Here is a 135,081-nt window from a genome sequence, read left to right as displayed (position 1 = left end):
GTATGTATGTATGTATGTATGTATGTATGTATGTATGTATGTATGTATGTATGTATGTATGTATGTATGTATGTATGTATGTATGTATGTATGTATGTATGTATGTATGTATGTATGTATGTATGTATGTATGTATGTATGTATGTATGTATGTATGTATGTATGTATGTATGTATGTATGTATGTATGTATATATTATATATATATATATATATATATATATATATATATATATATATATATATATATATATATAACGTACTATTTCTTTATTTACTAATATGTGTTTCCGCCGGCCAATACATTTAAGAAATGGTATTTTCTTAAGAATTTAAAGTTCTTAAGGAGTTTAAGAGATATTTGGCCGGGTTTTAAAGTTGTTATTTGTAGAAAATTTCGTTTCAAATAAATAAAAATATAATTTAAATATTATAATAATAAAATTTAATTAGTAGTATTCATATATTTCAAAATGTACCAGTTTCTTTATTTTCAATAAGTTTTTCTGTTTTAACAAATTTTATATACATTTCCATGAAATACTTTTTTATGTAATATATATTTTTTCCGACTTTTTATATTTGTAAGTAAGTAATCTTTTTGTATTGATAAAAACCCTAAAGAATTATTTACTTTGTGTCACATTCAGTTTTTCATGCAAATGAAGATTAGCAAACATTACCAAATTACACATGATTATTTTTTATAATGTGCTGCCAAATTGTTCTCTTAAAACTTTCATTAGCATTTTCAGTGTTACCTCGAAAACATTTAGTCAAAAAGTTTTAAAAACTAAGTTTTTCAAAATTTTGTTCAATTTTAAAAACAATATCAATTGGTTGTTTTTATGTAAAGGTATCATTTGTTTTATTTTATCTTAAATTTCTGTTACTTCCAGTTGAACAGTGAAGGTTATGCCATGTTGTTTTTAACTTTAAATCAAGTAAACAGATCTTTTATTGGTATCATTGTATCTACCACTATTTATTGAAGTAAAAAACTTTGTTTTGTCTACATTAAGGCTTATAGGTATATTAGCAAAGAAACTTAAATTTTTTAATTTAGTTTTTAATTTTTTTTTTGTCTCAAAAGTTTAATTTGACATAAAGTAAAAAGTTCCCGAATTGCAGTTTTATAAATTTTCTCAAAAACATATAAATAAATATTTTAGGTGATCTCTATTTTTGCAATCATTCAAGCGATTGGCTAATATTTCATTTGTGTTTGTGATTGGTTAATATTTCATTTGTGTTTGTGATTGGTTAATATTTCATTTGTGCTATTTTACTACTTCTTTTGATTGCTTTTGTTAGCTGTAATAGTTATATTTCTGACTTTTTGTATTTATAATTTTTGTTATGCTCCTAATAAATAGACTATATTGCAAGCAAGAATGAATTTAATGTTCAAGTAAAAACTAAAAGCAAGATAAAAAATAGAATGTCCCGTTGATAAAATGCTGATAAAACTGCTGATAAAATGTTGATAAAACTAAAGTCAAATTATCTGACCAAAAACTTGTTGTTTCAGCTTCATCCAGCTCCTTTTTATTTACAAGAATTTAATCTGATAATTAAATTTCAATATAAGTCAGCAAAAAGATAAATTCTGAGAATTTAAAACATTTTGTTTTCAAAGAGACTTCAAAAAGATGACCCAAATAATCAACAGCAAATTTTCTTTTTGAATGGACTGCAATCTCAAATGCAATATCAATAAAAGTGTTCTAATCAAGAAGTAAAAATGCTCCAATATCTGCTTTTGATAATATTTTAGATTAAAATTTTTGAAAGGTTTTCTGAATTTTTTTTTACTAAATTTTTCATTAAACTAAATCTTCCTGAACAAGTTAATTCAAAACCTAGAATAAAAAGGTAAATAAATTTTCTATTGACATTATTTCTACGAATGATAAGTTTATGGATAAATGATTGACATGCTGTATTGAAACATGCTTTATGATTGACATGCTGTATTGAAAGTAATTACCCAGATCAGTTTGTATTTATGATGGAACATGACAAAAAATTCGACACAATTTTAAACATGGTAGTGTATTTATTATTTATTTATCTAAAACTCCTGGAGTTTTGGATTTAGTAGTAAAAGGTTTGGTAGTCGTGTTTGTTGTGACCATTCATATGCATTAGATAAAATACTAGAGGCTTAAAAAGTAGTACGAATTAAATAAATATTCATGCAGTGTAACTATGTTTGTTTGTCAGGCATTGAAACAGAAAGTGCTATTGAACTGGTTAAACAATCCTTTGAAAAACGAAGCCTTTTGTTCAACACCTTTCTCGGTGATGGAGATTTTAACTCTTATGTGCCAGGTAAAAATATTTTATAGATTTTTTTTTTAATTATGACAAATGATATAATTTTTTTACTTATGAAAAATGGTATTATCGAGTTAAGAAATTTTAACAATGCGTATATTGCATTAATTGCGTAAATTAAACAAAACAAAAAATTATTAACTATGAGTGCGTTTATAAACAAATATACATATTATATATACATACATATATGTATGTTTGTATGTATGCACGTATGTATGTATGTATGTATTTATGTACGTATGTATGTATGTATGTATGTTTGTATGTATGTATGTATGTATGTATGTATGTATGTATGTATGTATGTATGTATGTATGTATGTATGTATGTATGTATGTATGTATGTATGTATGTATGTATGTATGTATGTATGTATGTATGTATGTATGTATGTATGTATGTATGTATGTATATATGTATGTATGTATGTATGTATATATGTATGTATGTATGTATGTATGTATGTATGTATGTATGTATGTATGTATGTATGTATGTATGTGTGTATGTATGTATGTATTTATGTATGTATGTATGTATGTATGTATGTATGTATGTATGTATGTATGTATGTATGTATGTATGTATGTATGTATGTATGTATGTATGTATGTATGTATGTATGTATTATTTAATCACTTTTTTTTAAAGAAAAATTTCAGTGTCTACTAAATACGTTTTAAATTATTTTGGTTTTCAAGGCAGAGGTGAAATAACTAGACTTTTATTTCAAGGATTTGAATTTACGGAATCAATGATTTACGGACAACAGAATCAATGATTGACCAACGCATTGAAGTGACCGTAAGTTTACTTAACTTAGAGTTTAAACACCGTTTCATTTTTTTATTTTGAACTTTAATTTTACTCATTATTAATTAGTAAATAGGTAGTTTTTTTTTTAACTATTTATTGGAGAATAAATTAAGGTTCTATGTTTCTATTGGGACAAATGCCAACATTAGAAGTCGATGGTTAGGTTATTTCTCAATCTACAGCTATTAATGTTTACTTAGCCGAAATATTTTGTATGAATGGAGCCAATGCGTCTGAAAGAGCGGTTATTAATCAAATCTGTGAGACTCTAAATGATCTTGTAAAGCAATACTTAGAAGTTTGGATAAACTCAACATTTAACAATGATGGTTTTTATATCTGATTATTATTTATTCTATTACAAATGCACAAACTAAATTTTAATGTTTAAATGAATCATCGAAATCTTATTTTATAAATGCTCTGCTTAAAAAATTGATGTTCAAAAAACTGATCCTAGAAGCTTATCCTATTAATAAAAAAATCAAATCTTGTTTAGTGAATTTCTAAAAATTATTTTGCACGACTAACAAATTTAAATTTTAGGCTAACCTTTTTAATTTAGAAAAAAGAGTATGAACAATTATTTGCAGATAAATCAACTAAATTGAGGTTTTCTTTCATGAAGAGCTTATTGAAGCGTAACTATAACAGACATGGTTATTTTGTCGGTAAATCGATGAGTTTTTATTATATAATATTCGACATTCATTAACACTGATTGCTTAGTATTAAATGTATATTGGCGAGCAGAAAAGTATTAGTATGCTTTTCCGCTAACCAATATACTACCAATACTAAACTTTTTTTTAAATTAATGTCGAGTATTAACCTGAAATTTAGGAATAAAATTTATAGATTCCAAACCAATGTTTACAAGTTGTAGAAGTTATAAGAAGGATTTTCTTATTTAATATTATCAATTTGAAGTTTAATTTTAAAAAAATTAATAACTTCTTAAGCATAGATTTTTTAGTCATAAATAACTGTATAAAAATAATTTAAAAAATTTAATCAAAATAGCTTACTTGTTAAATACTATCATAATCCCACCAACCTATAGCTAAAATATATTTGTCTCGGTAAATGTTAGAACTGTAGAAACTGTCTGGTTAATGAAGAAATATCTTTTAATATTTACTTTGGGGAGACCGAGGCAAGTTGCAACACATTTTATGAAACTATGTTTATTTCCTATAACTTGGATTTTAAAAAAAAATTTAAGAGATAATAAGGACCGTAATAGATAACATTTAAGAGATAATAAGGGCTTCAGTAACTTATTAATCTAACATTGATAGATATAATATAAAACTTAGTTATCCGGCAATAGCAAAAAATAAAAATAAAAAATAAAATGTTGCAACTTACTTCGCTCTGGGGCAAGTTGCAGCAATTAACAGGGTAAGTTGTAACGAAATACTTTAAAAGAATAAATCTTAGAAAGAATAAACCTAATAAATCAGAGTCATTTAAAAAAAATATTAGCTACATAGTAATTTATATTATTTCACATAAGTGTATATAAGTATATATAAGCAATATACTTATAATAAAAGTATATATAAGTATATATCAGTAATATACAATAGACTCAGAAGTATTTTCTTTGAGCAACATACTTTTATCATGTGAAAATTCATATATAGACCTGACATGTTTACTCAATTTACATTACATTATAAACAATTTTTTTAAACAACTTTATTTATTATTATATTAAAAACATCAATAATTTTAAAAAGTGCGTAAAATCCGTCAAACCCGCAGTTGTGATTAAACTTATCCTAATGAATTTAAATCAACTTACCCTGTAGGCATCATGATTACTCTAACCAATGTATATAACTATTTACTATAAATAATTTTATATTTCCTAGCTTTTTGTGTTTAAAAAAGATTTTTATTTTCACCTCATATTATTTTAGTATTATTTTAATATATTTACTTACGTCATATTATTTTAGGATATTTACATATGTCTTAGTTTTCAATTTTTTTAAATTGCAAATTAAAATTTTATAAAGTTTTTTTAGTTTTTATTTTATTACAATAACTTTTTTTTTGAGTTGACTTTTTATTATAATAGTTTTAAAAATATTTTAAAATTAGTTAAACTTAAAAAACATACTTCAGATGTTGCAACTTACCCCTGTTGAAACTACCTCGGTCTTCTTAGCATGTATAAAATTCCACTATTGTACCACAACGTAAATACAGTTAGAGCTTTTTGAAGTTTAATGGTGTCTGGCATAAGGTTACTACTATGTTAGTGTCATAGGATAACGTGATTTCTTATACTTTTTTATAATTTCTAATTCCAAACAAAAATATGAGAAAACTACGCTTTATAATTTGAAATAATTTTAGTCCATATTTTAAACACCTTTGACACCTTTGTTACCTGCAAAAGCCACCATGACCAAAAGTACATACTTGACCATCGTTCCTACAATGCATTGCAATGAATGAATTTTAGAGTAGGTATAAAAAAGTTGCTTATGTTTTCGAAGACCACATTTTTGCATTATAATACCAATTTAAACAAAAAAACACGTTTACTCATTTTTAAGAAGTTTTATTAAGTTATTTTATTTATTTTTATTGTAATTAAGTAATCGAAGTAGAAAAACTACTTTTTTTATTTAATGTTTTGGATATATATATATATATATATATATATATATATATATATATATATATATATATATATATTTATATATATGTATATATATATATATATATATATATATATATATATATATATATATAGAGAGAGAGAGAGAGAGAGAGAGAGAGAGAGAGAGTAAACTCCCGGTTATTGGAACTGGCACTTATTCCCGCTTATTCGAAGAAATTTTAATTCCCCGCGATTTTTCCTTAACAAACCCATGCAAATACCCATCAGTTATTCGAATACGCAGTTATTCGAAATTTCGGTTATTCGAAACAATTTTTTACTGTCAGTTATTCGAAGTTTTTCTTTGTTTGAAGATACCACTCCATTGCATTTCAAAACGTAACGTTACTAAACTGTAATTTATTATAAGAAATTTATAAGGATAATTTACATACTATACCAAATGTTTCAACTTAATTAAACGTTACTAAACGTTATCAAAATATTATAAACGAAATAATGTTATTAAAATATAATTAAAAAATCGAAGACATTGCAAAGTAGTGCGGTAGAAGTTTCAACATGGCATCTAAACAAAAGAAAACAGTTCTGACAATGAAAGAAAAATATCTTGCCCTTAAAGATTTATATTTATATTTAAAAGGTCAAACTAAAATAAATTTTGCAAAAAAGTTCAGTGTTCCTCAAAATACTTTAACGCATTAAAAATTACGCATAAAAAAACATAATTAGCAAGTATGAGTCAAGTCAATTTGGAGCAAAGTGACAAAAGTTAAGTTTGGGAAATCATGATTCCGTTGATAAAGCTGTATATTAATGGTTTATGAGCGCACGTGAACGAAATGTACCTATTGGTGGACACATCATTAGAGAAAAAGCTTTAGGTTTTGCAAAAGAGCTCAACATTACGGATTTTAAGGCTTCAGAAAGGTGGCTTGATCGGTGGAAAAATAGACATAATGTTGTTTTTCGAACTATTTCTGGCTAGGAAAGGTCATGTACAGCGGAAAAGACATCAAATTGGGAGCAAACTCATTTGCCCAATATCCTCTCAAGGTATGAATTGAGAGATGTTTACAACGCTGGCGATTTTGGTTTATTTTATCAACAGCCACCGACATAAACCTTTTATCTAAAAGGTAAACGATGTGCAGGAGGAAAATTAACAAAGTTCGTTTAACAGGCTTAGCAGCAGGAAATGGGGTTGATGAAAAGCTGCCTATGTTTATAATCGGAAAAGCAGAAAAACCACAATGTTTCAAAGGTGTCAAAAGCCTACCTTGTCAGTACCAAAATAATTCCTGGATGGACTCTAAAATCTTTACTGATTATGTAAGGAGACTTGACGCAAAGTTTAATGCTGAGGGTAGAAAAGTTGAACTAATCATAGATAACTGCCCAGTTCATCCTAATGTTGAAAATGTAAAAATAGATTTTGATATTTGTACAAGCGAAGCAATCGCTATCACAGATCAAGAAATTCTGTACTCCATTTTAATCAACGATTGTGCTGAGGTAGATGAGGAGATAGACGAAGATTCGAACGATTTGCCTCCCGTAAAGCCAAAATTATCAGAGGTTGCACGTGCAATAGAGTTAATTGAATGTTGGTCTCTTTTTGAAAATAACGGCGTCGAAATCCGACAATCGCAAAACCTAGTATCAAAGATGTTTGATAAACATTCTTTAGAGGCAAAAAAGCAATCGAAAATGGACAATTTTTTCGAAAAATTGTAAATATATTATATTTATATTTTAGATTGTTTTTTTTTCAGAAGGTAAAGACTTAAACGGCATCTTATTCCAAAGTTTTTCTTCTTTTTTACTTTCTACTATTGTTAAAATTCAATAGTATCTTGAAATTGGTCACTTTAAAGAAGATTTTCAGTTATTCGAAGTAAATTCTTGTTCCCCTTGGAGGTTCGAATAACCGGGAGTTTACTATATATATATATATATATATATATATATATATATATATATATATATATATATATATATATATATATATATATATATATATATATATATATATATATATATATATATATATATATATATATATATATATATATATATATATATATATATAATATATAAAGCACCACTGATATATGTTGCATAAAACATCAAGCATATTCATACAAAAACTTCATATTAAATTATTGTTAAAAAAAAAAATATTTTGTTATATTTATTCACTGTTTTTTTGTTTTTCTTGGTGGTCTTGCTTTTTTCTTCATACTTGCTTTTGTAGTTGTTCAAGAATAAATGCAAAAACTGTCTTTTCTCTTCATTTCTAGCAACAGCAATGTTGTCCTTTTTGAGCCTAATAGTTTTTTAGAGCAATCATTAAGAACAGAAACTAAGCTTGGTGGTTTAAACTCACTGAAATCTAAAGAATTGAGGACCTTTATGTTGGCTCTCATTTGGGTGGATATTCTTTCTTCACATTTTTTATCAGCAAGAGCAATAGCATAATATTGCGCTATTACACGATATGATAAAGGTCCAGAAACCATGTGTGAACCCTACATGATTTACTTTATGAAGAGAATCACTTAGGGTTTTATATAGTTGGTTGTCATTTTTGTAAAACACTTTTCCCTAATACATATTTTTTCCACTTTTCTGCCCAAATTTTTATTTATATTTTGAGTAAAATGGTGTTGAGAAGATTAAGGATTCCAGAGAAAACTTTATCAAAATATTATCAGCAATGGGTCTCGGAAAAAGTAGCCTGATGGCTCAATATCTGAATTTGTTGGTACTTTGTAGTAAAATGTAAAATGTAGCGATAAGAATTTTGTCTTGTTTTCTCGCAATCAGCAAATTCTATAGAATTTGCTGATGGCTTGATTTTATAGCAGTTGATACATTGTACATAGTACATATTAAATATACCTATATTAATAGTACATAGAAAATATTAATATAGGTTTATATATTTTTTGTGAAATAAAGAGTAAAATCTTATTCTTCATTACAAAAAAAATATACACACCTATGTATATTAAATTATACCCATATATTCTGATTTACTTTCATTTTTTGGGTAGTGTTACAAGAAAGTACTACGCTAAGCTGTCATTTATGTATTTTCTGAGGGCAAGTACAAGTTTTTTACTTCCTGGTAGTCCACCATGCCTGCTTTATGGAAAAAGGTAAGGAATAGTAGCTTTATGGCAATAGGAAGGATTTTGTTGCACGTTAACAAATACTAAGCTTTTTAAAAAATAAATATATATGGTAAACTTATTTTTTCGTATATACTATCTAAAGCTCCAGCTTTTAATGGGTGCAATAGCCAATCTTACAAAATAATTAATACATGAAATTACTAAAGTGACAACTGAAGCGGCTGTCTTCTAAACTACTGGTTTCTCAAAGCTGAACTAACCTCTATTGCTCCATGTCTGGTAAGTCTCAACTTAAAAAGTATGAAATGTTTAAGTATAATATCGAAGGTTTCCAGTATGTTTGTTATAGTATCCAAGGTTTTCAGTATGTTTGTTATAGTATCCAAGGTTTCCAGTATGTTTGTTATAGTATCCAAGGTTTCCAGAATGTTTGTTATAGTATCCAAGGTTTTCAGTATGTTTGTTATAGTATCCGAGGTTTCCAGTATGTTTGTTACAGTATCCAAGGTTTCCAGTATGAAACAAATGATTTTGATAATTAATAAAGCATCTAAAATATATTTTTTTAGATCCTGATTATAGGATCTCTACCTATAATCAGGTTTATAATAGGATATAATTCAGGATGTTGTTTTTCATCTTCCTGTTGTTAATCATTGCTCTGAAAGAACAGCAACCGTGGCGCAGTGGTGACGCGCTTGCATCAAAAGCAAGTTTTGTTTTAAAGCCAGCTTTAAGCAAGTTTTACTACATCAGTAAAGAAAGAGATGTGAGCTTCTTGTTAAATGCTCTTCGGCGGTGCTCTGTGATAAAACCGCTAGGATTTCCTGGAGTATTTAGACACCTAAAATAAAAAGGTGAATTAGAAAAAAAAGTTGAGCTCATAAGGGACAACATTGATGTTGCTAGAAATGAAGAGAAATAACAGTTTTTGCTTTTATTCTTAATCAACTACAAAAGAAAGTATGGAGACAAAAGACCACCAAGAAAAACAAAAAAAAAACGGTGAATAAATATAACAAAATAATTTTTTTTAAATAATGATTTAAATTAGAAGTTTGTTGAATGAATTTGCTTGATGTTTTATGCAACATATATGTGGTGTTTCTTTCAAAAAACCTAAAAAATATCTAAAAAGTTACTGTAATGCGCAATAATTGGAAAAAATTGCACAAATTTATGATTTTGTAGACAAATTTGCATATAATATTTTCAATAAATAAATTACCATGCATTTTTATTTGGTTCTTCTAACTAAGAAGAAACTCTTGAAAGGAAAAAAAAATTTTTTTTTCGAGTTTTATCAAATGCGACTCTTGAGGCACTTAAGCAACCCCTATAAGTGGTCCAAATTCAAAATAAAAAAAAATTCTACTAATAAAATATGGGGCTGTATACCTTAAATGCTCTATTGTACTTTAAATCTTTTCATCACCTCAAAATGAAGTAGTCTGATATTTTGAGCTTTTTTAATAGTATATATATATATATATATATATATATATATATATAAATATAAATATATATATATATATATATATATATATATATATATATATATATATATATATATATATATATATATATATATATATATATATATATATATATATATATATATATATAAATGTATATATATTAGTAAAAAAGCTCGCGCAATGCGGGAATAGTCAGTTGATGCTTTAAATTAGATTTAATTATTTTTTATTCTTTCTAAGACAAAATTACTTCATAGCCCGCTATATAGCTACTATAGTATACTATTACATAGTACAACAAACACATTTTCTTATATTTTTACTGAAAAGTTATAAACAAAAAACAGTCATAATAAATAAAAAAAGTTCTTTCAGTTATTTTCAATACTAATCATGTTAAAAACAAATTATCAATAAATAAATATTATATATATATATATATATAAATATTCATTTATTATATATATATATATATATATATATATATATATATATATATATATATATATATATATATATATATATATATATATATATATATATATATATATATATATATATATATATATAACATTTATTTATTGATAATTTCTTCAGTATCATATAATTTGTTGCGACCAATAATCCGTAGAGCTTTCTTTTGGAGACATTTGAGTTGCATAACTTTTTTTAAATTACTGTTTTCCCAAATTTCAGCACCATACATGAAATGGCGTCTAAGGATTGTATTAAGCAACTTTAGATTTTATTAGATTTTTTATTTATATTAGACTTCCTAACTAGATAGATCATCTACCTATTTAAATGTCTTTATCTTTTTTGATGTTTGTACTATATGGTGATTCTATTTTATTTTGCCGTCACAAAGAATACCAAGAATGATAACGCTTTTTTCTTTATAATATCCTCCACATTGTAACTTTATATCTATATTTTTTGTGCTACCAAATATCATTATTTTCGTTTTTTCAGGATGAGGTGATGACTACCTTTTTTAATTTCCAACAACACTATAACTGCTCAATAGAGTCAGTTATAGTGTTGTTGGGAATTCTGCTGCATCCGGTCGGTCATAAATATAAATTTTGAAAAGCAATGGACCCATACATGATCCTTGACCAACATCCAACTTTACTACTCTTTCTTTTAATGTAGAACTTCCAATAACAACTGAGAACCTTCTGATTGTTAAACATAAGGAGATCCATTTTAAAGTTTTTTTACCACCACAAACATTTTTGAGCTTAATACTTATTATAATTACCTTAGTAATAGTGCCCAAAGCTTATTATAAATAATGCTTTGAACACCGCTATCAAAAGCTTTTTTTGCATCAAGTAAAATTACTGCAACAATTTTATTTTGGTTTCTAAAGTCCGTCATTATATTGAGAATTTTAAAATTAGTATGTTTTGCATTGCATCCTTTTTTTGTATATATATATACGGATCTAGATTTTTTAATTCTAGGTTGGGAATGAAATTTAAGGGGTTTTTTGTTCCCAGCCTCCAATCACCGCTTTTTTTAAAAAGCATCATTATTTAACATAATTAAAAACTTACAAATGTTTGGAGTTTGCTCCATGTCTGGAAGTTAGCTATCTCAAACACCAAAAAAATACTGGATCCATCACTGACATGTATATATATATAAACATAGGCCCGTCTTTAAGTCACACCAGTGCACATGGATTGGTATTAACTCGAAAGTGGCATAAGTTCCAGATTTTTGAAAATCTGATTTAAAAAGTTTGATTATACAAAGCTGTTGTAAATGGGCCATATTTTCATATTCTGGAAGTACTTTTTTAGACTACCTGATACATCTCCGCAGCTTTTTAAAGTTGTCATTTTTGGAAAAAAAATTTTTAGCAATAAAGCGATCATTTTTAACTTTTATTTTATTTCTCACACCACAACTGTTAAACTTCAACTATTATTTAATAATCGAGAGAATATTAATCAGACTTTCTTTCCCCAACATCTGTAAAAAAAAAAAATTTATTTACCTGTATTTAAAAAAAAAAAAAGATGTAAGATATAAAATAAGAACACAAAGAGTATATTGTTGGTATACAGGGGAAATCAACTAAGTCCATTTTTGGCAGTGTGGAGTTATTTATACCACTATTTAGTATTTTGAATTCTCTATCGTTTTATACACCCCATAAATTTAATAAATCAATTAATAATGAGTTATTAAGATTCTTTATTTCAACTATTACACAAAAACTTATTATTTTAACTATAACGCAAAAACTTATTGGTTCATTATCTCAAAATGATGTTTTTGGACTTAGTTGGTTTCCGTTGAATACCAACGATATTTATGGAACTGGATTGCTCAATTGGTCTGAGCGTCAAATGAATTGTTAAAACCTGAACTGTTGTGCAATACAAGTTTAAATCTGGCCCCCACTAACTCAGCGCTTAAGTAGTACTTCGATACACAAAAATGTTGGGCTATAACGGAAGCTACTTGGATTAATCTTTTTTACTATTTGCGGTTGTTCCTACGGTAAACCAATGATATCTTAGGATATTAGAGCATTGTATGCTAAACAAACCTCTTATTCGAAGATATTGCTGGCTTACTAATCTAAAGCAGCGTCTTTATTGACCAACATTTTTGTGTACCGAAATACAACTCAAGCGTTGAGTTGGTGGTGACTGGATTTGAATATATATATATATATATATATATATATATATATATATATATATATATATATATATATATATATATATATATATATATATATATATATATATATATTATATATATATATATATATATATATATATATATATATATTTATATATATATATATATATATATATATATATATATATATATATATATATATATAATTTTTAAGTTTCATAGTATAATCTCTCAGCGTTCAAAAATTATGACCATATAAAGTTCAAACCCCCCTCAATTTGAGGGGGTTGTAATTTTTATATGGTCATAATTTTTGAACGCTGAGAGATTATACTATGAAACTTAAAAATAATCGATGAATATAAGACTAGTTGACAATAATACAAAAAATATTTCATCAACTTATTGCTCTCACGTCTGGCGCAGGTGTAGCAAAAATTTGGGGGCTTTTATGTTCCCAGCCTCCAATCACCGCAATTTTTTGCAAACCCTCATTATTTGATATAAGTAGAAACATAAAAATGTTTGGAGTTAGTTCCATGTCTGGAAGTTAGCTATCTCAAAGATTAAAAAATGCTGGATCCGCCACTGTATATATATATATATATATATATATATATATATATATATATATATATATATATATATATATATATATATATATATATATATATATATATATATATATATATATATATATATATACATTCAAATCCAGTCACTACCAACTCAACGCTTGAGTTGTATTTCGGTACACAAAAATGTTGTTACTTAATTATTACAATGCAACGTGGAATAGTGTGAATGAGGAAGAAATAGCAAAAGTTGTTGCTTACAAAAATATGGGTTTGCCCAATGGACAAAAACTTAAAACTTCTATCGAACAAGCATGAAATGGAGTTTTAAAGGTTTGTTTAGAAAATTATGTAAAAAGTATGAAACAATCGAAACTAAATTTTTTAGAATATTTTTAGAATTGGTATATAGCAGTTGTTGGTGTAATGGTAGAGCTCTTGCCTTATAAGCAAGAGGTTCCGAATTTGATCCCCAACACGTCCCTGGTAGTACCGCGCTCAACCTGTCTCTCCACGCAGCAGCCTTGTTCGTCAAGGTTCGTGTTTTGGAGTTATACAATTGAGAGAGGATTGTAATCACAATTATAGTAGTCTCCTCGGTTGTTGTGACCTTTTCAGCCTTGGGAAGGCGAATTAACATTAAAAAAAAAGAAGAATTTTTTGTGTATTTTTTCATTAACATTTGTTACTTAATTATTACAATGCAACGTGGAATAGTGTGAATGAGGAAGAACTAGCAAAAGTTGTTGCTTACAAAAATATGGGTTTGCCCAATGGACAAAAACTTAAAATTTCTATCCAACAAGCATGAAATGGAGTTTTAAAGGTTTGTTTAGAAAATTATATAAAAAGTATGAAAAACTGAATTTTCGAATTAATTAGTGTATAAGGTGTACACATTATCAAAAACTAAAGTAATTAAAAGTTATTATTTAAAACAAAAATAATAAAGGTTTACTTTTGATGAAACTATAGAAATTTCGCATGTTTTTTCTGACTTTTAAGTTTTACAAAACAAATTAATAATTATTTTCTGTTAAAATATTCTTTGCTTATTTATTTCTAATAATTTTTGTAATAAACAAAACAAAACAAAACAAAAATCTAAATATTTCGTCAATACATTTATATGTACAAATTGTATGTGGAACTATGAAAATTTTGCTGAGTGTAAATTGTAACTAGTATGAAGTTGGCTGTGATTTATATAATAGATTTGTATAACAGAAAAAAATATGATGAAAGAGCTTCAGTGTACTTTTATTAAAAATCTTATATACATTCTTAATAATAAACTTTTAACCTATTACTCTTATATATATATATATATATATATATATATATATATATATATATATATATATATATATATATATATATATATATATATATATATATATATATACAGTGGCGGATCCAGCATTTTTTGATCTTTGAGATAGCTAACTTCCAGACATGGAGCTAACTCCAAAAATTTTTATGTTTATACTTATATCAAATAATGAGGGTTTGCGAAAAAATTGCGGTGATTGGAGGCTGGGAACAAAAAAGCCCCAAAATTTTCTAATGTTTTTTAGAATTGGTATATAGCAGTTGTGTCATACATACATACATACATACATATATAAATACATACATACATACATACATACATACATACATACATACATACATACATACATACATACATACATACATACATACATACATACATACATACATACATACATACATACATACATATAATAATATAACAACTATTGTCATAAAAACAAAATGAAAGTTTTTATTTATTACAAAACGATATTATCGAGTTTACCATTTTTACAGTTTTGATATTGTATTAATTGAACACAACAAAAAACTCAAAAGATGCTTTCCGATCTCCCGTGAAATTTAATAGACTGCTTGCGCTAAGTCGCCTAATAACATAATAAAACTATTTACTTAGCATTTTATTTCTCCCCAGGTTTAAGATTAAGATAGTATTTTTCCTCAAGTAAGAAACTTGAATAAAACCTCTGTTTCTAATGATTTTGGTAATAGACAACACTGAGTAATGCAAGCCTATAAGAGTGCAGCGGAAATCCGTTAATCAGGGTTTCTGAAATCAGTATATATATTATATATATTTTAAATATTTTTATACTTTAGGATGTTGAAAATTTTTTACTGCTGTATATATTTAAATGCGTGTTTGACATATATATATATATATATGTGTGTGTGTGTGTGTGTGTGTGTGTGTGTGTGTGTGTGTGTGTGTGTGTGTGTGTGTGTGTGTGTGTGTGTATGTATGTATGTATGTATGTATGTATGTATGTATGCATGTATGGATGCATGTATGTATGTATGTATGTATGTATGTATGTATGTATGTATGTATGTATGTATGTATGTATGTATGTATGTATGTATGTATGTATGTATGTATGTATGTATGTATGTATGTATGTATGTATGTATGTATGTATGTATGTATGTATGTATGTACGTAGGTATGTACGTATGGTATGTATATATGTATTATTTAATCACTTTTTTTTTAAGAAAAATTACAATGTCTACTAAATACGTTTTAAACTATTTTGGTTTTCAAGGCAGAGGTGAAATAGCTAGACTTTTATTTCATTATAAAGGGGTTGAATTTACGGACAACAAAGTCAATGATTGGCCAGCTCATAAAAGTGACCGTAAGTTTACTTAATTTAGAGTTTAAGGACCTGAAAATTTTGTTTTTCTCATTATTAAATAATAGATACAAAGTAAATTTTATGTTTGACTATTTTTTGATAAAAAAATAAGGTTCTAGGTTTCCTTTGGGACAAATGCCAACATTAGAAATCGATGATCAGGTTATCTGTCAATCTACAGCTATTAATGTTTACTTAGCCGAAATATTTTGTATGAATGGAGCCAATGCGTCTGAAAGAGCGGTTATCAATCAAGTCTGTGAGACTCTAAACGATCTTGTAAAGGAATACTTAGAAGTTTGGATGAACTCAACATTAAATAATGATCAAAAGGTTTTTATATCTATTATATTATATTAGATATTTTTATATCCGATTATTATCTATTCAATTACATATGCATAAACCAAATTTTATTTTGTAAATGAACCATCCAAATTTTGTTTTATAAATGTACTGCTCAAAAAATTGATATTTAAGGAGCCATTCAAAGCTTATTTTATCAATCATATATTATAATTTTATATATAATTTATATTTATATTATTTATCATATAATTTTATCAATCATATAAATCAATCAAATCTTGTTTAAGGATTACCTAAAAATTATTTTGCACCACGAACAAACTTAAATTTTAAGCTAACTTTTAGAAAAAAGAATATGAACAATTATTTGCAAATGAAACAACTAAATTGAAGTTTTCTTTCATGGAGAGCTTGTTGCAACGTAACAATAATGGATTTGGTTATTTTGTTGGTAATTCGGTGAGTTTTTATTATTTTTTCGGTTTCGTTATGCCAGTTTAGGTCCAATATTTTTAACTTTCTAATGTTTGTACGCTAATTTCGTTTTTTATAAAACTATTAAATTTAATACAACATTAAAATAAGCAAAATATCAACTTTCCTTAATGATAACTAATGGTAACTAATGATAACATTAAAAAAAATCTTTTAAAAGAGCTGTAAATAGCTTGCAGCCTTATTCACTTTTCTCCGTTAATCTTTACGAAGCTTTTGTCTGATATTTAACTACAATTTCTAAGTAAAGAAATGACGAAAACTTTCTTTAAATTTGTTTAAATAATACTTATTCTAAAATAAAACATTTATGTTTAAAAAACTTTTTTTAAAGAACTTTTTAATTAATGTTGTTAAAAATAATTTTTTGACTAACGCTCCTAACGTTAAGCTTAATGGAAAGATGAGAATACGTTCACTGACTTAAATTTACCGCGATGAGAAAAAATGTTTTTTTAAGAAAAAGAAAAGTTATATTGTTAAAAGCTTTTCATTTAAATTGCAGAGTATTTTTAACTTTTAAAAGTACGTTATAATGGAAACATTTTATCTGTTTATTATATATTGTAATTAAAATGACCGAAATCTTTATTTTTTTTTTATTTTTTGTTTAAAGATATCTCTCGGGGATCTAACATTCTTCACATACAGTGGATTGGTTGACGAATCATTTTTAAGCAACTATCCCTTATTGCTCGAGCTAAATAAACGCATTAGAGAAAGTCCTGAGTTAAAGTCGTATTTGGATTCTCGAACTCATCCACTTTTACCTTAAACAAGTGTTTTACCTTAGTTTGTTTGCAATATGAAATGTATGCATTTTTATGTTATTTGTAATTATTGTATTGTAGTTATTTGTAATAAAACATCAAATAACTAATTTTATTCTTATAAAGATCTTTAAAGGGTTAATCCACTAATTAAATGTAACTATACACATACGTCATTTAAAATGCAGAAATACAAAAAGGCATCATACTGTTTTTACAAGAATGGTATCCACTGGAAAGATAAATATATGAAAAGCTTAAACTTTTATGCTTTATTTTATCATTTTTAGATTTTTTTCCCGAAGTATACCGTAGAGTTGGCTAATCTTTTTACAAACAGCTAAATACGAAGCAGGTTTATTAAGTTATGGTCTCACTCGAGTTTGACATGATAAAAAAAAATGTAAAACATTTGAGTTTTTCAAATCTGTGTTATTTCCTGCTTCCTTAAGTATTAAAAGTTTAACAAAAAAAAAGCTAAACAATTTAAACTTTACTAAATTATACTTTCTAAAGTTTGCTTTGTTCAGAAGAAGAATTTTTGTTTTTATGACCAGAAATTATTATTATTTGCTTACCTAGGTTTACAAACAGATGATGTAACAGATAATTACAAACAAATGATATAACAGATTATTACAAATAGATGATATAATAGTTGATTACAAATAGATGATATAATAGTTGATTACAAACAGGTGATATAACAGATGATTACAAACAGATGATATAACAGATGATTACAAACAGATGATATAACAGATGATTACAAATAGATGATATAACAGATGATTACAAATAGATGATATAACAGATTATTACAAACAGATTGTATAACAGATGTACAGTACAATAATAAAGATGCGCATAAATTTTAAATATAAATTTAAAATTTATATTTAAATTTATATTTAAAATTAACTATAAATTTAATTAAAAAAAAATTTTTTTAAATGAATTCTCAAAGCATTAATAAAGGCGTTAAAGAAAAAAAGTTTTCTTCAATATTTGAGTAGAGAAATTTATTTATTGACACTTTAATTGCTTTATCATTAAGAATGAAAAATTAAAGTTGTTTTTATTTACTTATCTAAACACCAGATTTAAAACAAAAAAAAAGCAAAAAAAAAACTGTTATGATTATAGACGCAAATTAATGCTAAGACGAATTAATGCTTTTGTTTAATTCTATATCTGATCTTATATAAAAGTTAAAATCAAGGGTTCAGAGCAAGAGGGTTCAAAGCGAGCTGAAAAAGCTACATTTTGAATGAATTGCGTTGCAATGTTTTGAAATTCATTACATCTCTTTTCATAAGTCGCAACAGTGTTACTATGTTACCATGTATAATAATGCACTTCACTTTGATTTCATACCATATGAAAAAATAAACTTGAGTTAATTATCCGACGATAAAAAGCAACTTTTAAAGAACATCAATAGTAAGCATGTGGTTGCACATATACAAACAAAAAGATTAGTTTCTGCTGTTATAATCGCGAAGGAGGGGGAGGAGGTGACACCTTGACGAGGACAACCAAATTTGACCCTTTTAGACAAATCAGTCGACAAATGTAAAGCTTTTAGACTAGTCAGTCGACAAATTTCAAAAAACGAAAAAAAAATAAACGAAAAAAGTGTTAATGGCGCACAACCCTCCTTCACCCCCCCACCCCCCACATGAGAACTACTCGCGTCGGCCCTGATCTGCAGTGTCAAATATTACATCACTTTGCTTTAAAAAGATGCACTTTCATCTTGAGTAAGTAATAATATTGTACCAGCCTAATCTGTTATCAGCTAATCATAATCATCATAATTATCTGTTTTCATTCAAAGCTACACCTGTCTTCTGTCATCTGACTTCATTCTTTTGAGAACTGCCCAGAAATTAAATAAATATACAAGATATAGCATTGCATGTTGAGAACCAAAAATATGGAATAATCAAAAATATAAAATATTTATCAAAAATATGGAACATCTATCATAAATATTGAGCATCAACCAAAAATACGGAATACCTATAAATAAAGGATTTAAATGCAAGATAAAGTCGTTAAGTTCATTTAATTTTCTGTAAAAAAAAAAAAAAAAGCATTTGCGCTTTAAGTTAATATGAAATCGCGCTTTTAAATTTTTTGTTTGTTTGTCTTAGCAGCGTAGAAATTTTTATTATTGTTTTATGATAAATTCTAAATTAACATTACGATATTTTATTGAAAATTTATATTGGGGTTCTATGAAAAGGTTGCAATAACGTACTATCATCTTCAGCTTCCCCTTTTAATTTTTTTATTTTACTTTATACCAGTTACACAGATGGCCAGAACATACCAAAAGTTAGAAAAAATAGAAAACATTTTAAAAAAAGTCGCATTACACATCTTATATACATATAAGATATGGAATCCATTTCTGTCAAAAAATCCAATCAGCGCTACCTATACGGTAGCGCTAATTGGATTTTTTGTGTTTAAGATTTGACTCTTAGATTTTGTGCAAACTGCAAACTTAATGTTTATCCTTATGTCAAATTAGATTGTTCACCAGATAATTTGCAAAGACAAAAAAAAAGCGGTGCTTTTTGCAAAACATATTTATGTTTGTTATTTATATGCGTTGAATATAGTTTTTTTTATTTTTATACATGTTTATTTTACAACTACAAAGAATTTACAAGTAATCAATCACAGATTTGCGGTAAAGATATACAAATATAAATCATAAATATAAAGTTCGAAATATACGAAGTAAATAAATTATAGTTGCATATAACTCAGAGACATGATTAAAATAAATACCAATTGCAACAATATAATAACGTGTACGTAAAAATAATCTGAGAAATATCTCTATATTATTTCAATTAAAATAAAAAATACAATAAATCAAAATAAAGCTGCTGATTTTTCGGAGGAGTGTTTAGACGTTTCACTATAAGTTTATTTACCGCATTTCAAAATAATGTTAGTGTATAAATATGATAAAAACGAAATTTGTGTAAGATTGATAAAAAGAATTACTTATTTGTAGTTATATACTATAAATATACATTTGTGTGTGTGTGTGTATATATATATATATATATATATATATATATATATATATATACATACATATATACACACACACATATGTATATATTGTATATACATATATACACTTACAAATTTACATGCCTATGTTATTATTAATATGCGTCGCAACGCCTGAAAGTGTCAAATCTACAAAACCGAAAAATCAATTGACGTCACTTCGGTTTTTAATATATATTTAATCATTTTCACAAAGATTTGAAAATTTACAAACCTTTGTAAATAGCATTACAAAGTCCTTTTTTTAAAAAAGATTTTTTAGCACAAAATGTAATTATTAATTACGTGAGCACAAAAAGTGTGATGTAATTATTAATTACGTGAATAGTTTAGAAAAATAAAATTTTATCTTCAAATTTTTTTGCATGAATAATCTCGAACGATTTTAGTACCGCAACAACTTGAAATTACTTGGATGTTTACAGCTCGATAAACCTTTAGCAGTTAATCTTTTTTTTTAAAGAGAAAAATTATCACGTTGATATGCGTAATATAAGTTTTAATTTGTTCGAAGTAAAACTACGCATGCTCACGTGATTTTCCCTTTTCTATCCCGTAGAAAAACGAAAGAGTGGAAACTATTCTTTATATATATGAACATAAATTTATAGAATATCAAATCATTAGAACTTGAAACAAATCTTCCTTATGAACTAATACTAAAAGCTCTCAAAACTTTTTCATCTTTTAAAAGTAGTTTATTGTAAAAGTAGTTGGTTGTCCTTATCAGGGTGTCGCCTTCTCCCCCTCCTTCAGAAACTATCTTATTAAAAAAAATAATTTAATATTTCCTACTTCTTTTTTTCAAATTCGATTTGTTATTATTATTGCTTATTATTATTTTTATTTATGTTAATATTACTACTATTATCATTATTACTATTATTCAGAGACGTGGCTAGGCTCCCTCAAACCTCCAACTGGGAAGGGAGGAACGAATTTAGGGACCCCATTTGCAAATGTAAGGAGCTTCTTTTTTTGTTAGTAATACCTAATAAACAATTTTTAAGATTTTAGGGCCCTTATGACAGGTTTAGGAGGAGGAAAGAGGTGCTCGAATCCAGTAGCCACGGCACTGCTATTATTATTTTTATTACTTTTACTGTTGCTGTTTCTTTATATTGCTAATATTATTATATCATTTATTTTTTACTTTTATTGGTATAATTGCTATTTATTATTACTATTATTATTGTTATTACCATTATCATAGTTATCGGTGTTGTTATTACTATTTTCATCAGTTAATATTTGTATATTGTATTTACTTTATATTAGTACTTGTACTCTTAGTAAAAGTCCTTAAAATGTTAAATGCTTGCTTCAGAACAAATTTTATTTGATTAGCCATAAAAATATGTCAACTATCATTTTGCCATTACGGAACAAACTTAGTAACAATTAATAATAAATAGTTAAAAAATAATAGTTAATGTTTATATTATAATCATAGTTATAATAAAATATATAATATAACAATTGTTTCAAATAAAATTCATGTTTAAAAAATTATATAAACTTTATTAGTAAAACCTCGTAGATAATAAAGTCAAACAAATTAATGTTGCAGAAAAGCAATTAAATTGTTATACAAACGAAAAAACGAAACTAAAACATAAACTTACTTTATGTTTCCATATTAAACAAAAAGTTTATTGGAAAAGAAGCTCAATCAAATTGTGACCCAAATATATTTAGCAAAATATTTAAATCTTACATTTACATGGCTCATATCATTTGTAGTAATTTTTGATGACAATACGAGACACATTTCCAAATATTTAATAAAATACGTACTAACGTAGCCGCCAAAAGAATATTGCTCAACAAATTCAAAATCTTAGTATAACTGACACCTCTACACACAAAACTATGTTAAGCATTCAGGTAAGTGAAATACACAGCCATTTTAACAGAGTAAAATACAGAACCATTTTAAAATCAAATCTTAGTTCAAAAAGTAAACATATATATATATATATATATATATTATATATATATATATATATTATATATATATATATATATATATATATATATATATATATATATATATGTATATATATATATATATATATATATATATATATATATATATATATATATATATATATATATATATATATATATATATATATACCAAAACTTTTTGCAAAACCCAATCTGGAACTTAGTTAATTGAAACCAAAATACTATAGATACTAAAATCCTACTCGCCTTATAAACTCTTCATCAATTTTGAAAAAAGTACTATCCCAGAAGCCATCAGGTAAAATGTCTGATGACTTTACAAACTCGTCTTTGTCAAATAGTCGGATATTACAAATGCTTTCAATAAAATCTTTTTTAATTTCCATATCGAATAACTTTTTTTCATTTTTTGAAGTTGCCTCTTTATTTGGTTTTGTTGCCTGCATACAATCCGTTTGTTGGGTGGTACTGATGCTCGATTGTTTTGTCTCAAGAGCTTCAATTTCCGTACCACAAACGTTTGATTGATTTGTCTTAATATCATTCATTTGAATATCATCACTAATCGATTGATTTGTTTCTGTATTTTTTTGAGTGTTAACAATCAATGAGAATTGAGACTGAAGTGGAAAATTATTTTCTTCAAGAAAAATAGATTGAATTGGTACCTTTTTTAAAAATACCGAATTATCACTGTTCGAAATTTCTTGACCGGTGCAATAACTAGTTCTAAATAAAGTAAACAAAGTCATAATTTCTTCTCGATGCTAATGCAAAAACAATACTAAAATCAAAACCAATATTGTTTATTTTATTTTTATGGTAGAATATCAGTAAAAACTAAAATATATTCGATAAACTTTAGAGATGTTTTCGCATTTTTTTAAACTAAATTCACCTTTACCAAGTCTCTAGAGCCAATGCTATCACAGTCGAATACATCGCTCATTTTTTTAATTTTAATAGGAACTATCTCTCAACCCTCTCAAAACTCCGCTATACAAATTTTGTTATATTAGGCAGCTGCGCGGAGAAGCAGATTGAGTGCGGTACTTCCAGAAGCGTGAGGGCGGAGGGGGGATTTGAACCTTGAACTTCTTGATAGTGAACTTATATTTTTTTTATTCCTAAACTTTATAAAATTTACGTAAACATATACATATATACATACAACGATAGCGTAAACATATACTTACAACAATAGCATAAACATATACATATATATATATATATATACAACGATTGCATTAACATATACATATATACATACAACGATAGCATAAACATAGGCATAATTATGCTATCGTTTTTTAGAAATAACGATATCCAAATAACGAGAGCATAAACCACAATTGCTGTTTTGTTATATTTCTAGTATGGTTTCCTAGGTGAGTTATTCAAGATGTGGTCAATGTCATTCTCTATAGTTTTGTGCAAGTAACATATGCCTTGTAAACTATTAATATATATAGATTTTTCAAAGATATAACACATAAATAGGCACGCTATTATCTATTATGTGAACTAAGCGCCTTACAACTTTTTTAACGATATCTTTTTTCGGGTTTGTACATAATTTAAATACTCTAAAAGCTATAAAAAAATAAATAGGACTCTAAAAACAAAAATTTATATTTAGGGATTACATTTAAAATATGCATTAACGCTTTTGAAGAAGAAGAATAATTTAGATAATTTTTATCATAGAATACTTTTTCCTTAAAAAGATATTTATTAGTGTGAACCATTATTTAGCAGATTATTATAATATTTTATAAAACTTTTTAACTTTAATAAAAGTTTATTTATTATTTATAACCTTATGTTTATTTATTATAACTTATAACTTACTTTTATATGTTATGTACGCTAATTATAAATTTTCTCATAAGAATTAAAGTTTTTAAATTCCATTAAAATTAAATTAAATCGATAAATTTAATTTCCATTAAATTTTTTTATTTATGCAAACATTTTTTTATTCATGCAAACAAATAAGGTTACCTGACTGAATTCTATTCTGAATTAAAAACACAAGACACGAAAAAAGTAGATAAGATAAAAACCGTTACAAAATAAAGCGATACTAAAAACTGTTAAATTTCTAACAGGTTTTATTTAGTTCACGTCTGATGACGGTCTGAAATATTTAGTAAAAATTAAGCGTTTAAGCGATATTTCTTGTAGTACGTAAATTTATAATAAGTTATAAAACATCAAAAACAGCATTGTACTAATTTTTCTTTTTTGTGATATTTCGGTCTAATTTGTATAGACAATTATCAGACGTAAAATACCAATTTTAAAAACCGTTACAATATAAAATTTTAAAAATCATAAAGAAGCCATTACAAAGGCGACGTCAATAAAAATTGTTTTTTTTTTTTTATCTCTGTTAAGCAGTACCGGGTATTGTTTAACCTCCTGAGATGTTTGCGCATAGTTAATTTCAAGCGATTCCCTTATTTTCCTTTCATGATAGTTGTTATTTATAGATAAAGTTTTGGATATGAATATTACAAAGAATGCCATGGGATATTTGACTGGTGCAGCCAGTCAAATATCCCATGGCACTCTTTGCAATCCTCAGTTGCTCCAGAAGCATGCCAATTGCCACTGATGTTATTAGTTTGGTGTTCTATACTATACTTCTTTGCAAAATTCTCTTTTTTGTTTCCCTAATATAAATTCCCTCACACGAACACGTAAGCTTGTACACCCCAGGGTTGCTGTTTGGCATTAAACTAGATTTGTTGTTACAGAGAACTGTTTTTAAAAACAATTCTCTGTAAATTTAAAAAGGACAATTTATTTAAAAAACTAATAAAAATGTACACATTTCGAATTTAATCTCTATAAAAAAAAAAAAAAATTTAAGACATCTAAAAAACATTTAAAAAAATTTCAATGAAACTTGAAATGAAATTTTATAAATATATATATTTTTGAGGAAAATACGTCTAAAGAAGTAATAAGAATTTGAATTGAACTTCTAGATATAAAAATTAAAAATTTAAGACATCTGAAAAATATATTTCAATGAAATAAATATATTTTAAAAATAAATTTCAATGAAACTTGATTGGCTCACTTTAAAAATACTGTAAATATCAGATATTTTATGGATATCTAGCTTGTGTCAGTCAGAGGTCTAAATTAAATTAAGGAATATTTAAAATATATCTTGTAAATAAATTGGACAAAAAAGTTAAAACATCTAACAAATTAAAAATTTATTAACATAATTGGGGCAGATAAGACTCCTTTGTTGTGGTCAATGCAACTGTCCATAAAAAAAAGTCTGAAATAAATAACATGTAAATCTAGGAGGAACTTGTAAACTATGGATGGTAATTGTATAAGTGAAATTAACAAATTAAAAATACTCAGGACATTCATTCAGAAATAAAACTGTTCACACTTTATGTACACTACTATTTAACAATATAATATTTATGCTCCATAAACAATTTAGTTATATAGATTCAGATTTAAGAAAACAATATAAAACAAATAGCATACCCTTCATCAGAATTTAGTGATTTTTTTTCATTTGACTGCAGTAGTGATGAAAGGGGTTTTCCAATATATCTCACCTAAGTAATATAAATCAGTTACATTACAATTTACAAAAAGATAATATATACCTTTCCTCTATTTCTCACTTTTATTTATGATGGGTCAAGTAATTAGTCTAACTATTTTTGAATCTCTTTTGAATAGTGATGCCACCAAAATTATCCATCAAAGAGATCCAAGATATTTTAAAGCTTATACAATTATTTGTTGGTAATTTAAATATTTCTTATACTTCTTGATAACTCAAAAGAGTCAGGTTGCTTATGTATAACGGCCTGAACCCCAGGCTTTAACCCTGAGCAGCCTTAGCATAACATAGAGTTATTACTAATCTGAAATAAGTTCATAATAATACATATCAGTAATCAGATTAAGTAAGTACTTTTAAACAGTAATCAGATTAATATCAGTAATCAGATTAATGTAAGTACTTTTAAACAATCTTGAGTTTTTTTATTCATGTAGAAATGATGCCTACCAATATACTAACTTAAACAATAGAATAAAAAAGCAGATGTAACGATATAACTAGTGATATTACGAACTTAAACAATAAAACAAAAATGCAAAGGTAGTGTAATATACAACTTGAACAAACAAACAAAAAAAAATCTTTTAAAGTTTAAAAAACTACTATCAAACCTTTATATATTTTTCTAATGTCAACTAAAATTGATATGGCACATTATTTTACAAAGCACTAATTTTATTACTATTACTATTAACTATATCTTACCATTCTCATTAGTGTTTGCTTAGAAACTTTTGTACCACGAATAAAAAATATCCAATCTTCAACTGATTGAAAATCTTTACCTTTACTGTAAATAGTGCCATCCTTTCTTAACCCAGCATAAACTTTTTTACCCTAATTAAGATAAAAAAATTAATTTTAAATGATTGAAACATCTTCAAGTTAATAGTATCAACTCGCTTTTTCTTTACAAAAAATAAATATAATAACAAAATAAATAAACCAATGTCAGCCAAAAAATTAATTTTATCAAAAAAGATAACACAATATTCTATAATTTAAGATAATAACACAGAGTTAATTGACTTTAGGCATTGGTCCATTGATATTGTTATTATTATGTAAAAATTTTGTTTTTCATCATTATTATTCTTCTAATTTATCTGAAAAACTGTCAAGACATGTTTAAAACTAAAAATATTAAAGCATTCAAAATACATATTTTTTCAATATATTTAAAAAATATATTGAAAAAGTGCCAACTAAAATTGGCAGAAGTGTGTGTGTGTGTATATATATATTTTTTTTTTGTTATTTCACCTCCCCAAGGCCCAGAAGGCCACTACAGATGAGGAGGCTACTTAATTGTGGTTATAACCCTCTCTCAACTCTATAACTCCGAAACACAAACCTTGACGAACAAGGCCGCTGCGCGGAGAAACAAGTTGAGCGCGGTACTACCAGGGATGTGGTGGGGATCGAACTCGGAACCTTTCGCTTATGAAACGAGCGCACTACCACTACACCACTACCGCATATATATATATATATATATATTATATATATATATATATATATATATATATATATATATATATATATATAAATAAACTTGAAATATGATATTTAACCAAATAAATTCAAAAATAGTCGGAACAGTGAAAAAATAATTTTAATTCTTTCATTATAAGATTCTTTCATTATAAGATACTTTGAGCAAAAGGTTACTTCTTATAATCTTCTTACTAGTTACTTCAATATTTGAAGAAGTAAGTTAAGAGGTTGTTTAAAAACTAATATCGGGTGAATATCAGAAAAAACATTTTTAACTATTTCATTATATGGTACTTTGAGCAAAAGGTTATAAAAGCTTCTGTTATAAAAGGTTGACAATTGAGATTACTAACAACACAATTGAGAATGTTGTCACTAAAGGAAATATTTCTTTAGATTCCTTTTGTGGTGCTAGTCCTTGTAGTTTTTCATTATCGAATGCTTTTTCTATAATTTAATTAGGGTATTCGCAATCCTTTAACCATGACTTTAGTTCTACAGGGTGTTTATAACCGCATTTATAACTACAGGGTGTTTATAAACCACGTATAACGCGGTTTCTTAATTGGTTTAAAATTCCCAAAGGTTTTTAAGATCATGGTAAAAAAAAAAAATAAATAATCAATCTCAGATTTAAATTGTTGTGCTAGTCTAGTAAAAAACGCAATTAGTACGCGCGACGAGGAAATGAATTAGGTTAATCATTTAAGAATTAAGATTGATTTTTTAATGTGAAAAAAAGTGTCGACATTAATAAACGGAAACTTTTGGCTTCGGCCGAAATGTCAGCCGAAACCGAAATTTTTGCTTCAACAATTTTTTTACTTTTCCTGTTTCGGCCGAAATTTCGGTTCAAACCACAACCGAAATGAACCGAAACTTTAAAAAAATTTTGTTTAAGTTTTAATATAGAGTGGGATCATGACGGTTTCCTTATTGTAATCGTTTGTTAGTAAATCAATTTTTAATTATAACAATTGTAAAAATTTAAAATTGAAATCACGTTACATAACAGTTTTAAGTTACTCTTCTCAAATCATTCTTAAAATGAATTAACATTTAAGTAAAGCAACCCAAACCAATAGTTTCATCAAAATTTTCTCAGTGCTAAATTTTACAATTAAAAATAACCGATAAAAAACTAGTTTCTGGAATCATTTTACCGTGACAGTTAGTGATTTCAAATACGGAGCTTGCAATTTGAAAATATCTCGTGGATCGCACAATCCAAAACTTCAATCACTTAGCTGACTTTCATCACATTTAAGAAGTGGTTTACTTTAAAAAATATCCTAACTGAAAAAGCAACTACCGGCAATCCTATAAATCTCAAAACAACTACCGGCAATCCTATAAATCTCAAAAATTGATTCAAACTTTAAAGGTCTGAAATTTCTCGTGCTACCGTGGCGCAGTGGTCAGAGCGCTTCCCTTGAAAGCAGGAGATCCAGGCTCGAAACGAGCTTCGGGTATATTTTTGCGTCACGGTAATGAAGGAGGCGTGAACTTCCTGGTTAAATGCACTTCCGCGGTGCTCTGTGACATAACCTATAGGTCTTCTTTGGGCATCTAAATAATAATAAAAAAAAAAAAGGTTTATAGATTTATATCAGAAAATAACACTAAAAGCAAAGTTTGGTTTGGCAAAAGTAGCAAAGAGATTCCTTAGACCTCCACCAACATCTGCCGAAGTTAAAAGGTTGTTTTTAACTGCTGGAGAAATTCTTTCAAATGAAAGAAACAGACTTTTGCCAGAAAACATGAAAAAAAATGTATTTTGCAGAGAAAATACTTCAATTATTACCTTTAATTATTGAAATGTCTTGACATATTATAGTTTTTATCAAACTATGTTACATGGTGATTGCTTAGATAAATGTAAAATAGTTTTTTTTTTGCTTTAATTCGGTGATCATAAAAGTTTCAGGGATTTTAAACATTCATTTTCAAATTTCGGCCGAAATTTTGGTTTTGGTTTCGGCCGAAGTTTCGGTTTCGGTTACGGCTTTACTGAACCGAAATTTCGGTACTTTCGGTTTCGGCTTAAATTTCGGTTTCGGTCGATCACTAGTCGACATTAACAAGCAAGATCATTCATTCAAAAGTTAAAAAAAAAATGTTTTTAATTTTCAATTGACGTCAGTTATTCTCCAGTTAAAATTGTTCAATACGTTTAATAAAATACTTTATTAATTTATTTTTGTTATTCAAAAACTCTTTATTTACATTCTTGCTTTTTATCTTAAGTTAGGAAAGTTACAAATAAAATTTGCATATTAATAAATATAATATAAAATAAGTTAATAACGTTTTTATATTAAAAGATTTATTAATAATTTCGGTAAAATAAGTTAGCTGGTAAAGTAAACCGAAAATAACAACAACAAAAAAATCAAAAATAAAACTTGCAATGAAACGTATTGTATATGTTATATTTGCGTAAAACAAAAAAGAAGATAATTAAATAATATTATAATATTATTAACAATTAACCAATGTTTACAATAATTACAATAATTAATTTTTTTATAATTTACAAATTCAAAATTTACATAGATATTTAATGTATATTTGTAAATTGAAAAAAATTGATCTTCCCCTTAAATGTCTTTGTACTTACTCGGTGTAGTTACGGCAATTTTAAAATACTATAACGTCTGTATGATATTTTGTTGACTACTACATATTTCCGTTAAATGATCAGGTCTGTGAATCATGAAAAGACGGAAAAAATAAAATGATAAATTTTGCGGTATCATAAAATATAAATGTTTGAAGCGAAAAAACCCAGACCGTAGATTTTTTTTTTTTTTAATATTCTTAAAATCTTAATTCGCTTGTCCAAATTCGTATAAGATTTTAAATAAATACAATTTTTAGGTAAAATGAACATCATAGATTAAAAACTTTTAACGTTTATTGGCGCTTTTTCTTGATTCAAGTTCTTTTGTATTTTTTGTAAAAATTGATAGAAATATTGTATTTTGACAACTATATAAAGCTAATAGGTCAGAAACGATTAGAACTAGGATCTGGGTAATTCCGCATCAAATCACCCAAAATTTAGAAAATTTTGAACCATGGGTCTTCAAATTTTTTAAAAACCTCTTTGGCTGTTGCATCTTAAAAAGAAAAGTTAACATATAAAATTTTAGCTAAAAATGTTGAGAGGTTGACAAGATACTGCAATTTTAATACTGACCTGGTTTCCTAAAATGACCCGGTTTTCATAACACTCTGAAAAAACATTTTTCTTAAAATAATAAGAAATAAAAATGGCAAAAACATGAAAATAAACATATATAATGTTTTTTTAATGCTGAATTCAATAAATGTACTTAAAATGCTCAAATATAAAAAGAACATGCATAAAAATTAATAAAACAACTAGTTTCTATAAACCAACTTTGGGGCCCAATATCTCAAAACACCCCCATCAAAAAAATTTTTTTTTTGCTGTTAATATTTTCAGCTGTTTATAATCTTACTAGGCACAAAAAATCTAACTGGAAAAACGACTGAAACATAAGGAACTTTAATTTCAAATTTTCAATAAGCTATTTTAAAAAACTTTCAAATAGAATTCTGTAAAATATTATATTTAGTTAAGACTCCTTTAAAAAAAAACAATTTTGTTATATTTAAGGAAGTCTTAAATATATGATAACTTAGTTATTTGAACTTAACAACTGAAAAAAACATCCTGTTTTGTTTTATATAAAAACTGAATTAGTGTGATATGGATGTGCATTTGTTTTTAAAATTTTGACAACTTTTGTAAAATTTTATAATAACTAGTTTATAAAAAGTTCAGTTAAAAAACAGCATTTGTAAATTTTATAAAAATTATGCTTTTGTTATCCAAGATGAAATACATAGCTATCATTGAAACACCCAACAATGTTCTTTACATCCATTAGTCATATACTATAAAGATGATAAAGGTGAACTGAAACATATTTCTTACTGTTTTATATCAGATGACATTATACATGATTTAACTTATGTGTACAAAATATTCCAACTAATCATACCAATATTAAAAATAAAGTTTTCCAATCTGTCCAAATTACATTTATTCACTGATGGTTGCGCAGGACAGTACAAAAATTGTAAAAGCTTTTACAATCTATGTCAACTAGAGAGCGAATTTTGCCTTAAAATTGAATGGAACTTTTTTGCCACATCCCACGGAAAGTCACCATGCAATGGGATTGGTGGTACTGTAAAAAGATTAACAGCACAAGAAAGTTTAAAACGACCGTACAGAAACCAAATCTTCACATCAGAAGCTATGTATGAATTTTGTATTGATAAAATCAAAGTTGTTAACTTCATTTACATAAAGGGATTGGACTTACAATTGCAACGTGAAGAGCAAAAAGAAAGGTACACTGGTGTAACAACTCTACCTGGTACTCGTAGCTTTCATCAATTTATACATCTTGGAGATAACAAGGTTGGAGCAAAGAGGTGTAGTACAGACACTAATTATACAATAATCCACAATCTTAAAAAGAAACAAGACATATCTCAACTTGATACTGTCACTTTAGGTTGTTATGTCACTGTAGTCTGTGATGATAAGTGGTGGATCGGCATTGTAACTAAAACCAACTTAGAAGAAGTTGATGCTAAAGTTAAGTTTCTTCATCCAAATGGTCCATCAATCTGTTTTAACTGGCCTGAAAGAGACGACTACTATTTTATTCCAAACACCAACATATTGAAAAAACTATCTGTTCCACAAGCTTGCTCTAGTTCTGGTAGAAACTATGTGTTTGAAAATGGTGAAATAGAGGAAGTACAAGTAAAATGGGAGCAATATTGTAAACTATTACAAACACAGTCAAAATAACATTCATCTTTGATACCTTTACAAATCTTGTATATTTAAGTAACTTTTTAAATTACGATTAACTTTATTTTATTTACAAATATTTTTTGGGAATTTCTTGAAAAAGTAATACATCTTTGAAATTAAAGTTCCGTATGTTTTAGTTGTTTTTCCAATTAGATTTTTTGTGCCTAGTAAGTTTATAAACAGTTGAAAATATTAACAGCAAAAAAAATTTTTTTTTGATGGGGGTGTTTTGAGATATTGGGCCCCAAAGTTGGTTTATAGAAACTAGTTGTTTTATTAATTTTTATGCATGTTCTTTTTATATTTGAGCATTTGAATTCAGCATCAAAAAAACATTAAATATGTTCATTTTCATGTTTTTGCCATTTTTATTTCTTATTATTTTAAGGAAAAGTGTTATGAGTGTTATGAAAACCGGGTCATTTTGGGAAACCAGGTCAGTATAAAATTGCAATATCTTGTCAACCGCTAAACTTTTTTAGCTGAAATTTTGCATGCAATATTTTTTTATAATTAGGAATAATGTGTCAAAATATAACACAAAAGGAAGATACATGGTTTTATGGACTGGGTGATTTGATGTGGAATTGCCCATCTATAGTAAATTAAGGCACTTTTTCAAAAGATTTTAACTAAATTCATGTTAACGCCGATGAGCGAAAATGATTTTAATGGCTCCAAAATGGTATTCTTTGTATTCACAATTAGGGGTAGTAAAAAGGATTAGAAAATTATATAAAAAAGAGAAAAATTCTTCAAATAATAAAAAAACCTGAAGCAAAAAAAAATATAACATCTAAAGCTTTTGTTTGGACATAATACGCCTATAAAATCATGCCAATTTCAAATAAATAAATTCGAATAATTTGTAAATCGCCTTAACTACACCGAGTATTTAAATAAAAGTAGCATTATATTTGACGGAAATTAGCGAGCCAACCAATTTTTCAATAAAAGGTTATTAAAATTTCGGAAACTTTAATTTAAGTCTCATTTAAAAGCTATCGATTTAAATAAGTTTTTTACTATTTGAATTTATCTTATGATAAAAAATGTAATATAAAATATGATGAACAATACGATTACCTATGTAAGAAAGTTAAAAAAAATTTTGAACTATTTTAAAATTTTTAGTTTTAAAATACTAAGTATTTTAAATCTGAAATATGCGAAATCTTTCCATATAATTACGGTTGTCAAATGTCTGGATTTTACAAAAATTACAATTTTACGGATTTTAAAAACCTGTAATAATTTTTTTTTTAGTGTTTTCCTTCGTAAAAGCCGTAAAATTCTGGGATTCCTAAGTAAAATTCATAGTTTTTTTTATCGACTGTCGTTAAAAAGTTGTTTTAGCAAGTTAAAAAGTTACAAGAGGATCTTGGAAATCGTCAAAAATGTTTTGTTAAAAATTAAATACTGTTTAGCATTTTTTTTACATTTATAATTTAAAAATGAAAATAAAAATAAAAGAAGACAATATATGTAACTAATCGTTTAAACCTTTTAAAACTGTATTTAAAAGCGATTTACGCAATTAAAATAGATCAAAGTTTCAATAAATAAATTTATTAATTCATTCATTAAAACTGCAAACAATTGTCTTTTGTTCTAGTTTTCTCTCAACAATATTAAACAAAGGAGAGAAGCAATTTAAAAATGAAAATTGACGAAAATTGCTCAAAATGAAACAAGTTGAATAATTATAATTAAACATTTAAAAAATATAAAAATATTCCAGAAAAATAATACAAAAAAATATTCCTATGAATAACCCAGCAAAAATTGAAAATTTTTATTGAAACTTAATTGAATCTAAAAAATTGTATCTACTTTTTTAAATGTCAGAATGTAATGTACCTTTTTTTTTTTTTTTCTTTCGCTAAAACGCTGTATGAATTGTTTTTATTTTATTTTATTTTTTTTTAAATTAAGGTTTTACAATAAATTGTGTAGGCATAAACAAATTACAATAAATTGTGTAGGCATAAGGTTTTACAATAAATTGTGTAGGCCTTGAGGAGGTAAATAACAAAAAAAATAACAAAAAAAAAAAAAAAAAAAAAAAAAAAAACTGCCTGTCAACCTAATTATATAATACTTGACAATTACAGAGTTTGTATAACTAATAGAAAATAAAATGTGGATTAGTCGTAGAGAAGCCATTCATTTTTTAGATGATTGTCTAGAAGCAGTTTAAACGTTTTTAGAGATAACGCTGATACAATGTGATTAGGAAGAGAGTTTCATTTATTTATTATTTTTAGAGAAAAAAAATTCATACGTAAATTTAATCGCGAAGATTGTTTTTTTAGTTTATATATATGACCACGAGTAATAAATTTACTATCTATTTCAAAAAGACTTCTGTCACTATTGTTGTTTTTGCACCAATAGTAGACGTTGATTAGGTCTGCGCAAAGTAGCCTGTATTTTACAGTTGTCATATTTAACGCCAACAGTCTTTGTTCATAGGGTAGATCCTGTAATCCATTGATATATATATATATATATATATATATATATATATATATATATATATATATATATAAATATAAATTAGTAGAAAATCACTTATCAAATAATTTTCATTAAACATTTAAATTTAGTATTTAACAAATATCAATTATTTTTTTTAATTTAAATTTTTGTTAGATTATTATTAAGTGATTTTCTATTAATTTATTATTGTTCTGTTCTTTTAAGAACATTGAGCACTCTATTTTGTAGAATACATTTTAAAATTGTTTATATATATATATATATATATATATATATATATATATATATATATATATATATATATATTTGTGTGTGGGTGTGTGTGTGTGTTTGTATATATGCATATGTAACATGAGCCCCTCTTTAGTTATAAAATCAAAATGAATATGTGAACATGTGCTGTAGTTACCCTTTGTGAATAAGTACCACCTTAAGTCTGTTTTCTATTTCAATGTGGAGAAGAGAATTTTTCAAATAAATCACATATTTTAAATAAACATAACATTTTTAATTTAACATTTTAAGATTTTTGAAAGTTCCACTTTCATGTTTGTTGAGTGCCTTTTTCTATGTCACAGTAAGTAGCAGGTTCTGTTTTAATGCCTCAACTGACACAGATGGGTGAAGTTTTGAATCAGTTTGATTCAACTGCCAACAGTAAATTTGATTCAATTTGATTTAATCAGTTTGATTCAATGCCACAGTAAGTAGCAGGTTCTGTTTTAATGCCTCATCTGACACAGATGGGTGAAATTTTGAATCAGTTTAATTCCTCTTTCTGCCGTGTCATGGATCACAGTCAACCCATTGATAAATCTGTGTAGATATTTGTACTCTGAGGAATTGTGCCAGTCCCTGAGAAATGTTAATTAACCTTGAATAATAAAAATTTACAAGACTTACAATTACATATATATTACACCTAATATATAATAATATTAATAATAAAAATAAAAATAATAATAATAATAACATTAATATTAATAGTAATAATAATAATTATAATATTTTGGCAATTACACTTTTATCTGCAGCTAACTTCCATCCAGTCTGTTTCCTTCAGGTTCAGATGTATTATAGATTATAATGTATATTATTAAATGTATTATATAGCTATTATATAGACTATAGCTATTTTGAACTCAAAATAAAAAAAGAGCCAAAAGTAGTTGAATAATTTTTTACCTAATAGAAAAGTCTGAAATATGAGGAATAGAACTCCTCTGCCAGAGATCCTTTACAGCAACAGCCACACACTGGGTTCTTCCTTCTGCCTGGCATCCTGTATTACCTAATCTCACAACTCTTAGTTGACAATTGACATGAAACAACAGAATTCTTCTTGACACTGTTGAAACTACTTGAAACTATCTCTTCCTTTGTTATTATTAGGTTCCAGTGATAAAGTTGCAGAACTTGTTCACCAGTTGGTAACTGTGTAGCTGAAAGACCTTCAATAGCATCTTCCAGCTAGAAGATTCTGTGCTTTGATCTAGAATCCTTCTTTGACATTTTTATACCAACTCTTGACAAATTTTTCATGTTCAATTTGTTTTAAAAATAATCTTTCATTGAAAATTTCATTGAATATATTTTTTTTCTCTGGTATCTAATAAATATCAATTTTTTTTTAAATATGTGATTTTTTGAAAAATTATAAATAGTAGTTAATTCTGATAAATACTAAACTCGTGATAGAGGCTTCTTTCAATTTCTGTTTGATCCAATTTTGTTTGAGGGCTTAGCCCATCTCCCCTTTCAGACTTGGAGGTTGGAAGGAGGGGGAGGGGGATTAGGCTAAAGCCTTCTAACCCCCTCCCCTCCCTGGATACTGCTCTGGCACTGTTTTGCAAGATGTATTGGTATTTTAGATGTAAATTGTTCCTCCATCTTTCTTGAAAGGATTATTAACGCCTTTTATTAGATGTTAAAATGCAAAATCAAGCAACTTCAACTCTTCACCACACTGAAATAGAAAACAGACTTGAGGCAGTACTAAACATTTTACAAAATTAGGCTTAAATTATTCACAAAGGGTAACCACAGCATATGCATACATATGCATTTTGATTTTATAACTAAAGAGAGGTTTAAGGTACCCTTAAACCTCTCTCTCTCTCTCTCTCTCTCTCTCTCTCTCTCTCTCTCTCTCTCTCTCTCTCTCTCTCTCTCTCTCTATCTCTGTATCTCTATATATATATATAAATATATATATATATATATATTTTTATATATATATATATATATATATATATATATATTAGGGGTATTCAAAAAAAGTGAATTTTCAAATCTAAAAAACCATACCCCCTAAATTTGGGGCAAATATATAAAAAATGAGCCTCACGAAGTTTGAGCGCTGCCCGTTCACTTTTGACCCCCCCTCAAGTTAATAATTTAGGGGAAAATTGACCGAAAAGTGGTCGTTTTCGGGTGTCTTGAGGGAAGGGCAATTTTTTTTTTCTGCTATATATATATAGGCCTATATTTTTGTTTAAAAATATATGGTTTTTACCTTACTTCTCAAAAATCTATGTTTGGTAATATTGAAAATCATGAAAATTGGTATTTTTTAAAATATATTGTCTGTTATGCCTAATGTTGTATACATATATTTTCGTGTAAATTCTGATAGTTTAAAACTTTGAATTTTTCTAATAAATACAGATTAGTACATACAATAAACATTAAAAATGAGTGAAGCACAACTTAGGTCAATGAAAAAGGAATTTTTTATTATAAAAGAGGCAAAACCAGCTATATCAGGTATAAACATTTTTATTAATATTGGAATTATAATGAGTCATTAGTTGCTAAAAAATTTATTTTATTTATAAAATATAAATTTTTCTATTTAGATATAGAACTTCCAACAGGCTTGTATATTCTTCAACATTTAATATATAACCAACAATGTCGATCTGTATCAATATCAAGTATTATTGCTTGTCCCCCTAAAAAAAATTTTTTTAGATGTTCGGAGAGTTGTTGTGAATGTATTTTGTCTAAAATCAAGAGACCCTGGATTAAAGCTGGATTTGATGTGTTAACTGATTTAAGTTTAGTTAAAAAACTTTTTAAATTGCATTTTAAAGTCCTATTCCAACTTGAAAAAAAATGCAAAAAGGGGAAATAGTGGTGATTTGGCTAAACAAAACGAGTTTGAGATTGAAATAAAAAAACTTTTTTGGGCTGGTAATTCTAATCTCAAAGACACAATCAGTAAAGATAAAAAAAGATCACTAAAAGACAAGATTGAAGATCTAAAATTTCTTGAAGATCAGGAAAATGAAAGAAAGTTTGTTATTGGTTCAGAGGATATTAAATAAAGAAAAATGGTATTCAATACTTTTAATTAATTACTTTAGCTCTTTCTCAAGCTCTGTTAATTCTTTTTTCCACTAATTTTAAAATTAAAAACTAAAACTACATTTTTTCTGTTAATTAGGCAAAAGAAAGCATCAGGAAGAAAAATCGTTTACAGCCTAAGATTTTGAGAGATGATGTACCCAACGTTGAACTTGTAGACACAATTCTAAGTGATGATTCTTCAATTGAATCTGATTTCGAGCCAGGTGATTGGTATCATATAGAAGTCTCTGAAAACCCAAACACAGTAATTGCAAAAATTCCAAAAGATGTTTTTGCTGGTAATGTTTCACTTACTGCTACAGCCTGTGATATATCACCAAATGTTTTACAGAAGGTAACAAATGCAATTCTATATCAATCAGGTGTTGATCTTAAAGAAGTTAAAAGCAGTCAGTCTACCGCATATAGAAAAATGAAAAAAGAAAATGAAAACATGGCAAAAATTTCAAAAGAAGATGTTAAAGCAGCCATAGACGCATCTCCATATCCATGTATAATTCATTTTGATGGGAAGACCTTGTTTGAGCTAAACAAAGAAAAAATGTTAAAGAGGGATAGAATGGCTGTTTTAGTTAACATTAATGGACAGACTTACCTACTTGGAGTACCTCCACTAGCGTCATCCACTGGTGAAGATCAGTTCTTAGGTGTAATGAACTTAATTAAGGAGTATCAACTTACGTCAAAAACTAGAGGAATATGCTTTGATACAACATCATCCAACACTGGGACGAATAAAGGATCATTTTTCAGAATATCTCAAGAACTGGATAAGTATCTCCTCCAAATAGCATGTAGGCATCATGTGACTGAATTAAGAATGCTTCACTTTTGGAAATTAGTGACAAATGAAGAAACTAGTGGACCTGATAATCCTCTTTTCAAAAAGCTTAAAAATATTTTTGAAGAACCTAATTTTAACTATAATTCAGTTCTACTGTTACGGTTTGATTGGAATAAGGTTAAAAGCAGTTTTTTAGAAAAGGCAGCTATGAAGTCATTAACATTTTGCAAAGCATACGTTAGTAAACCAGGTATTATAAGAGATGATAGAAGTGAGCTTGCAGAATTAGTTGTCACGTACTTATCCCCTATAATATATAAAGTAAGAAAAACTGGTGCTATTCATCATGCAAGATTTTTAGGAAAAGCAATTTATTATCTAAAGCTTCGGCTTTTATCCAATCAACTTACATTTGTTCAGGAAAATGATATACTGAAAATTGAAATTGAGCTTATTACAGAATTTATTGTTTGCTTTTATGCAAAATGCTATCTACAATCTGAGGATGTCATCAAAGCTCCTTTTCTTGACATTACAGCCATACATCAAATGCATCTGTACAAGAAGGTATGTACAAACCCAATAGCTGTCGATGCTGTATTAGAGTCTCAGTATAAACACTGTTGGTATTTGGATTCAACAATGATACCTTTAGCTTTGCTAGATGATGAGTTAGCATAAGAGGAGAAGGCAAAAATTGCATCAGCAATTCTGTCATTTGATATGCCTAGCTCTGACTATTATAAGCCTGAGAATAAAGTAAAGCAAGATATCAAGGAAATTTATAAAATGAATACAAAAATTGGGAAAAACCACCATCCTTGTCTGCCTTGGTTGATGTCTTTTCTTACCTGATTTTAGACATGATTGGGTTTGATAAGCAACGAGTTCAAGACTGGCTCTCACTTCCACCAAACTATTGGCATACTCAGTCATGCTTCAAAAGTTTTCAAAAATATGCTGAAACTTTGATTTTTGTAAATAACCATTCAGAACAGTCAATAGGTATGATGGGGCAGTATATTCTGATGAAACTGAAAAGCACAACAGATTGCTAACTATGGACAAAGTTCGATCTGTATTCAGATCACAAGAACAAAAATCCGGTACAATTTCAAAGATTAAGTTTAATGATGGACTTGGTGTGATGTGAAAAAAGATAAAGAGTTAAACTTGATTATAATTAGATTTGTAAATTTTTTTTCTGTTCTAAAACTTGAATATAAAATCTAACTTTAACTACAAAAATTCTGATTTTCATGATTTTCAATACCACCAAACATAGATTTTTGAGAAGTAGGAAAAAAACCATACATTTTTAAACAAAAATATAGGCCTATATACATATAGCAGAAAAAAAAAAAAAATTACCCCTCGCTCAAGGCGCCCGAAAATTACCACTTTTCGGTCAATTTCCCCCTAAATTTTTAACTTAAGGGGGGGGGGGGGGGAAAAGTGATCGGACAGCGCTCAAACTTTGTGAGGCTCATTTTTTATACATTTGCCCCAAATTTAGGGGGTATGGTTTTTTAGATTTGAAAATTCACTTTTTTTGAATACCCCTAAATATATATATATATATATATATATATATATATATATATATATATATATATATATATAAGGGGTGTTTTAAAAATTCTCTCATTCAGAATGAGAGAATTTTCAAAACAAAAATACATATCTTGTTAAATTTGGTGCAAATATATAATAAGTAGGTTTTAAAGCATACTGGGTTTTTTCTGACCACTCTAGACCCTCCCTCAGGGCTCATTTTTGTGAAAACAATGTCAATTTTTTTGTCAAAAGTTGCTGATTTCAGTGACGTTAAGGGAGGGTCTAATATAAATCAAGTTGGCTGAATTAAAAAAATAAGAGCCTAGACTACATATATTTTGCATTTAAAATAATACGTATTTTTGCTTTGGTTTTATTACAGAGCATTTTTTATTCAAGTTATCCATAAATTCACAAAACTGGTGAGTTTGTTGTGATACTAAGAAAGCATTTGGAGTATACAAATACATTTTTTCTAATATAACAGGACCATTGAACCGGTCTTCAAAGTGAAGGGGGGCCATTTTTTTGTTACTTCAATTAGTAATGTATTTACTAATTGCCCCCGGGTCCCTCCTCATTTTTTTACTAATTAAAAAATTGATTCAAGTTTTTACGCCAAAATAAATTTTTAAGTTACCCACACCAATTATGATAACTAGGTTTTCTATATACCTTACAAAAAAGCCTACAAATGAAAAAGACAAAAATAGATTTCTAATCACTTTCAAATTTCTTGAAATAATTAATGTTATTTAAACTTATTTTCATATTCCTTTTTGTCATCTTGCTGGAGATTTTTTCAGGTTATTTCATGGCATAACGAACTTTGTCTATGGTGACCAGTCTCATTTGTTTTTCTTCTTCACTAATGTATCTATGGATAAACTCCTGCATCATGCCTACATTTCTTTCTGCATGATTGTTTACTATAATCAAAGTTTTTGCATAGGCTAAAAACTGGTTATAATATGATTGAATGTGCCAGAAAGATGATGGAAGTGACAACCAATCGCATATTCTCTCTTCTGTAAACCCATTTACTCTTTTTTTTTTTTTAAACATCTTTGCTACCAACAAGGCTGCAAGCAGCCACTAATTAAAGTTAGAAGTTACTGAAAGGATGAAGATTGTAGAGCAAGATAACGATTGATGGACAACTTAAAGGATTGCAAATTATATGAATCAAGAAAGCAAGATGAAGGAAGTGAATTCCAAAGAGCAGATGTTTGAGGAAAAAACTAGACGAATAAGCGTTTTTGGAGCACTTAGGTCACTGTGAACAGTCACAGAAAAAGGATGAGACTTAATTAAATGACGAGTAACACGAGAATGAATTTTAGACGACGATGTGATAATGGTTGGAGGTTGGCTGCAAGAGTAGGTCCAACTATGTTTACAAAGCGTTTTTGCACCTTGTCTAAAAGAGAAAGGGCATCATTAGAAGAACTGCTCCAGATATGGCAACAGTATTCCAAACAAAGCCAGATTTGAGATTTATAGAGATAGAGAATAGAATCCAAAGTACAAAAGTGATGAGCTCGATAAAAAGATGCAACCTTAGCAGATGCTAATTTTGCAACAGATTTGATATATGGTTTCCAAGAAAGATTGGAAGTAAGAGTTAATCCTAGAAGATGAAGAGTAGATGACTCATCGAGTACATCACCGTTCATAAATATAGGAAGATCACCAGCCACTGTGAGCCCCATGCTGTAGCAGAAGTAAGATCCTTTTCAAGCTCAAATGCCTCCTCCAAGCAATCAGAGGGTGTTGGTTTCTAATCACGACAAGAATAAATGGTAGTATCATCAGCAAACAATGCCACCTTAGATGAGAGAATATCTGGAAGATCGTTAATGTAGATTAAAAAAAGTATAGGGCCAAGGATAGAACCTTGAGGAACCCCTGAAGTTACAGAATAAGAAGAAGAGTGCTGTCCATCAAGGACAACTTTTATACTACGATTGGAAAGGAAGGATTCAATAACCCTAAAGATGTTGCCAGATACACCATAAGAAGAAAGCTTATGGAGAAGACCAGCATGCCAAACTTTATCAAAAGCTTTTGAAATGTCAAGAGCGATGGCCTTAACCTCTCCACCTTTATCTAATGCATGATAAAACCTATCAGATATTACTGTTAGCAAATCAGCTGTAGAGCGAGAAGATCACAATCCATATTGATGGTCAGAAAGTAAGTTATTAGATTCAAGATGAGAAATTAATTGTTTGTTGATTAAAGATTCAAAAACTTTGCTTATGATAGGAAGAAGACTAATGGGACGGTAGTTAGACGAATCAGATCGCTCTCCAGAATTTTTGAAGATAGGGATAACAGATGCTGCTTTCCAGCAGGCTGGAAAACAAGACTCTGATAAGCACTTGTTAAATAGTTTTGAGAGTATAGACGACAGCTTCAGAGAACACTTCTGCAAGACAATAACAGGTATGTTGTCCGGGCCACAAGCTGTAGAAGAGTCTAGGCAGGAAATCACTTTAGATACAGAAGCTGGAGTGATATGAATGTCAAGCAATGGATCAACCTGTTTGTTGGCAATATCAGGTAGAACGCAACTAGTGGAATCAAGAGATGATATTGATGAAAAGTTTTTAGCAAACAGTTCAGCTTTGTCTTTAGGTGAGGTGACAAAGTCTGAACCATACAAGAGAGGTGGAATTAAAGATATTATTAAAGATTATTATTGATATTATTAAAGACTTTCCAGAAGTCACGAGAGCCTAATTTTTGAGATGAGATACAAGATTTCATGACCTGAGAATAGCGGGCTTTGGCGTTAGACAAAACCTTTTTACAATTGTTTCTAGCAGTAATAAACAGACGTCCGTTTTCTGGAGAATTGTTTTGCTGATAAACATGGAAGTAACGGTTTCGATTGGCAATCGCAGCAGCACAGTGTGAGGAAAACCATGAAGGAGAGTGAGGCTTGACCTGGAATTGTTGAGAGAGAACAAAAGATTCCATGCCAGCCTGAATCCGTATGTAAGAAGCGGATTTGTCGACAGGAAGACAAAAGATTTCTACCCAAGGGCCATCACGAAGAAAATCACGGAAAGAATCCCAGTCAGCTTTACTGTAGTTGTAAGAGGTTTGATAATAGGGGTATTCAGGTGATGAAGAAGAATGAGATATTAGTTTTAGAGAGACCAAACTGTGATCAGAAGCACCTAAGGGTGAATGTGGAGAAACTGAGCACTGACTAGGATCAGAAACAAGACATAAGTCGAGTAGAGAAGGTAAATGATTCGGGTTGTCAGGAAAGCGACTTGAAAAGTTGACTATTTGAGTTAAGGATTGAGAAAGGCAAAAGTTGTGGGCTTTAATGCCTGCAGAATCACTGACACTAGAGCCAAGCCAATCAGAGTGGTGAGCATTAAAGTCACTGCAAAAATAAAGTAGGAAAACTTGTTAACTAACACTGACAAATTTGGTGGATTACAAAGAGGTAACCAACCTAGATAGCCGTTGTGCTATCTAGGTTGATTACCTCTTTGATATCCACTTTTGGCTTATTTTCAATGTTGTAATCAGATGTCTGGCATTTTGTAAGATAAAATTGATTTGGCGATTAGTGTTTTATCTTTATCAGGAACTTTATAATCTAGAAGCAAAAGAGGTATCAAAGTTGAGTCTAAGTACCAAGAGTGTTTTAATTTTGAGTCAATGACTTTATCTACAGCTTCTTTTACTTGGCAAACATCTTTATACATAGTCATTTGATGTAGAGCTGTAATATCAAGGTATGGAGCTTTATTAGGATTGTGGCTTTGCAAGTACCAATGGAGATTAAAAATAACAAATAAACTCCACAATTTGTTCTACTTGAGCTTTTAGCGTCTTCCTCTTTTATTAATATATCTAGTTGTATAGATAGCAGATGTAACTTTGTATAATAAAGAGCTGAGCTAAGAAATCTTGCATGATGAACTGCACCTGGTTTTTTTATTTTAACAATTCCTGATTTCAATAAATAAGTAATTACAAGCTCTGCTAGTTCTTTTCTGCCTTCCCTAGCAATATTTTTCTTTTCAATGTATTTTTCGCAATATTTGAGCGCATCTGTTGCTGCTTTTTCAACTACAGTACCAGCCGCCTTTAATGACCAATCAAACCTTAATATGTTTTCAGGATTGTAATGAAACTCTGGATTGTCAAACTTATTTCTTAATCTTTTAAAAAAAAAAGATTTTCTGGTCCTACCTTTTCTTCACGAGTAACATGTTTCTGAAAATGACTTATTCTAAGCTCTGTAACATGGTGCCTGCAAGCAAGCTGGAGAACGTACTTACCTAAATCATAGATAATTCTATTAACAGTCCCTGATTTGATGGCATTCATGTCTACTTCTGCAGACATGAATTAACAGTTATTAACAGTTGCCATTAAAGCAACATTTCCGGAACAAATATCTTTAGGAATGTTGGCCCAAATTTTAATTTTAATTTTAATCCACTCGCCTGGATTGAAGTCAGAATTAGAAAAGTTATCTGGGCTTAGTTCATCATTACTGCTAACGTCTTTTAACATTTTAATCGGTGAATCATTTTTCATTGCATTTTTGTATTCTTTATATTTAATGGTTTTACCTTATATAAAAACAAATTTATTAGTTATAAGTTGTTAGAGTGATAAAAACACAAAGTAAAGCACATTTAATAAATTTATCAAACTATAAAGAGTATATTATTTAAAAACTAAATGTGTGGATGAGAATCAACATTAAGTCCAAAAACAAAAGTTAGTTAAACAAATATTTTATATACTAATGCTTCACTTCATATAGTAAAGTAACTCAATAGTTCATCTATTTTGAGAGCATCATTTAATTAAGATCTGACGCAAAACTGCCTAAACATTAAAAAAAATAAAACTTACACTCACAACCAAAACATAATCAAATTACTTTCTTAGTATATTTAGCCTAGAGAACCTTCTTGATCTTCTAAGAATAGTAAATCTTCGATTTTAGATTCATTGGATCTTAGCTTGTCACTTTGAATAAAATCTTTTAGTTCTGGAATTCCTATCCAAAAAATTAACAAAATTTTCAAAACCTATTTGGTTTTTAATATCTTGTTTTGAGCTTCTTTTGATATTCTTTAATAAATTAAAATATTTTTGTTCAAGATTTTAAAATTTTTTTCTGAATATTTATGTCGCTAATAACTGGAAACCCTGCTTTAATCCATGGATGTTTTATTTTTGCCATGATACATTTACATTCAACTAGTTGACACTTATCAACCTTTAAGTTTGACTTTGGAGGAAAATATAGAATATCCAACTTTTTTTGTAATTATATTTGGCAAATTTGATTGACAATATTTAAAGTGTTGCAAGATATCCATACCCATTGGAAGTTTTTTTTTTTTTTTTTTTTTTTTTTTGTTATTTCACATCCCCAAGGCCCAGAAGGCCACTACAGATGAGGAGGCTACTTAATTGTGGTCATAACCCTCTCTCAACTATATAACTTCGAAACACGAACCTTGACGAACAAGGCCGCTGCGCACAGAAACAAGTTGAGCGCGGTACTACCAGGGACGTGGTGGGGATTGAACTCGGAACCTCTTGCTTATGAAGCGAGCGCTCTACCACTACACCACTACCGCAGTTGCGTTCCTAAACCATATAGGTTTTTATCAAAATAGTATTACCAATACTATATAAATATACGCAAATAAGCGTGCATTATTTATCTTACAGAGTATAATAGTGTGATGGAATGGTGTCGATATTGGCATGATAATGTGTCTTAGTGACCATGACTTCTTTTCAGGTAAATACAAAATATCATAAAACCAAATAGATAACTGTACATTATTTTTATTTCTATGCAACACATACCCGAAATAGCAGGCGCAGCTTTATCGATAATATGAAAAATCTTTTTAAAAGATATCAAACTGTTATTATGCAAAATCTTGTGTTTCTGATAACTCTATTAATACTTGTTCAGTTACTTTAATTTTTATTTTGAATTTTAAAATTCAAAATCAAAAATGAAAATTTCAAATTTTAAATCAATGTAGTGGCTTTATATTAATTGTTTTTTATTTAAAAATAAATTCCTATAAAACTTTAGTAAAAGTTTTATAGGAAAAGCATGAAGTGTAATGGTTTGCTATTTATTTCATTTTGGGAAATGGCAGGCAGAAGGGGATGGAAGAATGTCAAGGAAACTTACTTTCAAATACGTACCTAATTAAAGCAGCAAGCAATGTACAATATTTTTAACCAAAAAAGATTTTTATTATATTAGAAAAAATGTATTTGTATACTCCAAATGATTTCTAAATATCACAACAAAAGTGATAAATTTTGGGAATTTATGGATAATTTGAATAGTAAATGCTTGGTAATAAAAAAAAATCAAATATACATATGATTTTAAATGCAAAATATATGTAGTGAAGGCCTTTTTTTTTAATTAAGCCAAAATGGTTTATATTAGACATCCCTCAACGTCACAGAAATCAGCAATTTTTGACAAAAAAATTGACATTTTTTTGACAAAAATAAGCCTTGAGGAAAGGTCTAGAATGGTCAGTGGCTGCAAGCAACCACTGTTAGAGTTGGAAGTTAAAGGAAGAGAAAAGATGCAGTTTATAGAGCAAGATAATTGACATCAGGAAAGCAAGATAAAGGAAGTGAATTCCAAAAAACTGATGTTCAAGGAAAAAAACTAGATGAATAAGAGTTTTTGGAGCACTTAGGAGCAGTCACAGAAAAAAGATAATACTTTTACAAATTTGTTATGAAAATATAAAACAAAAAATTTAAGAATTTATACCTTGCAGTTTATTGACAAAACATCATCACCAGCATTCATTATGCCTTTGTGTAACATTTGCACAAATATATTGCAAGATTGGGAGTTTGAAAAAGGTAACGCATCAACCTAAAATCAATGCATATCTATTAAGGTTTTTACCTTACTAAAAACATAAAACAATGAAGAAAATAAAAAAAACGCTTTTATATTTTAACTTGATTCACTTTTCAATATATATATTTTTTAATTATTTTCTAAATATTTATACACTAAAAACACATTTTCTAGCACACGTTATTTTTAATTATAAATGTGAGATGTTAGTATTTCCTTTAATTGTTTTGTGGTTAACAATCATAAAGCTTAAATTAACAAAATTTTAAAACTTTTAAACATTTTATTATTATTAAGTATATTACTTTGTCTATTTTTTGTATACTCAACATGCATTTCCATGCTAATCTTTAAATATTAATACTGAATTTTACCCTGCGGCGGTTACTCATTTATGCACGTTTGACAGTTTTTTTAAAAGATTTATCACGCCTTATAAATTTCACTTTGTATTTTTAACCACGCGATTCTTAAATCTTTATTATCTTTGTTGTAATAAGATCTAATATCTTTGTATTGGATAATAATTTGATGCAATCATAAACTCTGTAGTCATAGATAAACCTTATGTTATTTTTAAATTTGTAAAGTAACTTTTAAAGTAAGGCTACTTATTTAATTCATTTTAATAATAACACAATTCAAGTCCATTGTCAATTGTATTTAAAGTATATTAATCTGTTTTTTATTTTCAAGAACTCAATGACGATGCTCTTTTTAAAAGTCAAAGTTTTGATAAAAATCAAACTTTTAAATAAGGTCAAACTTTTGATAAAGTTGGTGTTTATCTCAAAAACCTTTACTTCTCACATGGTTAACTCTATATTGTATGTTCAAAAACAAGATAGTTTAATAGCTTATTTGTTTAGAATTGATGAACATTCATTACATTTTTCAGAACTGATGAACATTCAAATTGTATTAACTGTATGTACTTAAATTGTATGTACTTACCTATAAACTATTATTTTCTTAATATTAAATACATTTTTGTAAATAATTTAACAAACCAATTTTGTTACTGGAAACCAGTTGTTGTTACTAAAAACCCAATTGTTTCAGATTTTCTGATAGATTTTAAATAACTTTGAAAATATTATTCACTAATAAAAACTACAGAAAATCTGTAGTTTCTTATGTTCCTAACTTATACATTTTTCTTAATTTACATAACTATTTTTATGTGTCATATGATGTGGTAATGTGTGTAATTTATTATGTGTATGTATATGTTAAGGTTATATGGGTTTATATTTTGTAAGTGTTTATGTGTCATGAATGTGTAAATATCTGTAATATATGAAGTATTTCTATGTGCGTTATATTTTATAATGTTACATGTTTATAGTTTGTAAGTAGTTATTATGTTGTTTTCTGTGGTTTCACAGTGTTGTGACGTGGCTTAGTTTACAGTAAGAGTGTTGTTCTTATTAGGCAAGCCGTGTACTATGCTAGAATGTGACTTGGTTTTGTTGAGAGCAACTGTGTATTGTCCTTACTAGCAAAGCAGTGTATTGTCATGATGAAACTCATATTAACGCCTGTTTGTAGTTAGTGTAATATGAAAATGTGCAATTTTTAATTAGATTTTAATAAATATTTCTAACAGCCAGTACAATTGCTCCAACAACAACAACATCAACAAGTGCTTTCCCAACTGTAATGGGAGCAACATCTGCTTATGGTTAATAAAGGATTGGCAGTTTTTATAGGTTATTATAAAAATAAAACTTCAGAATTTTATTTGTTACTTTTTATTTTTAGACTTACTGCATAAAATATTCTTGGCATTAAAAAAATTAACTAGAGGGCCCACAAATCACTGGGCGCATAGAGTGTGGACCAAAAATGGGGGTAAAGACTACCCCTCATTTCATTAAAAAGGGATCTGCTCATACTGTAGGTGAAATAGGAGAGACAGGGAAGGGGCTTGGCGGGGTAAAACAATTCTAACTTTTGTTATGTTTGTAATTAAATTTTGTTGAAAAATACCAATTGTTAACAAAAAGGAACATAGTATAGATCTTTTCAAATAAATTTACTTAAAAGTTAACAATATATAAATATGTAACTAAGTATATATCTATTCAATAAAATTTACTTAAAAATTCACAAAATATAAATATTAACAAACTATATATTTTTATTAACAAAATTTATTTGCAATGAAATTTAATTTTTTCTTAATATATGTATCTATATATTAAGAAAAAATTAAATTTCATTGCAAATAAATTTTGTTAATAAAAATATATAGTTTGTTAATATTTATATTTTGTGAATTTTTAAGTAAATTTTATTGAATAGATATATACTTAGTTACATATTTATATATTGTTAACTTTTAAGTAAATTTATTTGAAAAGATCTATACTATGTTCCTTTTTGTTAACAATTGGTATTTTGTTAATTGTAAAAAAAATATGTTAAAAAGATATATTTTGTTCCTTTTTTTGTTAACAATTTTTTTTGATAATAAATAAATTTTGTTGAAATTTTCTTTCTCTGCTTCCTTTTTACTAATAACTCCATTCATTTAAACATTTAAAAGTTCCTATTTTCCTTCATTAAAGTTTACTAATTAAGTTTTTTTAATACTTTTATGTGATAATTTTATGTTGTAACTTATTCAGTCAGACTCTCTTAAATGTTTTAATAAATTTTATATAAGATTCAGTAAAAATTAAAATCCATATTTCCATATTTTTTAAGTTAATATAAATATATTATTGTTTATAAAGGCTTTCTATTATTAATATTATATTTACTTATTTATTGCAAATCTTGCATTAAATGTATTTCAAAGTAATGAAAGAGATTTCATGATGGAGGATTATATTTAATGTTCATTGCTAGCATTACATGCTGAGCAGGCAGGCCTTATAATTTTTTATAATTTGTATATGCTTTATGTATGCCCTTTTATCTGTAAAAAGTTTATAGTTTTTTTTAATTACTTTTTATTATTTTTTTATTTAATTACTAATAATATTTTGTCAATCAGTTATAATATTGAATTTAACACTGCTGCTGCTGCCATTATTCATTCATGCGTGTTTTGATGCAGAGCCTTTTAGTGAAGATTTATCATGCTTGGCCTAATAATATTTCCTCTTATATTTTTGATAAGGTATTCTTAAATCTTTATTATCTAGATATAATTTGTTAATATAATGACATCAAGAGACGATGCTCTTTTCAAAGGTACTTTGCAATAATGTGACTTGACTTTTTTGAGAGCAAATTCAGGGTGTTAGCCAGCTTAATGGCACCGGGTATATGGCGGAATTCACAATTGGTTTAAAATTGCCAAAGGTTCAAGAGATCATTGGGAAAAAAAATTTGTATCAGACTCAGATTTAAAGTGTTAAGCTAAACACGTAAAAAAATGAAATAGTACGCACAATGCTGAAAACGTAATAGTATGCAAGAAATGAATTAATTTGATCAATTTTTATTTTAATGTGAAAAAAAGTATTGTCAAAAGTTAAGAAAAACTTTAATTTTTAATTGATGCCAGTTATTCTCTGGTTTAGATTTTTCAATATGTTTAATAAATAGGGAAACCATTTTGCGTTTGTTGGGCAAATATTGAATAAATTAAAACTAAGGATTCTAGGATTGAAATGCAGACAAACAACTCAAACATGTATGACCTTTTGAAAATCTCAGTTTTCAATACAAACTCTTTATGACTTTTAGAATTTTTGTATAGTGTTAGTGAATTTTTAAGAGCTGATTACAATTAAAGTTTTCATTTTGATCAGTTAGTTTAAATTTAGCATTTTAAAGCTTGATTGCTCCAATTTTTTATTTTTACAAGTAGATAGTTTCTTTGACAGTAAGTGAAATTAAATTTAAAAAAATTTAATGGATCTTAATATGTTCAGGGTGGCTGTATTTTCCAAAAGTTAACTAATTACCCCTCCTTTCGCATTAGGCAGATGAAAGTAAACGCTTAAACAAAAAGAATTAGACAAATATAAGATAAGAAAAAGATAAGAAAAATATTACCCAGCTCTTAAAACATTGACTGTTAAAATGATTTTTTTTAAATAAAATGTTTTTTTTGTCTATAAAATGATAAATCCTTTTATAGACAAAAAAAGAATTTTGAAAATTAACATACTTAATAATTCCACACTTCTGAAATACAGCCACATCACTAATGCTACACTGATATAAAATTCTATACATGGTTATGTTGTTTTACAGATAACTTTAAAGACGTTGTTTCAAGGCTCACACTCCTTGAGCTGAAATATAAAAGCCAATATTATTTTTATTCTTTTCAACAAGAAAATCTACGAGATGTAAACTTTTTGTTTAAATATATAACTTCAAAAGCTTTTTTTTATCCTTTTTTTTCTTTCCAAGGTCATTATCAAATCTTTAGTGCTTTCTATTTTTTTAAATTACACCAGCTGGCAAATGTTCAAGGTAGCAAGAATCTGATGAGAATAAATCCTAATAAGATTGTTTTATTGCACTTTTATACACATTTTCTTCTAAATTGGCATTATGTTTCTTTGCATTTTTTATTGTTTGTCTGCATTTCAATCCCAGTAATCTTTGCAAAAAATTTATTAAAGCTATTTTTAAAACCGCAACACAACAACGGTACCTTAATATTTTATTTATTCTTATTATACAAAAAGTCTTTATTTACGTTTTTACTGTTTATTTGAAGTTAGAAAATCTTTGCACATTAATAAATAATAATATACTTTAAAATAAGTTACAAACGTTTTTATATTAAAGGTATTAAAAATACTTTCAGTAAACTAAATTTGCTGGTAAAGTACACCAATAATAACAACAACAAAAAAATAAAAAAAAGCTTGCAATGAAAAGTATAAATGTTTTATTTGCAAAAAATAAAAAAGAATATAATTTAATATACATATTGCAAAAAGTTTAATTTACAAAAACAACATTTACAAATATGAAAATTAATTTAAAAAAAATATAATTTTTTTAATTCAAATATCTATCATGCTAGATATTTAAATGCACTAACTAATTTTACTTTTTTACTAAATTTTTTAACTTTTACTTTAGTTGCCCCAAGAATAGGGTTTCTGAAATGGAAAAACCGAATCCGAAAATCTGCGGTTTTCTTCTCCTGTATTTGAATCTGATATCCATTGAAAAATTTTTTTAAACTTCTTGAGAATTCAAAATTTAAAATTTTAATCCAACATTTGTTAAGCTTAAACAATATTGTAGTTTCACATTAAAAACGATAGTCTTTAATTATGTGTAACGATGATATCTTTTAGTAAAATTAAACATAATTGATAAATATGCAAAATGTATATACCAACTACATCCCCAAGATAGATACAATCATGTCTCTCTATATATATACAATTATTAAAGCTAAATTATATTGTAACGCTAATTGGTCATAAATAAACCTTAAAAGCTTATTTGTACCGGAAAAATCATAAAGATAAATAATTCTTTCAGTTAGTTTTAATTTATCCTTTCAAAACTAAATCCTCGTATTTTAACCCATCTAGATGTGTTCCAAATAAAGTATGGGAACAATTTTCTAATGCAAATTTCTAACAGAAAAGCAGAATGTAAAACATGCGAAACCAAGATTTCAAACAGAAAGTCAAGTTATGATGATGGTGGTATGGTGAACCAGTGATGAAAAAAAAAAAAAGTGTAATTTCATGACACATTTTTTTGTTATAGCCAACAAGATATTGTCACTAAACTAGCTGTTGTCGGTGGAATAATTCAATACGATTTTATACAAGAATCAATAACCAAATGAAAAAAATAACAAACATCTTTGGAAAGTGAAAATAAAACTTGATGTTCACAGATTACATAAACTTAACATTTTAACATTAAGTAATGCACTTGTATTTCTTTAATTGTTTTATTTAAAACTAAATAAAGATTTATAAAAATTATATTAAAACATTATTTGCTGTTTTTATCATTTAAAAAATTTTATTAACTGGTTATCTGATATTTGGCAGTTCTCAAAAACTCTGAATCCGGTGGATATTAAAACACTGGATTTTCAGAAACTCTACCCAAGAAGAGAAGAAGAGAAGCAAGTCAAATATGAAAAAAGTTAAGATTGCTCAGAATGAAACAAGTTGATCAATAATAGTTAATAACCTTTTTTCTTTTTTTTTTCTCGCACACCTAAATTCTCAATATCACAAAAATGCTGTATAAAAAATTTTCTCTGGCTAACACCCTGCAAGAGTGTTGCTCTTGCCAGCCAAGTAATGCAATGTCTTGATAAAACACATAATAAAGTCTGTTTGTAGTTAGTGTAATAATAAAATGTCTAATGGCAAATATGTTATGCAATGAACTGTGTACTTACAAGTATGTTATGCTGTCAGTAGTTAAAATATATACAATAAACTCTGGATAACTCAATAACCCTCAATAACATTGAGGGTTATCAAGTTATTCATAGTTAATAAATAAAATTCAATTCCAATTGAGCCTTTATTAATGGATTATACTTCCAATGACTCTAACATTCTCTTACAAGCTAATTTCTTGGTCCTTTAGAGGCTTGAGTTTACTCTGATATGTTATGCTATTTATTAATCTTTGTGATGTTATTGTTGTGATATTGTGTTGATAGATGAATTGGCTTACTTCATGTCTATTGTTTAAAATGAATATTGAGTAGTTTTATTACTGAAACTGACTACATTCACTAAAAGTCAAGGATTTAGTTTTTAAATAAAAACATAAATTCTTATTATGAATATTTATTTTTAGTCTTTTTTTTTTAAATAGTTTATAATCCAAACTTGCAAAAATTTATCTTGAAACTTTCACAAAAACACAAAAGAAAAACAACATTTAACAAAGTAAGTTTCTTATTTGTTATCTGTTTAGTTACATTTTTGAGTTTTCAAATAAATAAACAGAGTACACAACACATTAGTGTGTTTTAATGTTTTCAATAATAATTTTGTTCCTTTTTTAGGTCCAATTCCTTCTCTTATGACGAATTTTTGAAAGCTCCTACATATCTAAATTCAAAAAATGTTCTGTATGTTGATTGGTTTCTTTTTTCTCTTTGGAATTATTATTTTATATGAATATAATGGTCATTTTTGTTTTGTTTTTTTATATTTCCATTATATTTTTATAAATGAATGGAAACCATTTATACTATTATCACCTTGGTGATTACGATCTAGATGGTTTCCATTTCCATTAAGTAGTCCATTTGTGTAGTTGTTTGTGTCGATTTTTGAAACAAACAACAGCTATAACAATTTAATAATTCGCCAAAACCAGTATTAAAAATAGCTTAATTGAAAGATTTTGTTAAGAGTTCATTACAGAGAAGTTTTTATAAGAAATGTCAAACATATAAAGCTAATTTATTTGACATACCTAGGTCCTGTGACCTGTTTTCTGTGTCCTCTTTTGCTTTTTAAATAAATATATTATAATGAGAAGGTCAAAACTTTATTATAGCCCTAAGTTTGCAAAAACACAGGGAGAAATGTTATACAACTGTCATCTATGTTAAAGATACTTTTGTTGTGTAAAAAAATAGACCTACTTAGACCCGTATTTATGGGTTGGGACAGCTAGTATATGAGTTACTTAACATTTAATTAGATAATATTTACTTAACATTTAATTAGATAATATCTACTCATCTACATGTTACTCAATGTATACAGTGCAGTAAATAACGCATGATATAAGTATAAGATACAATGTATGCAACAAAATGTGGTGAGGTGCTTGCTTTATTAACTAGAAATGTAGAAGTTCAGTTCATACTACTGGTAGTGTGTACTAAATGGTAGTGTCATGCTTAACTTCATTCTTTATATCATTGAATACTATTTTTGAAAAATATATTCATTTAACTTAAATATTTATTGGATTTACAGGTTTTCTAACTTTTCTAGACAAAGCCCCAAAGATGCATTGTAAATGTAGTTGGATCTGCTCTGTTTGTCGAGCTTAAACCATTGTCCATCATCATAAGATCATTTCTATAATAGCATTTCTTTACAAAAAATATTATCATGGCTCTTTATTCCTTTACTAAAAATATTATCATGGCTATAAACCAAAAACTATAAGCTATAAATTGGGAGCTTTTTATTCTGAATTTTAAATTTAATTTTAGTAACCATTAAAGAATATTTGTATTGTGTTAACGCAAAATAATTGTTAAATTTTTAATAAAGAAATACTAAAGCATGATAATTTATGCAAACATCAAAAGCAATTTTTATTTTGACATGCAGTACCAGTAACCTACCTAATAGAGAACAGCATAAACAACCTCATTTATAAGATATCATAAGCATTTAAATTTTTGAAAGTATTTATAGAGCATTAATAAATCAAAAGGTTTTATATTTTATTGAATGGATTGCTTTATCTTGAGCAATCTCTAAAAAATTAAGAAAAATAAAAAGTTTAAAGAATTGTATAAAACAAAAAAATCAATGCTTTATTTTAAGTCTGTTTTTATACTGAGGTTTTAAAAAAAAACATTAAATTTCACAACAAACTTCTTTTGTACACAAAAAATCAAAGTAAATGAAAATCAAGATCATAAAAATCAATTTTATAATGAAAAACAAAACAAATTATTTAACTATCAGTGGTATATTTGGTAAAACATGGACCCTGATATATATAGTAAGGATAGATTAATTTCTGATCTAATAAAGCATACATTAGTTTCATCATTAGTTTGACCCTGTTAAATAGAACACAAAAACATTTTAAATTAAAATAATATCTCTACCTCATCATCTACATGCTGATTTTTTTCTACCTCATCATCTACATGCTGATTTTTTTCATTATAACTCTTTGCATTTCTTATTAAATTTTGTGTTTTCTGGCTTTCAGAAAGTGTTAATTCATCTGATGTCCCATTTATGGCAGCATTACTTGGTAATACACAATGCTTATTGTCAGCCAATCTAAAAATTTTTAATTAAGACATTAATTTAAAATATAAAAAAAAAAAAAAAGACTATATTTAAAAATTTATGATTTTTTGAAATGTTTTGTTATACATATATTTAGTTATTTCAAAATACAATATAAACGTGTTAAAATAATTTACAAATATATATAAAACTATAACATTAATTAATTTAATAAAGCAAAGATTAGTTTCTGATATAAAGGTTCACACTTTGTTGGTACACCTAAATATTTTATTTATAAAATGTGTTTAAAATATGAAGGTTTACTTCTTGTTTAATGGTACACTTAAATATTTTATTTAAAAAATGTGTTTAAAATACTATAGTTAGAACTTAAACCATAAGAAAAATAAAAATTAAAAACATTTTTTTATCAGTAAATTTTCAAATACTTTTACAAGTTTTTTGCACACAATATATTTTACATCAAAATTTTCTTACATGAATAAATATTCAAATATTTTTCTTGTTTTAACAAAAGTAACTGCCTGCTGTTCTTGATCCAGAATTACTTTAAAACAATTTTTTTTTGAAAAATGTTAAATCAAGATTGCACTATAGAACTATATATAAAATGCATGTCCAAATTAGACATACAACATTCCTCTAACTATCTCCACAGACATTCACACTTCTCTTCAACTTTCTCTATAGTAGCAATGTTAATTTTTGATCTGTTGTTAGCAACACTAAAGTTACATAACAACAGTAAATTTTGTATTAAATTATAAATGTTTTAACTATTTTTGACAAAGATTTATTTTCTGCAAATTACCAGGCCAATACTAATAGTAACTTATTCAAAGTTCATACAAAATAATTTACAACAAATGTGCAAACTTAGTGCCATCTTTGTTAAATAATTCAGTTAATAGCACGTTTTTAAGTTATAAAAACAAAGTTTTAAGATATAAAAAAAAAATAACACTCTTCTTATTCTTCTTTATTATTTATTATTATTTTCATTCAACAAGAAATATGTGTTGCAATAAAACTCTTGTCAGATAAAAAATTTGACAATAAAAACTATATATTCATAAAAAGATTATAAATAACTGTAAATAAAAACTGAAAACTGTAAACAAAAAAGTAAACAAAACCATTTTTTGTTATTTATTTTCACATATTTAAATATTGTAAATAAAAAGTATAGAAATCAAAAACCTTTTTTTACTATCCATTTTTAAGCTAATTAACTTCTGAATATTGAAAAGTTTTAAAAGCATTTTTTGGTGAACTAGAATGCGTTGAGCAGCAATCATAATGGCTGACTGGTTGCAAGTTGATGTTTGACTGCATGGTAGTTGCGAATCTGTTTCCATTTGTGAATGATGTAATTCATGTAATTGACTTTTTTTTAACGATAAAATTTTGTGTACATTTCCCAACATCAACTTTATTTCGTCATGGAGTTTACTTATTGAATAAAAATCACATTCTAAAATAATTAGAAAGATACTTGAATACAAAAAAACTATGCATATAATCCTATTTAATTATTTCTGTTAACTTAATAGTAATGAAAGACATCTAAAATAAAGTGTAATGAAATTTACAAAAGTACAAATAATGTTTAATGAAACTTTGCTAGTGAAAATTTAAAACAAAATAAAAATATAAATTTTTGATTGATTAGAAATAAGTTTCCTAATAAACTAATTTCTGATAAAACATTCAAAAAATAAAATCTAGAAATAAATTTTTAAAAATTTAAACTTATTAAAAAATAAATTTAAAACTGTTTAAAAATGTAAAAATTAAAAGAAGAACTCTATTAAAAATATAATAAATATAAATAATATTAAATATTATTTTTAACTGTATCACAAAAACTTTGTGGGTTTTAGTAAAAATTTATACAAACATGATTTGCTGATTGTGGAAAAAAAAACTATCTTCAAAAAATAAATCAACAATCACGTCATATACAGAAATTTTATGAATTAAAAGCGCATGAAATAAATTACCCAGTTTTCAGATTGCAGTGTATATTATAAAGACCCTAAGAACCAAAAAAACTCCAAAAAAGTTTTAAATAAGTTGAAAGACATGCCAAAAAATTTAGATTTCAGACTGTGCCATGCCAACCACTTTACATGTTTTTCATTAATTTGCAGAATACTGTTAACCAGCAGATTATATATTATTAGATTATTGGTTTACTTTTTTTAAGCTTACTAAATGAAAATTAAAAAAAAAATTTACTATATATAGCTTCCAAATTAACTACTAGGGTGGGCTGAAAAAAAAATTTTCTTCTGATTTTTGATTCGCTATACTGCGGAAAACAAGGGTATCTAAGGAAAATGCAAAAAAATTGGCAGCTATTGCCTTAAGTGTTTTGTAAGATTTTGATATCGTAACCAATAAAGATCACAGTCTTGTTGTTGACAAAAATAAAATTAGAAGACCAAAAGTGGATAACCGCTTACAACTTCAAATGCAGAGCAAGGAAAAACATAACCCACTTCAAAGACTGTGTTTTGTTGGGATGGAAGGACAAAACCCTAGTGATTGAAAAACTTAAATTAAAACATTTTTAACAAACCATAAAAGAGGAACATTACTTAATTTTACAAGAACCAGGTTCCGTGTACATTGGTCATGTTTCACCAACTTCTGGGTTTGGTGAAAACATTGCCAGTAGCATTATTTCATATTTGAATGAAGCTGGATTTTCATTTTATGAACTGAAAGCAATCGGATGCGATGGCACTGTTACTAACACAGGATGGAAATCCGGTGTTATTCCCACAATTGAAAAGCATATAAAAAGACCACTGCAGTGGGGGATTTGCCTCTTACACTTCAACGAATTGCCATTCCAGCATTTATTTCAAACATTAGATGGAGAAACAACAGGCCCAAAATCCTTTAGTGGTCCGATTGGCGCACAGCTTAATAATATGAGAAATTACCAGTGGTAAAATTTGTCTGTGTTGATTGTGAAATTCAAGAAATTGACCGCAAAATTTTAAGCAAAGATCAGCAGTTCTTGTTGGATATAAGTTCTGCTATTAAATCAGGCAGTTGCTCTGAAGATTTATCTGTTCGTGAACCTGGAATAATTTCACACTTAAGTTGGTTAACAACTGCAAACAGAGTTTTACGATAGTATTTGAGCCTTGAAACCCCAACACAAAATCTTAGTTTCTTTTCTTTTAAAATCATATGTCCCTGAATGGTTTCATATAAAAAAAAAAGGAAATACTTCACAAATGGAGCAGAACATGTATTTGAAATAATAAAATCGTCAAGATTCCTGCTCAATGATTTGCTAAAAGTAACAGACCCAGTAACTGAGAGAAATGCTTTTTTTGCACATTCAGAAAACTTGCTTTTAACAATGGTAATAAACAAACGGGCTCATATTAGGAAATTGGGTTTTAGAAGAATTATAAAGGCAAGAAGCCTAGCTTCTCAAATAAAGTTCATAAGAAGTCTTCAACCACTCAAAATCAATTTCCTTGCCACCGACTGTACAGAGATGATTGACTGGAACACTACTACGCTTTTGCAAACCCTTTGCTGCAAAGAGTCTCAGATAAAGATGTTTGGTCAAAATTCCAATCAGGCAAAACAGCGGCTGAGTGGATCTTTGAAAAGTTTTCATGTCACACCCAGCAGTAGAACAATGCTCAAAGCCTGTAACAGGCTTTACAAAAAGTAGCTGGCTTCAGTTCCAGAGATGGCATTATAAGAACTAGATATAACTCTAGACCCTCAATGCTTATTTTTTCAAGCAAGTCATATTTTAAACTACCGACAGAACTTAGCAAAAAGTAATAGAATATATTTCTTCAAAAAAATTTTAGTCAAAAAGATGATTTTTTAATTTAAAACAAAAAAGATTTCTTATTTACCATTCCAATACTTTTTTCTACTTAAATTGCCTCAAGATATTTGTTAAAGAAATTATTCAATTTCATTTGTTAGAAAATTATAAAAAGGAAAAATTTCTTCGATTATTCAAGTGCGATGCGCTAGCTCCAGACATAAAATATTAATATTATTTTTTTTTACATTATCCTTAGGTACCCTAAAGACAAATTTTTTTCAGTATAGCGAGTCAAAAATCAGAAGAAAATTTTCGGCCCACCCTACTTAACTACCCTTCAAATGGTATTTAATGCTGTAGCTGATCAGTAAGCTTTCAGACATAGCAAGATAATTTGCCAATTAATTAAGATAATGTGTTTTAGCAGTTACATTGTTAAAAGTAAAGACTGTAATATCTTTAAAGATTTTGATTTTTCAGGATTTTGTTTTACTAGGATATTGTGTTTTATTTATTACATTTTATTTATAATTCTATGAATCTAATAGGTTATCATGGATTTGTCAGGATAATATTCTTTTTGTCAAGATAAAATGTTATCTTTGTTGTTTCATCAATTTTATATAACTGGGTATCAGGGATGTGGAGTCCCAAAAGGACTCCGGCTTTATATTTCTACTTTTTCCAAGTCTGTAGTGTCCAGAAGCTCTAAACATGATTGTTGACTTATGATCTGCTATAAGAAAAAAGTTCATGAAATTTAATGACTTGAAACTTATTGTTTTTAAGCCCGGAGTCCTGGAGTCCTTGTCGCCATTATACATAAGGACTCCGGGTTCAAAAAACGAATGTTCCTCTAACCTAAAAGTCTTCATTTTTTTCCTATTAGTAGTCCATAAACTTATTTATATTTTTAGAGTTCCTGGATACCAAAAACTAGGATAAAGTAATCTTTTTGTGACTTTCAAATCCGGAGTCCTTTTTGGGACTCTGCATCCCTGCTGGATATACCCTCCATACACCCTTATCCCCCTTCTCATTGTTTCATTAATTTTATATAATTGGGTCACTCACCCTCTTTCTTTTTGTTTAATCAATTTTATACCAACATAACTTCATTCTCATTTTTCAGATTTCAATTTTTAGTTTAGATCTTAATAAACCAGATCTTTATAACCCAAACAATTGATAGTTAAATCTCAAACAATTAACAGGTTGAAAACTCAAACAATTGATAGTTAAAACTAAAACAATTTTTTTTTATTTTTATTTTTTTGAAAACTCTTTTAGCATCAAACAATTAACTAAGTTGAAATCCATATATATGAAATCCATAAGATTTATAGAATCTTTAAAGGTCATCTCTAATGCATATAATATATAAATATAAACATAAAACATCAGGTTGACAAAGCACATATTAATTTATTCTGTTAAAAATTATTTTGAATAGTTATACAGAGATAACTCCCACTTGTTGTAGCCATTTTTCAATCTGAGATAGAAATAACTGTATTGCAAAGATAAATTTATTTTTAGCTTGATTCTGAATTTGTTGCACCAGACAGGTTTCTGAATTTTTTTAAATTAGGTTTTTTTTTTCTTCTAGTTTTGACCTAACAGCAACTCTATTCATACCCAAATTTTGAGTGCCAAAATAGTGTAGGTATATATATATATATATATATATATATATATATATATATATATATATATATATATATATATATATATATATATATATATATATATATATATATATGCATATATATATATATATATATTTATATATATACATATATACATATATATATATATATATATATATATATATATATATATACACACACACATATATATAAATATATATACATCCCAATCGATATTATCTATGCAAGTTTTGCAATGTTCAGCCAATCCTGTCCATTTCAATGAAATATTGAATACTGATGCTGTTTCACTCTGGTTTTTATCAAGGTGCCTGTTTTGCCAATACATTTTGATTTGCATTTACATGTAACAAGATAAACATTTGGATAAACGGTGATAAACACTATTTTTTGCAATTTTGATCAGTTACAAGAGCAGAGAATGTATGTTAGATTAGGATTAGCTGTAAAAATTGTTTTGATGTTTTTATAGATGAACATCATAATAATAATTTTATAATAATTATTTGTTTGTTAACTTCTGTATGGATTTTATAGCATTTTCTCTACAAATCAATATATTTTATGCATAGAGAATTAATAAATTTAGTGTGAATATATATTTTTATTATGTAATTTTATATTTTGTACAAATAGCTTAAATTTAATATAATATTTATACATTATCCTTTTTTATTTTATATATATATATCTTAATCAAGATTCACAGTTATTGATAGAGATTTGCAAAAAAATTCTTCACTGTTAAACTTCATTTAAAATATCTGTTAAACAAGTCTCTGTATAAATTGAAATAAAAGTAAGGAAAATACTAAGAAACAATATAAACCAAGACATAAGTAAGAAAAATACAGAAATCTTTTTTTTTCTTTTAAACATTAATTATTAAAGCGTCAATTAATGTTATTTTGCATTTTAACTAGAGATTTATAAATAGAGATTTATAAAATATCACAGCCTGTCACATTTATAAATAGGTTGTGTCACAGCCTGCTTTATTTGTTCACTGATACATCAAATAATTTAAATACAGTTATGCATAAAAGTTTCATACTTTTCAAACCATTCAGAAAAGTTCAAAAATAACTCGTGTATATCTTGCATTTCTGAGGTAATTTTAGTATATGCTATATATTGAATTAGCATAAAAAACTATAAACTTATTAAAAATGTTATTTTCATGACAACCTGAACTTAAAGCATGGCTTAACCTTAATGGGAAAGACGATTAAACAATTGCCTTTTTTATTAAGTCGCCAAATATTCGTGACGTCACTAATTTTAACCATTTGTTTTAGCTAATTTCATATAGTTTTAATATTTATATATGTTGAATTGCAATATAATTGAAAACAAACAATTAAACTTATACATTTTTTTTTAACTTTTTTTTCAAGAAAAACTAAACTACCAACTCCAACAAACTTTTCAGATAAAAAATGGAAATAAACTACACTTATTTTATTTTTGAAAAATTTTACTCATAATTAGCCAAAACCAATTTCACTAGTCACTTTTTATTAGATTTTTTTTTAATTAAAAAATTTCTATATTTACCTAACACAGTTATTATTACCTATATACACAGCTATTATATAAGCGTACTGTCATATATATAACAAATTTACCACTTTCAATAGATTTCAATAAATTTTCTTGTTTCCCTTTGATAATAATAATTTGTTCATAAACAGATAAAAATTGAGTCCTAAAGAAATAAAATTAAAATATTTCATAATCAACTGATATACAAAATTATGTACTAAAACTTTAATATTAAAAAAATAATAATATTGCAGCTAAAATAAACCTGTTATTGAAAAGCAACTGACTACTATCAACTTGATTATTTTCTGCGTCTTTAACTTCTAGAGAAATCAAATCTTTAATCCTAAATTTATCTATATACTATCCAAACTTCCTGAAAAAATCTGGAGATAACTAAACTTGAATTTTATATTGCATAACATAACTATTATTACTAAATGATTATTTCTGCTAATGTTTGAACCCATGCACAGTGGAGTATTTGTGCACAGCAGGTGCACAGTGGAGTATTAGACCAAAAAAGTCAATCAAAATTATTTCATTAAAGTTACGGTAACAACAAAAGTTTTTTAAGTGACCACAAAATTTTTTTCAATAAAGTTAAATATTTCAAAAATATATATTTAAGAAGTATATTTTAAAACATTAAAAGTATAGTTATTTATTACATATATATTTCATTAAAGTGAAATTCACTGTAAAAAATATAATGCTAACATAACGGTTACATAATAGTAAGTGAAAAATTTAGTGTAATGTTTACCGTTATGTTAGTAAAAAATATTTTTCTTGTGTGTCTTTTTTGTGTTATGTTCCCCAAAATTACTTATATATTTGTTTATAAATAAAAAGCATTATGTTTTACCATTGTGCTAACCATTATGTTAGTTAAATTACATAATAATATGATATCATAGAAATAATAATATAATTATACATTACATTGTATTACTATATAAAACTGTGTTAAAATTGGTTTGAAAAAAAAGCTATCATTTAAATTTAGCGTTAAGTTAACCATTATGTTAGTAAAAAATGTTTTAATAGCTTTATGTTCCCCTAAAATTATTTTATATATGAAAGACATTATGTTTTCATTATGTTACCCCTGTTATGTTAGTCAGATTACATAATAATATGATATCATAGAAATATTTGTAAAAAAAGCGATAATTTATTTATATGTTAAAGTTATTTTTCTGTAAGCGCTCAAGAAACTTTTATATTAACATTGTTTATTAGTATATGTTTATTATAGTTTTGGTTACTTAGGCTCATGTTTTTAATATGGATTATAGCTGATATAATTGATTGGTTTCCATTTAATATTACTAAATAATGTTACTATATTATTATTCATCTTTATTAGTATTATGTGTGTATGTATGTATATAATATATACATACATGCATACATACATACATAAAATAATGCATAAGTATCTGCCTTGAATTAGTTTTTTACTATTTACATTGTTCTTTCACAAAAATTATAATACTTTTTTACTATTGTATTATTGTAATAAGCGCTTTTTTGTGTGTGAAATATATTAATTGATTGAATTTTCATTGCATTGATAGAAATTATTACAACAGGTTTTCTAAAAGTTTATATCTATAATATCTCATATTATCAATATTAGATTATAATATGATACTATAATTTAATACATATTTTATTGTTGTGTAATGAATAATGAATAATGAATAAATATAGGTTTCGATCAAAATAATAAAAAAAGCTTCAAGATCTTAATTCCATCATCCGCTTCTTTACCATGTTTCAGTAAAAAGCAACCCAAAGAATTTTAGTCTACTGATAAAAGCATTGTCATAAATTGCCTAAGTGTTATTTTAAATCCAGTCGCTTTATTCCACTATGTATATATGAAAGTCGCAGTATTCCACTATGTATATATGAAAGTCGCAGTATTCCACTATGTATATATGAAAAGTTTATTATCAAAACACAAGGAAAAACAATCTTCTGGAACACAGTCGAATCGTCCAAATTATTCCAGTGATTGACAACTCTGTTAATGAGAAACTTGTGTCAGTGTGCACAGTTTTTCACAATTTTGCGATGTAATCGTTTACAATGTCCTTGTTGTAGAGCAATAGTTTCTAGTTTGGTATACCAGTTAACTAATTTTCAAAGTTGAGAATAAATTAGACCAGTATGGTCTAATTTATTCTCAACTTTGTACTGTTGAATGCAGTCTGCACGCGCTCTTCTATCTGTTTAAGTGTTAGATTAAGAATTTCCAATCTTTTTTCATAATCAAAATTTTTAAGCGAGTGAGAGACTTTCGAGGCCATATGTTGAACATGCTGAATGTATTTAACATCTTTTTTTGAGTAAGCACTACATGCAGGCACAGCAAACTCTAAGGCCTAACATAGGTTATGTATAAATTTTTCCAGAGGTTTATATGCCTACTCAGGAAAGTGCTTTTCATCCATCCCAAGATGAAAAGCATTTTCCTGAGTAGGCATATAAAAGGAAGCACATTTTGTTGCATGCGTTTTCCGATTGAGATTAGAAGTGATTGTCACACCAAAGTTGCATTCAGAGTCCATTGAGACCAAGGTATGACAAGTTTTTCCAAAGGATATATTGTAACTAAATTTAGGGTTACCATAGCCAATATGCATAACTTTACATTTATCAACATTCAGTTTCATGAGCCAAATTTCTGTCCAAGTTACAACTGCATTTTTTTCTCTTTGTAATTTTTGGGAACCTCCTTCATTTGATATCCTGACTATTAATTTACTGTCATCAGCATAAAGCTTACAGGAATATTATTTTAAGACATTTGGAAGATCATTTATATAGATTATAAATAACAGTGGTCCCAGCACACTTATGGTATGCCGCTAGTGACATTGGTTCAATTTGAAATGCTATCTCCAAGCACAACAAATTGTTGCCTGATTACTAGAAAGTTTAATATCCACTTTAATAATTTTCCGTTTATGCCAATTGGTTGTAGTATTTGTGAAAGTCTTAGATGTGGCACTTGGTCGAATGCTCAGGCAAAATCTAAAAAAACTACATCAGCCTACTGTTTTTTTGAGAGTATTGTCGTGACTTCATCTAATGTTTTCAATAAATTAGTAACACAACCTTTATTGCGAACAAATCTGTGTTGTTGTTTGGCTATGAGTTTATTTAGATAGAGATGATTCATAACTGTGTCTTTTATGATTCGCCCCAAAACCTTACATGGAATTGAAGTCAAGGAAACTAGGCGATAGTTTGCTGGGTTACTACAATTACCACTTTTATGTGGAGATTAGCCAATGTAACGGTGTCACATTGGCTAATCCCCACATGTCAGGGATAACTCCTTCCTGTGAAGAGCTTGAAAATATCATAAAGAGTAGCTTGGCATTCTAAGTGGCATGCTTTTAGTGCCCAAGGGTGAACTCCATTGACCCCTGGAGCTTTTTTAATGTCCAAGTTGAATAGACGTTTACTAATTTCTTTAAAGAACAGAGTTGGAAGTCTTATATTTGCTGATGTACGATTCTTAAAATGCGGTGCCAGTACTTTATTTGATTCCTCTACAAATACAGATTTAAAATAATCATTAAGAATGTTGCTAATGTTTGTTCTAGAGTTTGATACTGAGCCATCGGTATTAGTCATATTGCTTATCAACTTGGATGCTGTTTGCTTCAGTTTCACATAACCATATAATCACTTTTTATTTGATTTATCGTCTACATTATATTTTTCATAATCTAATACAGATTTTTTTAATACTCTTTTTTACTTCTTTTCGCACTGCTTTATAATTGTTGATAATGGATATAATTTTTAAATGAGTTTGAAGTACTAATATTCATAGTCATTGTTTTCTTTTAATTAAATGCTTTAGTGATCTGTTCATCCAAGGTGGTTACATTTTGAGATTTTCAGAGCATTTTTTTTTTTTTTGCATTGGCTATAAATAGGTTCCAGCAAATTGATATATGAAATTGTTCAGTGTTGTTAATTCAAGTGGTAATTGCAACAATTACCACTTGAATTAACAAATGCTGGAAAGGTGACTGATTGGTGAATAAAGTTTTTACTTAACATACTGTTGAACTCATGATCTGGTGCAGCTGGTTCACTGGAGCATAAAGGAGTGTTATCCAAGTCCCATAAAGTTTTGTTGCAAATAAAGTCCCCAACAATAAACATACACGAAAACACCCTCTTTTTAACTAAGTTTGCAACATTTTAAAGCAATTTTGCGTAAATGTATGTCATATTGCGTATCGCTTGATTTGGGTGGAGGCCTATAAATGCAACCAAATAAAATTGTTTCTTTATTAAACCTGATTCCGCACCAAACTTGCTCTAACTTTGTACTACATAATTCTATGTTGGTAATCTCAAAAGAATCGATTTCTTCTGACACATACATAGCCACTCCCCCGCTATGACTGGGTTTATTTTTATTGAACAGTTTGCAATTTATTAGATGAGTGCATTTATATTCATCAAACCACGTTTCTATAATTATGTTTGGCTTTAGTGAGTTTGCGAGAGCATTTAACTGTGTCATCTTGTTATTAATTGATGTGGCGTTAGTGTAATAACATGTGACATGGTCGGCTGAAAGACATTTGGCTAGTTTTGACAGTGGTTTATTATAAATATGCTTGGATAAAACATCTTGTTAACTTAATTTGGTTGACAATGATATGCTGTTTATACTATTGCTAATTGATTGGTGCAGAACGTGCACTTTGGGCTGCTTTCCAGTCCACAAACAGATATTTTGGTTGGCCGTTGATTTCAAGGGTCCTAGACACATCGATGCAGCGGACCTATTCACTGCGGATAACAAACCGAAAGGGTATGTTGAGATTTCCATGTTTTTCAAGATTTGCGGTTTTCTTTTCACTATTCAGCTTGTTATATTTTGCTTGTTCTATTATTATATTATATTATATTCTGCTTATTCTGCTCTAGTTCTACTGGTTCAAAGAAAAATGTTCTTGTGTTTGGGCAAGATTTGCTGCAGCTGCTAATACAAAGCTTCTTGTTTCTACATTGTCAAATTCCATTACCTGAGTTTGATTATTTATTAAAGTTGAATCATTTCCCAATTTTAATTTTGGTTTTATTATATGAGTATTTGTAATGTTTAAACAAGATAATATTTCTTTGACTTAGTCAATTCTGCAGTTGTCTGGAGTTTGGTTTCTGGAAGAGATAAGCCTAAAAACACAACTTTTTTGGCTTTGTTTTCTGTTGCTTTAGCATTTGCAGATATTGCACTAAAGAAAGCTGTATTTGCTTGCGTCCCAGGTTTGGCCAAGGCTGCTGCAAAATCATTATACTTTGTACTCTTACTATTAATAGATTCATTTTCACAAACTCTTTTTTTTTCCAGTATTTCAACTTTTAACTTTAAATCATTGATTAATGCATCTTTATCAATAAGAACTTGCTCCAAATTATCGATCGTCTCCATTAGTTCACTTTTAACTTCCTTTATAGCTACTGCAATTAGTTCTTTTACCTTAATTTCCTGGTTTGATCCAAGCACCATTATCTCAACTCTATAACTCCGAAACACGAACCTTGACAAACAAGACCACTGCGAGGAGAAACAAGTTGAGCGCGGTACTACCAGGGATGTGGTGGGGATCAAACTCAGAACTTCTTGCTCATGAGGCAAGTGCTCTACCACTACACCACTACTGAATTGTTTGTTTTGTTACCATAAGTTACATTTCACTCGTTTCTGGAGATGCCTGTTACTAACTGTGAAGTAAAAGATCTTAGAAAAGTTTAGGTCTCTGAAAGAAGAAAAAAATAATAATTCCTGTGTAACTTGCATATTTATCCACAATATTTGAGAAAGTATATATAGAAATAAAATTTACACTACAATACCTTGAAAATATAATTTCTTTAATAATCATAATTTAACCTACATGTCCAATAAATATTGTTTCAAAAAATTGTGCTAAGTTTAGGTTGCATTCTCAAATGTTGCGTTAAAAAATGAGAAAGTAAAAAAATGCAAGTTTTTATGAAAATAATAAAATATCTACTTTATTGAAAAAAAGGAACTCAAAAAGAAAAATAAAAAGAATTAAGAAAATATTACAGAAATTGAAGTATGATCATCATGATCACCCTGCTACTGGTAACATCTAGTACAACCTGTTCCATGTTCTACTGCTTTATAGGATTCGCTTTCTAAGTAAAGGCTAGAAGTAGTGTACTTTCTGTTATTAACACTATCTAATATCTGTTATGTCTACAGTGGTATCTATTTTTGTCTGTTATATAGTTAGAGGTGTCTTAGTTACTGTGTTAGCTCATCTATAATTTACTATACATGTGCATTTATGTTCTCTCTGAAACTCTAGCGCAGTGTTCATTCACCAGTAAGTTACCAGTTATTTGGCTAAAATTTTAGCCAAATTTTAGCCAAATAACTTAAATTATTCATTAAAAAGTACCACTGCAGAGTCCATAATGGTGAATATGGGGAAAAAATAGGACATTTTAGGCCGAATTTCAAAATGTCATAACTTTTAAACTGCTTTGATTTGGAAGCTCAAACATTAAATTTTTTTCATGTATCATTATTAGATACCACTGGTTGAAATTCGAAAGATATCTGAAGGGGTGACTGAAGGGGTGATTGAAGGGTTGACTGAAAAATTTGTCCTACTTTTACATGGAATTACTCATTACCCTCTTTGATCCTCTTTGACAGAATTTTTTCCAAATTATAATTTTTTTTAAATACGCAATATTCAGTTGACTAAAAAAATGAGAAAAATCACATACCTGGGGAATAAAGAAATTTTTTTCTGGGCTGAAAAACAGGAGATTCAGGAGGTTCAATAACTTTTAAAACGTAGTCATTGTTTTCATTGTCACTATGTAACAAATAAAACAGAAAAAGAAATTTAATGTTATGAGCAAACTAAAGTAACAAACACTGATAAACATTTACATGAAAGTAACAAACATGATACATGAAAGTAACAAACATGATACATGAAAGTAACAAACACTGATACATGAAAGTAACAAACACTGATACATGAAAGTAACAAACACTGATACATGAAAGTAACAAACACTGATACATGAAAGTAACAAACACTGATACATGAAAGTAACAAACATGATACATGATAAACATTTAAAAACAAATTTAATGTTAGCATATAGTCACCTTGCTGTTTCTTCATTAGATGATACAACCTGAAAAAATAAAAAAAATTTAATTGCATAAATGAAAACTAGAATAAAATAAATATTTTCTTTAAAAAGTCATCTATTTATATAATTTAAATAAATACTATATGATTGATGGAAAAAATACATATTTATCATTGATGCTCCTAAATAAACAGGACCAACAGCTAGATTATACTTTCCTTGAGGGACACTTAATGACAAATTAGTGACTTTCATAAGACATGTCAAAACTAGCACAAGAACAAATTAAAACTTTTTTTTTTAAAAATAATAAAACTTGTTAATTTTGAAATGACAAAATAAAAAAATGTATTGAAATTATTTGATAAAAACATGTTTTTTTTAAGAGATATAGAAATAAATAAAACAACTACAAAAAATTAGAAGAAAAAAAAGAGAATGTTTTTAGCAATTTTATTTGTTATTAAATTTCCGAGTAGAATTTTATTGATGTCTTTTTTTTTGAAAGTCTGCTTTATAATTAAAAGGACATTTCCAACAAGAAAATTGAAGTATCATGTTAATCAATACTCAAAAATGCTCACAAAAATCTTACCTTAAAATTACCAGCCATTTTGTATCTAAATATTGAAGTTTGTTCTTGTACACTTGGTACTAAATTAGTTAACAAAAGATAAAATTAAACACCATGGGTGTCTTTTTTTATTTATTGTAATTAAAGTATTTTTAAAACACAAAATTTTTATAAAGAAAAAATTTTGTAAATAAAAAAAATCAACAATGATACAAATGTTAGAAAGTTTTTCATTTTTGCATTTTTTAAATTATTTAAAATTATTATTTTTTAATTAATAATTATGTCAATGCATTATAATTGTGTTAAACCTACATAAAATTTAATTTCAATCAAAGGTTAATATTAACACGAAAGAAACTTTATCTAATTAATATGCTTTATCTAATTAATTGATATAAACCAAAATTAATTAAATTAACCAGAAATATATTACAATAAAATTATTAAAAAGTTAAAAAAATTAAAACATAAACTAAAAATAAATTATTTAAAAAAAAAAGTTTAAATAAAAACTCTTTAAATAAAGTTTTCAGATGTCCTATTTTGTCTAATATATTGCATGCATGAAAATAATTTTTAGAATTCTGAACTCGAGTTAAACATAAAGTGAACTTTTTTTAAAATCTTAAAATTAATATATGTAATGATCTAATAATTTGTATATAACAATTAAAAAAATATTATATTACAATCTAAAAATAACTTAACACTATAAAATGCTTGAATTATATCTATAAATATTTTGAAATAAATATTTTGATGAACTCATTTACTATCCTATAGAAAAAACCCAAACAAGGCATCTAGCATCAACACATAGTGTGTCACCTAAATATGTACCTATTTAATAAGCAAATCCAAACCACTATAATTAATACCAAGATGTGCAGCTGTTAATGTATATATTCATGTGTTGTTGTATCATACATGCTCATGTGCGCATCTGTATATATACTGCACTAAGAAATTTGGACATGACGCATTTTTTAATTTTAAAGTTAATCAGAGACTTTTAAAATTAAACACTCAGATGATAAAAAAATATTCTGTAACTATATTTTTATTTAACATAACAATTAACTAACTTTAATGGTGAATTTCCATTAAATCAGGATAAAATTGTTTCTCAAGGAATTAATTTTTAAGTGCAATTGATTAATTACTGTATCTTTTTAATAACTGTCTTATTAATAAACTGATGTTTAATTTCTAAGTGTATTGTTTTAATACAGATGTACCAATGAAAATAAATGCATAGAAATAGAAGTGCACCTAAACAATAGCTAAAGATTTGACCAATATCTAAAACATTTAAAAGTTTTCAAAAGCATGAAACAATTTAGTCTTCTAACAACTGTAACAAAAACCTGTTTAGGCTATAGCCAATATTTTATTTTAAATAAGAAAATTAAAATGAAATTATTGTTTATTTGCTGATTTTCTATTAAAAATGTTAACTAATTAATTTTAACTTTATTTGTTTTTTTATTTATGTGTATTTACCATTTTAACCTGGATTACTTTCTATATATCTACTAAATATTACTCTATATATCGACCATATATCAACTCTATATATCTACCTTATATTACCAGCTATTATAGACCGTTTTCTACTGCGTCAACCATATTTGGGCGCTGCCCAAATTAATAATTAAGAAACTTTTTTAAATATGCTTTTTAAGATAAATATCATTTTTTTTAACGAAAAAACGCCTATATTTGGCAATATTTTAGTTAAATTTCTCCAGGACAGGGGGTACCGCCACCCAATTTTTTTCCTAGAATAACCCTTGATTACTCAATACATCTACCATATATTACTCTATATATCTATCTTATATTACTCTATATATCTACCATATACTATTCTATATATATTTACTATATCCTCTCATTTTACTGCTAATTTCTAATTCATAATAGCAAAAAGGTTCTAGACTTTTATTTAGCTGGATTACTTAAAAAAGTTTTAACTAAAAACAATTTAAGTGACTTTTCATTACATAAATTAAGTACAAGTTTGTATATTTAGAGCTTTATTGTTTGTGTTAAATATGAATTCTAAAAACATATTAGCTGCTTCATTATTATAACCATCAATAAAAACTTGCATTATATGTTCATCTTCAAATGATTCACTTAATCGCTTACGATTAAAATCTGTTAAAGAAACACGTTTACCAATATACTCGATACAATCACTTGGTTTATCTTTGCAAACAAAATCTTTTGGAAAAATTTCTTCTCTTACGTTATCATACAGTTTATTCTCACTTGAAATCCATGCAAAATTCTTTGTACCACTGTCATCTTTAAAGTTTAAAGTATTAAGTTGATAGCAAACAAATGTGAATGTTTCTCCATCAAAAGAAATACACTGAAATGGTATAGGTGATTGTAAGTCTTTGCCCATCTCCTCACCATTATTTAATGCAAACGCAAGACTGTGTGCAAAACTATAGAATATTGCTAAAAAGTAAAAAATAATTATTAAATGAATTAAAATCAAACAAACAAACAAACAAAAAAAATCATAAAGAAAAATGACACAGATAAACAGTAACAACATTTATATAAAGGAATAACACAGATGACAACATTCTATATCTTGAGTTAAAAAGACATTATGTTCAGCAAAATCTTTTTGGCAGCACTTGAAAGTAATTTTTATGAAGGCCTTGATGAATATAGTTATACAAAAAGAAAGTTGAAGTAGTTATACAAAAAATCTATAAAATGATAAAATGTGATATTGGCAAAAACTATTTGTATAAAATGTGAGCAGACCTGAACTTTCTAATATTTTTATATTCATATTTAAATAATTGATGATTTAGCCATTTAATGAAAATGAATCATCTGATGACAATGTTTGATTGCATAACTATATTTTTTTTTAGATGGATTTTTTGGACTATATGACAAATCTTGGTTTAGTTGGTGTGAGATACAATTTATGCTTCAATTGACTTTTTGAGAGTTATTTTTAGAAGAAAATCTTTATATCTTCAATGAAAATTGTCATAAAACTTGATAGCAAGATTCATATTTTTCAAATATGTGATAATCTTTTAAAATTAGCAAAATAATCAGTTAATTTATAAATGGCTGGTTATACAAATGAACAAGTCATATATTATGATCCGCTTCAAACTTATTATGCCTAACCTTTTACTTTAAATGATTTAAACTAACAATTTCATAAAACTTTTGGCTAATCAGCGATTTGTACTTGTTATCAAACAAAGCTAACATTTTAATAAAATACTTATTATCAACAACTGATAGTGGTTGACCTGTTTAAAGAACAAAGTTAGAACATTTTTTTTAATATCTATATTTCAGCAAACTTAAATAGTATAAGTTGTTATATTTGGAAGTTTAGACAATTGGAAGACATTGAAAGTTTAGACTTTTAATACTGATCGTTATTAAACAAATGAATTGCTAGTGAACTAGTTTTTTATTGTATTTTAGCTCTTTGTTGCAAGTTTCATTTTTTTATTGCAAATAATAACAGACATTCCATGGAATAGTTTATTTATCTAATAAGTAATTTTTTTTTATTGTCAATTATTAAAAGATGAAAGTTATTAAGTATCTAATTTTATTTATAAAATTTAGTAGATACTTATATAAAAATTACTATATACTTATATAAAATTTAGTATATACTTATATAAAAGTTAATATATACTTATATAAATAAAGTTAGAAACTTATATAGATTAGATATCCATCCAGTCGGCGTGACATCACTTGGTATTTAAAAGTATTGTTTTAAAAATAACCTTTGTGAATTAGGGGAAAATAAACTAAAATATCAGTTGTGGTTTGTTAAGTTAATTTTTTTTTTTAATCGTAAAAAGTTGTTGTGCAGTAGGTTGCACTAACAAAATAAAGAAAAATCAAGAGCTTAAATCTTCCTAAAGATGAAGTATTTTAAAGAAAGCGGTTGAATACAATAAATTGTGCTTGTAGATAGTAGTGTATACAGCAAGCAATAGTTTCCTAAAATCTTCTAACATTTATGTTTGTTCAGCACACTTTATTATTGGTGGGCTACTTTTAATTTGCATCTTAATTTAGTATTGGTAAATAAATATCGAAATATCAGTACTTTTTATACATTAAAATAACCAAAATAATATATAGACATCAATGTAAGGCATCATTTATTTAAACAGAGATTTGAAATTTTGTAAAAGTAAAGTAAAATCATCTAAAAGACTTATGTTTTGCAGACATCTTTCCCCTGTTTCTTTTGATTATTTTTCTAAGTAATTGTAGGATATAAAATATTGCCACAAAATAATTGTAGGATTTAAAAACAAAATAGTTTGTTTTCCCCCAAATCAAAGTGGTTACTTTTGATTTTGCGATATAGTCACATGATTCCGACTGGATGGATATAACTTTATTTATACAAGTGAAGTATATAACTTAATCTAACTCTACTTTTATGTTGGGTTGCAAAAACAAACTATTCATGAAGTCCATTTGGACCCATGAGTAGTTTATTTTTAAACTATATATTAATTTAGGTTGTTTGTTTTTTTTTCAAAACTTTATGTATCTTTTAAATATCACAAGGTGTGTTACCCAAAAAAAAAATTCTTAACATTGATTCCTTCTTTAGTTATTTTCAAAATAAATATCAGATGTTGAGGTCCTTATGGATTTCAACACAATTTTGTGTTGTGAAGAAGAGTTAATATCTGATCAAAATCAGAAATCATAAAAGTAACTACAGACTTAAGAAGTTACTGAGAAATTGGTTTATGCTGATTTTCAAGTAGATACTTCAGCAACTTTAAAAGAATATAATATATAAACACCTGTATTAGGAGCTGGAAGATATAGAACTTATGGTGGAGTTAGAGACAATAGTAGCTGGTAGAATTTGTCAAAGAAGACCAAATTATTCAAATATTCAAATATTCAAATCAGATATTAGAAAGAGGAAATGTACATAAAGATATAGCTAAGAGAATAAGACTAGATAAAACTAAAGAAATAGTAGAGATTAAAGTTGAAACTTTTAAAACAACAAATGTTTTCAAGTGCACAAAAAGAACAATTCTGGAAAGTTTTTAGCACAAAATGAAAATGAAGCCAAGATTAACACCATATGAAATAAGACAAATTTCATAAATACTGCTATTTTATTTTTATCACAAAAATCTTCAATATAGTTTTTAAAGGAAAAGAATTCTGAGTAAAATTCACAACAGTCTTGTTAGATTGATGCAAAAAAGATGTTTAGCTCTAATTTTATTCAATTAACAGGATTACATAAAATTGAATTTTCATTTTATTGAACACAATGAAGAATGTAAATTCTTCAAATAAATTCACACAATGAAGAAGTAAATTCTTCAAATAAATTTTACTTTAGTCTTAAGATCATAATAAATTAATAAATAAGTTATACTGAAACTTTAATTTTTTTTAATTTCATCTTTGTTCTATTTAGAAGTTAATATGTTAAAAAACTCATTTAAGTTAATCTTCAAAAGAAGATTAAGTTTAACAAGTTTAACTAGAAAGAGGTAAAAAATAAAGTTGAATAAAAAATAAATAAAAAATACTAATAAATTTCAACTGAAAACCCACTTCAGAACATATTTCAAAATGAACAATTTTTATTGTCTGTGACTCAATTAAAATTTTACAAGCATTGCTACTAACACTTCCCCTTACTTTGACGTCTACTTACTAGGGATTGCAATACCATTTTACCAGTATATCAAAACTAAATGCACAACTTTATTATCGATAATTAAGTTTGTCATTACCAGTAAAATTGATAAAATTTAATAGAAAAAAACCAAAAGACTATGATTATCCAATCTCTTATCTCTTATCTATCTCTTATCTATCCAATCTTTAATGACAATTTTTGAGGCTGTGATCCAATAACATTTTCTGTAAAATATGTCAATATCAAATTTTTATTTCAGGAAAAAAAAATCACTTTAATGTATTGTTGCTTTTAGTACAAGAAAACTACTAGAAAAAAAAAACAATTCCAACTTTAGGCGGTAGTACAAATAGTATTCATGCTCACCTTCAAACACAGAACAAAACTAACATTTAAAAGGAAATAAAACAGATAAAAATACAACTTAACAGAAATAAAAAAGATAAAAATAGAACTTAACAATGAACATTTCTACGAATTTGATTAATTTATCAACTATTTCAAAATACATCATAAAAAGATTTGTTTTGGTGTGTTTGAAGCATGATTAACAGTCAAATGGTTTACTATTTGTTAAGTTTGTACATCTTACGATTTAAGAATACTGTTAAAGTGCTAAGGGTTATACTAAAATTCAAACACAATTTAAAAAATCGTGAATGAATATGCAAAGAAAATTCACCAAGAGCTATTATCTGTAACAACTGTTGATCTGATTACTAGACATACAAATATTTGCTGGTAGAAAAAATTCAAAAAATTACTAATAGTATTGTACGTTTAGGAATAATTTTTTAAAATGTGCAAGATTGTCAGTAATTTACCGGTAAGCAGGTAAAAGATTGTTTTGATTTTTACTTAATTACCAGTAATGAAAAAATTTGGTAATTTTGCAATCCCTACTACTAACCATAATTTTGACCACTAAGGCCAAATTGGAACTTTGTCATTAAGACTTATAATCTTGGTTAAAACACTGTACTTTTTCATTCACTCTAAAGTTACAGAAAAAAAATTATTAGTAAATACAATAAAAAGACAAACCTTGTCCTGTTGTATATCTAGTATACCAATTAAATGGATTATTGATCAAAAGAGTTTGGGGGCATGGATATGGACTACCTTTGTGAAAACCAGACCTTGGCAGAAACTTTGTTTCATAGGTGTGTAAGTCAAAGAAAGGTGATATAACATCATCCCACTTTAGGATTTCATTAGAACTTGATGAGATATTTTCAGTAAATAATGGAAGTAATGAGTTTCCACTAACTAATTGACCAATTTTTCCTGTCACTTGAAGTTTTTGACCTAATCTCTCCCAAGGTGCAGCAATGTCAGGTCTATATGAAAAGTTTTTTGAAAGAAGACCAGCATCTCTAAAAAATATTTAATTAACCAAAAAATAATTTCAACAAAAGTGAATATATATAAATATATATATATATATATATATATATATATATATATATATATATATATATATATATATATATATATATATATATATATATATATATATATATATAGTACAGTTGCCAAGTGGGCTACTTTATTTAATGATGGTAGAGAGAGTCTCCAAGATGATCCTTGCTCAGGGCACCCTCAAACCACGTATACAGCTGAGAATATTGAACATGTGCGAGCCATTATTGAAGAAAATCCACATGCAACACATGATATAATTGAAGCCTTGACATCGATTAATCATTTTACAATCAATGAAATTTTTCAAATCAATTCACAACGCACTTAAAAAAAGAAAATTAACATCACGTTGGATACCCGTCAAAAAATCTTGATGACGATACTGACATCGTAAGTCAAAAAACTCCCATAATGAAGCTACTTCAAAGTATACCCAAAAAAGAGTATAAAAAAACATTTGACAAATGGCTTGAAAGGATGCAACATTTTATAGATAATGATGGACGTTATTTTGAACATTTAATAAAATTAAATTAAAAAAAAATTTTTTCTTTATTTTATAGGGGAGTTCTACGATGTTTCCTAACAACCTAGGTATACATATATATATATATATATATATATATATATATATATATATATATATATATATATATATATATATATATATATATATATCAACTTAGTTTCTCCGCGGAGCGGCCTTGCTCGGCAAGGTTCGTGTTTCGGAGTTGAAGAGTTGAGAGAGGGTTGCACCACAAATAACAACTAAAAAAATAAAAACAAAAAAAAAAAATAAAACACAAAAAACACACAAAAAAAAGAGTAGCCTCCTCGACTGTAGTGGCCCCCCCTCTGGCCTTGGGGAGGTGAATAATCTAAAAAAAATATATATATATGCATATAGGACTCAATTTAGCGGTTGGACATCAGACAATGTCCGAGTAAAACCTCAGATTGCCCGATAAATTTACAAAGTAATTGGACATTTTGTCCAAGGAGAATTAAGTTCTCCAAAAAAAATACTTTATTATTATTATATATATATATATATATATATATATATATATATATATATATATATATATATATATATATAAAAAATTTTTGTTAAGTGATTTTCTACTACTAATATATATATATATATATATATATATATATATATATATATATATATATATATATATATATATATATATATATAAAGTAAATTAATTAAAAATAAATGAAATGCTTTAAAACAAAACTCAAAAAAATCTACTTTTTGTTACATTTTTAATTGCGCTTGAAATTTTTCTTTAAAAAGAATTTAAAACGTTTAAAATTCTTTTTAAACGTTTTATTTAAGTTAGGGGCCATCCATAAAGTACATACGCAGTAAAACCACTGATTTAGGACCCCCTTCCCCCTTGTACAAACCTGTACGCTTTCAAATTTGTTTAAAAAAATAATGTAGTCCTTTTAAAATAGTAACTTTTATTCATTTCAAGCTTTGAATAATAATTTAAGTTTAAAAAAAAACTTATAAACAATTCTTTGTAAAATTAGAAACAAAAAAAAAAAGCAATTAAATCTTGGGAAGATTTTAGTTTAACTTATTCATAATTTAAAGTAACTTAAAAAAAAATCTTTTAAAAGATTTTTAGAAAGACATGGAACAATAGTTTCAAACATTTAAATTTATCATAACAAATACATACCTACTTTTTAAAAAAAATAATTTAATTTACACATAATGCGTTTATTTAAAAACAATCATTATAATTAATTTTTGATTTTATTTAAAGCCTTCGCATAAAATAAAAACATTAAAAAAGATCATTGATTAAAAGTTATTTGTAACATAACAATTTTTTTTAATTGCATTTAAATTGTTAAATCATCAAAACAGCTGTTGTAAAGTGTTAAAAAAAAAAAAAGCGTTGTTAGTAAGAGCATGAAAATTCAAGTCTATCTTAAAAAACATACAATAAATTAAATTGAAACTATTTTATTTAAAAAAATGGAAAAACCTGCAATAAAATATTTTAAATAATAAGGAGAGAAACTACAACTTCACTAGACTAAGTTGAATAAACTGAATAACATGACTGTAAAACCGTAAAAACTATATTTTAGAAATTTGACCGGACATTGTCCGACCCAAATAAGTTTTGATTGGACATATATATATACTACAGACATATATATATATATATATATATATATATATATATATATATATATATATATATATATAAATTTATATATAAAAGTTTACATACAAAGTATAAAAGGTTTCATAAACATAATTACTAATATTTTAATTTTCATTTAAATATTAGCAATTTTGTTCATTTAACTTTTACTAAAGGATAATTTCACAGTGCTTTAAGGCGCCTTTTAAATAAGAAAATTACAGTAAACTTAATGATTAAAAAAAATACATATGTAATAAAAAAAAGTGCATAAATTAAATAAATTTAAAGGTTTATTCAAGTTAAAAAATAATCAAAACTTATTATAACTTTTATTAAGTTATTGTAATCGTTATTTTAATTATTATTGAAGTTGAAAAGGATATGAAGAGAAATAATTCTTTTTGAAAAAGTATTCGTTTTGATTTTTTGTGTTCTAAACGTAAAATAAAAGAGCTACAGCTCAAATGTTCTTTCATTCAAAAATTAAATTTGAGCGTTTATTATATTTTTATTAAGAAACCTTTACTTTTGTCATTTATTATTAAAAACAGATAACTCATAATTGCTAACATAAAAAAGTTGACATTACTCTGAATGAATTTTTTAAAGCCATTCCATCTTTCAAAAAAACATTCCATTGTCTTATAATAGAGTTCTTTAATAAACTTTAATTATTTTTTTCAAGTATCAACATTCTGTTAGTAATTAAATGACAGTTTCAATGACTAAACAAATAAAGGCACATAATCACTTTTTAATCCATTTTATTGTCCTAAAGAAAAAATGAACTAGCTACAATAAACAAAAAATTAGTTACTTTCTACTGCATTTGAAACCAAAACATTTTTTATATTTTTGATAAAAAAGCAAAATTTAAATAACAAATATTCGGCACTCATATTGCTCCAGCGCTACCAAAACAGGTCTGGGTTTGTCCCTAATATATGTATGTATGTATGTATATATATGTATGTATGTATGTATGTATGTATGTATGTATGTATATATATATATATATATATATATATATATATATATATATATATATATATATATACACATAGATTATGTTTGTGTATTCTGCAATCAGAGTGCTCAATGTTCTTAAAGAACAGAGCAATAATAAATTGGTAAAAATACTTATCTAATATTTGTTTTCTTCAACACTGTGTTTCATCATCAGTTGGTTCATCAGGAAGAATCTTCCTGATAAACCTACTGATATATATATATATATATATATATATATATATATATATATATATATATATATATATATACATATATACACATACATATAACAGGGCTTGTGATGAAGAATATCGTCAAACGTGTTATATCGCGCTCGTAAAATTAGTATATGTTTTCATTGAGCGTGATTATGTGCGCGCGAGATAATGTCGGCGAGCGCGATCATGAAAATTGCTGAAGGCAATGCTCATAAAAAGCTTTTTATTTTTTATATCTTTTTTTATTTGTTACATAATTTTTTCGTCAAAAAATGTTTGAATTAATATCACACTCAAGAAACTACTTCAACGAAGTAGATTTTTATACTTCCGAACTTCTTGTATATTGTCAGATCGCAATTTTATTTTTAACTATTTATAAAAAAATAATATCAAACAAAAACGCAACTTCTTATTGATTTAGTATTGTAGTATAATTTAGTGACTTAGTTTTGCTTCGTTGTTTTGATATATGTATTTTAAAATGTTACGCTGTAAACTTAATTAACGGTTAATGGTTTTTATATTTCTTGATATTTTTTATTCAAATTAATTATTTAATTTTTTTCTAAACTTTCTTTTATAAATTACGTTTTTTTTATCTTATAAAAAAAACACACAAAAATAATTTGAAAATCTTCTTTTTTAAAAACTATTCATTATAAGTTAAATAACAGATTTTCCCCTCAACTTTTGTCAACGGTGTTTCCTCTTCTACATTGTCAAAACGGAATGCAGCTAATTCATCAGTCATGTCTTCATCAGCACTGTATATTTCATCATCGTCATCAAAAATTTGATTTGTAATCAATGTTGTTGCTGTTGTCATATAGTCAACTGGATCATTATCAACTTGAACCACTCGTCTCTTATTCAAATAAATTTCTTTTGCTTGCTTTTTAATCAGGATTATTTCTTCTTTTGACCAGCTTCCATGGTTTCCTAATATCATAATGCTATCATTTAGAGTGTTGTGATTCATAGATAAACATTGATATGATATTATGTTAGTTACTGTGCTAAACATTCGCTCCACGCTTGAGTTTGATCCGGAAATTGCAAAGATAATCTATATAACTTTTAATAAATTCGGAAACTTTGACTTTTTGTACAACGTCGACCTCGAAATTTTCTCTTGTCTGGCAATTGTGTACCATTGCTTCAAGATTGATTCTTGAATGAATCAAAAATAGTTTCTATTCTTGGAAAACTAACTTTTCATTAAAATTGGAATGTTCCAATGGTGTTTTAAAATGCGTGGACAAAAACTTTATTTCTTCCAAGCCAAACTCTTTGTTGTCAGTCCAGTTCTGCGGGTCGATGAGCCACATGGCGTGATAAATCTCAGACTCTTCCTTTATGCTTGTGAATCTGCTGTTTAACGTATTTATAAGTCTGGTTATAACCTTTCTCTTAATACTTCTGACTAAGCATAATGCTTGATCTACGTCAACCAAAGTCATATCTAAGTTTACTATTATATACTTTCTATTACTGGGGTGTTTTCGTTTGTCGCCAGCTTTACTAAACTGACCAGACATTGTTTCAGATAAGTTATGTTTGCCCTCAATAACAATGTAACGTGATACATAGCTATCTAAAAATTCTAAATCTGTATCGATTTCTTCGAGTTTCAATTCCAGTTCTAAATTTGTTCGGTTGATTGTAGCTAGAATATCATGCGGCAACAGTTTATTTGCTACAAATACTTTCGATGCTGGCACAATGAGCTCTAGCATATCATGATAAACGGCAACAGTGCAAAGAAAGTTATATGATTTAAATTTCTTTAGTAACCCTTGAACCTTTGCTTTTGTAGTTATAGGGTTTTTCCATTCATTTACGTAGTTCTCGTAGGCCACTATATAAACTGGCCAGGACTCCAGTAAATTCTTAAAAGCTCTTATATGATGGCCAACAAACCTCGTTCCTGTTAGTTTTGGTAGAGTGTAATGCGTAGTACCTAAAATATCTAATCTAGTTTAATATTTAAAAATTGAATAGTTTACATTTATCTTAGAAAAATCCCAGGTAATGTAAGAAAGGTAATCTTGTAATGTGTTTTCACTATGAGCCAAGTTCTTGGAAAATAAAATGATAAACTAAAATATTAATTATGGTTTTAAGCCACAACGTTTTACCGCAAACTTTGTGGCTTAAAAACTTTACCTAAAGCTGCAGATGCATTTATTACTTCTTGTTTTATTTTCCCCGAGTTTCGAAGCAGATAAAAATTTGTATTGTAAAATTCATCAACTTTTTTCAATTTAGAGATCTCGGAAAAAACCTCTTTAACTGCCAGTTGGACTCTGTGGTTGACACAATGAACTGGAAGTAGCGATTCCCTATCTGCCTTTATTTGCGCTATGACACGATATTTTCCAAAGTTTACACTTACACCATCGGATGTAATACTGACTAATTTTTTTTTGTAATCATTGGACTCTAGTTTAAATTCCCCGGTTTCAAAAATGTTATTGATTCCCTTGACAATGGAGTCTGCTTCTCCTCCGCCAAACCTATCAATATCAACTAGATCCAGAACCATATAAAAAGGAGAACCACATCTTTCAATTCTTGCCAAAACTAACTCTTTTTCTTTCTTTGTTTTTTGAGCTTGGCTAGCATTGCACAAAATTGAGAAGAATTAAGCTTCTTTCAGGATATTGGCAAATTTTTCACGCACAGCCATCGCAATGCATTTTACGAATTCACGCCCGCTAGTGCTATTTTTGTTACGCTTGATCATTTTAACACCATTGATCTTACAGCTCTTTACCTAAACATTTTTCAAAAAGTTGATTCACCCCTTAAATCTTACAAAGAACACCGTTTTGCATAAACTAAAATTTTGAAGAACAGATATTTTTCCAGATTTTTTATTTCACGATCGCTTAATTCAACTCTTGTATATATATTTATACAACCCTCAGAATAAGGACAAATGAATATATATTTGTGTTTTTAGATGCCGACCCTAATTCCGAGGGTGGTTTATATATATATATATATATATATATATATATATATATATATATATATATATATATATATATATATATATATATATATATATATATATATATATATATATATATATATATATATATATATACATATATGTATAATTGTTTTTTATACATAGTGTGTATACATAAATATTTACATACAATATATACATATATATGCATATTTATATATAATATATATATATATATATATATGCATATTTATATATATATATATATATATATATATATATATATATATATATATATATATATATATATATATATATATATATATATATACATATATAAATATATATAGTACATGCTTTTCTTATTACTTAAATAAACAAAATTTAAAGATTTAAAAAGTTAATAAAAAAATGATGTTAAGATTATCAACTCAACTAAATTAACTCTCAGTGGATTAGTAGGAAATCCAAGAAAAGTCGGTTAAATTGACTACTCGCCTTTTCAAAGTTGAATCATTTTGACTTTCAACTAGTGGACTTTTAGTCAATAATAACACTAGTAAATTGTAACTATTAATAACTTCAAATTCAAAGTAAATAAATGTTAATTGCTTCTTGTTCATGTTAATATAAAGAAATTTTGTTTTCTAACTTTAGGACTAGATAGAATACATTACATGCCTTGTTATGTTACGCTTTACATATTAGGTGATTTATGATGATTTATCTACACGTTAAGTCAATTACATAACCCCAATTATGTTACGAAAGCCAATTACATTACGAAAAACTTTTCTTCAATTGGAATATTTTAACAGTTTATGCAGAAATTATTAAGCAGTCATTGACTGTTGCAAATTTAAAAAAAAATAAAAATTATCTCACTGCAATAGTGAAATAATTTTCATTTTAAATAAAAAAAACAGAGAATTAAGTAAATTTAATTCTCTGTTTTTTTATTTAAAATGAAAACTAATGTTTTTTTATTTAAAATGAAAAAACATACAATTTAAATTTATTTTATTTTTGTCTTGATGGCTGGGAGGGGACATTTGAGCTTGAAAAAGATCTCACTTCAGCTACAGCATGGGGCTCTCAGTGGTTGGTGAACTTTAACTCAGAAAAATCTTAATTTTTTTCAGCTTATTGTTATCACAATAATCTAGATCTTCCAATATTTATTGTAATGTACTCAATGAGTACAATCAATCAATACAATCTCAGTACAATCAGTACAATACTCAATGAGTACAATCAATCAGTAATGTACTCAATGAGTCATCTACCCTTCATCTTCAAGAAAGATCAGAAGTAAGATTTTAGCTTTAGCATGCTCACCACTTTCTTACCTTTGATTCTATTCTTTATCTCTATAAATCTCAAATCAGTCCTTGTATGGAATACTGCCATATCTGGGGTGGATCTTCCAACGATGCCCTTACTCTTTTAGATAAGGTTCAAAAATGCATTGTAAACAGTTAGACCTGCACTTGCATCCAACCTCCAACCATTATCACATCGTTGTAATGCTGCTTCTCTTTCTCTTTTCTACAAATATCATTATCTTGCTCTATTAACATCATCTTATCTTTTCCATTAACTTCCAACTCTAATAGTGGCTGCTTGCAGCCTTGTTGGAAGTGAAGATGTCAAAAAAAAAATTCAAGTTACTTTTTTATGTTCGTTTTACATTCAACTATTTGGTTTATTTATTTATAGTTTCAGATAAATAAATTTGTTTATCCTGTTACAAAAATGCTAATATACTGTAATTAGTGTAAATAACTGTATTATATATAAACTATTGTTGTATTGCGACAGAAGGAACGTTGTGGGTGTGTCATTTATTACATTGTATATAACGTTTATAATGTTTATTATACCCTCGGGGTATTTGCAAATGTATATATATTGAGTAAAGATATTTACAAAGTGTGTGAGAAAAACAAATATAGAATTAATATTACAAGCTATTTCGGCAATGAGTATAGTGATAAAGTTTGCAGATTTGGTGTCGCAATACGATGGTTCGGGTGAGTTTTCAGAATGGATACAGAAATTGGAACTGGTTGCAAAACTTCAAAAAGTTGACGAGTTGCATGTGGTGCTCCCCTTATTTCTCTCTGGCGGAGCGTTTGCCGTTTATCAAGGTCTTAGTGATGAAATAAAAGAAGACTACAAAGAAGTGAAAAATGCACTGACTACAACCTTCTCTGCTTCTCCGCTAACAGCATACGAAGAATTCGTAAATCGCCATCTTAAAGAGAACGAGTCTGTTGACGTATATCTCGCAGAATTAACGAGGCTGAGCAAGCTAATATCAACTCACGTAAGCGAAGAGTGGATAAGGTGCGCATTCATTCTCGGGTTACCTGACGAAGCAAGAAAACAGCTGCAAACCGCATGCTCAATATCAACAATGTCGCTGTACCAGATCGCTAAAAAATCAAGAAGTTTGGTAATTTTACGTCGTAAAGAATCATGTTTTGTTAGTTGCGTGAATCCTGTTGCCATCAGTCCAAGGCAGGTTCCTCAAGGACGCGGAAGAAAGACCGTAACTTGCTACCGTTGCGGCGAGGATGGACATATCAGTCGAAATTGTAGCGAAGAAATTGACAAGAAGAGGTGCTTTGTGTGTGGAATGGACAATCACCTGGCCCTGCACTGCTATAAAAAGTGTACGAACTCAAAAAACGTGGAAGGGAAGCCACCCGTTTTTGTGCGAGCGGCTTCCCACAAAATTTAAAACCGCCAACTCTCTGCGTATATGTTAATGGAAGAAAAATAAAAGCATTGTTGGATACTGGATGCTCCAAATCCATTTTAAGTCGGGAAATTATAAACGCAAAAAATGTCAAACTCGCAAGAGAAAAGGTTGTTATGATGAATGGAAACTCAATTGAAATAAAACACCAGATTGTTGTTAATCTTTCTATAAATGATACCACCATCGATTTGGAATGCCTGGTGGCAGACATTGTTCCCGAATATCAAATGCTACTTGGTATGGACGCAATACGACTGCTTGGAGGTGTCCAAGTCGGGAGAGACGGCGAAACCATAAACTTCAATGTGGAACAATTAACTATCGGTGCTACTGCTGTTTCTCAAGAAAAAACGAGTGAAGTATCCTCATCTACTATTCTAAAGCTGATTGATAAAGACTTCGTAGCAGAATTCAAAAATGGCAGTTGGAGCGTGTCTTGGAAATGGCTGATGGAACCACCAACGTTAACTAACAAAATTCCAAACTATCATATCTCTGAGGACATTAAAAGTGAGTACGCGATGGAAATAAGTGAATGGATAGCACAGGGATGGCTGAAACCATTTGAAGGGAGATGTAATGGCATCATTCCATTGATGGCAGTAACTCAACGAAATAAGTTAAAAATACGTCCGGTGATGGACTACCGGGAGTTGAATCAATTTGTATCCAGTCATACTGCAGATGGCGATGTTTGCAGTACCAAACTTCGCAACTGGAGAAAGTTGGGAGAAAATCTTGAGATAATCGACTTAAAGAAAGCGTACCTGCAAATTCGTGTCGACGAAGCATTATGGAAATATCAAGTTGTGGAATATGAAGGGCAGCGTTACTGTCTAACAAGATTGGGTTTTGGTTTAAATGTGGCGCCCAGAATAATGACTAAAATCTTAAAAAAGGTATTATCCTTAGATAAATTTGTCGAGTCTGGGACGGATTCATTTATTGATGATATCATTGTCAATAATAACATAGTGTCAAGTTGCAGAGTTCAAGAACTGAGAACCGGAACCGAAACTCGGAACCTAGAGGTTCCGAGTTCGATCCCCACCACGTCCCTGGTAGTACCGCGCTCAACTTGTTTCTCCGCGCAGCGGCCTTGTTCGTCAAGGTTCGTGTTTCGGAGTTATAGAGTTGAGAGAGGGTTATAACCACTATTAAGTAACCTCCTCGTCTGTAGTGGCCTTCTCGGCCTTGAGGAGGTGAATAACAAAAAAAAAAAAAAACTCTTGAAAAAATATGGCTTGGATTCTAAGTTGCCAGAAAAACTTGTCGGTGGTCGTGTGCTTGGATTGCGAGTGTACAAACAATGCAACCAAGTCCGTTGGAAACGTGACAACATACCCAAAGTTCCGGAAGGAAAAATGACACGTCGGCAAATCTTTTCTTGGTGCGGACAGCTGACCGGACATTTTCCAATAGCAAATTGGCTGCGCCCTTCGTGCAGCTATCTAAAAAGAGTTTCGAGTAGTTGTGGATGGGACTCTTTGGTGAACGAACGAGTTGTTAAATTAGTAAGCAGTTTGAATGAAAGACTTACAAAGGAAGATCCCGTTCATGGGTCATGGAACGTCAAAAACATTTCTGAAGCAACAGTGTGGTGCGATGCAAGCAGTTTAGCTGTTGGCATAGTTTTGGAAGTGGCTGGGGAAATAGTAGAAGACTGTTCGTGGCTGAGGAAACAAGATGATACGGCTCACATTAATCTTGCAGAGTTAGAAGCCGTGATAAAAGGAATTAATCTAGCAACAAAATGGGGATTCGAATGTATTAACATAAAGTGTGATTCGGCTACTGTTGTCGGTTGGTTGAGATCCTTAATTATCGGTGACAAACCCGTTCGAGTACACGGTCTTGGAGAACCACTTGTCCGTCGCCGGTTGTCATTAATTGAAGACCTTGTGAAGGAGTGCAATATAAAATTAAAACTTTTCCTGGTAAAGTCAGCAGAAAACAAAGCCGATGCTCTTACGAGGGTACCACAGAACTGGCTGCATGCAAACCATTCTGCAATGACAGCAAACATTGTACCGCCTGATGTGAAGTCGTTTCATAATCTTCATCACTTTGGAGTCAATCGAACACTTTATTTGATGAAACAAACATATCCGAAGGAGAAAGTTTGCAGAAAAGACGTTGAATCAGTCGTGAAAAGTTGCGAAAGATGTTTATCGGTGAATCCTGCGCCGATTAGATGGGAAGAAGGAAATCTTGAAGTTGGAAAGAGCTGGCATCGTTTGGCTATTGACATAACCCACTACAAATCAGAGATTTACTTGTCTATTATTGGCTGTGGAAAAAGGAGCAAGTTTGCAATTTGGAGAAGGCTACAGAACGAGAAAGAAACAACAGTGTGCTTCCATTTAGAAGAAATATTCCGAGAAAGAGGACCTCCGTGGCAAGTTCTACTTGACAACAGCAAGACTTTTCGCTCAAAACTCGTTGGTGAATTATGCGCAGATTGGGGAGTGTCCATCTTGTTTCGTTGCGCTTACAGGCCATTTGGAAATGGAATTGTTGAACGTCATCATCGCACAATCAAGCGCATGGCAGCCAGAAGTGGCAAAGACCCGTTAAAAATGGTATATTGGTATAACATAGCTCCCAGAAAAAATGGCGAGGAAACATCGCTCCCCTACAAAGCTATATTTTCCTACGAGTGGAAACCACACACAATTTCTGCCAAAACTAACGCGGAAGTTCTCCACAACTATACACAAGGACAAGAAGTATTTGTAAAACCACCTGACTCAAAATGCACGAGCGAATGGAACAGAGGAAGAGTCTCAGATGAAGGACGAGGAGTTTCGGTAGAAATCAATGGATTGCCGAGACACATGTCGGACGTCCGTCCTGCTCCCATTGTAGCTGAGAATCGGAAGAACCCATCGCGGATAACCTAAATCTCCGAAGATCGACGCGAGTGCGGAGGTTTCCGAATAAGTATGCGGACTTTGTGATCTAGAGATCAAGGGGTGTTGTAATTAGTGTAAATAACTGTATTATATATAAACTATTGTTGTATTGCGACAGAAGGAACGTTGTGGGTGTGTCATTTATTACATTGTGTATAACGTTTATAATGTTTATTATACCCTCGGGGGTATTTGCAAATGTATATATATTGAGTAAAGATATTTACAAAGTGTGTGAGAAAAACAAATATAGAATTAATATTACATATACAAAAGTGCTTAGTGCTTATAACTGTATATAAATGCATTGCCGGATAAACCATAAGCAAGCCTGTAAACAAAATTATTTTTTTAGTAAACCTTATATAACAAATTTATAAAAATAGGATTTTTTTAGTTTTGAAATGGTATTTTACCAAAAGTTTTATTCATTATCATAAATTCTTTAGATTGATCATAGAATGAACGTCAATTAAAAATGATTTACTAGTTTATGAGTAGTATGTAAAGATTTTGTTTAAAAAAAATTGTTTGAAGTTTGTTTTTTTTTGACGTGAATTTTGTTAAGAAATTCACCCATAAACAATTGCTTCCTTATTTTAAAAAAAAAAAAACTAAAATGTGAGAAAGCAAATATAAGATGATAATGTTATTGAATGCTAGGAATGTTTTAAGAAATAAACAGTATAAGTTTTAAAGATATTTTATAAATACTTCATAAAAATAAAGAATTAAAAGTCTTAAACTAATTTTTAACGTGGTTTCAAATTAGATTTAATATCAATGCGGTACTTCAAGATACGCAACTGACATAATTCAACTTTTAACAATATAAATATGTATATTGAGTAAAGTTACATCTACTTGCATTATGCTTTTCCATTACGCAACAAAACTTTATAACATGCCCTGATGCTACAAGTAGCTTATCTCCGCAACTAAATTTAATCGCAATCATTTCTTTTGATAAAACTAACTCTCTTAAAAACAAACATCTTTTTATTAGTACAAGAAATTAAAAAAGTGCTGTCTAACTCTAAGCTCCATTATTTTCAGATTACTAAATCACATATTTTATCTCAAAAATTAGGTTTTAGAGACTTTTGGAAAATGGTTAACAGTGTCATCAAAAAAAAAAAATTATTATTTAATCTCTAATTCACGTGTTTGATCTTTTTACCTTTCCCAAGGATCTTTAAACCTTTCCTCTAATTAATCTCTTGAATATAAATGATCACCAAATCTTGTCAATTCTCTCTAAACTTTTTAATAAGTACTTCACTGAATCTTGTTTTCCTGCCCGCTGGAAAATGGAATCTGTAGTTCCAATCTTTAAAACTCTGGAAAACATCATGACCCCCTCTAATAATTACCCAACCAGCTTTCACTCTCTTGTTAGCAAGATCTTTAAACCTTTAAATAACTTTAATTAGTCTCAATTCAAATAAAATTGATCATTAAAATCTGTTGACACTAAGAGTAGAGAAAAAGACCGACTTATTGGAATTAAAAAGTTAATGTAAACTTTAAATTTACCCAATTATAATGCTTTAAAGTGGGGGGAAAAAAAATCCAACTATGAAAAAATTTGGTAAATATCATTGTAAACTAAAACCTAAATTAATTAACTAAAATAAAATTTCCAACCAGCTTTCATTCTCTTATTAGAAAGATCTTTAAATCTTTAACTAACTTTAATTCTTAAAATCTTTTACTTTAATTGATCTCGATTCAAACAACTTACAATCTAACAATCAATATGGCTTTTAATCATCTTGTTCTACAGTTTGCCTGTTAAGTGTCAAAACAATTTTATTGTGCATTAGATGGAGGCAAAGAGGCAAAGGCTATTGCTCTTGAGATATCAAAAGCTTTTAATAAAGTTTGACATCTTGGAATTCGATTAGTTTTTTTTTATTTCTGTGACATTCATAGCTTCATTTATTCTTAATATACTTAATCTTGAGGTATGCGAGATATCTGGATTTCTAATCTTTCTGATTTCTTTAGTTTTAATAACATAATGTGGATTTAAATGTAATAACTTCTTGTGCTAATGTATAACAAATTAAACAGTGGTTTTTTAAGCAAACCATTAGTTATTTTTTAGTTCAAATTTTTTTAATATTTTTAATTCAATTTTTTTTGTTAAATATATTTTAACTAAGATATAATTAAATTCTTTGAATAATTATTTAAAAAACTCTGAAGTTAATTAAAATTTCGAAAGGATTTTTGAAAAAATTTTTAAAAATACTGTAATTTGGAGTAACAATAGAACAATAGAAACTGCAGGGTGATAAAAAATTCTTTCCTAATTTCTAAAAAAAAACTAATTTAATTTTTGTTCATTTTCAATATCAATAAACTAACTTGTTATATGACTTCACAAAACAACTGATAAATTCAAATCTGTTTTGTTTTTTTTTGCCAAAAACCCAATAATATTTACTTAGAATGAACATAAAGATAACATAAAATATATGTAGTGTGCCACTATCGTAGATTATACTAAAGCTTATTTAAATGTTAAAAACATAGTAAAAAATTTAAAGCAAAAATATAAATACTTTTCAAAAACAATAACAAATTTATACATTTATTGATGTAAAAAAAATATGCAGTTAAAAGAAAAAACATTTAGTACCTTTAATTTAATGTATATAAAAAAAAATAATGACCAGCTGTATTTCACAATGTACACATGATGATAAATATGAGCTTTATTTATATACAGTCTTAATCAATAAAAATACTCTATATTTATCATAATTATTCATAATTGCTTAGGAAGAAAAAAATTTTACTAAGCACTTTATCTTTTTTATACATACATATATATATATATATATATATATATATATATATATATATATATATATATATTATATATATATATATATTTATATACACATACATATATATATATATATATATATATATATATATATATATATATATATATATATATATATATATATATATATATATATATATATATATATAAGCTGTGGTATATATATATATATATATATATATATATATATATATAATATATATATATATATATATATATATATATATATATATATACCACAGCTTTGCTGTATAAAAATCTGCTTTAAGCTGTAATGATTCCATAATGGTATATTTTGTGTAAGAAATGAAATAAATAAATTACCTGGAGCATTTTGATCCCCATATAACCTTAAAAATATTAAGCAACAATGGTGCTGATAAACTGTGATGATGTTTATGAGTTAGTCTGAGTTTACTTCTGTCACCTGTCCATTTCGTCAATTTCAGTTTTTCCTCCCTCTGAAATAAATTTGTTTCAATCACGCAATTTTTTATTGATGCAATCATTGGCAATCGGTCACTTTCAGGTATTAAAGCGTTTTTCCCTGAATAAACTTCGGGTAAGCCTGGTTTTATTATAGTTTTTGTTAAATAACATGCTTGCTTTTCCTGCTCTTGTGCCTTAGTTTTGGGATTTATTGTGTAAACACTTTGAATATATCTTTTGCTAATAAATGCATTGCACCTGAACAATGAATGAACCGACCTATTCAACATTTTTGTAACTTCTTTTATCAAACTTGAAATTTGAGCTAAATAACAACTTTCGTTTTAAATTGCATTCAAAATACTAAATAAAGCAGAAGAAATGTCTTAATAGCCTTGTCCCAATTACTAGGCACAAGTTTAGGGACATTCGGAAGCCGGATTTTTTTAATTTTAAGTACGGATGTTTTTTGCAATACCCGGCAGTTTTACACAGTTAGCACATTGCGTAAAAATGTCAGCATTTTTTAAAGTAAAATCAACTGTCAAAATTCATGAAAATGTTAAAAAATGGTTGGAAAGCTTTTATAAAGATACCTACATAAAAAATATTTATACAATTTTAAATTAGATAACTAAAATAATTGAAAGAAAAAAGTATGGAGGGCAAAAATCTTTGGTAGGAATATAAAATGTCATCTAAATTGTCAATAAGTATGACAAGTGTCATTAATTCAATTAATTATTTGCTTTAAAGGTAAGAAATATGTAAGAATTATTTCCCTGTAATTTAATTAAATTTTTTCTTGATTATAATCGATTGTAACAGTAATATTTGTAGGTATGTTAACAGGAGCGGATCCAGGCTAGTATGTGTAGCAATTGCTACAGTCAGCTCAGTTTTTTTTTCTCTTTTTATTTTTTACATACATTTTCTTTTCCTGCAAAAGAGAAATATAATTTAAATAAGATATCGAGGTTACAAGTAATCAAAATGCGGCGCTTCAAAAATTTATTCAAAATCGTATCTGAGCCAAGTTGACTATGTTACGGAAATATTTCATTCGGAAAAATGAAATGCTTCACTGAAAAACACAATTTTTTAAAGGGTTTTGTCTCACATGCCCATAGATTTTCGAAAAAATGTCAAACATTTCGAAGCTTATCAACTTAAATTGAACTGGGAGTTAAATAAAATGGCAAATCGTGAATTTGTCATATTTTGAAACAACTCTATACATACCCCCGATAATTTATTATATATCGAGCCTATTTAAGTGCAATCTTTTTATTAACAAGGAGGTCTAACGTAGTGACTAAACGTCATCAAGCGAGAACCTGTAGCAAAAGAAAAATTGTTGAACGGAGAGTGGTTATTCTGTTGAATACCCACTCTCCGTTTATAATATTTTTTATAATGAAGTGGGTAGCAAACATTAACCCTTTGAGGTCTTTAAAAAAAAAAATTTTATTGCCAATTAGGTCCACATTTTTTTTTACTTATTAACCTTAAATATAACAAAAAAATATATTTGATCCATGGCTTCTCTTTATTTTTCATAAAAAATAGGTTTTGAGTGTAGCACTAAGTTGTTTATTTTTATTCTGCCAAAAACACTATGACCTAAGTGCAAACACTAAACAAGACGAAAAAATATGTAAACACTTGTTTTATTCACAAGTAAATTACAATTTTGACTTTGGATATTCTATTTTACACGAAATTCAGTTTTTGTATAGTAAAGTTCAAAACAATCAATAGGGTGTAGTCCTGGTTTTCTAGTGCAGGTTTTACAATAGTATACAGTTTTCTTTCTACAACCCTGTGTTTTTCTGTCACTGCTGACTAAACAGTCTTTGGCATTTTTAATTGGAACTTGTGCAACAAAATTTGGTTTTTAGTTGAGGCGTTCATTGTCATCTAATGATGATCTTCGTTCTTGAATGTTACAACATGCTCCTACTAATTGCTCAATGAGGTTTTGTAGGTTAGGTGTCGAAGTTTGTTTTTACTGTTGCCTTCACAAAATTTATTGAACAATATATAACTGTTTACAACTGCAACTTCCAACAACCAGAAAAATATTTTTCAGCCATTTTAAAGACTTGCGTAGAAATGAATAGCTGGAATAATAGTGATCAACTTGGTCAACAGCTCCCATATGTTTTGAATAATTTACAATAACAGTTGGTTTATCAATGTCTACAATACCTTGTTTTATTCTTTGTTTTGCAACTTCAGTTGTTGCACCATGTAAAGTACCAGCATCAGAACCTGTCATCTGTCCTGCCATGCCAAAACCATAACATTGGAAGAGTGTACATATGCAGAAACTTTGTGCTTCTTTAATTTGACTTTTTTTTTATATCTTCAGGTAACTGTTTTCTATTTTTCATTATTGTCCCTGTAGTTTGTATGTTCATTTTGAGGAGCTCTTGTGCAAGAGGAAAACTAGTTTATAATCTGTCAGTGAATAAGTTATAACCACTACCTTGGGTAGCCTCTGAAAGCTCATCCCACAAATGCAACATGATTCAACTTGTAAACTGCATCATAGGTCTTGCCAAACTTTCAGTAGTGTTATTACCAGAATATGGTTCAAAGAAACTAATATAACCTGTTTCACTATCAGCTAAGACAAAAACATGAATGCCCCACTTTGTGGATTTTTGTGGATAGTACATGCGAAATGCAACTCTACCTTTGAATCCAATAGTACTTTCATCAATTGCAATGTTGCAATTGATGAAAGTACTATTGGAGATAGGACAAAATTTCAAGAACAGGAACTTTTCATTTCTGATACAACACGATGCACTTTCCTTGCACGCCTATTCAATTCATTAAGTGGATTTGATGGTGGGGATATATGCAGCATCCAATGTATCTGAAAAAACCGAGTTCGCAAGAAAACTGCTGAAAAAAATGGCATGTAGTTCAACCAATCACAAGAAAGGTAATGTTTTATATTTGATTTTTCATTCAGAGCCATATTCAAAATAGTACCAAAGTAAGCATGAATTTATTCAAGTGTCACATTTTTTCATTTATGCCAAATAGAATAAGATTCCAAATCGTTATTTTCAATTTTTGACTTAGCATAATGATTAGTTTCGGTTACAATATCTGCAAGTAACTCATCAGTAAAAAATAACTTGAAAAAATCAGGTTCGCGTGTTAAGTTTATTGAATGCTGGGGCCTACATTTGCAACTGTGAATGGCAATGGTTCAAATGCTGGAGTATCTTGCACTACTATTGTCCATCCTATGTTCAAAGCAGGTCCAGTTCAATATCTTTCTTTGACTCTGATATCTCTGAGAATTCAGTCTCAGATTTAGTTGTAAAACGTTTCCTTGCCATTTGTAAATAAATTTTTATAAAAATTTCTAAGAGTATTATAAGTAAGGTTAGACAATTAAAAAATGTTACTGAAAAGCACTAAGTGAAAACACACTAAAATATTACCAATTAACCCTAGTTAATTGTCCAAGTTAGCTTAAATAGCTAATTTTTTCTTTATAAACAATCAACATAGTAGATGTTCCGTGGCACGGGACATTAGACCGCAATGACAATTTTATGATGATCTGTCACGCGGGACATCGGACCACAAAGGGTTAAATGAAAAGATTTTATAGAGTAAAAGCGGGTCAAACCGATCATACTATTTTTTCGATCACTGATCTAAAAATTTAAATAAAACCGGAACTGATAGGAATATTTAAAAAATAAAAACATCAAAAGAAAGAAAATCATCTCCTCTATTCAAATGTGTCACAATAAAATCCAAGTCATTTTTCAGTCATTTTATTTTTATAAAAGTTTAAAAAAGAGTCGTAAAAATTTGCTTTTTCTTTTATTTGCTATCGTAGTGATTCGGTAACCATGATTCGTTTAAAAATAATTTTACCTCTATCTTGTAGAAAATTTAATTTTAATACCGATTACATAATTTTTTTTCGTTTTGTAGTTAAAAATTAGACAAAAAAAGTAAGAAAAATTAATATTAAACTTTTTCTGCTAAAATTAATTATTCACATATTTACTTTAAATTCCTTTATTAAGTAGTATGTTAATTTTTAAATTAGGTACCTAGGTGAATTAAATTATTGGATTTTCTCATGTGTTAGTTCCGGGTTCTTCCTATATTAAGTTATTTTAAATAACTTTATATAGGAAGTTATTTAAAATAACTTTATATAAGTTTTTAAAAATGACTCAATGATATTTATTAATTATTCGCTTTCAAGATGACAACAAGTAAAAAGTCATACAATGAAGAAGATATAGAAGCTGCGTTAAATGATATAAAAGAAAAAAATATTTCAATCAGAAAAGCTGCATTCAAATATGGCATTCCATTCTCAACTCTAATAGGTCACAAGAACAACAACAATGCTAGCTCCAAGGGATCAGGATCAACAACCGTACTCTCACAGCAAACAGAGTCAATTATGGTGCATGCGTTTAAGTTGCTATGTGATTGGGGTTATGGTTTAACACGAAACCATATGATGTCTTGGACTTCGTATGCGGTTACCTTCTTCGTAAAAATCAATCAGGCCTATTTAAAAACGGTAGGCCTGGCAAAGACTGGTTTTATGCATTTATAAACCGATGGTCTTAAGAAATTTCCACAAGAAAAACTCACACTTTAGCATCTGCCAGAGCCGCTTCTTGTACACAAGAAATAATTGATAATTATTTTGAAGTTGTCACTAAACAATATCAATTGTCTGGGATAACTTCTGGTTGTCACATTTGGAATTGCGATGAAATAGGTTTTTTTTGTGATCAAGGCAAAGCAACTGTAGTATGTCGTAATGGTGAAAAACGTGTTTTGAAACTCACTGCAGTGGCGGATCCAGCATTTTTTAATCTTTGAGATAGCAAACTTCCAGACATGGAGCTAACTCCAAACATTTATATATTTATACTTATGTCAAATAATGAGGGTTTTGCAAAAAATTGCGATGATTGGAGGCTGGGAACAAAAAAGCCCCAAAATTTTTGCAACACCTGCCCCAAACGTGAGAGCAACAAGTTGATGAAATATTTTTTGTACTATTCTCAACTAGACTTATATTCATCGATAATTTTTAAGTTTCATAATATTATCTCTAAGCGTTCAAAAATTATGACCATATAAAGTTCAAACCCCTCTCAGTATGAGGGGGTTGTACTTTTTATATGGTCATAATTTTTGAACGCTGAAAGATAATACTATGAAACTTAAAAATTATCGATGAATATAAGTCTAGTTGAGAATCGTACAAAAAATATTTCATCAACTTGTTGCTCTCACGTTTGGGGCAGGTGTTTCAAAAATTTTGGGGTTTTTTTGTTCCCAGCCTCCAATCATCGCAATTTTTTGCAAACCCTTATTATTTGACATAAGTATAAACATATAAATGTTTGGAGTTAGCTCCATGTCTGGAAGTTAGCTCTCTCAAAGATCAAAAAATGCTGGATCCACAACTGCACTGGTAACAATGAAAAAATCAGTTATATAGTGAACAATTGCTGTAATGCTGATGGATACACCACCATTCGTGGTATACAAAGCAAAACGAAAATTTAGAGCTGATTTGGCTTTAGGTGGTCCGACTGGCACCAAATATTCAATTTCTAGATCTGTTTAGATGGAACATGACACATTTATTGAATGGCTGAAGGAAGTGTATATACCAGAATGTCAAGCTATTAGTGGTACTCATATTTTACATCTTGATGGACATACGCCTCACGTTAGTTTAGCAACTGTATTGCTATGTCGGATAAACAATATAATTTTAATTTGTCTACCAGACCACTCATCTCACATTCTTCAGCCACTGGACAAAGGTGTCTATTGCCATATTAAGCAAGTGTGGAAGGCAGCTCTAACCAAATATTACAAAGACACAAAATGAAAAAACTTAGATAAAGAAAATTTTCCTACGAGGTTCGACAAGTACAGAGCACTACATGAGAGAATGAAAACCGAAATGGAAAATGAGCTAAAGAGTTTTTTTCAAGAAAAAAATCAGTCTCATGTAAAAAAATCGATGCAACCTAATATTCCAAAAATTGCTGGCCAATGTATTACAGAACACGGTGTTGCAGATCATCTCAAAAAAAGAGAAGAAGTAAAGCAACTTAAATTAGCTGAAAAACAAGCTAAAAAGCGTAAAACCATCTGCAAACTCATAATGCCATTGCCAAACCCTGCAGAAAAAGAAGTAACTCATAATATAGAACCGATTACAACTCCTTTAGCCAAAAGAAGAAAAGTTATTAAACGCAGAAAGTGTAAAAAAGAATTACATTCGGACATGATGTCATTCGAGAATTCAAATTGCAATACTTGGCTTAGCAAAAAAAACATGTTTGCCAAAAAATTTTGTAATGGGTTCAGATTTTTTTTTGTTGTAAAAAATGTAAACCTTAAATCTTTTATTATTTCTGTATGCTATATAAAAAATGTTTTGCATATTTCTGTATGCTATATAAAAAATATATAAAAATATAAACATTTACATATATAAAATGTTAAATTTTTTAAATATATTTTATATTGATCGGTTTTAACAGACTTTTTGCCAAAAGCGATCTTTTTTTCTTCTAGTTTTCATATTTTTAAATACTGTGCTTGTTGGTATTTTTTATCTTATTTAAAAAAATAGTTTAAAAATTTTAAAAAATAATAAAGTTACTTGATTTTTATTGTTCGGTGATCGGTTGGACCCGCTTTTACTCTAATTATAAAGACTAAATTAAATAGCACCGTCTGTTGGTTTCTTTATTTAGTCTATTAGGAAAATGATGAAATTTGTTTATGTTTATGAAAAATGGTGAAATGTGTTTATTGCTGTTCTACGAGCATTCTATCATTGAAGAAGTCAAACGATATTTATAGATTTCCCGGAGACAAAGAGAAGAAAATACATTGGATAGAATGTTTACTTAATGCGAGTTTTAAAACGTCTACCAACACTTTACTATATGATCTGATTGACATTTTGCACAATTTTCCTCTCAAATAAATTTTTAGTTTATTTTAAAATTGCAAGGAACTTTCTAATACTTTTTTTTTAATTTCTACTAGGAACTATTGTTCTCTGTGACAAGGTGTATCTTGCAAAAATGTTATTGTATCAGGAAGTTGCTGTTTTGGGAAAACCATTGATATAAATTCTATTTCAAAAAGTGTTTTGGATGTTATGGTTACTTGTAATACAAGTTATATGTTTGATGGTCCGAAATTTCTTTTGAAAATGTAGTGAAAACCTAATTCCTAATTTTTATGTGATCAAATTCATTTAACTTTAGAATCAGTAAAAAAGTCAAATAACAAAGCAAAGGCAATTATATGTGATAAAAATCTAACTCTAACATTTCATGAAAAACCTTGGTTAACTAACTACAGATGGAACTCTTTTGTTGTTTGACTTTTGTCCACGTTATCAAAAATATACAAAATAATGGGCTCAAAAAGCAAAACATTTTTTTCTGATAATACTTAAAATGTTCTTCTTAATACCCTGAAACTTCTACTATCTCAAGCGTTAACAACACTGGTGATTTTATTAAACTTGCTGTCACATAATGGAAAATTTTTAATTTAAATAGTCTAGCTGATTAAAACACTATTAAGAGTAAGACTTTTGCTACAAATATGTTAGGAAAATTTGTTACAGAACTATTTGAAACAGGATTAAGAAATTTAAAAAAAGTATCTTTAGATATATTTTTTAAGTGTTTTTCAGAACCAAAGAAGTCTCTTGGTTACGATTTGCTTAACTAATATGAAATTTTGACAGTATAATATTTTATTTATTTAAACTTTTGTGAGTTTTATCATCACAATATACTTTCCTATATTCAATTATAAAAAACCACTGAAAACTTTTTTACAATAAAAGCAAACAAAGAACTATGTTGTTTTAAACAAAGAATGACCATATTAAGTTTGTCTTGTTATGATGACATTTATTAATTGACACTTTTATTTTTATTATTTGCTGATATTTGTTGATTATCGTTGTTAATTGTAAAATGCCTGAAGTTTGCTGTTTTGGGATTTTAAAAGCATTGCTTATTAATTTAAAGCAATGTATTTTTATTGGAAAAGTTTAGTTACCTTTGGAAACCTGTTTCTTTTTTTCATTATTTGACAAAAAGTTTATTGTAATGAAGTAATGAAGTTTATTATTAAAAATATGAAAATATTTATAAATTGTTTTTATAAATTTATATAAATCGTTACAGTGTCTATTTTTAATTTTTAGATATTTTATAAAGTAAGCCATTAAATAAAGCATAATGTGTTTTAAATGTATGTAGATCATATAGTACAGTCGGCAAACTTGGACTTATAAAACTGTCAGCAAATGTGAAACGCGAGGACCTTTTTTTTTTTTGTTATTCAATATAAATGGGATAGTTTGATTTAGTAAAGTTGGATTTAGTAAATTGTTGCAATCCCAAATTAAGCAAAGGTCCACAAAGAAAATCGAAAGTTTATGTGCTTTTTATTTAAATTTATGTATTAAAGTTTTTGTGTTTGCTTTGTCTGAAAAATGTCTAAGACAGCTTACTGCTTTCTAAGCAGATTGAATATGCCAACTGTACGAGACATAGATGAATATCAGTGACTCTCGGGTACCATAATTGTCTGCAAATCGTGCAGAACAATATCGCGCAGGATACAGAAGGGAAAAAGAAGTTATACTCTTTTCTTTGTTTAACTTCAATTCAATACAAGTGAGATCTGAAACAAGAGGCACGATGTTTTATTGCCTAATTTACCAAATTGGTTGTTCAAAGCTGCAAAACAAAACATCCACTTAAAGAGCAAGCCACCATCGAGAAAGAACTGAATGAGTGTTGCTATGTAACTCGAGCTATTTTTAACAAAGAATTATCCCCTGGAGGAACTCTTTGACTTGGAATAAAAAATCTCGTAATGAAAAGGCCTTAAAATCATAGTTTTAGGGCTGTTCCCAGGCTCCAATCATCGCAATTTTTTTCAATAGATAGAGATTAGGAATCAGAATCAAGAAAGAGATCACGAATAATGAGTGTATCAGATTTTTTAAATGCTTATAATCTAAGCGGTATAAATACCATGGCCTATAATGTATAGAATATTTTTTATATATATGGCTATTTTATAACCATATGTATAATAATTATTCTTAATTATTGTTAATTATATAAAAAACAATGATTTGTCATACAATTTTTTACCTTGGTGGTATTATTTTCAACTATTTAAGGTTTACTAAGAGTATATCACATATCCTACCCTAAGGTAGAAATTTCTACCACTTTTTTTTAATGTGCATAGAAGAAACAAATTTCGTGTTTAAAATTTTTTTTTTCTTAAAATGTTTTTCTTTTATTGTAGTTATTTTACTGTTATTTTATTGTAAAAAATTTCAGTTAAAATAAATTTTGAGTCAAAAATATTTTTAACACCTTGAAATTTCAGTCGAAATTTTGAGTCGAAAATATTTTAACCGAGTAGAATTTACTGAATGTTAGCAAAGAGCACAAGTGAAAATATTTGGAATCAGTTTACAGGATGCATTAAACCATGCAAGAGTACTCATGACGGAAAAAACAAAAGAAGAGTATGTTTCAACAACAATCTCTGGGTTCCATAAAAATAATAAGAAACCATCCGCTACTGATTTTAACTGCTACAACTGTAGCAAGCCTGGAAATGTTGCCCGCATCTGTTTTTCGAAGAAACAAATTGTTAGTGATGGAATAAAATGTTTCAGATGTGGAAAGTCTGACACATTGCAAGATTTTGTTAGTTGCGTCAGGGAAACTCAAATGGGGAATTGCCAGCACAAGCTGTTTCTCGAAGCAACTAACGGCGCTTCCAGTATGCACTGTGCAGGTGAACACCTCAACATGGCTCAAAAAGCCGGTGTTCGTATCAGAAGAAATGGTGCTGGCTGTTAATGGAGAATTTGTGAACAGAGAGGGAGAAACTACAGTAACACGACGGAAACTTTTTTCAATATGTGGACACTTATTAGGTCATTATCCTGTTGGAGGGTGGCTCAGAATTGCCTGCAGTTTCATAAAACGTCATAGTCAAGGAGATGCTTGGGATGATCTAATTGGAGATCAAGCTTAGTCACGGTTGATCGAAATATTGCGCCGATTGGAAGTTAGTGATTCTGTGCGAGAGAAAAAAAATACTGAAGGGATTCAAAATGGAGCAATATTGTGGTGTGATGCAAGCAGCATGGCAACGAGGGTTGGTATAGAATACAATGGCGTAATAATTGAGGATACAGCCTGGCCTCGAAGTATAAATGATGTCATGCATAATAATATTGCTGAATTAGGTGCTGTGGTGCGTGGGATAAACCTAGCTGCTAAGTGGGATATAAAGAATTTGTCAGTATTCACTGATTCAGTAACAGTTCCTGGGTGGTTAAAAAGTATGATGACTGAAAGTCATAGGGTTCGATCAAATGGATTATCAGAAATGCTTATCAAAAGAAGACTTTCTCTATTGCAAGACTTAATAAAAGAATATAATATAAGTATTACTTTATATTACTAATATAACTATATTATAATTGATATAAACAATTATGAAGATCTAATAATATAATTTATTATTAGATCTTCATAATTGTTTATATCAATCATTATTACTACTTTCATATTTTTGTTTTGTGTTTTTTTTTCTTTGTTGTATTTTATATTCATGAATTTCAAAGTTACGCTTATTAAATTTTAAAATTGTCTAGATTTTATTATGCTTTTTTTTTTTGTATACTTTTATTGTAACTTCTTTTAAATTTTTATGAAGGATAATCTTTTTACTTGGTTACATATTATTTACTTATTATTAAGTTATTATTAAATTGATAAACATTTTATTATTGAAGTTTATTATTGATTACAACAGTTTTATTATTGAATGACTTCCAGGAATGTAAAGACTGGCACTACTGTGACTAAAAAGTATAAACAATTACAAAAAAGTAATTTTAGGAATTATAATTAGTATATTCAAACGACTATTTAAATATAATGTTACATTATATAAGTAATGAACTGAAGTTTTCACAAATTTTCTATTTTAAAGATTTAAATGTTTTATATTAATAATACAAATCTTGGTGTATATCTTGAAAAACTGTGTTTCTCTCATTTAAACTTATTAATATCCATTTATATGTTGCATGTTCAAAAAAAACAATTTGTAGTTTGTTTTTCAAAGTTGTTTTTAATAAATTTTAAATTTCATAGTAAAATATTTTAGCTTTCAAAAATTATGACCATATAAAGTTTAAACCCCCCTCAATTTGAGGGGGTTATAAATTTTATATGGTCATTATTTTTGAACGCTGAAAGATAATACTATGAAACTTAAAATTTATCGATGAATATAAGTCTAGTTAAAAACGGTACAAAAAATACTTCATCAACTTGTTGCTCTCACGTTTGGGGCAGGGGAAGCACAAAAATTGAGGCTTTTTTGTTCCCAGCCTCTAATCATCGCAATTTTTTGCAAACCCTCATTATTTGACATAAGTATAAACATATAAATGTTTGGAGTTTGCTCCATGTCTGGAAGTTAGCTATCTCAAAGACCAAAAAAAGCTGGATCCAGCTCTGCATGATTCAAGTAAGTATTGTGAATTTCAAAATAGGTATCACAGATGTAATTACTTGCAATATTGCTCTTTTTTACGGCTTTTTTATTAAAAAATTTTTGATGGCAAATATCAAAAACAATGTACAATCAACAAATTTTTTGGTTTCATTTTATTTCTGAAAATCCTTTTGCATTTTGATTATATCTCGATTTCAGAAATTATATTTATTCAAATTAATTAATATTTTTTTTTTAGACTTGGACTTTATTTATATCATTTCAAGATATTTTCATATAATTTTCATAAAAAAGATAGCATATTCAAAATATGAAATTTTTGAATATGATAATTTATTTCTATTAGTTTTTATAAATATTACCTGTCACAAAAATATCAATAAGATGACTTCTTAATTAATGTTATGCTTTTTATTTTTTTTGAATAAATTAAGGTGTAAATGTATATAGTAGCTCTATTGGTTTAAGGTTAAGTTATTATATTGGTTTAAGATTAAATTATTCTATTGGTTTAAGATTAATTTGAGGTTTGCTATTTAATCCACAACATATCTAAAGCTAGGCTGTTCAACAAGCTATGCAAATTACGGTGTGTGTAGATTTATGAAATAGAATTTACAAATTGAATGAAAATAGAACATGTATGATAAATTGATAGGACAGTAGTAATTTTTTATTTTTGTTCTTTAGGTATTGGCATGCTGTACTTAACGACTTACCTTCCTGCAACGAAAATAAAAGAACCTTCAACTACAAGCCAATTTAAAATAATTTTTATTGCAGCATTTTCTAAGAAGAATTTTCTCTTAATTTTATTTACTAATTAGATTACTTACATTTCATAATTTCTTTAAATTATTTTTGGAAATTTTGGTGTTTTATATAATTTTAAGTTTAAAGAATTGTTTTACATAGAGTAAAACCGTGTCAAACCGCACACCATATCATTCCGCACACTCATCGAAATTATCAAATAAAAACTAAACGGATAAGGCTATGAAAAAAATAAAAATAGATTCAAATACAGAATTATCTTCTCTATTCAAATTGATAGAATTATATGGCGATTCAACTCTATTTTTTCTTTTTTTATACAACTCTAACGGGGAGTCAATATTATATATATATATATATATATATATATATATATATATATATATATATATATATATATATATATATATATATATATATATATATATATATATATATATATATATATATATATATATTTATATATATATATATATATTTATATATATATATATATATTTATATATATATATATTATCGTTGCGAGCAAAATAGCGCTTAAACCGAAACTGTTAAAAAAATAATTTTAGCACTACCTTGTTAGAAATTTAATTTTAATTCTGGTAGTATAATTTTTATGCAGCTAGAACTAAAAATTAAATAAAAAATCAAAAAAGTAAAAAAAACTCTTTTCAATGATAAAACCGCACACTCGATTAGCTTTTCGCAAGTGACTTAGCGCCTATCTTTATCAAATTAACTTAATGTTAATTCCGGTTTAATTAAAAATGAACTATAATGTTATTTATTAAAATAACCATCTCTTACTCATTAAAAACCAGTTGTTATATTATTTCTCAATATAATCACCACCCAAAATGAAATCTTAGAGTTTGTATGTGGCTACGCGAAGATCAATTGCACTTATTCAAAAATGGCAAGCCTGGTAAAGACTGGTTTTATTTGTTTATAAAGAGATGGTCAAAAGAAATTTCAACAAGAAAAGCGGATAACTTAGCATCTAAAAGAGCCGCTTCTTGTACGTCGTCAAGCAATATCAACAGACTGGTATAACTTCTGGGTCGCATATCTGGAATTTTGATGAAACAGGTTTTTTGGGTGATTAAGACAAAGCAACCGTAATGAGTCGAAAAGGGACAAGACGTGCATTTAAATTTACTGGTAACAATGAAAAAATTATATATACTGTAAACAATCGCTGCAACGCTGATGAGCATTTTGCATCACCATTCGTGATATACAAAGCCAAAAGAAATTTTCGTCATGACTGAGCAAGAGGGGGTCGAGTTGGCACCAAATATTCAATTTTAAAATCAGGTTGGATGAAGCACGATACGTTTATTGAATGGCTGAAAGAAGTTTTTATACCCAAAACTGAGCAAATTGGTAGTATTCACATTTTAGTATTAGATGGGCATACAACTCACATAACTTTGAAAGCGGTATTGCTGTGCAAAAAACACAATATAATCTTGATTTGTCTACCAGAGCATTCTTCACATATTCTACAACAATTGGATTGAGGTGTCTATTGTCATGTCAAACAAGCATGGAAAAAAATTCTTACAAAGTATTACAAAGAACTGAAATGTAAGAATTTAGATAAACAAAGTTTTCCACCGTTGCTCAAACTGCTGTACAAAAGTGGTAAATGTTTTACTCGATTGTATGCAATCGCTGGTTTAGTACACTGTACACTGGCTCATTTCAACTTAAAAAAAACAACATAAATCGTAGATATGTTTTTCAGAGTCCTGAATAAAGAAAAATTGTCAAGAGAAAGATTAAAGATATCGAGAAATTTAAAAACCTCATCGTAATAAAAAACAGCTTATTCTTCTAATGAAAAACTAAGTATTGTAAAAAGTTACCCTCTAGAAAATAGAAATAGAAAATTTATACATCAATCTTAAAGACTGAGTTCATCTTTTAAAAACGTTCAACAAAGAGGAAAAACTTTGATAAAAGTTTTAGAAACAGAATTTAGACCAAATTTAAAACCAAATTTAAAGAAAAAACAAGTTGAAGTTTTTTTTTTGTTTTAAATAGTTCGGCTTGTAAAGAAAATCCGAGTTTACCTCCAGCCAGGGGATATTTTAAAGATTTGTGAGAGTAACCCTTCCACACACTTTCTAGAATCGTTCCTGCCTCCACATGTCCTAAACTGTATGGACTTTCTGAAATTGATGTTTAGCAGTTGTAAATTTTTTATAATAAAAATGAAGTTTCCCTAGCATCATTATGCAAAAATGATTTTACTCAAGTTCAATTGTTTGAGGGAAAAACAAACAATATCACAGTGGTCAGAAATGCTTAAAAATGCGAAATAAATTTTTATGACTTAATAATTTTCGAGCCATCAAAAAAGTTTACTTGAAATAATTTCTTTCCTGTGCACTAAATTATTACATTTCGTCCCATTAAAGGAGCCAGGATAGAAATTAAATTATAGAAACTGAAAAATATCGAAATATTTTTACTGTTTAAGGCTAAATATTTTAATATGTTGATTCCAGTTTTACAAATTTGGAGATAATTTGCAGCAAGATTATTCTTAAAAGAAGCTCAGTGTAAAGGGATTAACTTGAAAGTCACAGAGAGTGAAGAATGCTAGATCGTTTTCAAAATTGACCAAATAAAAAAATAGAAAAATTGAATTTCTGGTCTTTTTCCAACTCTGTCTAATTCTGTAAAAACTTCAAAGTATTGATAAAGAATCACTTAACCATTCATGCCTCAAATCATACCCCCTACGTCTCTCTTTCAAAGTTAAAATAATTTGTTGGCAATCCTGAATTGCGCGGCAAATTTACGTACGTTGTCGTATTTTTTGCGGCTAAAATTTCACGAAAAAATTTGCAAGGACATTACTTTTGATTAAGATATTGCACAAAAAAAGTTGGGTACTCTTGTCCAAAATTGTTTTTAAAAGTGCAAAATTTTGGAAAACATTTCGAGTTACTCAATGAATAGCATCCGCACAAAAATGAACTCATCAAAATTTGTGACCTGCACACGCAATGTGAAATCTGCTACAAAGTTTCTGCAAACTGTTTGTGTTTTTAGTTTGCATGAAAATATGTGATTTTTCTTAGATACATTAACAAAATCGATAAAAGCGTCTTCGATCAAAGTTGGATCTAAAATGATAAAAGTTTTTGTTTGTGAACCGTACACATATGATTGTGCCTTTGACGAATGCGCCTTCTTTGCAGCGATGCACGAATAAAGAGTAATTGTCATAACTAGCGCTACTGTTAAGCGAATTGCAGCGCTGAGAGTCAAATCTAGTCATGTGAGATCAAACCAGAAGCAGATTTTGCGTTAGTATTCCAAGATTTAAAAATATCTGTGTTTCATATGTGGTTCATAAAATACTTTAAAATATGCTTTTAAACTTTTTTCCGGGTTACATCACTGAAATTATGTTTTAATTTTGTCTTGCATTCAGGGACTGTTTTACAATGAAAATTTTATAGACATTTTGAGATCATTTATATAAATAAGAAATACAGAACATTTTTATATAAATAAGAAATACAGAACCTTTTTATATAAATAAGAAATACCCAGTGAAAAAGCGCACATGGGATACGCGTGGATTTTTTCCACATGTAACCCATGTGGGGATTATTATTTTGTCCCATGTGGGTTTCATATGGTAAATCCCACATGGATTCCATATGGTAAATCCCATATGGGATACGCGTGGGTTTTTACCATATGTAACCCATATGGGGATTATTATTTTGTCCCATGTGGGTTTCATATGGTAAATCCCACATGGGTTTTATGTGGTAAATCCTACATGGGATATAGGTGGAAAATACTACATGTTATAGATCTTAAATGCCACATATATTATTCCAAATGGTATAAAAGTAGTCAATACTAGACAAATGAAAGTCCGAATGCTTCTATGATAATTTTTAAAATTCTTTTAATTTAAAAATTACTTAAATAGTAATTTAAAATTAATCATCGAAGCTTTCAGAGAGGCTTAACTTAATCTGGTATTTGCTACTTTATCCCATTTGGTATTCAAAACGTGTAGCATTTTTGATCTTTTACATGTGATGTTTTCCACCTATACCTATGTGGGATTTACCTTAAACTATTATGACGAAATTTTATAAAATTAAAAAACGTGTTGCAAAATGAATTTATTTAAAAATAAATGCTATTAATCAATACATCCAAAACGAATATTAAAAATATTATTTTTTCTTTTGCGATTTACACGCCGTTTTTTGTCAATTGAATTAATTAAATCGCTTCGGCTTGTATAATACCAAGGTTTTTAGTATCTTCCAACTTTCTTCAAACAATTTCTAAAAAAAAAAAAAATTAATACAAATATATATAAATATAAATATATATACATATAAATATATATATATATATATATATATATATATATATATATATAGAAAGAGAGAGAGAGACAGAGAGAGAGAGAGACAGACAGACAGACAGACAGAGAGAGAGAGAGAGAGAGAGAGAGAGAGAGAGAGAGAGAGAGAGAGAGAGAGAGAGAGAGAGAGAGAGAGAGAAAGAGAGCAATTTTAATAAGGAACCTTATTAGTCGAGCAATTTTAATTATTAGCCAGTTTGAAGTCATTAATGACTACAATATTTTACAAATAATTATTTCCTAATTTATTACTTACAATGACTAACGTATTATGCGTAATTGAACACATATTATGCGTAATGAGCTTGAACCCATAAGGAGAATCCTGAAAAAAAGTGATCAATAAGGATAAGTAGTTAAACAAAAAAACAAAAACAAAAATGTAAAAACCTACTTTTTCAATGATGTAGACTTCTATAATAACAGGCCTTGACATCGCGCAAAATGCCGTAAAAACTGAAGGCCGATTAAACTTTCACTTTTACTTATATTGATATATTTTTATATTAGGTAGGGTGTAATGGCAGTCTATGTTTTCTAATAATAATTTCTAGTAAAAACGGAAATATAAAAAGAAAACCAAAAAATTGTTAAAAGATAATCATGCTTTTCGTATTTCAAATTTCATAAGAATATTTATGTAATATTAAATAGTATCAATAACAAGCAGAACCATAACAAAGTATATATCTATATATTAGAAAGATAACTGTATTTTCAATTTTTTTTGCTAAAAATGGTAACAATAAAAATCACCAACAATAAAAAACACCAACAAAAGTCGATTCAAGCAAAAAAAAAGTTTTATCAATATATCTCAACAGGGTTAAAGTCCTTATACTTGGCAACTTGTAGTCAATACACAAACAATCATATAAACTTCGTCGCATAGCAAAATACTCATATGCTCTACATATAATATCTGAAGTATATAAAACTTCACCAACATTAACTTTTCTCATAGCATTTAGGTGTTCGAATAGAATATTTGACAGAAGCGAACTTTCTTTATTTTTTAAAAACCTAACTGCTTCAAATAAAGCTGATTTTGTTTTTATTAACTTTAATTTGTTTACAGCTAAATATGAAATATTACAAGTTGTGCCATTACAGTTAGCTACAAATAAATAATCATTGAAAATTACTAAAATAAATAATGGAACACCAAGTTTGTACATTTTTGATTGTATGTGCAAACTTTTTTTATTAAGCTGGAAAACAATAACATTGTTATTATCACTTAACAAAGATTGAATATCGTCAAATATAAGTTCATCGTCTTTAAGAAAATCATTTAACTCATCTGGTAAAATGCTTCGAAAACCAATTGAAGTTACATTTTTTTTAACTTTACTTGCTGGTGTGGCTAAACAACTAGGCAGAATATTTTAAAAACAGATGGTGGGTTTAAATGTCGTTGCTTCCCATATTTGCTTTCAAAAGGTGCTTCATTTGGCCAATGCAGTTGACATAATGCTATATAGTCTGTAACAATAAAACCAGTTCTTGGGATAGCTTCACTACATCTTTTTCTCTCCTCTAGATTCTTCAGGAATTTATAAATTGATATTTTTGTCGTAGTTGAGTATTGATATTTTTGTTATAGTTGTAATTGATATTGTAGTTGTAGTTGTATAAATTGATATTTTTGTTGTAGTTGAGATAGTTCGACTTGCAAAGAGATACACAGCATTTTAAAGGCATTTTTAAGGCATTTTAATTATAAAAAAAACTTATCGTTAGTTTGACAATATTATTATAACCTTACAATGTTAACGCCTTGAACCTTACAACGTTATCGTCTTGATGTTGGGCTATCTAATTTATAAACCAATCACATTTTAAAGATTTATTAAAAAAGCGCGAACACAAACTTTCGTCTAATGTTAAAAGATGAAAATGTAAACAAAGTATTAGGAATTGGCCTTCAGTTTAACAACTTTGTTGCGCGATGTCAAGGCCTTTTATTATAGAAGGCCGCGGTCACACATAATATAATATTCTGAAACTAATAAACAAACATCTAAATTTCTATAAGTAAATTTATTCTTTGATCATTGCCTTCATATCCTATCTTATTTTCATATCATAATCTATTATGGAATTATTTATATAACATATCACAACAATATTATTAAATTTGTGATGTTCAAATATCATATGAACATTCTCTAACATGTTCATATGATATTTGAATATAGTTCTTGAGTATATTATCTGCAAACAATTGACTGATGCAAGTTCTAATGTTGTCAAAAACCAAGCATGCATGCATGGGACATTGCAGTGTCCCACAAAGAAATGCAGGTTTGAAAGTCAAATTGTGTTTTGATAAAAAAAAAAATTAAAATAGGGGGGAGATTGGGAGGTTTCTGAAACTTTTTTTAGGCTCCAAAACTTTTAACTTTATATATAATAAGGTTCATAAAACTTAAGGGACTTATGAAGTACATTGAGGAACAAAAACAGGATATTTACAGAAACTTTTAAATTTTTAATCTGGAGTACCACAGTGTAATTGGGAATAAAGTCTCTGGGTCCAGTATTCAAAGTAATACGATCTAAAGTAATATATAAATTAAATAAAATGCTTTAAAATGCATGCAGTTATACATATAACTCCTGATAGTTAACTATATGTATAACTAGTTATACATAAAATTTATTATATAAACTTATTTTTTAAGGTTATGCTTGAACAAATTAGAACCAATTAATTCAAATTCAAGATTTAGTTCAAGTTCAAGTTATTTGTTCATTGTTTTTTCACTATTTTATACTTATTTGTTCAAATTTGTTAACTAGTACTAATTCTTACTACAGTAAGAATATTTATCATTGTTGAACGTGATTTTATTAGTAACTTAATTTTACTATCAACATATTTTGACAACACTCTTTACATTTTAAATGATGACAGCTTTACTTTTCTATTGATGTTAAATTTATTAAGTTTCAATAACTCAGATTGAATTTTAACTGAATTATTGTAAGCTTTGTAAGGGTTTGTTTTATCTCAAATGGTGTTGTAAATAAAGTAAAAATTATATATATATATATATATATATATATATATATATATATATATATATATATATAATAATATATATATATATATATAATATATATATATATATAGTATTTAGGCTATGGGATCATCCATAAATGATGCCAGTAGATAGAGGGGCAGTGTGAGTTTAACAATAATTGACAATGGGGAGGGGATGTTGAGACCAAAATAATGTCAATTAAAAAATTGAATTAAAAAAACAAAGTAAAATATTTTATTTTAAAAAAAAGTAAAACAATTTATGCTAGCTATGAGCAGGTTTTAGAGGTATTTACACCAACAATGTGGTCTAAAAACTTCTTGCTTTTGTTGCAAGAAGTTTTTTATAAATGTATAATTGAACCCGAAAAAAATTGATGGTATATGCATTTTTTATATTATATTAACAATTCAGATATACCATCATAATACGATAACAAAAACTGACATCATTTTCAATGGGAGATGGCAAAAAATTGACTGAGTTTGATAAAGGGTGAAGCTGTTCAATAAACCGGGTCATCATCTGACATCATTATGCATAGATGACCCTACGATTTAGGTAAAATAAGTAATCAATTTGCCATATTTCTCTTTAGAAAGTGTAAGAAAAAAGCATTGTTATGCTGAGAACCTACCTATTGAGCAAGCTTTGACCACCTATTTTATAAATTTGAGAGACAGAAGTGGAAGTGCGAATCGCAAAAGAACTAATAACAATGCTCTAAATTGATTTTAACTTTGTAGACTAACATTAATATAGTATTTAGTAATAATAAATGAAGTTTACATGATTTTTATAATTTGTATTTATTTCCATTAATTATCAGTTGTCAGTCTCCATTTTATAAAATGAATTAAAAAACTATTTATTTATAGTATAATAATAATACATAAATACTAGTTTCCTAATGCTATTATGATCACAATGTTAATGGTATTCGTTTTAAAGTGAAATTTTGTATCAATTTTATTGTTTTAATGTTATATTTATATATATATATATATATATATATATATATATATATATATATATATATATATATATATATATATATATATATATATATATGTATATATATATATACATTTATTATATATATATAAATATGTATATATATATATGTATATATATATATACATTATATATATATATAATATGTATATATATATATATATATATATATATATATACATATATATATATATATATATATATATATTATTTTTACTTTATTTACAACACCATTTGATATACAACAAACCCCTACAAAGCTTACAATAATTCAGTTAAAATTCAATCTGAGTTATTGAAACGTAATAAATTTAACATCAATAGAAAAGTAAAGCTGTCATCATTTAAAGTATAAAGGGTGTTGTCAAAATATGTTGATAGTAAAATTAAGTTACTAATAAAATCACGTTCAACAATGATAAACATTCTTACTGTAGTAAAATATAGTACTAACTGATAAATTTGAACAAATAAATATAAAATTAACAAAAACAATGAATAAATAAGAACATTAACTTGAACTTTAACTAAATCTTGAATTTGAATTAATTGGTACTAATTTGTTCAAGCATAACCTTAAAAAATAAGTTTTTATAACAAATTATATGTATAACTTGTTATACATATAGTTAAATATCAGGAGTTATATGTATAACTATATGCATTTTAAAGCATATTATTTTATTTAAACATTACTTAGATCATATTACTTTGAAAACTGGACCCAGAGGCTTTATTCTCAATAACACTGTGGTACTCCAGATTAAAAATTAAAAAGTTTCTGTAAATATCCTGTTTTTGTTTGTCAATGTAGTTCGTAAGTCCCTTAAGTCTTAAGGACCTTATTATATCTAAAGTTAAAAGTTTTGGAGCATAAAAAAAGTTACAGAAACCCATCTCCATCCTATTTTTTTCTTTTTTTAATAAAGAAAATTGGGAATTCTTTGACTTTCAAACCTGCATTTCTTTGTGGGACACTGCAGTGTCCCATGCATTCAAGATTGGTTTTTGACAACATTTCATCTTGCATGAGTTAATTGTTTGCAAATAATTTACTGAAGATCGATAATCACATACCTATTTTATTATCCTAATAATACGTCTATTTGCACCCATCTTAATCTTATTTCTATAAAGTAAGATAAAAATTATTCGTGGTACTTACATACTTGCTTGCCATTCTCTTTATTAATATAAAATATTTTCACACAATATAAACGTAACGCAATGCAATGTTGATTTAAATTTTTTTTTTTTAGTTTTCGGCTTTTAAATTAATTCCCATGCAAATCCCACAGAAAACCCACGTGGGATTTCCCATGTGTGTAAATACCATATGGTTCCCACATATAACCCATGTGGGATTACCCACATGGGTTTAAGGTGACAAATTTCCATACGGATACCACATGGGAAAATCCGTCCCACATAAATCCCATCAATCCCACACGGAACCCACGCGGAACCCATGTGGGACGCGGTTTTATTTTTCACTGGGTACAGAGCCTTTTACTAATAAGACATCATTGATGGAGACAAATTACTGCCTATTAAAAAGATATTATCAAAACCATTGTAAAGTAATACTTTGAATACCAAAGTGTTCCAATTTACTTAGAAGGATGGAGTGATCAACAAAATTAAATGACTTCTTTAAATCAAGAAGCACCACATGCAAAATATTTATTATCAAAAGCTTTTCTAACAATTTTGGAATTTTTAATAAGTGCTGGAGTTGTGGAGTTTTTGCTTCGAAAACAATATCGATACTTGTAGAGACAATTATATGGGTAATTCCATTTTTAACTTACGTTACACGCGCAACAACTTTATCAAATATTTGCCTATTTAAACTGTAAATTAAACTTTTAGCTATTTTTTATGAAAGCTGTTAGTCTGAAGAACAAAATAAGCTAAAAAGTTTTGAATCTGGCCAAAAGAGGGTGAATTTATTACTGAAAATACCACTTAACTTACGTTAGACGAAAAACAAGGTAAAAAAAACTGCTTCAACTTTTAGGTCAGATTTCTGCGAATCAATAAAGCGGTTTGTATTAGAAACTTTCACAAGATGTTGAGAATTCTACAACAACGTAAAAAATTATCAGAGGTGATCAGCTAAGGAAGATAAACTGGTTTTTGTTGGTGCTATATATTCAACTTACGTTACTTCACGTTACCGAGCGATTATTATCGTAGATTTTTTATATCTATTATTAAAAGTTAGAGCAATACCAGGTGCAACAAAAATTACTTTATAAATACTTATTTGAATCATTTAAATAAGAAAATCTTTGGTTTGTCGAAGTTTTTACTTACACCTCTTACGTTTACGCGTATTGCCTTATTTTCATTGGATTGAATCTTTAAAATGCTTCAAAGTATTTACATTAAAATCTTTTAAAATATTTTTAACGTAAAAACTCCTATCACATTTTTCGAGGGAGAGGTATATGTGTTTAGGTATATGTGATAGTTTGTGACAGAAGGCAAGGGGTTAAGAATTGACAAAAATAGGGTGACGTGCTTTATGGATAACCCCACTTAATTGCATTTACAAATTTTTTTTATATTAGGATAATAGCAAATAAAACTTTTTTTTTTAAATATCTAAATGAAAATATTTATACAATTCTTTTTTTTATTTATTTATGTATATTTATATGTCAACCAAAATAAGAATGCATAAACAAATAAAAAAAACAATAAAATAAATAATTTTAATTAAACATTAAAATAAAAAAGATTTTTTTCTAAATTCTAATATAAAAAGTTTTATTTAGAATTTTGTCGACAAAAAAAAAAGAATTACATAATGACGTAATTCATTTTGTCAACGAAGTTTGCCGTAATCTCCGAAGGTTACATTTATTTACCAAACCATGTAGTAAATTAAAATTTAACTTAGTCCACAAAATTAGGCATTTCAAAATTTAGTTTTTTAAAAAAAATTAAATAACAAATATATTTTTGAAGTATACACTCTCCTTTTCGCAATGTTTATGTTTTTTGTATTATATAGGAATGATGAATAGATAACCCACAGTTAAAATAAAGTTGTTTATTTTAACTGTGGGTTTAACAAGTTAAAAAAACTACTATTTATAATGTTTTTGTATCAAATTTTAATACTTTTTGATATATACATATATATATATATATATATATATATATATATATATATATATATATATATATATATATATATTTTATACACATTTGTAATATCAAAAACTAAATGTATATCAGCTCATTATTTTAATTAGAAAGAGTTTAGATTTTAAATTAAAAATAGAACATCAAGTTTTTTATACACTCAAATGTTTACATTTACTTCATAAATAAACAAGTCCAAGAAATAGTTATCTAACTAAAGATGATTAAATAATAGTTTACAACTAATTTTTTTTAATAAGGTTTACCATGTCTTTCTTACTAGAATTATTGGACATTAATTCTCTGCTAGCAATTTGACCTTGAATGTAAGTATTTCTTCTGGCCTGACCAAAGACATGGCAAGCACTTTCAGATGTCATTTTTACACATCTTTCAACAGATTGTGTATGGAAAGGCTGCATTGTTACTTTCATTGGAGTGTTAACAAATTCTTTAACTGCTTCAGTTGATAAATGACATGTTAGAGGTGGTTCAGTAATATCACTCCAGTCTATAAGTTCAGACAAACAGGTTGCTTCCATAATGATGGCAGGAGTCTTTCGAATCCTAAAAGATTTCTCCAAACTGAAGTGCCTCATTCCCTGCTCCTCTTATTTCAACTATTTTATCAACAGATAAAATAGTTGATTACAGAGCATACTTTGCAAAACTGATTCAGGGTGAGCATACCATGCTGATCGTTTGAAAGTGGGTAAAACAATGTCAATTACCTCCTGAGTTTGATTTTTTAGTAATTGCATATGTTTAAGTAAGTTTATTGGTCCTTCCACCCAGCATGAATTTACTTTAATGCTAAACTAGTTGGGAATATAGACACCTACTATGTACTCAACAATCATTTTCAACCTATTTAAAAGGTCACCTGTTAACCTATGTTTAGATGCCCAGATTCTGCAAAACCTTAAAGCAGTAGTTAGTCATCTACTATGACAAACAGGACTTATTTCTAGTAATACAAGTCTCTTAGGCAGAACTCCAGTTTTAACAGATGTCACAATATGGTATGCATAGCTCTGATCAGTGCTTAGATCTTTGATAATGTCAGGACTAACGTAGATAAATGGAGAGTTTTCACACACTTTTAAAAATTCTAGGTTAATTTCAAGGTTGGTAGCATCATTCAACATCTTACCCAGCTGTCCTGACCAATGATTGCTGGCTTTAGTAGGACCATCAAGAAACTTTATAAGACTTCTTAACTCAGTTCCCCAGTGTGCAGATCACATACAATCCATACAAGTTTTTTATTAAGTTTTTTTTCAAGCCATTGTATTACTCCTCCTGCCCATCCAGTATTTAAATTAGTACTATCACAACCTATGGCTTCTAATGTCAAATGTAAACATCTTCCTTTAAGCCATTCAATTAAATGATCAGCAATTATCTCTGCAGTTTTTTTTAAATCTGATTCTTCAGGAACAAAATGGAATAGATAATTTCCACCAGGTACCATCAAAAAAAATACAACTCAAACCATTATTGTTAAGTTCATTTTGGAGTTTTAAGATCAACTCTTTTCCAATTTTTTCTTGAGCTCGCTTAACTTTGCTGTAGTCAATAATTAAGCAAGTGTTTCCTTTAGTGATAATTTTAGCATCAATAAGGGCAGCAGTTGCTATTTCTGCAGTTTCTCTCAAACCTGTATGATGCCTTAAGCTTGCTAATGCCATATTTTTTATATTCATTGTGTTATATAATACACTTTCTTTTTTTTACTTTTTTCATTTTTGAAATATTAATTTTTATTTTATCATTTGTATCTTCACAGACTTCGCCTGAGTCACTCTTGGGGAAAAAAAATCATTTTCTTGATTAAGAATCTCCTGGTCTGTTTTTTATTTTTTTATTTGTGAAACCTGATTTTTTGATTTTTGAACCTGATTATTTTTTCATTTTGTTTTCGAGTTTCAATATGATCAATGCCAACTATTTGAAGGATAGCTTTGGTTCCAACTTTTTCTCTTTGACATCTAACAAAGTTCAACTCAAGAAGACGAATTTTTTTTCTTTTTTACAAGTACATACAATGTGAGCTTTTCTGTCACAGTTTTCTTCACAATTCTCTAAGCAAAAAAGTATTTTACAATTGCATGTAAACAAATCAAAAAGTTTATCAAGTTTTTCCATAAATCTATTTCTAATTGGTGAGGCTACATTGCCATTACTAACTTTAACAGCCAATAACCACAAATCTTTTACTTTACATTTGATTCTTCTTTCAGAATTAATAACTGGATCTATAAATTGAGAATTAGCTTTTTTCCACTGTAACAAAATTTCTGGAATAATATCTTTTACAAGCTGATCTACAGTATAGTTTCTGTAATTTTTTTCACTAATCTCCCTTAAATATAGGCCATACTTGAGAATATTTCTGGAAGTTGGGAAATCTGATGGAAGAAACTATGAACTCTTTCCAGTCAAATTACTAAGTTGACAAGCAGATTTACTCCAGGTTTTGGTGGTATATGACATTTATATATAATTTTTTTTTAAAAGATTCAAAAAATTGTTTATGCTATATATATATATATATATATATATATATATATATATATATATATATATATTATATATATATATATATATACACTAACAAAAGTTATCGTACACTTTAAAAAAATTACTAACTCTTAATTTAGAATAAAAGAAATGCAAGGAACAAGTTAAAAACTGAATAAAAACTATTTGATTTATAATTATTTAAACAAAAATTGAAAAAACAGAACAAGAAAAAATTTTTATTTTAATATCTTGATGAAAAAGCAAGAAAAGTAACAAAAAGAAGGTGACAAAAGTTATCGTACGCTTTCAAAATAGTACACTTTGATAAATATTATGGGAACTAAACTTATATTTTAGTATCGTGTATTTTGTCCTTTAGCTTTTACAACAGCAGCAAGACGTCTTGGCATCGATTCAACGAGTTTTTTGTAATAGACGGATCGATTGATTCCCACGTCTTTACAATTTGGACTTTTAATTGTTCAATGGTGTTTACACCTGTTCTATCTATTCGTCTATCGATTTCATCCCATAAATGTTCTATTACATTTAAATCAGGGCTTTGAGGTGGATGATTTTGTATGTCCCAACCTTTTTTTCCATAAATTCCATCACATCTTTGGCCTTATGTTTGGGATCGTTATCTTGAAGAAAAACGAAGTCATCACCAATACCAAGACTACGTGCTGATTGTTCAACATTTTCTTTAATAATACGTTTATAGTAATGTTTATCCATATTTCCTTCAATAAATACTAACTTTCCAACACCTGCTGCCGACATACATCCCGAAACCATTACTGATCCATTTCCGTGTTTAAATGTTCGGACTGTAGTTCCATTTTCTAAGCAATTTTTTGATGAACGCCATACACGAATTCTACCATCAGATCTTTTTACATTAAATTTAGACTCATCTGCCCATAAGACTTTATTCCAGAATGAGTCTGGCATATCAATGTACGTTTTAGCATAGTTTAATCGAAGCTTACAATTTTTATCACTAATACAAGGAACCTTTCTTGGAACACAACTCACTATTCCTTGTCTTTTAAGACTTCGAATGACTGTTTTTGGACTAATTTTAACCCCCAAATCGTTTTCTATTTTGCAAGCTAAAGTTTTGGCACTTACAAAACGATTTTTCTTGATTGTGGAAGCTAAGCTTCGTTCAGCATGCTTATTCAGTTTTTTTGGAAGACCACTTCGGGGCAAATCAGCTAATTTTCCTGTTTTTTTGAACTTGTTAATAATTGAAGAAACTGTGGATTTTTTAGAATCAACAATTTTTGCAATACAATTTAACGATTTTCCTTCATTCCAATGCTTAATTATTAGCTTACGAATTTCTACAGTGGTCTTAACCCGTTTCGAGCTCATTTTACTTTTTTTTAACCAAAAAGTTCATTTAAAACAATTGAAAATAATCTTAAAGTGTTTATAGTTTACTTTATTTTCAAAAATGTATGAAAAATGGTGGACATAACGGTTTGGAGTTAAATAAATATTAGTGTACGCCAAGTGTACGATAACTTTTGTCATCATCTTTAATGTACTTTTTTCAAATTTTGAGCCTAATTTTAATGTTATTTCAATATAAATTCCAAAAAATTCATAAATTAACAAAATAAATACTATTAAAAAAAAAATTATAAATAATTTTCATTAAATATAGCAGAAAAATTGTGTCTATATTGAATATTTTTTTTTTTCTTAGCGTAAAAAAACTTGTGTGTGTGTATACAGTGGGGTGCAAAAAAAAAGCCACACTAATATTTTTTCTTCACTTTAAGTACAAAATGTATAATCAAGCAAAACAAAAAAAATTGGATGTGGCAGTGAAAAATTTAGGACAGAAAAGGTATGTTTATATATAAACTAATATTTACATAAATAAAATCTTTAAAAAACGGATTAATATGGGCACATTTAATATTTTAGAAAACATCTAACGGATGTAGAAATTGGACAAATTATTGAAGCTGCTGACCAAGGAGAGTCTCACAGAAGCATAGGAAAGCGTTTTAAACAAGAAAACTCAACTATTAGTAGGTTGGTAAAGAAATATAAACACACTGGTAAAACTGAAAGGTCTGCTGGATCTGGGAGAAAGCCTAAAATTTCAAAAAAAGAAGATTGCTACATTCTTAACGCTGTCAAAAAATCGTAAAATCACATGTTCTGAGATAACACTATATTTGAACCTTACTAATATCTCAAAGTGGACAATATCTCGCAGAATAAAAGCATCAGGTGATATTTTTTCTGGAAAGCAAATTAAAAAACCTTTTGTTAGTGAAACCAATCGAAAAAAACGATTGAGCACAAAGATTGGACATGTGAACAATGGGCTAAAGTTATCTGGAGCAACGAGTCTCCTTTTGTTTTGTTTTAAAATGGTCAATCTCACTGTTGGAAATTAATTGAGGAAAAACTCAACCCCCAAACATGCAAGGCAACAATTAAACATGACAAAAAGATTAATGTTTGGGGTTGTTTTAGAGCACACAAAGTTGGAAAACTTGCCGGGTAAAGGGCATCATGGACAAGCATATGTATCATAAAATCTTAGTTAATCAGCTTGGACCAAGTATAAAAGAACTTATCCTAATTGTGACTACATCTTTCAACACAATAACAATCCTAAACATACAGCACGGTTGAATAAAAGATATCTAGAATCTAAATTGATACCAGTTATGTCTTGGCCAGCACAGTCTCCTGATTTAAATCCAATAGAAAACCTTTGGTCTATATTGGATAGAAAATTGAAAGATCGTAGAGCAACAAATGAAGATGATTTGTTCCAAATACTTCTTGTAGGTTGGAATGCTTTGCCAAACGATTTATTAAAAAGACTTGTAGATAGTATGCCTTCTAGATGCGCAGAAGTCATAAAAAACAAAGGATGGCCAATTAAGTACTAAAACAGCTGAAACCTAAAAAATACTCTACAAATCCTAATTTCTTTTTATTATATGTAATATACAATGACGTTATAAACATTTTTATCAAAATTGTCCAATATTACTTTTATCATATGAGTATTACACATTTTTTGTTGCTGTTTTTATAAAAAAAATTAGTGTGGCTTTTTTTTTGCACCCCCCTGTATATATATATATATATATATATATATATATATATATATATATATATATATATATATATATATATATATATATATATATATATATATATATATATATATATATATATATATATATATATATATATATATATATATATAATATATATATAAACACACACACACAAGTTTTTGAAAGGTATTAAAATTTAATAACAAACAAAAAATCTACAATTTATAATGCTTTATAAATAAAATGTAAGACAAACAGTTCATCATTCCTACATAATCCAAAAATAATATAAACATTGCGAAAAGAAGAGTGTGTATTTAAAACATAATTGTTGTTTACACGTTGTTTGTTAAAGTAAATTTTGAAATGTATGATTTTGCGAACAAAGTTAAATCTTAGTTTACTTCATGGTTTGGTAAATAAATGCGATCTTCATCGGAGATTACGGCAAACTTCAGTTTCAAGAATAAAAACTAAGTGCTATAAAATTATAGTTTAAGGGTGAAAAAAAGTAGCTAAAAAGATTTTTTTTCCAAATAAAAATTATTTTCATGTTTTGCATACTGATTTACAAAAAAAAAATACTAGCCATCATCAAATTTCAAAAAAAAGTGAAAATTGACACACCCTAATATGCATGTAGTTTTAACTTACGTTACACAAATTTAAAATAAAAATGTGCTTTAACTAAGCATCGTTGCAAAGCTGCAGCAAGTGATTGGGCTGATTGCAATTATTTTTCAATCTCTTTTGAATTTCCTTTTAAATAGCCGGATTTACTACAATATTGAAGGTTATTTGCAGACAGGGATTTTTGAGGTGACTTTGAAACTGATAGTATGTGACATATGCTGATGCTAGATGTTGGTGTAAATTCAGAGGTAGTGTAGTTCCTGGTGCTAGTATTGGTGATGATACTATCATAGGATCTGGTTGTTGAGATGATGAAGGGTTCAGATGACAGTGTTTCAAACATATTAGCAATATGCAACTTTTACTAATCAATTTTATTGATGTCGAGTGGAAACAAGCCAGTATTCTGAAACCTAGTGACTATTTGTGTACGTGTAAAAACTTCACCAGAGCTAAAAAGTTTTTTTTGCAGGTGACTAAAACATTCTTTTGATAAGTTGCTAAAGTTTGTCTCTGCATAAAACTATTGAAGTAATTTGCGCCAAACTCTTTTGACATGGCAATAAACACCAACATCTAACGACTGCAGATTATGTGACAAGTGAGCTGGTAAGCAAATTAACAAGATATTGTTTTCGAAGTGACATGTATCACATGTCCATCTACGACCAACATATGAATACAAAAAATTAGATTGATGTAATCTTTTGTGAATGTAAATTTAGATATAGTTATATTACTAAAATTAGATCGAACTAATTACCTGGAGTTTTCATAATAGCAGAAACATACACGTTAGTGAGTTACTACACAAATTACTTATCTTCCATCCATACGGATGGAGATGTAGCGTATATGGCATCATCTGAACCACTTTAACACCAATCTCTGTACAGACGTTTTTTTGATTTAAAAATAATGTATGGAGCAAGACGGTTACCAGCAGCATTAATGCAATTTCCAACTGTATAATGGATTTTTTCATCGTTGCCAACGGATTACAAACTGTACAATGGATTTTTTCATCGTTGCCAACCAATTTCAATGGTCGTTTTGGCCCACGCCGGCAAACTATATTTTGCTTATTTTTATCACCTAGAGAAGCCAATTTCATCAAAATTCCACAAATGACATGAAGTGTTTTTGTTGATACCTGCTACGTTGTATTCTCTTTGCAGTGTGTTGAAATACTTTGCCACTAATTCTTGCGTGTAAGAAGCAGCTCTGAGTGATGAAACATTGCCTATGGCTCTGATGCTCAACCTGTAACTTCACCAGTTTATGAAAAGGTTACACTAACCTCTTCCTGGTGTACCATTAGGAAACAAATGAGATTGATCTTGGTGTTGCAAATAGTTCGTAACTAGCGTTATGACGTTATTGTAAGTTCTACCAAAGCCCCAATCAAATAATTTGATGAGCGGATCTACCAAACCTGATTTAAGTCGTTTTGATCTCGTGCTTGAACCACTGCCAATCATTTCACCTATGTCGTGGACACGCCTGTGAAGAGTTGCTACTGGTATGCTGATTTAGCAGATTTGTTAAGTGAAAATTCACCGCTTTGTAATATAACCACCTCAAACGCAACTTGCTCTTCAGTGTACAGTTTTTCTTTGCGTGCAAGTTGTTTTGAGGCATATAAAATTTATGCAGAAAATTTTTAGAGATTTCTTGGTCACTTGAGACTTAATTAATTTATAAAAACCTCATTTAAAAAGAGAGTAACTGGCGTATTTCATTCATTCATTAGAATTATTTAATAAAAGCAGACAGTGTAAGTCATTCATTTAAATTTAGAAAAAAATTTTTGAAAAAATTTTTTCAATACAATAAATTTATAGCTGGAGACTTAATGGTCACTTAAGAATTAATAAAAAAAAGCCACATTTAAAAAGTGAGGCTTGCTTCACTTATTATTAGCGTATTTCATTCAAACCCACAATTCTCGTTTTCCGTTTTTTACTCATAACTTATTTTCCTAAATAGCAAATTTAATTTAAAAAAAAAAGATTTTTGATCAGCGTAAAAAGTTTTACCAGAAAACTTTTTACAACCCCCTCAAATTGAGGGGGGTTTAAACTTTATATGGTCATAATTTTTGAGATAATACTATGAAACTAAAAATTATCGATGAATATAAGTCTAGTTGAGAATAGTACAAAAAATATTTCATCAACTTATTGCTCTCACGTTTGAGGCAGGTGTTGCAAAAATTTTGGGGCTTTTTTGTTCCCAGCCTCCAATCATCGCAATTTTTTGCAAACCCTCATTATTTGACATAAGTATAAACATATAAATGTTTGGAGTTAGCTCCATGTCTGGAAGTTAGCTATCTCAAAAATTAAAAAATGCTGGATCAAGCTTGATAAAATAAATATTTATTTTTAGTCGTTACTATTGTTTTATTTTAGAACGCTGAAAATCAAAATATTGCTTATTAACAAAACACTTTATATCCATTTTAATTTATTTCTTTAATAAATATTGTGTTATGTATTCTGGGATCTACTTGCAAAACACGGATTTTCTTATATTTATCATATTGTGTTTATAATATTGTTATTTGATATTATTTAGTTAATTTGATATTATTTAGTTTGATAATTTTTTAAAAACTTTTTTAAAACAAATCAAATAGGTAACTATAAAAGCGTATAAAATGGTAGTTGATGACTCTTCTCATAAACTAGCTTTTTTGATTTTATAAAAGAAAATCAATTAAAACAGAAAAAACACTAGTTTATGCTGAAAAAAAACGTTTATTTAATATTAATACATCAAATAATGCACACTAAAAGAATTCACAGCTACAAAATATAAATGAAGTTAACACAGTAGAATCTCTCTAATTCGAATTTTATGGGGGAAAATAAAAGTTCGAACTAGACTGATTTTCGAATTATAGAAAGTTGATTTTTCTTAAACGCATTTCACGGTGACTTTGCATTTAATCGAATTATGGAGGCTTTCGAATTAAGGAGATTCGAATTAGAGAGATTGTACTGTAACTGTATTCTTCACTAAAGTTAGTAACATCTTCAGTGGCGTTACACAGTAGTGTTTTATACATAGCAAGTATTCTGTCTTCTACTCCTACAAGACAAAGGAGACGAAAAACATCTTTTTTAGCAAGCTTAACGCAGTTCTTTAGTTCCAAATATTTTGGTCAGAAATTGTCCCATTTCTTCCTTTTTTAAAGAGACTGTGTGATTTGGGCTCAGAATGGTAACTGCATGGAATCACTTCAAGCTTTTCAGAACAAATGAGTTTTTGTGCTTCACTGATTTTAAATGTTTTTTTGTTCTAGACAAACTTTTTCACTTCTAATTTGAAGTCAAGTGCTGACCAGTCTTACCCATAAACCATGACTTTTCCATGTCGGTTAAGTATGTTTATGTATTCATTAGGCTCAAGAGCTTTATCTTTTTTTTTTATATCGAGCTGTACACGACCAAACACACAATCTGCTGGCAGGTATGAGTGCCCACGTTCTGGAAACGTGTGTAATATGCAGTTTCTTGAAACATTGCTTTCTTAGAGCAAGAAGCATAGATGCCGTATTTGCGTTTTTGTTCTGCCCATATCATAAATCAGAAAACAGCCAAAGTGATAAAACATCCAAACACTTATCTATTAGATCATTTTTTAATAGATGTTGTACGGCTGAGCAGATCATATATGAATCTTTTTGATTCTCACACTTACAGCCATGTAAAAAAAAAAAAAATATTGTTAACAGACTGAGATTTATTACCCCAGTGAATAACAATACTTAGAACATATATATGAAGCTGCCGAGAATAGTAGGCTTCTCCTATTGATAATTTTGGTAGTACAAGATTCTCCATCATGTCAAACCAGATATATTTTTTTTTTTTGCTTTTTTTTTGCTTTTTTTTTGCTTTTGGTCATCACTAATATTTTGGTTTTTCAATGACAACTTGCACAATTGACATGTATCTGTTGCTGGGTATCCAAATCCTAAATTGTAATATCCTATAATAATAATGGTAGCCCACATTTTGAGCAATAGTTGTACTAATTTCATCCAAAAAAAGTTGGTACATGCGTTTTACATTCAAATCAGAGGGCAAATAATTACGTCCAGGAGCACTTTTTCTTCTATAATGACTTGCTCTGCATGTAAAAGTCTGAATATGATTTTTAATAGCTTCTTTTATTTCAGGAAAAACTGCTTTTTTCCTGTCTCCTCCTCTAATTTCAGGTCTGGTTGTTCCATGCTCATACCAGTGTCTTGCAATTTGTATAATTCTATCAGGATTTATGGCTAGATAATATAGATAAATAAAGTATTGACTTTTGTCAATAAAACATTTTTTCAACGAATATACATGCATAACTTATGCAAATTATTCTGAATTAAAAGTAAAGTAATTGTAAACTTACATAATACTGAACAAAATGAAGCTTGGCAAACTCGTAGTTTGTATCCTTCAATGCATAAAAAGTTCTCAATGCTCATAGTTCTTAGCTTTTTTGATCATTGTTTTTCACTTTGGCTCTTTTAATACTGACTATATTAAGCATTGATAGTATAGAAGCATCCTGTGACACTTTGTAGGCATTACAATAAAATTCTGAATAACATTTAAACAGATTGTCGGGTGTAATATCTCGAGCCTGAAATAAATTTATCAAAAACTTTAAGATTATTATTACATAATCTTATAAATCACCTTGCAAAAGCTTGCAACGTGATTACACGAATAGAAGGAATTTTGGCGCTAATACACTTTCGCACCACCTCTAAATTTACAGATTTTAATTGCAGATTCCGAAAGATCGTCGTTTAAAACGAAAAAAAATGGTATTAAATAACATATCTCATCAAAGTAAAGAACTTTAATTCGATCTCGAAGTTTTGAAAAAATACAAAAAAAATGTTAATAACCACCGTCTTTTTATTCGCAAGATAAGATTCACTGTCTTCATAGTTATAAGAAAGATATAGTTTGGAAGCGAACAATAGCGCATTGTTTTAACTCTTTCATACTGTTTTTTCTCGTTTCCGGACTTCCGAACCTGCACAAAAAGATTGTTGTTGTTAGCAGTTGCCTGTTATTTTTTTAAGTTGTCTTTCTATTTTTATTGAAATTGATTTTTTTGATATGCCTGGTGAAAATTGTGCAATATTTGGTTGTTCAACTTCAAGAAGACACAAAGGTATCAGCATTTTCAAAGTTCCTACTCCAACTAATGATGCAAATAAGAAATGGAGTAATGAGCTTATTAACGTAATTACTAGAGACAGACTCATCGATGATTCTTTGAAAAAACGAATTGATTCCTTCAACCTTTATATTTGCGAGCTTTACTTCACTGAAGATCAATTTTGGGTTTACTTATCTCGAAAAATTTTAAAGGATGGAGCATTGCCAACTCTAAATCTCCCTAATAAAAGTAATCAAGCACAGCGAAGTTAAATATCCATTACAAAACGTGAGGAGTTTTTAGTGACGCAAGAGTTAATTTCTCGAACTAAACGTCATGTTACAAATCTTTTGATGATTTTACAAAACGTATTTTAAAGCTTTCTCTTGATGATTGTTGGAAAATTTCTTTGGATGATATATTTATAGTAATTACTTGTAATTCTCCAGAACATATTTTACCAAAGTATGAAATTTATGTCGACGAGTTGCTAGACTATTGTGTAAGAATTTTTGGTTGGATGTTACCAATAGATCATCTATTGTACCTTCAATATAAAGGATCTTTTTTAAATGTTTCTTTATCAAAATTTATAAGTCATATTGAAACTCTTGTTCTTTGTCCTGGTGTTGAAGTAAAAAGTTAATCAACCAAAACTTTAAATTTGGAAAGCATGTTATAACTAAAAAATTTAACTACTTGCTTTTTAAGCAACTTCCTCTTAAACCTAGATTAAATCAAGATGAGTTTTATCGTTCACTTAATTGTAATATTTTAATAAAATCCCAGAGTTGTTGTTATTCATGCCATTCTTTGCAACTTAAAACTAATTATGAAGTAAATAATAAAAATAAAACTTTAAACCAACCTGCAAAGCTGAATGCTCCTCTTAAATTTACCTCCACCAAACGAATTAAATTAAGTTTGCAACAACATCATTTAAAATGCAAACAGTTGGAAAATCAGATTGAACATATAAAAACAGTTTTGAATATGGAAAGTGAAAAAGTTAATTTAGAACTTGATCAAGACCTTAAAACATTGTACTCTGGTTTTAATCAAAAAAATATTCCAGACTTCATGAAACTATTTTGGAATGAGCAGCAAAAGTATATTAAAGCTTCTAGCCCCTGTAGTGTTAAATATCATCCAATGATAATAAAATTTTGTCTCAATTTAGCAGCTAAATCTTCGTCAGCATATTCTGATTTGCGTTTTGATAGTAAGACTGGTTCAGGATTTTTAGTTCTTCCAAGTTTACGCACCTTGAGAGACTACAAAAATTATATACATCCTTCAAGAGGTTTTAATCCTCAAGTCATTAATGATCTTGCAAATAAAACTTCTAACTTCTCTAGTTCTGAACAATTTGTTACAATTCTGTTTGATGAAATGAAAGTTCAAGAAGATTTGGTTTGGGATAAATACTCTGGTGAGTTAATTGGATTTGTAGATTTAGGAGATATTCAAACTAACTATGCAACACTTAAAAATGTGAGAGAGCTAGCCTCTTATGTTTTAGTTTTTCATGTTAAAAGTATAGTAAACCCACTTTCCTATAGTCTAGCAACATTTGCCACAACTGGAGTAACATCGACACAACTTATGCCAATATTTTGGAAAGCAGTGCGTTATCTGGAGAGTATAAATTTGAAAGTCATAGCTGCAACTGCAGATGGTGCATCTCCAAATAGGAAGTTTTTCAAAATGCATAAGAAATTAGATGGTGGCTTAGGGAAAAAAATTATATATCGCACTAAAAACTTATTTAGTAATGATAATAGATTCATCTTTTTCTTTGCAGATGTACCTCATCTAATCAAAACTTCTCGAAACTGTCTAAGTAATTCTGGTTCTGGATGTAAATCACGCTACATGTGGAATAGTGGATTTTTTCTTTTTTGGAATCATATTTCAACATTTTATAATTCTGATTTAGAAAGAGGTTTAAAACTTGTTCCTAAACTAACAAGCGATCATGTAAACTTAACACCATATTCTGTGATGAGGGTACGTCTTGCATCTCAAGTATTGAGCGAAACGGTAGGAAATGTTTTAAAGCAGTTTGGACCACCAGAAGCTGCTGGAACTGCAGAATTTTGTTTAATGATGGATATGTTTTTTGATTGTTTGAATGTAAAGAACAGTGTTGAGCATATAACAAAAAGAAAGTCATTTTTAAAACCTTATGAATCATTAGATGATTCAAGATTTGCTTGGTTAGATAACTTCCTCTTATATTTTAAATTGCGGAAAGAATCTATAGATCAACGAGAAGGAAGTTTTGATGAGAGCTCAAAATCAAAAATGTTTATTTCTTCTCAAACTTATGAAGGTTTGCAAATAACAGTGCATTCATTTAAAGAAGTTGTTAAATTTTTACTTGAAAATGGTGTTCGATTTGTATTTTCTGAAAGATTCTGCCAAGATGACCTTGAAAACTATTTTGGAAGACAACGTGCAATTGGTCGCAGAAAAGATAATCCATCTATCAAAGATTTTGGCTACAATGACAATACAATCAAGTCACAATTTTCACAATCAAGTCACTATTTTGAAAATAATCCTTTACCGAAAAGAAAAAAAAATAGTTCAAAGTTAATTCAAATTACAAACCAACATCAAGTTCTGCTTTTTCACATTTATTAATTGAAAAAAAAAGGTTATTTTCATAACCACAAAGTTTTAAAAGCATTATTTGTCATTTATAATGGTAAGAGTATCTATAAATGAATTAGTATAAAGGCATTGTGTTTTTCTTCAAAAAAATATTTCTAAACAAAATGCGATTGGCATATTTTATTAAAATAAATTGGCGGGCTTCCATCAAGTTCAAGTAAGTTAAACTACTGATTTTGGACCCCCTCCTGAAATTATTTTTTTGAATTTTATTTTAGGGGGCGCGGTTTGACTGTTGTAGGGGGCATGGGGATCAGCTTGCCCCCCACGCCTTATACTAAATCCGCCACAGATATAGTAAACATTTAAAATAAACAAGATCAATACTTATAATTTTAATTCACTTGGAATAACTTTTGCTTGTTTTCTATTTGCTTGCATAATTATTTATAAGTAAATAAAGGGGGACTGTGACCGACGGTCGCAGGTGTGATCAAAGTTTGCTTTTCTATAAATAGCTCTTTTTAATTATTAAAAAAATCTTTTTATTCTTCCTTATGAAAATCTTTTTAAAAAGATATTGCTACTAAATGTCACAAAATTATTAATAATTTTGATCTTGATAATTTTTGGTTTAAAAAAAATTGATTTTTTTTAATTATTTCTAAAATTTGTATAAAATTCTGGTTCTTTTGAGACCCAGGTTGATATACTTTTTGAGAAAAAAAAAAACTTTTATTAGGGAACTAAGGTGTAATCAAGGTTCATGGAGTGTGTAACCTCTTTCAACGAAATTAATGACATTTTATTTTTAGGGGAAACTATATATATATATATATATATATATATATATATATATATATATATATATATATATATATATATATATATATATATATATATATATATATATATATATATATATATATATATATATATATATATATATATATATATATATATATATATATATATATATATATATATATACTTAATCTTGCCAACTATAGTGAGCAAAACATGATAAAATATGTTACCTTTCTTTAAGTGTGTTTTTTTCAGAAAATTTTAGTTTATTTAATGTGTTTTTTTAGAAAAAGGAAAAATAATGAAAAAAAGCTGATCCCTGCCCTAACCCAAACCTTTCAATGTGCTAACAACTTACTTGCAGGTTATCCCTAAATCAGTCTATGGATGTACCCTTGTCTATCCCTTAATCAGTGTGATGTCAGTGTGATGTATATATATATATATATATATATATATATATATATATATATATATATATATATATATATATATATATATACATATATTTATATATATATATATATATATATACATATATATATATATATATATATATATATATATATATATATATATATACATATATTTATATATATATATATATATATATATATATATATACATATATTTATATATATATATATATATATATATATATATATATATATATACATATATTTATATATATATATATATATATATATATATATATATATATATATATATATATATATATACGCAATTGATCATAACCCTGAATTTACTATGAGATTTACAACAAAAAGCTAACAAAAAGTTTATTGAAGTACTATCTTAATAAATTAAGTAAATATTAAGTAAAATTTTAAACAGAATTAAAGTAGTTTTATGCCATTAATGTTTTAAAAAGATATGTGGCTATGAAAATAGCCTTTTATGTTCAATATTTATGTCAATTTCCTTCACTTGCTTTCTTTATTTCGCATCGCAATGAACGAGTTTTACAGGTTTTCTTTCTCATCTTATGTTTTTCAATAATATCTTTGGCATAAGAAAATGAACGAACTCTTACAAATAATGTAATTAAGTGCTCTAGCAAATTCTTACTAACTTCAGTTGATTCTGGATCATTGCAAACTTGTTTATAAAGGGATAAAACAATATAATTTGTCGACATGGACTTGATTAGAACTTCAGGATCTAGTTTTGAAAAAACTTGTGTTGTTTTTTTACGAAAAATATTCTCACATGTCAGAAAAAGATCTTGAATTATATTGTTTACTTTCCACAAACCCCCTCTATCTCTAATATTTACAAGTGTCTGAGTATCATCTTCCATAACCCTACAGCGCAGTAAAATTGAAACACACTATTGGCTATACTTACATACATTTTTACTACTTTTAAATTTAGTATACACTCTCTGAAAAATATATCCAATAAGATATTGTAAACTCTTTCTCTCTATTTGGTTTTATCAGTTATTTCCTGAGTTGTATTTACAGATTCAATAGTATTTGGTTTTATATCAGAAAGATTGTTTAATATAAGAGAAGACATTTCAGTGAGTAGTGTATTACTCAAAGCTAGATCGCTGAAGTGTGAAGCTAGTAGATTTTCGCTCAACAATCCATAATAATCTTGATAAAATAAATCACTATTGCCTTTAAATTGTTCTATTATTGGTTTTAACTTTTGCCAAAGATTTTCAGCATCATCTAATGAATAACTAAATTTCTCGCATGAGAACTGTTTTCTTTTATCAAATGGCAGACACATGTCCATTTGCAATAAACTTGCACATTCTTGAACTATGCTTTTCAGCTTTAGTGATGACAATGTATTAGAAGAGTTCTCCGTATTATACATTTTTGAAGAATCTAT

The 135,081-nt window shown here is 27.8% G+C and overlaps 4 protein-coding genes and 2 long non-coding RNA genes across 9 annotated transcripts; 2 read left to right on the top strand and 4 right to left on the bottom strand.

Moving 5' to 3' along the window:
• Positions 1 to 2,034: 2,034 nt before the first annotated feature.
• Positions 2,035 to 3,146, top strand: LOC136085942 (uncharacterized). Its single transcript, XR_010641281.1, has 2 exons — positions 2,035 to 2,333; positions 3,078 to 3,146. It is a non-coding gene; the product is annotated as an uncharacterized LOC136085942 (long non-coding RNA).
• Positions 3,147 to 15,896: 12,750 nt separating this feature from the next.
• LOC100208696 (S-crystallin 4) lies at positions 15,897 to 18,034 on the top strand. Its single transcript, XM_065807945.1, has 4 exons — positions 15,897 to 16,350; positions 16,463 to 16,683; positions 17,005 to 17,118; positions 17,771 to 18,034. The coding sequence occupies exons 1-4, from the start codon at positions 15,954 to 15,956 to the stop codon at positions 17,927 to 17,929; spliced, it is 891 nt and encodes a 296-aa protein (XP_065664017.1). The 5' UTR covers positions 15,897 to 15,953; the 3' UTR covers positions 17,930 to 18,034.
• Positions 18,035 to 23,121: 5,087 nt separating this feature from the next.
• LOC101237919 (uncharacterized) lies at positions 23,122 to 71,948 on the bottom strand. 4 transcript variants are annotated; one of them, XM_065807942.1, is made up of 11 exons: positions 71,842 to 71,948; positions 71,260 to 71,288; positions 70,866 to 70,957; positions 64,318 to 64,375; positions 64,136 to 64,215; positions 58,224 to 58,497; positions 56,900 to 57,050; positions 47,995 to 48,102; positions 27,310 to 27,441; positions 26,517 to 26,590; positions 23,122 to 23,723 (listed from the first exon to the last, which is right to left on the bottom strand). In XM_065807942.1, the coding sequence occupies exons 1-11, from the start codon at positions 71,857 to 71,859 to the stop codon at positions 23,225 to 23,227; spliced, it is 1,515 nt and encodes a 504-aa protein (XP_065664014.1). In that variant the 5' UTR covers positions 71,860 to 71,948; the 3' UTR covers positions 23,122 to 23,224. The 4 variants fall into 4 exon arrangements, with proteins under 4 accessions (XP_065664014.1, XP_065664013.1, XP_065664015.1 ...); XM_065807941.1 differs by having other exon boundaries at positions 23,123 to 23,723; positions 56,870 to 57,050; XM_065807944.1 differs by having other exon boundaries at positions 23,583 to 23,723; positions 27,390 to 27,441; positions 56,870 to 57,050.
• Positions 71,949 to 73,804: 1,856 nt separating this feature from the next.
• On the bottom strand, positions 73,805 to 94,771 carry LOC101237755 (large ribosomal subunit protein mL37). Its single transcript, XM_065807940.1, has 3 exons — positions 94,208 to 94,771; positions 78,575 to 78,906; positions 73,805 to 74,295 (listed from the first exon to the last, which is right to left on the bottom strand). Exons 1-3 carry the CDS (start codon positions 94,600 to 94,602, stop codon positions 73,835 to 73,837), a joined length of 1,188 nt encoding a protein of 395 aa, XP_065664012.1. The 5' UTR covers positions 94,603 to 94,771; the 3' UTR covers positions 73,805 to 73,834.
• Positions 83,526 to 85,043, bottom strand: LOC136086588 (uncharacterized). Its single transcript, XM_065808824.1, has 2 exons — positions 84,534 to 85,043; positions 83,526 to 84,327 (listed from the first exon to the last, which is right to left on the bottom strand). The coding sequence occupies exons 1-2, from the start codon at positions 84,910 to 84,912 to the stop codon at positions 83,561 to 83,563; spliced, it is 1,146 nt and encodes a 381-aa protein (XP_065664896.1). The 5' UTR covers positions 84,913 to 85,043; the 3' UTR covers positions 83,526 to 83,560.
• Positions 94,772 to 110,868: 16,097 nt separating the features above from the next.
• Positions 110,869 to 116,690, bottom strand: LOC136086587 (uncharacterized). The gene is made up of 3 exons (XR_010641448.1): positions 116,364 to 116,690; positions 111,391 to 111,459; positions 110,869 to 111,051 (listed from the first exon to the last, which is right to left on the bottom strand). It is a non-coding gene; the product is annotated as an uncharacterized LOC136086587 (long non-coding RNA).
• Positions 116,691 to 135,081: the final 18,391 nt, after the last annotated feature.

Source organism: Hydra vulgaris, chromosome 10 (genome assembly GCF_038396675.1).
Source record: "Hydra vulgaris chromosome 10, alternate assembly HydraT2T_AEP".
NCBI lineage: Eukaryota > Metazoa > Cnidaria > Hydrozoa > Anthoathecata > Hydridae > Hydra > Hydra vulgaris.
This window is presented reverse-complemented; position numbering and strand designations above follow the sequence as displayed.

What these genes read in the sequence shown, in the direction of transcription:
- LOC100208696 (XM_065807945.1), top strand. Translation starts at nt 15,954, where the DNA reads ATGTATGTATGTATGTATGTATGTATGTATGCATGTATGGATGCATGT. An exon ending in CATTAAATAATGATCAAAAG is followed by an intron (nt 16,684 to 17,004) that starts GTTTTTATATCT and finishes GCTAACTTTTAG; the next exon opens with AAAAAAGAATATGAACAATT. An exon ending in GTTATTTTGTTGGTAATTCG is followed by an intron (nt 17,119 to 17,770) that starts GTGAGTTTTTAT and finishes TTTTGTTTAAAG; the next exon opens with ATATCTCTCGGGGATCTAAC.
- LOC101237919 (XM_065807941.1), bottom strand. An exon ending in TTTTGTCAATAAACTGCAAG is followed by an intron (nt 27,442 to 47,994) that starts GTATAAATTCTT and finishes TATCTTAATTAG; the next exon opens with GGTAAAAAAGTTTATGCTGG. An exon ending in TCACTAAATTCTGATGAAGG is followed by an intron (nt 23,724 to 26,516) that starts GTATGCTATTTG and finishes TACTTTATTTAG; the next exon opens with AACTAGTTATTGCACCGGTC.
- LOC136086588 (XM_065808824.1), bottom strand. Translation starts at nt 84,912, where the DNA reads ATGGTTCTGGATCTAGTTGATATTGATAGGTTTGGCGGAGGAGAAGCA. An exon ending in AAATGCATCTGCAGCTTTAG is followed by an intron (nt 84,328 to 84,533) that starts GTAAAGTTTTTA and finishes TAGATATTTTAG; the next exon opens with GTACTACGCATTACACTCTA.
- LOC101237755 (XM_065807940.1), bottom strand. Translation starts at nt 94,602, where the DNA reads ATGTTGAATAGGTCGGTTCATTCATTGTTCAGGTGCAATGCATTTATT. An exon ending in TGGGGATCAAAATGCTCCAG is followed by an intron (nt 78,907 to 94,207) that starts GTAATTTATTTA and finishes AATATTTTTTAG; the next exon opens with AGATGCTGGTCTTCTTTCAA. An exon ending in TAGATATACAACAGGACAAG is followed by an intron (nt 74,296 to 78,574) that starts GTTTGTCTTTTT and finishes TTTACTTTTTAG; the next exon opens with CAATATTCTATAGTTTTGCA.